A 126806-nucleotide genomic window follows, 5' to 3' on the forward strand; every position below is an offset into this window, starting at 1 on the left:
TATAAACCAGGCTTAAGAGGGCTAATAATATTGACCTTAAAATGAGTTTTAAAAAATTGAATACTGCTTTTATTCTAGCCGAAATAAAACAAATAAGACTTTCTCCAGAAGAAAAAATATTATCAAAAATTTCCTTGCTCTGTTAAACATCATTTGAAAAATATTTAAAAAAGAAAACAAAAGTCACAGAAGGGCGAATTATTTTGACTTTAACTGTATAATATACATTTGCTTAAATACATTTCCTCACCAACAGCAGCCATTCTCAGCTGTCTCATGTGTTCCTCTAAAACCGCTGGATCTCTGGAGCTGTACGGACCCAACGCAGGGTAGAAATTTGCCCCGATGTCCTCAGGAGGTTGGTGTCGTCCCGTTGAATAACTTGAGGCCACTTTGGGGTCCCAATGTGGTAAAAGTGGATGATCCCAGTGGACGTACTTTCCATCAAACTGAGGGCTTCCATACCAGACGTAGTAGAAAGCGTGCACATTGTAATTTGGTTCAGGGAAATCTTGCAATTCATTCTCCATTTTCTCAGGCTTTTCTAATGGTATCATCAGCACGGGTTTGGGGGATAAAATGAGGTTGGTGTTTTCTTTTGGAAAGGGAATAAGTTTTACTGCAAAATGGCTGCCGGAAATGTTATCTTCAGGGCTTAGAGACTTAAGGATGACTGTTATAATGAACACAGCTAAGGCTAAAACGATGACTGCACAACATGATTTCCGCCGAAACCGTGCCATTACTCTGGTGGACGGTTACAGTCCATTCCAGCCAAGATCTTCAGGAGATGGAACAGATGTGATCATCTTTAGGTAACCGCTGGATAGCTGTAAAAATAAAAATAAAAGGTTGTTTACAATCACATGGTTCTGGTGACGAGTGAAATTCAGATGGAGGGTAGGAAGTAAAAAACTGAATGGGAGACAGAGAAAAGTGTATTTACGCGATTTAAACTATATTTCAAAGGAGATACAAACAGAAAATAAGCACATTTGTTCTTTATATCATAAAGAGGACAGAGTTTTCTGCTGAACTAAAATATGTTTGCCTGTCTTCGAGGTTATAGATACTCTATAAGCTATTACGTTAAATGAAAAATACTATAATAAATACTAGTGTTTGGAAGCATACTATAGATAACTACTTGAATTAAACTGTCGAATTAATTCTATTCAGGGTTCATACACATTTTTACTACTAAAATTTCATGATTTTTCCATGACTTAACCAGGACTTTCAAGTAAATTACATGACCTAATCTTTCATGCAATGTCTATACATATACATTGTAAATAATAAGACAATGCATGTTCAAATTTATTACAGCATATCATAAAACACAAAACAAATCTATTTAGTTTGATTTTATTTGATATATCTATTGTATGTAAAATTTATTACATGGCAGTTCATTCCTGCTGTGGCACCTCTGAAATTGAGGATAAGCCAAAAGAAAATGAATGAATGAATTAATGAATGAATGAATAAATGAATGCATGCATGCTTGCTTGCTTGCTTGCTTACTTGCACAGTATTCATAATGTCAGACCATGTTTTTGGCCAAAGACAGAAAAGAAGTAAAGACAACTAATGTATTGTCAAATTTACAGATATTTTTTAAACAAATTTTCATGATTTTTCCAAAACTTTGTGGGGCTTTCTGTTTTTCCAAAACTTTTTCAGGCCTGGAAAATGCCATGTCAAAATTCCATGACCGTATGAACCCTGTGTATTGTTGCTGTGGTACGACACAATTGTAGAAATAAACAAATTATTCAATAGGCTTCAGTTTTTTTAACAATATAATATAATCACAATGCACCACAGTTTACACTATCTTTACAGTATTCTGTAGCATTCATTAACAAAGAGTTATACACTTTACTATGTGGTTCAAAAACATGTTTATTATAAATTACTATAGTTTTTCCCCATGCGGATATCTTCCAGACATCACAAAATAACAGATGAAAGCATACAAAAGTGTGGATGCATAGTCTACGTTTTTATTTATTTACATTTGTAAAGGGTGGGAAAGAGTTCCACAATAATTACCGTCTAGTTTTGTTTGTCTCTTTGTCGTTCTGTCAATGAACTTACCATCAACAAACATTCACCACTGCTGCGCATCTAGATGTTCATGTTACAGTTGTTTATTCTGCCGAAACGGCAATAAAGACTTGGATTATTGCAAAACAAGACGGAGATTTCATTACAGCGATTATATGGCAGAGTATGTAATTTGTATTCTCCTGGACTTTGTATAAGTGTGGTGGTGTTTGTATCTGATTATTATATAACACATTAACATATATATATATACACATAGCTAGGCCTGTATATAATCTTTATTGGTAAATTGTACACATGGATGTATTGAAAAATTGTTTATTTCATGCCGCCTTTTCATCCGTTTTTCAGTCAGTTTCTTGCTTTTTCTCCACTTTATGAGCAAAAACTTTTGGAAATCTATAAAAGCTGTTCGGCATTTCTTATATTGGCTGATTTAAACACTTACAAACAACATAAAACATAAACAATTTGATGTTCTGATAGCGATTCCTATGTGGAAGAAACACTTCCTGCCCTCTATCTGAATTTCGTCTAAATAATTTTGTGTAAACATATGCTGGAAAAGTTGGCAGTTCATTCCGCTGTGGCGACCCCAGATGAATAAAGGGACTTATTCGAAGGAAAATGAATGAATGACAGAACAGTAACGATAAATAGAGATATTTTTCTAACACTTCAATCTAAAGCAGAAGCATCGCTGTACATTATTTTGTTCTCCTCACCTCAAGGTTCTTTCTTCATCCTCAGGAACTGTTGGATAGCTGTAAAGGGAAAAGGTTTGTGCAATTAAATATTTCATCATTTTTCTAAGTTTATTATCGTATTATTGTTTTACATTAAATTAAAAATAACAGCAAAGTCTAAATCTGTGACGTAGGTTACCTCAAGGCAGCTTGTTTACTGTATTGCACAACTTATTTTGACTGTGCTATTCTTTAACCTTTTAATCTGCGATTCTATTTATACAACAAAGACACATATTGGGATGAAAGGGCAATGTTAATATGTTTTTAATCTATTTATAAGTCAAGCATTTGTGAATTTCCTTGAATTCATTGAAAAACTGGTGGTTTTAGTATGCTGTTGAGCATTGAAATAAATTACATTGAAATAATAAGAATCTACAGTATTTACACTGCCTACTATATCTAATCGAATCAAAATACAATAAAATCAATTGTAAAATAGTATTGTAATGTTTTATCTATGATGTTATACAATAGCCTGCATCATTAGTGTTTAGTTTTGTTCCTTCAGAAGTCATTAAATGACTGTATGTTTATTTTTTTTTACATCAACACGTATTTACACGTATAAATAACTCATAATAGACCAGAAACGACAGCAGCTGAACACAAAATCCCACAAAACAAGTATATGACTATGCATATTTGACAGTAACACATGCAAGTAAGCATAAAAGCAAACGATCAGCTTATTATTACATTACTACATTAAATTAAAAATAACAGCAAAGACTAAATCTGTGAAGTAGGTCATCTCAAGGCAGCTTGTTTATTTTATTGCACAACTTATTTTGACAATGCTAATCATTAACCTTTTAATCTGCGCTTCTTTTTATGCAACACACATATAGTGGGATGAAACAGCAATATAATTATATTTTAAATCTATTTATAGGTCAATCATTTGTGAATTTCCTTGTGTTCATTAAAACATACTTAAGGTGGTTTTAGTATGCTGAAAATTGAAACATTAAGAATCTATTTACACTGTATATTTTATCTACTTTAAACAAAAATACAATAAAATTAGAAATAATGTAAAAGAGCATTTTAATATAAAATAACTGTTTTATCTATGATGTTATACAATTGCCTGCATCATTAGTGTTTAGCTTTGCTCCTTCAGAAATCATTATGACTGTATGTTTATTTTTTTACATCAACACGTATTTACAAGTATAAATAACTCATAATAGACCAGAAACGACAGCAGCTGAACACAAAATCCCACAAAACAAGTATATGACTATACATATTTGACAGTAACACTTGTGCAAGTAAGCATAAAAGCAAACAATCAGCTTATTATCACATTATTACTTATTATTACTAAAATGCGTCGTCATACAGTACCTAAGTTGACAGACAGCTAGCGTCTCCTCTTATGTACAGAATTTATCTGACACTTTAATCTAATGCGGAAGTATCAGTGTACAGTATTTTCTTCTCTCGTGCACTGTAAATAGGGGTGAGTTTTACTGCTCTCTACTGGACTGGAAGAGACTGGGTGCGTCGTAATCTATGGTCGCACTATGGAGAAGGCTAAACTCAGGACGTCACTTGGCCAAAGCCCAATCACAAAGGCTGATTAATATTCATGAGGCCAGCCTTCTCCAAAGCGGTGAAAAGCAACCCTACATGACAGCTGTCAGACGCCATCTGATAGTAAACCATCGTCTCATTTATTTATTGCCTGTTGCAGTTTGGAGATCAACTAGTTCAAATTTCCTTTCTTACGTGGTGAAAATAAAGAAGTGCACTTAATATAATTTTGTTTAGATTTTATTAGTATAGCATTGTAACGGAATATAGCTATATTTTGCATTTCGCATATTTATTAAGGCAATACACAGCAGGCAAAGCTTTTTTCCATGCACAATATTAAGATTTTTAGGCTTGGCTTTTCATAAAGGGTTTTATAGAAGGTTTTTCAATTGACTGTAAGGAGAATTAAACAAAAAATAATAAAATATCCTACACTTTTATGTGTTTACCACTTTTATTTGTCGCTTGTTATCAATTTGTGTCTGTATTTCAGTTGCAATGCACATTTTTAAAGGCTGATTGTTTTCTTAAAATTTTTTTTGTCTCCTGCACTGAGCCATAAATCTCCATTTCAGGATGAAACCTGCAAAACAATAAATAAAAACGCAAATACATAAATAAAGGAAAAATTATAAAAATTTAATTAATAAATATGCAAATAATTAAATAAATGTATATAAGAATCCACAAACTCCTGCATGGTAAATAATTATATAAATACAAGAATGTTGGGGGAATAAGAAAATGCTAAACTGAAAGTTGATTTTTTTTCCCCCCTTTCAAATGTTTATTCTTTATTTAAATTTAATAAAGTAAATAAACGTAAATTATTTATATATTTATTTATGCAGGATTTTTATACACATTTAATTATTTATTTGCATTTAATGAATTTTTTTTATTTATGCAGGAATTTATAGATTTATTTACTCATTTACTTATTTTTACATATTTATTTATTTATTGTTTTTGCAGGTTTCGTCCTCCATAACACTAAACCAGTGGTGTCCAAACGTTTTCGTATAAAGGGCCAAAAACCAAATATATTTGAGAGCAGTGGGTCGAAGATAAATATACCAAACTATTTTTCGTTACCTGCCATGGGTAATTTCCTAATTTATTTCCTAATATTCAAAAATTAACAGAGAAAACATTACTTTTAATCATATTAACTAATGCAGTATAACCTTTTACGTTATAACTTATTGCAATAAAATCAAACAATCACATTTATAACAAGCAGAATCTGCCTTGTTTTATTCACCACATGTGTGCACATTTAAACTAAATTACAGCATTTAAACTGAAACATTTAATTTCAGTTAGCTTTTTTTTGTAGCTTAACAATAAAACAAACGATAAAAGGTTAAGTTAACTTTGAAATGACAATCCCCATCCTTTTTTCTTTCTTCTCAGATGGGATGGCAGGCCAAATCAACGGTTACCAGGAGCCAACTTTTGCCCACGGGCCCTAGTTTGGACATCACTGCACTAAACTTTACTTATGTTATTCATCTATAGTCTGGACGTTAATACAAAAGTAATTATAATGTTATCGATCAGCTGGGGAAGCATGGTAATAATTGTTTTTATACCCTATGTACATGCACTGTGTTGTTTATATTACAACCAGCACAAATACTGTTTGGTTTTTATATTTTTAACCAATTGCATTTTCAATCTCAGCCATAGCGGGGTGCTGTTGCATTAAAATGCATTGGGTTGGAATTACAGAATCTGTCAATAATAACTACAAGCCTGAATTAGACCAGTGTCTATTCAGAACATTGATAATATCGTAACACGCGAATACATCAGCGCAAACCTTTCTTTCATATTTTGCATCAGTAAAACAAGGCATTAAAGCAATAGTCTCTGAACCCTCAGAAATAAAGGTGCAAGAGCTGTCACTGGGGTGGTGGTACCTTTTTGAAATGTACATATTGGTACCACAAAGGTATATATTATATACCTATTATATTATATACCTAAATATTCCAAAATCTACATTTTTGAACTTTTTAGGTATTATTAATTACCCTTGAGGTATTAATGTGGACTTGTTAGTTACAAATGTGCACTTTTTGAAAAGGTACCACCCCAGTGACAGCTCTTGCAACTTTATTTTTGGGAGTATGTACAATCAGAAAATATAAGATCTATTGTCGTTTACTCATCCTTCCCTTTTTTATTGTTCTGTTTAACGGAAAAGAAGATATTATGAAGAATGTTGGAAACCTGACTTCCATAATATGTGTTTTTTCTACTATGGAAGTCAATGGTTACAGATTTCCAACCTTCTTCTAAATATCTCCTTTCATGTTCAACCTCAAACTAGTTTGGAACAAGTCAGTGGTGATAAATATAAGTAAGTGTACACAGAATTAAATTTAATTTATCTTTATTTCTATAATTATTTTACTATGTAGATTGTTTTAAAGCAGCTTAACATGTAAGTTCTATTAAATTGAAACTGCTTCAGTCCAGTTTTCAGAGTTAAGTTCAGTTCATTTCAGTGTAATATAAAGGTCACTGCTGAAATTTGAATTAAAGTAAAGCCACAACAACTTTTAGACAATTTCTGCTTTCCAGCGTAAACTATGGGATAACTGCCTGACTGCAGTTCTTTTAAACACAAAATAAGATATTATGAAGAATGTTGGAAACCTGACTTCCATAGTATTTGTTTTTTCTACTATGGAAGTCAATGGTTACAGGTTTCCAAACTTCAAAAGTGATAAATATAAGTAAGTGTACACAGAATTAAATTTAATTCATCTTTATTTCTATAACTCTTTTACTATGTAGATTGTATTAAAGCCACAGCCACTTTTAGACAATTTTTGCTTTAAAAATCCAGCATAAACTATGGGATACCTGCCTGATAGCAGTACAGTCCTGTTCAATAAACAGTAGCCACCAATTTATACAAGTCGTTCATCATCTACCCTGTACCAAAACCATTCATTTATTTGCTTTTCGGCTTAGTCCCTTTATTAATCAGGGGTCACCACAGTGAATGAACCGCCATATACCAAAACCAAATTACACAAAAAATGTTCTTATATTTCACCTATGTGTGATAAATGTAAGATTACAGAGGAAACCACAGCTCATGCATTTTGATTTTGCCCGAATTTGTTCGGTTTTTAGACAAACAATTTTGATTTATACTCAAGGCCTATAACCTTTCTCTCTTACCGGACACAGAGCTTGCTGCTTTTGCTGTTTCTCTCCCTCACCCTTCCAAAACATCTTCAACAAGCCCTGACTAGGCATAAACACGGTACTAAAACACCGGAAATCTCCTTTACCTCTTTTCCTTTTCTTCTTTTCGAGTCTTGTTAACAGATATGGCCTCTGTCATTCATTTGGAAAGGCTCCGATATATGAGATCTAATTCTAACAGAAAAATCTTTGCTACCTGATAACACTTTCTCGAATACTTAGACCTGAAACAGGCTCAATCCAAATCCATCATCCCTCATGAAACCTGACTGGCACACTACCTTATAGGACCTTTTGATAATTACATCCTCTAACATTAAATTTTGCATCTCCAACAGCTGAACCCACATCTATGGCAATTCATATTATATTTACTTGCAAAGTGTGTATATTCTGAGACAATGTTGATTGTTTGTTCTGTTCTACTTAAAAACGTAAAAATTCCAATGTATTGGGTGTCATTCATACACTTTAGGGATCACAGTCAATCCTCAGGTCTCCAGTGACTCAAACAAACCTGAAAAGCAGTCATTTCCAAAGTGCACTGGCTGCACTGCTGCTTTGTGAGGATGGATGCAAAGCGGAGGCATTTTTATTGCATCTTAAGGTCTCCATTTTGCACGATAAGGACGACTTTGATGTCAGTGCCACTCTGCGCCTTTGAGAATCTGTCACAGTTATTTTTGAGCCTAACAGTGAAATTATGGCTTGTTTGGATCAGAATCAAAGGAGAAGCAAGAGCCGTCTGTGACAACCCGATAATTCATATAACTGCTTGCCAGCTCCTTTGGGGTACAGTGAGATTAAGCGCTGGTATGCTTACTCTGGCCTGGCACTAATCTAAATATACATACAGCCACTGTAAAATTGGATCTGTTTTTAATGTATGGATAACCTGGTTTAGAAGGTTGCACAATTTTTATTTTTTTGCGTTGTTGTTACCGTAGAGCCTACTGTTGCAATTGTGCTTTCTTTAAATATATAGTATTATTAATTTAAAGGCTATTAGACATTACTGATTATATTTTATTCAGTTTTGTTCCCATTGAGGGCATGTGGTCCTTCATTTATTAGGCCTTTAAACATTCAACATGCAATTTAGATTAGATTAGATTCAACATTATTGTCATTAGACATGTACATGCTCAAGTATAAAGCAGCAAAATGCAGTTTAGGTCTAACCAGGAATGCAATAGCAGCAGCTGTATAAGTTATGAAATGCAATTATAGAAAACGATGGGTAATATTTACAGATGGATGTACTATGAACATGTGTATTAGCTATTAACATAGATTTACAATTAATAAATATATGTATATTAATAATCAGAAGTAGGCAGATTGATATGAACATAATTACATATGATGAAATAGTGCAACAAAGTTGTTATGTACAATTTTAAATGTACAAATATTAAATAGTGCAGTGATAATAGGGAGTATAAGACAGAATTTGTGAACATTTTTTGCTATTTTTGTAAAAAAAAAAAATCTGCAGATTTATGTGGAAGGACTTTTGGGAGTATTGTAATTAAAAACTTAATTTATTAAATAAAAATAAGCAACTTTTATTTAATATCTACAATGCAAATCCAATTTGATCCACTTACTAGTGGACTAGCAAGTCCCTCATACAATATATCTACTAAAAGACAGAAAATATTACTTTACTAAACTGTAATGTAAATAAATCATATGAACATTTTCATATTAGTCAATAATATTACTGAAAATGTTTTTAAAACTGAATAAATATATATTTAAACACATTTACACAAGTATATAAATAGACTCAATGATGGGTTGTTAATCTGTGGATTTCTGTGCATGCAGATTCTGTGTGGGCCTAAGTAGAGAGTGTGGGGGTATATGAGGAGGGTAAATTAGTCAGCGTCAATTTAGGCCACTGTTACAATTTTATATAAATAAAATAAAAATAAATTCAGGTTGTTACGTAGATGATAAGGATTACACATTCAAATAGACTGAGTGACTGGGTGCATGTGCTCAACACAAAATCCAGATCTGTTAAGATGTCTTGCTTTTAAATATTAATAATGTAGGATTTAAAATAATTTATATCAAGTGAAGTCGGCTTTATAGTCATTTTTATCAATAAACGGTGCTGTACACAGTAAAACGGAACAATGTTCCTCCAGGACCAAGGTGCTACATCGAACAACATAAATTGACAACATAATAAAGGACTGTGCACTACTATCTAGAGAATGAAATAAAATAAGATCAACTAAAATAAATTAATTAATAAATAAAAAATAAATAAATAAAATAAGAATGAGAGTGCAAAGTGCGGTTTGTGCAACATTTAGTGCAAATAAGACAGGACAAGAAACAGTGAAGCCGACCAGTACACTATGGATGCTGTGCAAATATTGGATCGGATAAAAAAAATACTGTTCATGTAAACGTTTGTGTTTGAGGTAGAAATGCAGTGTAAAAAACAGAGCCGTGTAAAAATAGCAGTTGAGCAAATATTGCCCGATAATTTGTGTGTGTGTGTGTGTGTGTGTGTTTATTTGTGTTTGTGTATCAGTCTTGTTTCTTCATGTTTATACATTTATATATGTATAAAATGTTTAATTAATTCACAGGTAAAATAAATTATTAATAATCAATAAATAAAAAATTAAATAAAATTAGATTATTTTATAAAGTAAAAAGGCGAAGCAGTGGCGCAGTAGGTAGTGCTGTCGCCTCACAGCAAGAAGGTCGCTGGGTCACTTGTTCAAGCCTCGGCTCAGTTGGCGTTTCTGTGTGAAGTTTGCATGTTCTCTTTGCAGTGGTTTCCTCCGGGTGCTCCGGTTTTCTCCACAGTCCAAAGACATGCGGTACAGGTGAATTGGTTAGGATAAATTGTCCGTAGTGTATGAGTGTGTGTGTGTATGTGAATGATTCCCAGAGATGGGTTGCGGCTGGAAGGGCATCCGCTGCGTAAAAACTTGCTGGATAAGTTGGCGGTTCATTCCACTGTGGCGACCCTGGATTAATAAAAGGGACTAAGACTGAATGTATGCATTTTTAAATACGTGTCGTTTAAATTAAGTACATTAAAATAAATAACAAAAAAATAAGCACTGTAAAACATAATTGAATAAACCATAATACAATCAAGCTGTCTTTTAAACGTATTTCACCCACTCAAACATTCTAGAAAAAAAACTAGAAGACGTCATAATGTAATATATAACAACGTGTTCTGCAGGGTTTTAAGTGAATGCGACATGAGGTGTCAAACCCCCATTCTCAATGAAATCATTAGCACGCCAAAGGTGTTATACTCCCACCCGCAGTACTACAGTATGTGCCACTTCAGAGGGTGATTCATTTACATGTATAGAAAGCTGTTATTTAGATGCACACAATGATGTTCCACAACCACTGAATGGCTCGTGCTATTTTTTTCTTCTCCTCTACTATGGGCGCATCGCCATGACGTCATCGCCCCAATGTCAACAATGTAGCAATTTAGAGGAGGCGCGTGCTGGAAATGCCACAATCAGCAAAGAGCAAAGCAAAAGCACGCGGTCGCGGATGAAACTCAACGCAGACGGAGAGCCAGCGTTCATTCCTACCGCTGCACAGAAAACACAAGTCGTTTTGCAGAGCGCCAAAAAGCAGGAGAAGAAGGAGCAGGAGACCATGTGAAAAGCGTCTTCCAGCAGATCAGCGTGCAGGACCAACTGAAAGTTTAGGTAAGTGAACGTTTTGTTTTGTTTTTTTGCGTGTGTCCGTGAGAGTAAAAGAGTTGACTGCGGTGCGTGTCTCAGCACCGAGAGAAAGCTTACGTCAACGCGTGTGGACGAGGAGTCGCTGTGACATGATCGGGTCTGCGGGGTCGCGCGCTTCAGGTACGCTTCTCTGACTGACAACAGTGATTCAGCAAGAGCACATGCAGGATATTTTAGTTTTGTTTTACTTTTTGCAATTTTATCTGTCTGTTTGTCTGTCTGTTTTTGTGTCTGCCGCTGTTTATCTATCTATCTATCTATCTATCTATCTATCTATCTATCTATCTATCTATCTATCTATCTATCTATCTATCTATCTATCTATCTATTCTTTCATCCATCTGTTAATAGTCCATCAATCCATTCATCCATATCTCTATCCACCTATTTATTTGTCTGTCTGTCTATCTATTTTCATCTATTTGTTAATGATCAATCAATCAATCAACCAATCAATCAATTAGTCAAACAAACAAACAATCAATCAATCAATCAGTCAATATCTCTATCTATTTACCCTTTCATTCGTCTGCCTGTCAATCTGTCTGTTCTTTCCATACTCTATCAAACCGTCCATCTATATCTATTCATTCACCCATTTATTTGTCTGTCTGTCTCTCTGTTTGTCTTTATCAGTCTATTTATCAGTCTTGTCTTCCTACCTGTCCTTCTATCTGTGTTATTTGTTGTTGTATTGATCCCTCTCAAAAGAAATCTGCAAAACTATTGTTCATACAATCGTTATTAGACAAGTCATAAAAAGATATTATCAAAATTTTATGTGCTTGTAACTTAATGTTTAACAAATCAAATATATGTTATTAAAATTTATTAATCATAAAAATATATGTGTAAAATGTTTATTTAAATTAAATAGTTATTTCTTAAAATATATAGTAAGTAGGGCTGCACGATATTGGAAAAACTGACATTGCAATATTCTCATTCACTACAATATTGCAATATAAATGCAATTTCACCTGATGACTGCTTATAAAGAGTTTATAATTTTAGATTGATTGGGATGATTACGTAGTGGAGCATATTTGCATAAAAAATTACAAGCAAAGTTAAATTCAACAGAGAAAAGATGCAAATAAACAATGATTTATGATTTTCTGGGGAGTCAAACAGTATTCAGAAGCAGAAATCTAATAATCACCGTATAATAATAATAATAACAACAACACTATAGTTTTATTTTTGGTGAATAATTATATAATGTACAATTCATTTAAAGCTTCAAACATTTAATTTATTATGCCCAAATGGCTTAAATTTTAACAATCAGGTCTTAAAAACACATGCAAATAATAATCTTTCACTCTGATATTACTCCACTATGTTAATTGTAATGTCTGGCTAACTATAATCCCAACCACATTGTAAAGTGAGTATTGCGGACTCTCACGTTGCAATATCGAGGCTAAAATGATATATTGTGCAGCCCTTATAGTAAGCATATGAAAAATTTGCCAAGCTCTTTATTCTTGCATCTCTTTAGTGTTTAGTTTTAGTTTGTTGTAAAATAACTAAAACTAAAATTACAAATGTAGATGAAGTAGAATAGAAATAAAATATCAATAATATTGCAAATATATAGACATAAGAACATCAAAAAAAACAATGGCCAATTAAAAATATGAAAACTCTAATTGTTATTTTTTTTAACAGAAAACAGGCTTAATACATATTATAAGTCAATTGAAAAAATGATCATATTCCAATAAAAATGGCTAAAACATTTTCAGAACAGATCAATTTAAGTCATTTTTACTCTATTAGTCATTGTTCATGATGAATTCAGTTCAAATATGCTTTTAATAAGCTGTGTTTTAAAGTGGTCAGATGATGACATTCATGACACCATGAAATTCTCTAGAAATGGTAACATCTTTAAATAGAGGTGTGATGAGGGAAGTGAAGCTAGTAAAGAGCATCTCATGAAGTCACTTGTAAAATAAAGCAAGTTAAAGCTTGGTAAAATAGGATTATTTTTTCTGAAATTGAAAAATCCTGAAATAAAAATGGAATTGCATCACTTTGCTGCAATGAGCGAAGAAATGTGATTGTCGTTGGCTTGGTGAAATGTTAAGTTTGTTGCTTGCTTTATTTATGCTACTGAATTTATTCCATTCCTGCTTATGAAACCATTTGGGTTAAACCGCTTTGCCTCAGATTTGATGCGTTCTTGTGATTGAGGAAAGGTATGAGAGATGGTTAATGGGTGGATGAGGTGTTTGTGGTTAAAATCCGGTGTGCTGATGTCCTCACAGTACAGCTTAAACATATAGAGTAGCTAATTTCCTGTACTCGTTTTCATCAGATTCCAGTAATATTCTGATTTGTTATGGATAATTACATTTAGCTTTTAACTGAGATCCTCCGCTTTCCTTTTGACACTTTTGAAAGTCGTACCTTTATTAAAGCTGTGACCTTAGTGTGGTAATATTATGAGAAATCTAGTCTTAGTCTTAATGTGATAATGAGGTTCAACTACACCGCAGTACCGATTACCAGTCCCTTTTATCCTTACAGATCATTTGCAAATCCCATATGCCGTCCGTATACAGTAGTGTTTAGCTAGGTTGAATCAACAGCCAGTGCCTAATCAATAATTTAGTCTATTAGCTGACTGTGCAGAAACTTCTCCTTAGTCATGAAACAGTGGTTTGCTCTTCTGATGAAAGCACCTGTGTTGTCAGCAGATGTGGGGTTTTGCTGCTTATCGCCGGTTGAGAAACAGATGCTATTTGTCTTTTGCATGTGCTTGCAACACAACAGATGTTTCTTCATTGACCGTAATGCTTAGCAGGATTCTGGATCTGTGTCCTGAAGTGCTTGAGTCACCATATATGTGACCTTTAGCATTTAGCGGTTGAAGCTGATTTATTTCTGTGTAAGAGCTTTATTAGCTAAATCCAAATTTTGCACTGGAGGATGTTGATGTTAATTTGTATATAAAACTCACTTTGTTGAACATCTACACATATGCTGTGTCCTAATTCACATACTACACCTTAAAAATATGCACTTTTTTATAAAGAAGAAGTATGTAATTTTGAGTGTGTAACAGAAGAGTATGCAAGCTTTGGGACTTACTACTTTCTTGTTGACAGATTGTTATGTTACTTATCCCCTGTCAATCATCTAGACACATTTTTTCAGATTTAATTACCTGCCTTATTGGAGAAGCAGCAGCAGGATAATCTGCCATTTGTGAGTTTTTCATGCAGAGAAATCTCAGGTCTTTGGAAAATTATGCATTCAGAAGTGAATATTCAAACATATCTTGATGTAAGTTAATGTTGTTGCTGATGAAATATAACACGGAAAACACATTTTAAAGATGTTCCAGTTGACTAGAAATTAATTAACAGTCATTCAAACAACATTACAGAAGCCTCTCTACTTGATGGTTGATCTTACGCTTTTTACCCAAGTTTGTAGTTCTAAACAATATTTACGAACAATATGCAATGTATTGTGGGTAATATTAATGGTTTGAGTACGGATGCTTCTACTCTTTGAGTTTTTACCGGAAATAGTAAACCATACAGGAACCTTTGGCACACACTTTTCAACATACTATGGTTTGGGACTAATCCTTTTCTAATATTAGGATATGCGAATTGGGATGCAGCAATAGACGTCACCTTTATACTATATAGCTGCAGGTTAATTATGCTTATACATAATAACTTTGCTGTTAAAAGCTGTTAGTTAGTTAAATAGTTAAACTTATTAGTAACTAAGTAATGATAACTAATAACCTTAACTTTTCCAAATTTGATTGTAATGCAATAATGTGCTCGTTTTGTAGAGCTGCTTTAAGACAATAATTATTGTTAACTTGAACTGAATTAAATTGAATTGAGCAAAGGAAAAGGGAACAGAACGGTTCCATAACCAAAATAAAATTCAGTTACTTCGAAGTAATCCGTAACTATTGACCTACATACACGTATTTGCTTAACCATGCAAATCAATGGTTAAAGGTTTCCAACCTTCTTCAAGATACCTTACGCTGTAAAAAATGCTGGGCTCCACATAATTCCTTCATGTTGTCCCACCACAACAAGGTAAATGGATTGAATCTAAAACAGATAAGTTATCCCCCGGAAAATTAAGAATTGTGGTGGTTTATCTCATATTAAATAAGTAGTTTGACCAAAGCTGTTTTTGAGTATATTTTGCTTTCAACAGAAAAAAAGGGTGAGTGAATGATAACAGAATTTTATTCTTCTTTTAACATGAACTAACAATAAAAAATACACTTTCTACCAATTTCTTTTTATTATTATTTGTTTTCAGGTAAAAATAAGTTTTAAATGCTTTAGTGGTGATTTACTTTGCGAAAACCCACAGACAGCACTTGCTCTGATAGATTTGTAAATATCTGATGTGCATATGTTGACCAGATCTGCAGTTTGGCCCACCGGTCACATCATGTTCATTTATAGTCATGAATAAGATTAGACTGCTTTTAAAGCAACAGGTTTAAAGTATAAAATATGAGAAAAAAAAAAAACCAACGCAAGTGTTTGCTCCAGTGCTTTAAAAACTGCGCTGTACAAATGCTGGGTTGCTTTATCACTGTGTTGAGTCAAACAAATATAGACAAACCCATCTGTTGTGTTTTAAAAACATTTAAATTGGATTCAAAAACTTAACTCAAAGTTGTCCTAACACAAATCGATTAAGCTAACACCAGCGTGTTTTTATAAATTTAAGTGGATTAAGTATAAAACAATTAGGTCGTCCCAAAAAATCTTAAGAATTGTGTTGTTTCAACTTCTTTTAAATAAATAGATTTAACGAGCAGCAAAAGTCATTTTTTTGAGAGTGGGTTTGTCCATATTTGACCCAACATTGTTTTATAACAACCCAGCATATTTAACAAGTTTAAAGTATAAAATGTTAAAAAACAATGCGAGTGTTGCCTACGGTGCTCTAAAAAATACACTCTGCAAAATGCTGGGTTGTTTTACCCCCATATTGGGTCGAATATGGACAAACCCACTCAAAATTGTCCACTAAAAAATGCAAGAACTTTGTTGTTTCAGCTTATTTAAAAAAAAGTAGATTGAACAAAAAGCAAATGTCATTTTTTGAGTATACAGTGCTTTAAAAAAATGCTGGGTACTAGTTTTAACACAGTGTTGGGTCATCTGACTCCTACAGACTGAACAAAATAAATGAACCAGAAGCAAAAGAAATGAATTAGTCTAGCTATTGACAAGTGTTGGGATACTGGTCCAATTCAAAAACAGCCGCTTTATATAATTGGAGTATGTGATATGCCCACATATAATATTCATATACAAGACATTATTAACAAATATAATATAAAACTGTATACTTCAAGTACAAAATACTATTTTAGTTAACCTCAGAGCTTCTAGAGAAAAGTTCACTCCAAATATGAGCAAGATAAAGGATGAATTTCACTTCAGAAATCACGTTTTGCCAAGCTGTGAAATATAGTTTAAAAATTGGAGGTTGTCAATAAAGTTGTCATAAAAATCCCTAGAGTTGTGTTAAGATCCTTTTACATAAATAGTTTAAACAAGCAGCAAAAATATTTATTTTTATTTATTTATTTATTTTTTGACTGTAACTGAAGATTAAACCTTTGTTATCGGCTAGATACGCTACTGATCATGAGGGACAGTGACTGAAATATTGGAGTGGAAACAATGTAAATGAAACTCCTTTGTCCCACGTTGCAATTTGATTCATTTGTTAAAATCTCTTTATTGTCATTAAACACAGAAGTTTAATGTACAATGATCCTAAAGCACGAGAAGCATGTGATGTATATAACCTATTTTCAGCAGCAAATGATAGATTTTCTTATAGATTTTTTAAGGCTGATTTAAACAAATAATTTCTGCTTGTTGATTTTGAATGTTGGTCTGGGGTTTTGTTAGATTGGTCAACAAAATTTCCGTTTTAATTATCAAGAATATTTAAGTTTGTGTGACCTCAGCATACTAAAATATAATTCTCATCCATTCACCCATCTACAGCCACCCTCCCGTTTTGTTATTTCTCCTGAAAAACTGTTTATCATGTGTATAACTGTGTATGTTTGGTATTTCTCCCATAATTCCACCCTGCCAACCTAATTTTTATAAATTTATATTAATACAAAAAATATAAATAATTTTTACCACTATTTGAGCTGTAATTCATCACGACGATCACATTTAAATAGATAACATACCAAACCCTTGTTATTAGCGACACTGGTGGCCATTCAGTGAACTGCAGTCTGCAACTTATTTTTCGTACTCGCACAAGTGTACAATAGACTGAAGATCATTCAGTGCACCAGGATTTTTGTTAGTTCATTGCAAAGCAGAAAAAAGTTAGCATTGTTTACATTGCTAAGAATGATGTTTAGATAAATTTGTAAATATCCCATTAACAAAGTAAACTCACTAGAAAAATGGCAGCGGTGATAAAACAGCAGTAAGCTAGCTTCTGGGCATTGATGTATGAATATGCTTGCATTGGTTCTGCCATTCAGTGTTGTTTCGTGTATCATAGAAAAGAAGAAAGGCTCATGTGTGTAAAAATAACATCCTTTTAATTTGTGAAAATGATTTTTTTTATATATGTTTTTAAGTTTGTCTTTAGGCACTAAAAAACAAGCCTAATTAATCAAGGAAGGTCATGTATTTTTTATTACACGTACAAACCGTTCATGCATTGGCAAATTGGATCAATATAATAAAGTAATTTTAAAACATGAATAGTTCAAATATCTCTTTTAAATAAACTCCTAAATATTGAAGAAAATTTAGCTCTACTTGTTTTGCCAGTAAATTAACTTGACTCTACATTATTAAGCCCAAGGTCTTGCCATATTACAGTACATGTCCAAAATGTACTGCATGCAAAGGTATGTATGTCAATTATATTCAATCTCTGCATTCTCAAAGCAGTGATTGAGGTGTTCAGGGTTTTGTTTTTGCTCATTTAGTTTCAGTTCGACTAACTGAGGTTTGCTTTTTACATTTCTTAGTCATTTCTATTCCCTTCTGTATACTCAAGATATATTCGTATTAAACCTGTTCACTGTTAATATGTCATGATGAAGTGCCAGGCCATAATATGCTAATCCTAACGCCTCTGATGACCACAGGTGAATTAAAGGGCGAGAGAAACAGAGCTGTCATTTATTAACTGTGTGCACTTGATGAACCCTTTGAGGTCTGGTTCACTTCCTGTTTGACAGCGAGAGTAAAGATAGCGTGAAAAGATACAAGAGAATATTTACACACATTTACATTTAGTCATTTAGCAGACGCTTTTGTCCAAAGCGACTTACAATTGAGGAGGCATTCAGCGATTCAACAAGAAGAGGCAACACACACAAGAAGTACTCATTATACAAAGTAACTTGTTTGTGCTCAGAGAATTTAGTGCAGAGATAAGAGGGAGGGAGAGAGAAGGCTATTCTATAGATGGTCTTGGTTTTATTCATTAGAGTTCAGGTGTTTTTAAAATTCATGTTTTTTTTAGTTGTCACTTAAAGGATATTAGTGAATCTGCAGTCCGTGTGGTACATGGGAAGATTATTCCACCAGCGTGAAGCATAGAATGAGAACGTTTTGGAAAGGAACTTACAGTATGGCCTCTTTTTGATAGTACCACAAGGTGACGCTCACTTTCTGACCAGAGGCTCCCCCTAGAGGGGATGTAGACCTTCAGGAGCAGGTGGAGGTAAGAGGGGGCAGTGCTAGTGGTTGTCCTGTAACCTAAATATGTCTTTAGTGGTATGTTTTTATTTAAGTTTTACAGGATTGTCCTATTGGGTATGCATGGGGTATGATAGTGATAATCCTGAACTATGAAAGTGCCTTTTTTTCATTCAAACTTTATTTCAGAGGATCCACAACAAATAAGAAAAATACAGAATTAAAAAGCTGAAAAGTAGCCCCAACCCCTCAAATCTTAGAAAAAGCCACATAAATGTGTAATACATTTTGAAATAAATTTAATAAAACATTTAATCCTTTTCAAAAAATAAATTTGGGCGGCTTTAATTGTCTTGGGGGATTAGTTATGTTATGATGTATGGCAGCTTTCAGTTAGTGAAGTTATTCTGAATGGCAATGTTATGTAAATAAAAAGTAAACAATTGAACAATTTTTGTATATTAAAAAAATAACTTATTAAATTATCTTTTATTATAGCTTGAGATTTGATAAACGGATTAACACAGTGGTCAAATTCTGCTTTTTCAGCTTCGACTTTTTAAAAGCAGTCAAGCCTAATTCATCTAGAACAATTTTTAAAACAAATTGTTCATGATTTTATTACTTCTAGGTTGGACTACTGTAACTCACTATATTTTGGTTTACAGTTAGTTCAAAATGCTGCAAGGCTTTTACCCAGTAACAAAAACATGACCACGTCACTTTATTCTTGCGCTCTTTGCACTGGTTGCCTGTTTTAAATCACTAAATGGCTTGGCACCTTCTTATCTGTCAGACCTGTTGACTGAACCTGGTCTCTTCAGTCATCAAACCAGAGATTATTATCCATCCCTAAGTCGAGGCTGAAATGCAGGGGTGACGGTTCTTTCGCGGTGGCTGGTCCTAGATTGTGGAATGCTTTGCCCTTCTGTATTAGATCTCATCTGTCTGTTTTTAAATCTACAGTTGGTTGAAAGCTTACCTTTCTGATTTGGCATTTTACCAGTGAATATTGTTTGTTTTAGCTGTAATTTTATATCTTTTGTGATTTGCGTTGTGTAGCACATCGGTCGACCTTTGGTTGTGCCTATGAGTGCTATATAAATAAAATTGACATTATGTATTTATCATTTGATTGTGTTTTAGGGGTGTTGGAGTGAGGTTTAGTTATGTTTTGACAGTTATAATAGTTATTAGTTGGTCATGTTTTGAGTAAGATTTACTTGACAATAATTACAAAAGAATTGCAAATGATACATATTACATATTTATTTAAACAATAACTTTTTATGTCTTGTTTTAGGGGTGTTCTAGTGGGGTTAAGTTATATTATGACATCTATGTTAATTATAAGCAAGGGTAGTCTAAACTAGTAATATTTGTTTCATTTGACAGAATGTACACAGAATTGCAACAATTTTTCACTTTGGATATTTAAATGTTGCAAAAAATAGTTTATATGCCAGAGATGGGAAGCGGCTGGAAGGGCATCCGCTGCGTAAAAACTTGCTGGATAAGTTGGCGGTTCATTCCGCTGTGGCGACCCTGGATTAATAAAGGGACTAAGCCAACAAGAAAATGAATGAATGAATGAATGAAAAAATTGTTTATATTTACTTAAAATTGTTAGCCCTCTTGTTAAAGTTTAATTATTTTACAGTTATTTCCAGAGTGCTGTTTAATACATAATAGTCTTTATAACTCATTTATAATATATAATTTCTTTTGTCTTTTCCTTGAAGACCTAATATAACATTCATTCATTCAATCATTTTCCTTCGGCTTAGTCCCTTTATTCATCAGGGGTCAATCAGGCGAAAATAACTGCCTACTTATCCAGCATATGTTTTACACAGCCGATGCCCTTCCAGCTGTAACCCAGTACTGGGAAACATCCATACAGATTCACACTTATACACTATGGCAAGTTTTGTTTCCTCAATTCACTTATTGCCCATGTCTTTGGACTGTAGGGGAAACCGGAACACACAGAGCAAACCCACGTCGACCTTCTCACTGTAAGGCGACAGTGCTAACCACTGAGCCACCGTGTTGCCCCTATATTTAAACAATAACTTTTTTATTCTGTCTTGATCAATTGTTTTTAGGGGCATTTCGGGTATAGTTTAGTTATGACATATCTAAATGTCTAATTCATAATATAACATCTATAATGATTATAAGTTATGGTGGTTATAATAATCTTTCTCAAAATAGTCTTTGTGTCACTTGACAGAATATACAGACAAATTTTCACTTTAGATATTTAAATGTTGCTGAAAATAGTTTTAGTTAAAATAATTAGCCTTCCTGTCATATTGTAATTATATATATATATACACACAAATTTTAGTGTCCTGTTTAATGAAGAAACCATTTCTTTCAACACATTTCTAAACATAATGGTTTCAATAGCTAATAATTTCTAATAACTGATTTTGTTTGTCTTTGCCATGATGAAAGTACATATTTTTCTAGTATCACTTAGGAAATATTTTTTAAAAGATTAAAGGGCTAATAATGTTGCCTTCAACTGTTTTGATGAACTAATTTATTTGATATTTATTATATAGTTGAAGTCAGAATTATTAGCCCCCCTGAATTATCCGCTTGTTAAGTGGTGACGTGTTTGTGATGTAATACTGTTTCCGGGTCCAAGCCGCCATTCATTTGAGTGGAGAAATCATTCGTTTATGATCACGTTTTATTCCTATCACACATTAAAGTTAATTTTACATAAAGTCATAGTGTACACAACAATATCTGGGCTTGCTGCATAACAAATACCAAAGATTTTACAATTTATAAAAAAATGTATCACTTTCTGGCCATCGGATATTAGGCATGGACATATATACTACGATCGTGATTTTCGCAAGTATTAAATCGCTTTGTAAACGTTTATTATTACCATTTCATGAGTCTCCCCATTCAGTTGAATAGAGCGTTTAGACCCGGAAGCCACTTCGCATGCAGTCACACTTAACAATCGGATTAGTCACCCCCCCCCCCCCCCCCAATTTCTGTTTAATGGAGAGAAGTTTTTTTTCAACACATTTCTAAACATAATAGTTTTAATAACTCATTTCTAATAATAATTAAATAATAATAATTTATTTAATCTTTGCCATAAATAATATTTGAATAGATATTTATCAAGACACTTCTATACAGCTTAAAGTGACATTTAAAGGCTCAACTAGGTTAATTAGGTTAACTAGGCAGGTTAGGGTGACTAGGCAAGTTATTGTATAACAATGGTTTGTTCTGTAAACTCTAGAAAAAATATATATAGCTTAAAGGGACTAATAATTTTGACCTTAAAATGGAGTTTAAAAAAATAAAAACTGCTTTTATTCTAGCTGAAATAAAACAAAAAAGACTTTCTCCAGAAGAAAAAATATTATAAGACATGCTGTGAACATTTCCTTGCTTGATCAAACATAATTTGAAAAATATTTGAAAAAGAAAATTCAAAGGGGGTTAATACTTCTGACTTCAACTGTAATTACTATTGTGTGATGAATATTAGAAGCACATAAATATTCACACAGATATATTTATTCTCAATAGAGTACAAAGAGGGATCATTTTTGCATATTTGAAGACCAACCCCACGACAGTTCTGTACGTTACCATCAATTTTCTAAAATTATGCATATCTTAGCCATTGCAGCTTCAGTCTGCAAAAAAATTCAAAAGTATAGCCTCGAGATGCACTGACACAGAAGTGGTGCACAAATCTCCAGCTACACCCCCATCTCGTCTCTGTTATTACTTTGAAAATAAGTGTCACGATGCTTACCGCTGCGCTTTCTGCATTTTACGGGAATCGCTGGCTTTTGACGGACAGATGAAAGCCAAGTTGTGACTCTCATCCTCTGTTTGAAGTAGGTCATCAGCTGACTTAGGTGAAAGTAACTCAGCTGAATATGAATGCAGGAAACCAGCTGCGTAGTAAGCAGTAAACACACTGGGGTTTCGCTATGACATGCGGTTTGCATTTAACCTGATAAACTCTTTGGTTGCTGCTTCATGTGACTTTAGTGCGGTTCTTTATCTTTTATAGTATTTCAATTCAGGTGTGAGATGCTGTGCTGCATTGAGAATTAAGCATTCAGGATTTCATAACTGGTAATTTGATCATCTTGGTTAGCTCATATGTAGACATATGTTGATATTCAATTATTCAGTATATTGAGATAATGACATTGTAGCATGTGTAACTTTTAATAAAGATTTATTTAATCAAGTAATCTATGCAATGTACTTAATATACAGTGTTATCGTACATTTGATCATTATATTAAAATGATTTAAATTACCATAACGCACTCTTTAGTATACTTTTGCATAAGCGCTTTTGTATTTATCTACACAATAGCTGACAAAAGTCTTGTCGCCTATTCAGGTTTAAGAAACAGGTAATAACTTGACTTCTAGTTGATCATTTGGTATCAGAAGTGGCTTATATGAAAGGCAAAAGCTTCTAGATCATGCTTATTTTACCCAAATAAAATATGATCATTCCTTGATTTTTAACTATTTAATTAGGACAATAAGGTCTGACTTTGCTTAGACAAAAGTCTTGTCACTTACATTAAATAATGTACAATAACGAATATAAAGTCATGGTGCAGTAAAAAGGAATTAATATTGTGTTAATTAATAAGACTCCCATGAGCTTAGACGACTGCATCCATACATCTCTGCAATGACTCAAATAACTTATTAACAAAGTCATCTGGAATGGCAAAGAAAATTTTGTTGCAGGACTCCCAGAGTTCATCAACATTCTTTGGATTCATCTTCAGTGCCTCCTTCTTCATCTTACCCCAGACATGCTCAATAATGTTCATGTCTTGTGGTGACTGGGCTGGCCAATCCTGGAGCACCTTGACCTTCTTTGCTTTTAGGAACTTTGATGTGGAGGCTGACGTATGAGAAGGAGCGCTATCCTGCTGAAGAATTTGCCCTCTTCTGTGGTTTGTAATGTAATGGGCAGCTCAAATGTCTTAATACTCAGGCTGTTGATGTTACCATCCATTGCTGATCTCTTGCATGACCCCATACTGAATGTAACCCCAAACCATGATATTTCCTTCACCAAACTTGACTGATATCAGTGAGAATCTTGGGTTCATGTGGGTTCCAAAAGGTCTTCTGCAGTATTGGCGATGATTGGGATGCAATTCAACAGATGATTCATCTGAAAAATCCACCTTCAGCCACTTTTCAAATGATCAACTAGAAATCAAGTTATTATTTGTTGCTCTTACAACTGGAATTGACGACAAGGCTGTTGTCAGGTAGTGTATGCTTGTAATTGGTTCTATTTTGTGCACGATTTACTCTCCTACAGAATCAATCTAAATGAATAAGTTCTTTCCAAACAGAGCTATTATTTTATAAAGGCTCATTTTAAAAGTCTCCTAAAGTTAAACCATTGACTTCACCCATTCACTAGCTTAGCTTAGCATAATGGATTGAATCTGATCTGACCTTTAGCATTTAGTTTTAAAAAAAGAGTTTTGATCATTTTCCTATTTGATCTTTTTTTGACAGACAGATTTCTCCATGGTTTTCAAGGTGCCCTCTGAAAACCACTGGTTGTCCTATGCTGCATAATATCACTCCGCCTAGGGCACCCATGGTACAGCAGCAGAGTTTCTTGAATATTACACCACAATGAGAGTATAGTAACTTCCTTGTATAGTATAGTAAATTAACTCTTAATTCTTTTTTTTTTTTTTTACACAATTTAACTGCAGAATACTTGAGCTTTAAATAGTTAAATTGTCAAAAATATACGATGTAAAATCAACCAGAACTAGAAATTGGCGGAATGGATTAAAAATGTTTCAAGTCCACTGTTTAACCCAAGACTTGTAAAAAGAGCCTTTTTTAAAAAAAAAATAAATAAATAAAAACACGTGGCGTTTGTTAAAATTCCTTTACTTGGAAAGATGCATTGAAATCGTACTTCAAAATTACTTTGAGATGTGCATTCTAGCATGCAGTATTAATAGGCCCAGATTTCTGTCACAGTTTTTTACTTCTTTTGATGGGTTGTTTTGAAGGCTTTTGAGTTTCTTTGTAGTTTCTCTTAAATAAAATGTTAAAATATTGATGAAGTGAACTCTCACTAGGTTTCGGCTACTTTTAGACTGCAAGGAAATGTGGCCCAAATGCTTTTTTTAAATTTATTTTTGGACCATATGTGAAAAAAAGTAATGCAATCTTTTTTTTATTTATCTTTTTTAGGCCAAACATAAGTGATCCTAAGTCTGATGCAGGTCAGAATTATGGTCTAAGTTTTATCATTTGCTTTGCACCACATCCACTGTAGAAAGAAACACTGATAATAAAGGGTTTAATGTTGTAAGTAGCGTTATGAAGCTCTACTCAGAATGAAAAATTATTTACAAACCACTTTATAAATATACTTGATTTTGTCTTATTTAATTTAATGTAGATAAAACACTGACATGAAAATTTCATCTAGGCATGTGCAGTTTTTTTTTTTTTTTTAGTCTTTTTTTATTTTTCCAAAATGTGACACATTAACTTAAGCACAACATTACAAAAATATTATGTATTTATTTGTTATTTTTGCTGTTTTGACAGGCCTTTGTACTTGTCAAAATGTCTTTAAATGTAGTTATGTTCAAGAATCTCCTATTTTCGTCAGCTCTGTGGCTGCTGTCTTTTGCATCGACTGACTGAAAGTGAGTGGTCTGGTTGTATTCTCGCTGCAGATCGAGGAAATGCACCTCGGGCTAGATGTGATGTCAGTGGATTGACTGAAATACGAGAGGAGAAAACGACATCCTAGAAAATGGAGTGACGGGGAAAAAAGGTCATTCCCAGCGGATTGAAATACCTGCGCTTATTTTAGGAAAGATCTTTAGAAATGACAACAGTGAACTTCAGATTAACTTCGGGGCGGTGATCTAAATGTCATTGTAAAATTGCTTTCCGCGGTTTAAGGAGCATAATTGAGAAACAGGAAGGCCTCAAGAATTGTAGTCGTAACAGGGAATTTTCTCTTAAATCAAGCCTTGGGTTGTTTAAATGTGTTGTGTCCACCAATGCATATCGGTACACACACAAAAACAAGAAAATAAATGTACACGTCTGGTAATTAGCATTTGCCTACAGCTCAAAATTGACAGTTTTACAATTATTTAATTTCTGACTGCATCATGGAGTGATCTCCATAACTTTAATAACTTGTTTAAATTTTGAAAATGAGGTTCAACAGTGTGACTTTTTTACATTCATTAGTAGTTTGAAACTAAAAATAAAAACAGTGCATATAAATAAAATACATCAATAAAATAACAAAAACTACTGGCAGCTCATTGCAAAGTTTTGTAGCTTAAATTACAGTACATGATCAACCAGAACAGTATACTAAAATATGTCTGTGCGATTTTGGGGGAATGGGGGAATGCGATTCAAAAATTTTTATTTTTTTTTTAAATTAATTAATTAATTGTATATATTTTTTGATGGGTATTAAGATTTCTTTTTGATTTGTGATTTAATTTTGTAGTCAAGCTTCAGCTCAATAATCAGTATCGTAGCTTCTTACTGCTAAAATGGAGAACAAAGAAAAGGATAAAAAAGAACTAAAAATGTAATAACTTCAACATTTATTCAATTTTTTTTTTCCAGAAATATTCAGAAATTAAACTCTAATTGTTCTCTAGAGCAAACCGTAAGCACTAATAAAATGACCTTACCTGTCAGTTAACAAGTAAAAAAGATAGTGTAGCTTATTATACAAATAAAGCATAATCATTTTAAAAATACGGAACATTCAGCAAACTAACATGGCCTTTCTCTAGCTAATATTGTCTAAAGACAAAATAATTTTCACAGATGCTACAAAAATGATCACGAGATTCAATGTACAGCTGTGATACTGCAAAACGGTCAAAATGTGTGCGAGACGGAAGCACATAATGTATCTCCTATATAGAATTTGGATGAGGTTTTTAAATCCCTTTTTGTCACTGCATTTAAGGGCACAGTGTCTTCAGCAAGGTAGTGAGTTATGGTGTTGGTGGTCTCCTGGTCTCTTTGTAATGTTTTTCATGGTGTAACAGCCGCAAACAACTCTGAAATTGAATTTGCTGTTGCTTGCTACTGGATTGAGTGTAACTAGTAAATACTTACAGTTAGCTTTTTTTTTGCAAGACACTCGTGTAGCTGCCTGTGGTACTTTTTTAGGTGCTGATTGTTGTATTTCGTGCTATCGCAATGTTTCAAATCACGATTCGATTAATCGCACACCCCTAGAGAAGTCTGTTTGTTGCATTTTTCCGAGTCAGGTTGTTGGAGGAGAGGTCAAGGACCCATAATTCAATTCAAAAGCATAAAAAACTGCGTGGATAAAACAAGTGTTTACCTGCATTATATTGGAAAAGATTAGACTATCACTTACCGGTTCTTTAAATACCTTTGACAAGGTGTGCCGCCCCTTTTTAGATTATCTGCTGGATGACTCTCTTGATTCTTAAGCTGAGCAATAATATATGAATACAAACTTATTGCCCCCCCCCCCCAACCCCCCTTTTTAAATTTAATTGGTAACACTTTATTTTGATGGTCCATTTGAGTATTAGTAGACTGTCTGTGTAATATCTGCTGATACTGCTTCTTCAACAGACATTCAACCGACTATAAGAAACTTTGCAAATACATATCACCTTACACTGACCCTAGCTCCAACACCAACTTAACAGTCCTCTTATAGTCTAATGAGAATTGATTGGCTTGTAGATTAAATTTAACTTAAATTAGATAATCAAAATAAAGTGTGACCATTTAATTTAAATTTTTTTTTTTTTAACTAATTAATTATGTTTTAGTTTTTCAATGGAAAGTTATAGGCTGATGAGGGAGGGGCAGTGTTGATTCGGGGTGGTGTTAGCAACAACATGGAAGGATAGTTCTAAAATGAATGTTGTAATTAATATTCCATGTAGAAAACACAATGAAAGAAAAATCCATGAATCACGAGCAAAAGCAAAAGACAACATTTACTTAACAGATGTTTTTCAGAATAGAGCCCTATGAAATCTTTTATTTTTCTGGAATTGAATTAATTAATTTTTTTTTATTTATTTATTTATTTATTTATTTATTTATTTATTTATTTATTTATTTATTTATTTATTTATTCCAGGAGTCAATTTTAATGGTTAAGGTAAATAATAGTAAAAAAACAAAAAAAACAACAAAAAAAACATGTCTAATTAAAAAATAATGAAGCTTGTAGAGATTATTCATTCATTCATTTTTTTTTTGTCTTTGTCCCTTTATTAAACTGAGGTTGCCACAGCGGAATGAACCGCTAACTTATCCAGCATATGTTTTACACAGCGGATGCCCTTCCAACTGCAACCCATCTCTGGGAAACAATTAGAGATTACAAACTATTAAAACGTAAAAAAGACTGCATTTTAGGGACACTCTGAAATGTTTTATTCTTTTAAAATCACAATAAATTTGTAATAAGTTTAAATGACTTTACATATACTGTACATATTACTGAACAATATATATTTCTATCACAGTGTCTTCAAAATATACCGTACTTTCTTTTTTTTCTTTTTCTTTTTTGTTTTGATGGGCTGTTTTGAAGACGCTTCTGTTTCTTTGTAGTTTTTCTTACAAGAAACGATCAAATATGTATGAAGTCAGCTTTTATTTATTTCATTATTTTTTTGAAGACAGTGTGAAACCACATGGAATCCAGTCTTTTGATTGTGATATCCACTCGTGGTCCTAAATCTGATACAGCTCAGACTTTCATCGCAAAAGCTAGAAGTTGTTTTCAAACTATAAACAACAAAGTGTCTGTTGCAGATCAATTGTCTATTGTGTCAGTATGTCATAACAGCGTGAGGCATCAGATTACTATCAGAGGTTTGTAGTTTGTTCGTTTGCTGTGTTTACTTCCTTGCGACAGAGTTGTGCGCCGTTTTGTTAATGCTTAATGTTTAATCAATTTTGAGCAGTTGAGCAGCAACTGACCGAATCTGTTCCCATTAAACCTGATATTGACCACTTTAAAAAGAAATTGTTTTATTTATACATAGGTCAAGGGTATTTTACACTTAACAAGTACAGTTGACGGTAAAGTAATTAACCCTCCTGGGAATTTTTGGTTTTTCAAATGTTTCCCAAACGATGTTTAATAAAACAAGGAATTTTTCACAGTATTTCCTATGATATTTTTTCTTCTGGAGAAAGTCTTTATTTGTTTTATTTTGGCTAGAATAAAAGCAGTTTAAATTTTTTTGGAAAACCATTTAAGGGCAAAATTATTATACACCCTAAGCAATATTGTTTTTCAATAGTCTACAAAACAAACCATCAGTATACAATGACTTGCCTAATTACCCTAACTTGCCTAATAAACCTAATTAACATATAAAAGCATTTAAACTGCACTCAGAGCTTTGAAAAATATCTTCAAAAATATTGTGTACTGTCATCATGGAAAAGATAAAAGAAATCAGTTATTAAAGCTATTATGTTTAGCAATGTGTTGAATTTTTTATTTACTCAGTAATTGACGGAGAACTTCACAAATGAGGAAATTGTAGATGGCAAGACATGCAGAGAGATAGCTAAGGAAGATGGAAAGAAACATTGTTTAGAATCACTAAGAGGGATGACTTGTGTAAGTACAGTAGCATGTTAGTATGTCTAACAATTCCAAGTAGCTTTGTCCTTATCTATTTAATTTTTTTATTATTAGATTATATTACTTTCCTGTTTCTCTTTCTTTTGTAGTTTATATTCTTTATAGCAGTCAATAATTATAATATAAGTTTATGTCTATGAAAGATGAAGATAATGTTTAACATCATATTTGTCAAAAGACGGTTTAAGCACGTGTAGTCCCACTAGTCCCGGTGTTCTGACATTTCATCATACCCAACAGATTAGCTATACCAACACTGTACTTGAATGGTTCTGGGTTGGGGATTAGGTAGGTTAGGGCGATATTACATCTTCATATTACACTACTGCACATTAAAATTTAGACTGGTAGCAAAATCTGATGGGTAGCATATTCAGTCATCTAAATGTGCTACCTACTATTTGAGTGGGAGGTAGGACAGTGTGACGAGGTAGGACAAATCAACATGAACACTGGCATTAACGGACAAATACTCAAATGCAGAATAACGTTTGCTGCTGAATTACCTCTTGAGATCGGAGGAGTGTGGTTTACGTGATCACCAGCTGGCCTCCGTTACATTAGGGCACATATAAATATCCAAAACGGCTCAGTCCTACTCCTTTTACTCATAATAATTTTTAAAACAATTTTAATACCATTTTATTATCATTTTTTTAGTACTATTCTATTATCATTTTATTTATGTCCAAGACATTGTAACAGTGTACTTCTTTGCAGTTGTTAGTTTTTTTTTCTCGCTCGTCTATTTACTGGTTTAAAAATCTTAACTTGGTCCATCTCCACCTGCTGGTGAAAAAAGCAGCTGGAGATCTTCAATCTGCAATCCCTGCAGTTTATTGCTTTCCCTGCAGTTCCCGGATGTATTGTCGAATTTTAACAGCCAAATTTTAACCACTGACTTTATGGCAGCAAATGTGCTTAAAATTGCCATTTGCATATTATACATCATATTTTTAAACCATATTGAATATTTTGGAAAAGAAATCTGGAAGCAGAGAATTAAGTGTTGAATTTTTTAGAATGAAAATGTTTGAAATATTTTAGTTGAAATATTCACAGCTTAAATAAACATGTTAAATTTCAGGACCTAAAAATACAAACCCTGGCAATTCAAGTCATTAAAATTAACGCACTTGTTAATTCAACGTTATTTTTATTTCAATACTTTTGGCATTGATTTTGTTCCATAGTAGCCAAGCAACAGCAAAAAAACAAAAACAAAAAAACTATCAAAATAATTATTTGACCGAGGCGTCATGGTGGCACAGTGGGCAGAACGATTGCTTCACAACAAGAAGGTCATTGGTTCAAGCCTCGGCTGGGTCAGTTGGAATTTTGTGGCGTTTGCATGTTCTCCTCGTGTTCTCGTGGGTTTTCTGGTGCTCCGGTTTCCCCCACAAATCAAGACATGTGGTACAGGTAAATTGGGTAAGCTAAAATTGTGCATGGGGTATGTGAGTGTATGGGTGTTTCCCAGTGATGGTAGAGCTAGAAGGGCATCCGCTGATTAAAACATAAGCTGGATAAGTTGGCGGTTCATTCTGCTGTGGCGACCCCAGATTAAAAAAGGGATTAAGCCGAAAAGAAAATGAATGATTGATTTGAGCATGTAAAGTTCTCGTTTTCTGTGGCATTGTGCATTATACAGAACTTTTTTGTTGTTTTGTTTGCTGTCTTGATATCTTAGTGCACATCTAGGTTGTCTTACATGGATTAAACGTAATAACGTCTCCAAATATGTGTTTATGTTCTTCGTCAAATTTGTAGAGCATGATGAAATTTTAATGAGCTCTCAGACCTTTCAGCATTTGCCTCTTTTTTTTTTCCATTCCTCCTTTTTGATGTTTCATGATCAGTTTGTGAGATCACAGCAGAATGAAATCTTCAAAGCGTTTCAGTGTTTCCTAGTTGATTATGTTAATCATTTCTTCCGAGCTTTTTGAGCCCACGGTACTCGACTCATTGAAAATTCATGATATTTTACTGTTAGTTGATCAAATCAGGTGTGACCTGCTGGCTGAAGCACCGGCAAAGCCTCAGATGCTTTTTCTGCCTCAATTATTATCTGCTCAGAAGATGTCCATGCATCAAAACTATAGCTACTGTACACATGAGCGGCATGACACGATAAAACTAGCATGTGCCACTTTTAATCAGGAAAACTTATAAGCAAATTAAGAACTTATAGGCAACAAATGCATACTGTACATGCTTCAGCAGTTTTGTTGATCTGCAGCATTGTAGTTTTATTTTGTTGTCAAGCATAGCTTTAGTGTAGATAAGTTCAGCTTTCAAGTGAAGCTAGCTAACTCTGTAACTTGGCCATTAGCTTAGCTACATTTTGTTTCAGTAGCTTGGCTTTTGAAAAACATTTAAACATTACTGTCAGAATTTCAAATGAATTTTTATATATAACAAATCAGTATATAAGAATAATTTCTAAAGGATCATGTGACAGAAGACTAGAGAAATGACTGCTGAAAAGGAATGAATGTATTATATACCGTATATATTTACATAAGTGACAGCATTAGAACAACCCTGCTAGGTCATTTCATTTCACTTTACGCTTGTAAATAAAAACAAACGATTTCTTCTGACTCTGATGGTATGAATCACATTTAAACGCCACACAAACTAAGCAGATAATGAAATTCACATAAGAACCCTTTTATGGCAAATTAACTTTAATGCACAGTCTCTTGTGACTTATTATTAAGTCTAAAATATCCTTAATCTATGTTTTTAATGCCTCACTCATGACCATCTGCTGATTGTATTATGCACTGCCTTCCTGAAGTATGTTTATCCTCCTCACTGCGAGCTGCTGTGTGTATTTATAGCCCGCTCGCTGTGTTTTTGTGTCACGGTTGCCTCTGCCCATATTAAAGACAGTTATGAGTCACTTCTCACTTCAGTCTGAGAAATCATGATTCATTCAAGCTCTGTTTCAGCAACCGGTGCCCAAAATACTCTGGCATGGAGTCACCCGCTATCTTTGCCCTGGAAAGCCAGCATAGGAATGCCCTGATTGACTTGAGGAGTGAAATTTCAGCTGTTTTGCTAACACCTGGTTGACATAAAATACTAAATTATGCATTTCTGTGATTTTGTGTTTGGCGTCGTAAACAATTAAAAGCATATAAGACATCAAACAAAATCACAATCTCTTTAAGATTAATAGCTAGGCTTCATTTCATGGCACCTGGTAAACACTCTGGGGACGCTTCCCTGCTTCAGCCTATGTAACCCGGTGAGCTGACATTGTCAGTAACTGTTACAGTTCATATGAACCAGTTTTTTTCTTCCTCTGGTTTATAACATGTAAGTGTAATTAAAACTGTTGCCTCATTTAGTGTAGTTTGCAAAATATGTATTTAATAGTGTGTTGTAACTTGTAATCACTCCGTATGGCTTGTAATCACTTATCTATTATGAATCAGTGGTTGTACTGTATTACTCAGGTTAAACCTTCAGGGGTCTATTCACATATTGTGTCCAAAACCACATTGAAAATGTGAAACGTGCTTCTTCCTTACCAATTAAATGCTCCCAAGTTAAATTTTAAGTGTATCAGTATAGGGTATGGATATTTTGTGCATATTATTTTAATTTTTATTTTGAATAAATTTGTAAAGTATTCAGTGAAATATTTAATAGTTTCTTCTAATGGTTTATAATCTGTAGTTTGGTGTATGGGAAATGGTAATTTACTGTAGTTTAAAGTAAAGTTGCATAATAGCAAAAAGTAAAGAAAATGTAATGGTATGAATGTCTAAATAATCTAAAGAAACTACAAAGAATCTTTCATGCCATATCAATATTTCATAGATGTTTCATCATAGATGTTCTTTTTTTATCCCATGGCTTTAAAAATGTTTTTAATGTAATCATGTGCCCCAGTACTGGGTTTGCACCTTGAAAAGCATCCACTGCATAAAACATATGCTGGAATAGTTGGTGGTTCATTCCGCTGTGGCAACCCCTGATAAATAACAGACAAAGCTGAAGGAGAATGAATGAATGAATGTAATCATGTGCAATATGGACATGTGTGACCACTGTGTTTGTGTCTTGTGTCTTTCACCATCTCTCATGCATTAAACACCCCTTTAAGACACAGGTCTCTATCATACACCTGGTGCAATAAGGCGCAAGATGTGTTTGGCATGATTTGTTGCTATTTTCAGACCAACACAACCCTTATTTTCACGTTTTGCAGCACATTGTTAAAATAGCAAATCTATTTTGTGCCACTTGCGGACTCAAGGGTGTTCCGGTCTAGAAGGGAGGTGTGTTAAGGCGCATTGTTGGCGTGTTGCTATTTTAGGGAACTGAAATAAACCACGCCATTGACCAACTGAAAGCAGGTCTAGAGTCCAGCACAGAGTGCATTAGTTATGCACCTATGTGGGTTCAAACGTTTACACATTGCTTAATACACAAAGAATGTACAACAAAACACACAACTATCTTTACATATGAACAAAATAAAGGATTAAAATGTTACAGAAATGATTGTATTTTATAAATATAAAAACCACTGCCTCCACTCCATCTCGGGGGCTTTTTCAGTTTATTCATGACAATTTGTGTAATGTTGTTGTTATTGTTGTTGTTGATGTTGTTGTTATTATTATTATTATTGTTATTAGTAGTAGTAGTATTATCTATATATAATTTATATTTGTTAATAAAAACAAAGTTTAGATTTGTCCACCTGCAGGTTTGTAGATGTATGCATCACCATAAGGTCTATAGGAATGTATAACAATAGGACGTGTGTTTGGATATCACTCAGTTTTTTGACCACACTTCATTATTACTGTTCCTGAGTTTGTTTGCTGGAAATTAGAACTGAATTTAGAAATAGTTTTGAAACCAATCTTTGAGCTTAACAAACTAAATTAAATATGTAGGCAAATAAATGTTTTCAGTGGAGTGTGTACAACACCGTTTCTGTATCCATGAAAGTAAAGGAGTAAAGAGTAAAAGTGAAAGAGATTAAAAGAGATAGTAAAGAGGCCGAATGAAGGAGGCTCATTCTTTATCCTCGCGCTGCAGATGGTTCAGTTTTTGTGCCATGGCGTGATGCAACTGACTCTTAAAGGGAATGGGAAATGAGACTTTGATTGATTTAATGCACGTTATGCTCAAAACACATCTATAACTCATTAAGGGAATGAGGACAACCCTGTTAGACCATGTGCCAGGCTGCAGAGTGTGTTTTCTGTACCTAAAATAGTGCAATGTATTCGGACACATCATTAATGCTTTTGCACCCTGCGCTTTAGACTTTGTGTCTAGATAGTTAAAATAGAGCCTCTAATGTTCAATAACATCACAGCTTAGTTTTTTTCCACAGTTTGCGTCACATGTTTTTAAAGGGATAGTTTATCCAAAAGTGAAAAATGATTCACCATTTACTGTCCCTCAAGTGGTTTTAAACGTTTGTAAATTATTTTATTCAGTTGAACACAACAGATGATATTCTGAAGAAAGCTGAAACCACCAACCTCAGACTTCCATAGTGGGAAAAACAAATACTATGCAAGTTAATGGTTACAGGCTTTCAGGTTAAAAATATCATCTTTTGTGTTCAACAGATAAAAGAAACTCATACAGGTTTTAAAGGGAGAATAAATGACCACAGAATTGTCAGTTTTTGGTTAAACTGTCCCTTTAATGCAAAAATGCGTTCTGTGTGAGTAGCAAATGTGTTCTTTCACACTCGCATGTTTTTTTTTACACCCACAATGCCTCATCTTGCATTGAGAGCTGAAGCAGTGTAGATGTGAATGCATTGTGGGACTCATTTCCCACGGAGTACCAAAAAAAAGCTTATATTTTTTCAGTCCATTCTTTCAAACACCATTTGTCCGTGTCCTTTTATTCTGGCTTGTGAACATGACAGTGACCCTCCGAAAGAGAGACGGCTAACCTTATTTTGAGCACAATAGATCATTGTTGAAACTAATGATGTCATTGTCGAGTTTCCTGCTGGAAAATCCCTCCAGATGAGCTCTTATCTGAGGTGTGTTTGCATGCTTTTTCTCTTTTAACCTGCAGGTTTATAAGCATCAGCTGCTCCAGCAATATTAGACATGAGCTCATGAATATGGAGATGAATTTTCAGCCTGTGTTATTTATGAGTATACGTTGGAGTTTGCATCAGACAGGTGTAGAGTTCATGTGTAGGTCAGTGACTGTTCTGTAAACAAGGGGTGAGGAGTGAGTAATTAATTGGGCTGTTGTTTTACATTCAGCATGATTATGAAAAGCTATTGCATTGAAATTCGTATTATTAATATGGTATTAGTATAGTCATGCTTGATGTAATGGAATTGACCAGCATGTAGGGAAAGAAGCAATATATATAGTTAAACTCAGAATTATTAGCCCCCTGTTTATTTTTCCCCCAATTTCTGTTTAATTTTTTCAACACATTTCTCAACAAAATTGTTTCAGTAACTCATTTCTAATAACTGTTTTATTATATCTTTGTCATGATGACAGTAAAATAATATTTCACTACATATTTTTCAAGACACTTCAATACAGCTTAAAGTGACATTTAAAGGCTCAACTAGGTTAATTATGTTAACTAGGCAGGTTAGGGAAATTAGGCAAGTCATTCTACAATGATAGTTTGTTCTGTAGACTATTGAAAAACATATATACTTTGAAGGGGCTAATAATTTTGATCTTAAAATGTTTTTTTAAAAACTAAAAACTACTTTTATTCTAGCCGAAAGAACAAATAAGACTTTCTCCAGAAGAAAAAATATTATCAGACATACTATGAAAATTTCCTTGCTCTGTTAAACATCATTTTGGAAAAAAATTAAAAGCTGAACAAACTTATCTAAACAATTAAGCACTTAAATGAGAATCAAACTAAACAACAAAAAAGTAATATGAACACAAATGAACAAGCTGGTCGACACAAGTGGGAAGTTTTGTTTAGAATAAGGCGCTTCTTCTGAACAGCGCAAGCAAAATATAAACCTGGCTGACCAGCTCCTGATTGGTGCGCCAAATGGTGTCATAATGATGATTGACAACCTTCTCTACCAATGGTCGCACACCTAAGGCGGGACAGAGTGCACAACAGAAAAGAGAAGAAAACATGAAACAGCAAACAAAAACAAAACGTATGTGGAACGTAACACACACTCTTTCATCTCTGTCATTTTAAACAACACTAGTTTTGTACATTTACACCAGACACTTTCTTACAATCACTTTATATCTCAAAAAAAAAAAAATAATAAAAAAAAAAATAAAAAAATATATATATATATATATATATATATATATATTTATATATATATATATATATATATATATATTTTTTTTTTTGTGCATTAATAAGTGTTTCACAAAGGTGAGTGGGTTTGACAAACCACCTGTAGAAACAGTCTTCTCTCTCTCTTTTAAAAAAACACTCCTCCTAACTCTAGCATTTAATTCTCTGAGCACTGACAGTTCCTTTGTATAACTAGCAAATCTTGTGTGTATTGCCTCTTGTTGAATCACTGAATGCCTCCTCAATTGTTATTTTGGACAAAAGCATCTGCTAAATGACAATGTAAATGAACTTTTAATTTCCATTAAAATTAAATGCACACACATTATTTTTAGAGAGAACTTGATATACTGTACTGTAATGTGTGCTATTATTCAAAATTGATTTGTTTTTGTTTATGAAAAATAAAAGAACAAAACAGTTGCAAAAAGCAGCCGCAATTCTAGATTCACCCACATGTATATTTATATATCGGTCTCTGTTAAGCTTTTCTAAAAGACTCTTATTATTCTCAGAAAGCCCTTCAGTGGCTGGAAGTGAAAGATGAGCCGCTGTAATCAGGTCAGTATGAAATTAGGCCAGGCTCCTCTTGGTGGTCATAACGCCTGTATCGCCCCCTGAAGTAGAAGGCCTTGAATTATATGTACTTTTTAATTAATGTCTTGGTGATTGTGTGGAAAATGGGGTCATCGCGTTTGTGCTGTGTAATCAATTATTTAATGTTTGTTCATGTGGGATCTAATGGACTTTATTTCATGAACTTAATTTGAGCTTAAATAGAAACACTAAAGCACTATTTATGCCCGCTGAGCAAACTTTACATATTGAACCACAACCTGTTCCAAATATGCTATGAATATGGATGTGAAATTATTTTTAAGGATATGAAGTTTGAGTTGTTAAGCTTGATGATCTGTATTGTTACATTTCGAAGTATTCAAGCTTAAGATTTTGGTACAATCTGATGAAAGTTCATTTGTTTTGTATCTAAATGGCTCTACTTTTAGTAAACAAATCATTGAATCATTCAATGACTCACTTACTCATTAAGACAGTGAGTTGTTGCTACCTACTGGCAATTTTAGTATCATTTATTTACTCTTGACTGGCTTAAACCTCTAATTGGTAAAACAGCACTCGCTACATAAAAAACCTCACTATTTATTTTTAAATGATCAGTATTGAGAAAATACTTCCCCAATATTCAGAGATAATTCTGTCAATCGTGCACATACTGTTTTGGCCAGTGCGCAATCTTCTATCTAGAACCTACAAAATTAACTATTTAATTACTGCAACAAGTAGCTGTAAATCAGCATGTGTTAATCGTTCAAAGTTTTGTATTTGAATGCAGTTTAAAGCTCTGGGGGGAATAAATAAGAGACAGCTTATCTAGAGTCTCTGAATGTGCATTCAAAGGGTACAGTAAATGTTTTAAGTAAAAGGTTAATAGTCTTTTATGTAATAAACTACTTATAATGTTTACTAATAAACAAAGGATATTATCATTTGAGCCTTTATTTGCACAAAATGACAAAAGGCCAAATACAATTATTTTAGATTTTCAGACCTTAAATATTGTAAAAGTATGTACAATTTATGGCAAAATATTAATTTTTTCCTATATATTTTCCAAGTCTGCATGTTCTCCCCGTTTTTGCATGGGTTTCCTCCGGGTTCTCAAAGCAAGGATTTCCCCCACAGTATTTCCAATATTTTTCTTTTGAGGAAAGTCTTGTTTCTTTTAGTTTCAACCATAGGTTAGCCTTAAATTGCACTTTAATTAATATGTTTTAAGTTTTAACTAGTAAAATGTTAGCTACTGTCATTGTGGCAAATACAAAATAAATGATTAAAACTATTATGTTTAACAATGTGTTGAAAATCTCTCTGTTAAAAAGCACAGGGAAATATTTCAAAAGGGATTAAAAATTAATAGGGCTGATTTGCCTTCAACTGTACATTTAACATATACCTACAGTACAACACACACGTCATCATCATCATCATCATCATCATTAGTTGTTTACAAAATAAAGCATTAACTGTGTTTTACACCTAACTGTAAATCATAATCCTAGAAAAACTGATCAAGGTCTGAAAACATAGCTTTTTTTTTATATTTGATTATATTATGTTTTCAGCAATAAATGATATACATCATATTTATATAATATTGAAATGTTGAAGAATCATTATCAAGACTTTATAAAATCAGATATTGCAAAAATCTATTAATTACAAATCCAGAAATTCAGAAGTGGTCTTTTCCAGAGCTTTATATCTGAAAAACCGTTTGTTCCAACAACGTGTACATCCTCAACGTGTCCTTTTTTTTTTCCCCCATCCAAGGAATTAATGTTTTTTTAAAGCCATGTTGGTTTTAAATTGCACTTTAGCCTGAATGCTAGCATTTTGCTAAATAAATGGTAAATATTAGGTATTGTCATTATGGCAAATATAAAAGAAACTATTGAAACTGTCATGTTTAAAGATGTGTTGAAAATCTCTGTTACACACACCTCATCATCATCCTTATCATCATTAATAGTTTACTAAATTAAACAAGAACTGTGTTTTACTCAAAAACAAAACTCTAAATCTTAATCCCAGACAAACTGATCAAACATTAAAGGTCTGAAAACATGGCTCATTTGATATTTACCCATTGCTGTTTTCAGAAAATACATGATCTAAATCAGAGATGCCCAAACTAGGGCCTGCGGCTTAAAGTTTATTAACCTTTGATTTGGCCTGCCATCCAATCTGAGAAAAGAGGGAGAATGATGGGGATGGTTTAGATTGTCAATTCAGATTTGATGTGATCTTTTATTTGTTTGTTTTATTGTTAACCAACAAATAACTGAAATTAAATGTTTCAATTAAAATGGTGTCAATTAATCCGATTTAGTTTAAAAGGTACATACTGTCACCCAACGGATAGAGGACTTTGAGTATTCAGCATTTAACTACACTGTGTTATAAATGTGATTTGTTTATGTTTTTATTGCAATAGTTATAATTTAAAAAGTTATACTGCATTAGTTAATATGATTCAAAGTGATGTTTTTTTTTAATTAGGAAATAAATTAGGAAATTACCCATGGTAACTTCAATGTAAAGTGGTTTGGTATATTTATCTTCGACCCACCGCTTATCAATGGTTGTTGGCCCTTCATACAAAAATGTTTGGGCACCCCTGAACTAAATGATATAATATTCTTGTTTGCTATTTAAAAGACTTTATAAAATCAGATATTACACATCTAATGATGACAAGTCCAGAGAACTTATAATAACTTAAAAGTGCTCTCCACATTTTTGTCCACAGCTTTATATCTGAAAACTGTTCAGAAGACTCACCTCTCACTGACAAAAGTCCAGAATTTGTCCCATACATGAGCTTATTTGTCCAATTTTGACTGCTATGCCATTATAAATAGTGTAAATAACCCTTTTAGAAAAGGCTTTAAGACCATACGGAATCCTCTGTTGGCTTTGGCGTGACTATAGAGCTAATCAGTTTTGGTCAATGCTAACAAATATTTTCATTTTACAATCTGACATAAGAGAAATCATCTTTCACTACTGCATTATCAAGTGAAGTTTCACAAACTAATTTCGAGAGGAGCACGTGATATGATTGACCACAGCTGGTCTCTCATCTCCAATCATAAGTAAGCCAATCAGATTAATCCAAAACTACTCCCTTATCTTTGTTTTCTGAAGAAATATCTTTATTATTATTATTATTATTATTATTATTATTATTATTATTATTATTGGTGTTTTTATTTTAAAATTCAAATGACTAAACAGATTTCTATTTTTTTTCGAATGTATTTAATGTTATAAATATGTATTTTAAGTATTATTTCACATTTCTTTTATTCTAAATCTTTTGGAAATATTTTTGGTACATTAAAAAAGTGTGGTTATTATGACCATCCGACAAGCTAATTCAGCTAAAATAGTGTTTAAAACGTCACTAAAATGCAGCATTTAAAATTTCATAATTAAGAAATGAGGTTTTATAACTGCCAATAGGTCAGCTTTGGGAGAAAAAAGAACCACCTCTTTTACCAGGCGGCTACTGGCCTGAACAATGTATACAACCTCAGTCTTTTTTTCCCCATCCAAGGAATTACTACTTCTCCTCGATATAAAGCTGTATTGGTTTTGGCAGTGGTTCTAGAACAGGGAATTAGAGTCTTCATAAATTCAAGAGTCTGCTAGGCTGGTCAGCTGGACATTTACAAAAAAAACACCCTCTTTCTAATTATATTTCCATTCAGCAGTCCTGGAGGAGCAGAAACAGAAGAGTCTTGCATGTAGTAAAGCTGTTTCCACAGTGACCGGTTAAGCCTGGTTTTTACACTTGAATAGCTTGGATCTTTTTCCTCCCAGTCATTTCTCTCCTGATAACACATTTTTATTATCCGAGCGGCATTGTGAAGACGCTCATCTGCATTACGGTCATGGTTGTCTGACACAGTCATGCAAAAGCGTCGATGATGAAACATGCTGTAATTCGCTGTGTTTATTTGCATGCCGTTTGTGCTTCTGAATTGACACGCTGTGGATTTCTCATTAGTGTGGGAGCGAGCGAATGACAGCTGCTAGCAGACATTTCTCTGTCGGCGCGAGCACAACGTGTTAATGATGCTGAGATTTAACCAAAGCCAACATGCTGAAATGTGTTTGCTCTTCAACGGCTTGTCTTCAGGAGACTGCTTCGAAATAATTTGGACTACTTCCTCCTTTCAGCTTTTTGGTGACTCTAGGAATGAATGAAATAAAGTAGAGCCCTGTTGAAACTTTGTCTTAAAGGGGTAGTATGAGGGATAATGCCGAGTTGGATTGGTAATTGATGCACAATACACTTGGATTCAGGTTTTTATTTTATCATTCTTTTGTTTTAACTATAAATATTCACATTTGTTGTGTAACTAGATTTTGAACAAATATACAGTAAAAATCAGAATTATTAAACCCCCTTTGAATTTTAAATATTTCCCAAATGATGTTTAAGAGAGCAAGGAAATTTTCACAGTATCTGATAATATTTTTTTTTTCTGGAGAAAGTCTTATTTGTTTTATTTCGGCTAGAATAAAAGCAGCTTTTAATAAAAAAAATAAAAATAAAAAACATTAAAAGGTCAAAATTATTAGCCCCTTTAAGCTTTATATTTTTTCGATAGTCTACAGAACAAACCATCATTATTCAATATCTTACCTAATTACCCTAACCTGCCTAGTTAACCTAATTAGCCATGTTAAGCCTTTAAATGTCACTTTAAGCTGTTTAGAAGTGTCTTAATAATAAATAAGGGCTAATAATTCTGATTTGAACTGTAGCTACTTTTATAGTTTTACTTTAGAGAAACTTCTTAAGAAAAGTCCTTGTTTAAATATCTCAAAATTCATTTTGATAGTATTATTAATCTAAAGTCTGTGGATTTATTTAGGCAATGCAATGCAGTGATTATATAGTTAATGTATTTAGCAAAACAAATCTATAGCCTTAGATCGGAACTATTTTTTGTTGCTTAAGAAAATGTCAAGAAAACTGCACAAATAGTTTAAGTTACTATAGTTTCCTAGAAAATATTTCTTTCCATTTAAGATGTTAATTTAAAAGTACTTATACAGAAATTCAATACTTTCCCATTTAGCTGAGCTGAAACTAAATAAAAAAAGAGAACCAAACTAATAATAACACTAATAATAACAATTCCTTACATTTATGTAGCACTTTTCTGGACACTCAAATCGCTTTACACATTGGAAGAATCTTCTTATCCACCACCAGTGTGCAGCATCCACCTGAATGACGCTAAGGCAACTATATTGCGCTAGACTGCACACCACACCAGCTGATTGGTAGAGAGGAGACAGTGATGAAGCCCACTATGACATGGGGATGAATAGGAGGCCATGATGGGCATAGTGCACTGGGCAAATTTGGCCAGGATGCCAGGGTTAAACCCCTACTCTTTTTGAAGGACATCCTACGATTTGTAACAACCACAGTGAGTTGTAACAGCCTCTTAATGTTTGATATACATTGTATTATATACAAATGTCATGTCCCCTTTAAGCTGGCTTTTATGGTTGTTTTACCTGTTGCATGTGAGCGTACACGTGCGGGAGCTCTGTTCAGTTCTGGCGGGCTCTGAGGAGAAGTGTGTGATGGTTGCTCTACTGCTGTCACATTTTATTTTGCAATGAATATTTGAGTGTCTTTCTTTTCCTTTTGCCTACTCATTGTCGTTGACTGGCATGGATTTATTCGACAACACTTAGGAGAAATGCGTAAAGGCTAATAGGAAGAGCAAAATAGTTTGTCCCCTTTTTTCCATTCCTAAAAGTCTTTGTATAAAAGCTGAGACACCTCACACCCATCACAGAGTCAGGACCTGTTTAACGTTTCATCCGAAGGACGGCGCTCACTGAGCAGTATAGATTCCCTATCAATATACTGGGGCATTAGGACCCACGCAGACCGCGTATATATATGGTTCAGGATTGGTAGAGCTACGCATCGATGAATTTGCTCTTCAGTGTTTGAACTCTCAGTAATGATTAAATCACACTGAACTGAGCTGAACTGAACTGAACTAAACTGAACTTAAACACTAAAACCTGAACCACACTGTTCCAGTTACTATGACCATTTATGTGAAGCTGCTTTGACACAATCTACATTGTAAAAGCGCTATACAAATAAAGCTGAATTGAATTGAATTGAATATATATATATTATAGGGTTACCCTCTAGCCATGTGAATAAAGGCTTTTTAATTTTTTCACTTTACTCGAGTGCCTTGGACTGATTCTTGTTGCAGATTTGATGAATCCCTTACCCAAAGAGCACCGACCATACATTTGAACTTACCCCAGAGCGCTTTTTGTTTTGTTTTTTCTGAAAAAGAAAATTCTTATTTAAATTTCCTTAATTGTAAAACCATCATCAAAATATATAATATATATAACTGCTAAGGTCAATATTATTAGCAACTTTTTTGGGATTGGCTACAGAACAAACCATTGTTGTCCAATGCCTTGCCTAATTAATCTAACTTGCCTTGTTAAAGTCTTGCAAAATAACTAGCAGCATATTATATACTATCATTATAGTAAAAACGAAAAAAAAATTGTTATAAACAAATATATAAAAACTATTATGTTTAAAAATGTGTTGAAAGATATAATTCTCCTCAAAACATCACTTGGGAAATATCTGATAAGGAATTAATTTCTACACTTTATAAATCAGTTTCTACATTGCTACAGGAGGTTATAAACAAAACTTTTTTTCTTTCTTTTTTAAAGCACTGGTGATGTTTTGGTCTTGAAAACGAGAACAGCAGGAATAGTGCAATAGAGGATACAACTATTGCAACCTTGTCTTGCAAAATAGACTGATATTCTTTTTCCGTTATAAGGCCACACAGCCATCATCAGACTCCCTCGAGACAGCTAGCGATACTATTATAGACTCCACATTTTTTACAGCTGGCAACAGATGTTTGCCTTTCTATGTGTAGAAACTGCCCTGTAAAGCATTCGTCTGTCCATGTCTGAGAGCTTCAGTGTGTGTGTGTGTTTGACATGTTCTGTCATTATTTTCAATAGCATTGCCTTCGACAAGCTCAATCAAGCCTCTTTGAAACTTGCATTGGAAATTCACATATCAAAGTGCTAATTATCATCCACTTTTGTAGCCGCTAATTGGCCGTCAGCTCGATTTGAGACATCTGCGCATTCGTTGCATCAGCAATTATGATTTATTATAACTTCTTTTGTTATATGTGTATTTTTATACGCAGTAATTGGATGGATAGTATTATTTGTGTTTTGTGATATTACCCCAGTGGTGTAAAGTAGCAAATTACAAATACTCCAACTACTGTAATTGAGTAGTTTTTCTCAGAAATTGTAATTTGCTAAGTAGTTTTAAAAATGTGTACTTTTACTTTGAGTGCATTTTTAATATCTGTATTTTTACTCCATTACTTTCCTTCAAACTGCAGTCACTACTTCAATTTTTTCTTGTCTATGGGGACTGGCTGAGTAGTCGCACATAAAAGGTAAATCATTTCATAATGAACTACCTCAAAACATGGGCGCTTTATAATCGCAGCAAACTGTTTGGAAGCATTAAAAGAGTCCAAGAAGATATCCAAAATCTTTACCCCCCTTAGCTTTGCACTCTTTTTGCACGCATATGTGAAAGGACACAGGTTAATCTCCACTGCTGTATGGATATCTGTTATGTCAATGTACAAAATAAACCTGATTTAACATCCACAAACTGGTTTTGAAGCATCTTCTTTTATAAATGTTCTGACACGGCTGTGCTGATGAAGTAAAGCTGAAGTAAATCGCTGTAATTCATTACACACGTGCACTGTTTTAAAACATTTTAAACTTTTAAAATTTACTCTTGTTGATCATATTTGATGTTGATTGATGATCCTAGCAAACTGAACAGACCTTTCATTCCCGGTTGCTTGGCGCTCGTCCCCTCTTGTTGATATGATTATACACGTGACTACCGGGACATGTTAATACGCAGCTGTCAATCAATGCGGTGGGCGGGGTAACAGCACTTCTACGTCAGCATTTATAATCATAGTTTTACATTAATTCTGTATCTCTAGCAGGTCTTAGGGCAGGATAACAAATATAAATGCTTATGTTTAAAAATAACCCTACCAAAACATTTAGTATTTGGTGCTGTGATTTAAAAACCATTGCCAATACCACAATCAGAATATTCTTAAAAAGACTTTCTAGTAGTTTAAATATGAATACCTATTGGCTGTTTTCTTTTGAAGTGCCCATGATAACAATAAGGGCTACTGTTATCTGCCCTTTCACACATTCAGACTTTTTTTCCGGAAAGGGATTATGTGTGAATGGGCCCTTTTAGAAAATATTGGTTAATTTGTTCTGGTCATTTTCCGGAAAGAGAAGTTGTAACATTACCAGTAATTTCCCTAGATTCAGCTCTGTGTGAACACTGAAGGAAGATTGCTGTAAAGAGTGCCTTAACGTTTAAAACGCGCTGACATGGGACGTCAACAGCAGCCAATCAGACACTTAAAATTAACGCCTTTGAATCCTTCTCTAGAAACATTTAGCTGCTGCTTGTTAGTCAGGTAACGTTTCTATGATCCTTCTTAGTGCAAACTGTGATAAAAATAATCAATAAAATGCTTATGATAAATTGCTGTGAGTTTACCTGCACACTGCGTTCAGCTGCGTGTGGTGCGTGCATATGAAGGAGCGCCCTAATCAGTCAGGTTTAAGTAACCACTGCAGCACTCACTCAACTGGAGGGAATGGATGTGTGAATATTTTTTTTTCCGGAAAAATTCTAGAACGTTCTTGCCTGTGTGAACGGCACATATTTTAATTTACCGATAAAGTTCCTAGTGGTGGATGAGGAGTTTCACCCAAAAATGTGTAAAGCACTTAAAGTGTCTGGAAAAGTGCTATACAAATGTAAGGAATTATTATTATTCATTCATTCATTTTGTTGTTGACTTAGTCCCTTTATTAATCCGGGGTCGCCACAGCGGAATGAACCGTCAACTTATTTGCAAGTTTTTACGCAGCGGATGCCCTTCCATCCGCAACCCATCTCTGGGAAACATCCACACACACGTTCACACACACACACACACTCATACACTACGGACAATTGACCTGTACCGCATGTCTTTGGACTGTGGGGGAAACCGGAGCACGCGGACAAAATCCACGCGAATGCAGGGAGAACATGCAAAATCCACACAGAAACGCCAACTGAGCCGAGGCTCGAACCAGCGACCCAGCGACCTTCTTGCTGTGAGGCGACAGCACTACCTACTGCGCCACTGCCTCGCCTATTATTATTATGACTATTATTATTAGTATTAATTATTAGGTTGAGGACATTTCACAGCCTACAACTGACTAAAATCAAAAACAAAGTCAAAATCAAACAAAAGGCTTTTGATGAGATGTGTAAGAGACTAGTCTTATACACAGATGAGCAATGAACAATGTCTTTAGGTGCGATAACTAGTATTAGCAGAATAGTTGACTCTATTAAAAAAATTTGAAAATAATTCACATTGTGGTTCGAAACAATTTTTAAGAAGAATTATTCTACACTGCCATTTTATTATTTACAAACTTTAGAAGAAGGATATTTTGGTGAAACTACTTCAAAATATCTTTTTTTTTTCTACAAAGTATTAAAAATCTTGAAAAAATTATTTTAAAATGATCTTAAATAACTTCTTTAAGTTAAGGTAGCTGCCAACTAGTTTGTTTTAGTTAGTTTTCAACTAGATCGACAGGTTTGCAATTAATTTATATTTTTAAAATATTAAATATTACAAAATTGTAAAACTTTCATAATAGGCTATGAAAAACACAAGAATTACCAAAACAAGTAGCATACCTGGCTAATTATTTGTTTGTGTTCCAGATGGAAATATAATGGGTTGTCAACAGAGAAAGAGAGACCAACTCTGCAACCCATTTTCATGCATGTCGCTTGTTAAAAATCTTAAATTGTTTTCTTTCTCACCATCCATATCTAATTATGCGAGTATTTACACCTTTCTTGGGAGTAAATTCTCTGTTGGTGTTTAATCTCATACACTTTACATTTATGAAAATTGGGATATGGCTGCTGCTTTAAAGCAAGACAATAAGGTAATACAATTAAAATTTAGCTGAAATTAATTAGTTTTAACTATATTTAAAAAATAAATAAATATATTTCTCCAAAGATAATTTAGTATTTACTTTATTTTAAGGTGTCCTTGTTACACTTCTTCCATGTGCCATTTTAATAGTAATTACAGTAATTATGGGTTTTAATTATTACATGCAACTAAACCTAAACACAATTCATGTTCTAACCAGAATCATATAGTAAATACATGTAATTAATTTATATTACTCTATAATTAAAGGAGTATGTAACAATTCTTATGAAGTTCTCAGAATTTATCTTAAGAAATGTCTTAACCCTTTATCAGGGAAGGAATCATATACAGTAACTTCAATGGCTACAATATATTAAAAAATATCATAAGTTTTAAAATATTGTAATAACCCCCAGAAACTCTGCAGGGTTTTTTTTAATAAGTATTTCAATTAGTGCCAGATTAAGGGTTAACTAATTTTTGTAAAATGTTTGTGATTTTTTTTTTTTTTTTTTTTTTTTTTTTTTTTTTTTTTTAATGACCATCTCGTATCACCACAACAGGTATGCATTAATTCGATGCCGTTATCAGTTGTTCCCATACATATTGTATTCTTAAATATAGAGATGTTCTGATATCTTTTTTCCTTTCCTAATTCCTGGGCTCAGCGTATTGTATATACATCTAGGAAATATACAGTTGAAGTCATCATTATTTACTTCTGTCTACAATTATTTACAATTTATTACTTCTGTTTAATTTACCCCCCCCCCTCCCCCACCACACACTCCATTTCCGGGGTTCAAAATGTTTAATAAAGTGACAAAATTTACATCTTTTGAGGACTGACGGTGGCTGGTTGTCTAAAAGAATAACTTTGGTTGAATGCTTCGATTGAATGACCTTTCCAAAATTAGATTTTGTGATGGCTCATGCTCTAGCCTTAGCGAAACCTTTGTTTGGCAAGGTGCCAAGTCTTCAAATGCTTTATTTAGTTACTCCTGTAAACGTTGCTAATATTTGTCAAATCAACAGTTTTTGTGGCTGGTTGGCCAGTCTGAAATAGTGCACGTGCTGCTAGCACATTTTCATTTTCATTCTTTACTAGAAAGAAGAAATTACTTTAGGAAATTGCTGTTAGCAGCATTAATTCTGATTTTAAAAAATGGTATTGGATTGGTTTATGGTTTAAAATACTGCAGGGAAAATAAGTATTGAACACGTCACCACTTTTTTCAGAAAATGCTTTTTTTAAAGGTGTTTGATAAGTAACATCAATACTTGATAAGTAAACTAATGCTACTAATAATAGAATGCTACTATTAAATAATTTAATTAATTGGTAACACTTTACAATAAGGTTCATTAGTTAATGCATTTTATAACATGAACTAATCATGAACAACACTTGTACAGCATTTATTAATCATATTTGAACATTTACTAATGCATTATTAACATTCAAGTCCATGCTAGTTAACATTAGTTAATGCACCATGGGTTAACATGAACTAACAATAAACAACTGTATTTTCATTACCTAACGTTTATTAACATAAATAAATACTGTAGTAAATGCATTGTTCAATGTTTGTTCATGTTAGTAAATGCATTACTTAACATTAACTAATGAACCTTATTGTAAAGTGTGACCAATTAATTAATTTAAATTTAATGGGGCGACGCAGTGGCGCAGTAGGTATTGCTGTCGCCTCACAGCAAGAAGGTCACTGGTTCGAGCCTTTTCTGGGTCAGTTGGCGTTTCTGTGTGGAGTTTGCATGTTTTCCCTGCATTTGCGTGGGTTTCCTCTGGGTGCTCCGGATAAAAAATTCATTTTTTAAAGGTGCTGTTGACTTTTTCACCGGATGTTGATAGCAAACCAAATAAATCCATATATGCAAAGAAAACAAAACTAATTAGTTTACAAATGAAGTCATGTGTAATAATGAAATGACACAGGGAAAAAGTGTTGAACACATGAAGAAAGGGAGCTGTAAAAAGGCAGTGAAAGCCCAGACAGCAGCTGAAATCTCTCAGTAGTTCTTCAGCAAGCCTCTGCCCTTTGTCAGTGTAAATTTATATTCGCTGCTTCAGTCCGACATCTACATTTCCAGGATGATGAAGATGAAACCAGGTTGAACATTTCAGCAAGACAATAATCCAAAACACAGCCAATAAACCTCTTAAATGGTTTCAGAAAAGGAAAGTCAAGCTGTAGAGTGGCTCAGCTAATCACTTGACTTGAATCCAGTAGAAAATACAAATTAAAAATCAGATTTGATAGATGAGACCCACAGAACTACTCAGAACAACCCTACTTGTGTATCGGCATGTTTATATCCAAGTAATGTTTTGTTCATACATTATGTCCGTTTACTTTTGTCCCCAGGCTCTGAGCAAGGAATGTCTATGGAGGAGAAGCCTGACACTCCCATGTATGTGTACGAGTCGACAGTGCATTGTGCGAACATCCTCCTGTGTCTGAATGAGCAACGGCAGCAGGACGTCCTGTGTGACGTGACGGTGCTGGTGGAGGGCAGGGAGATCCGCGCGCACAGGGCAGTGCTGGCAGCCTGTAGCCAGTATTTCTCACTGCTGCTGCGGGGACCGACAGAACACGAGCCACTCATCAGCCTGCCAATGAAGGTGAGTGAAGGAATGGGACAAAAAACATGATCAACAGCCCGTCTGAATGACCCATGCTGAAAAACTCACACACATGCGTGACTGACCAGATTTCTGAAGATTGCTGCATAATATTGAAGTCAAAATTATTCGCCCTCCTGTGAATTTCTTTTTCAAATATTTCCCAAATGATGTTTAAGAGAGCAAGGATTTATTTACAGTATTTCCTACAATATTTTTTTATTCTAGAGAAAGATTTATTTGTTTAATTCTAGCTAGAATAAAAGCAGTTTTTAATTTTTAAACACAATTTTAGGGTCAATATTATTAGCCCCCTTAAGCAATATTTTTCTTTCCAATTGTCAACAGAACAAACCATCGTTATACAATATTTTGCCTAATTAAACAAATTAACCTAGTTAAGCCTTTTAATGTCACTTTAAGCTGAATACTAGTATCTTGCAAAATATCTAGTAAAATATTGATGTTACAAGGAATTTCTATTTAAAGGCACCTGTGATGAAAATCAACAGCTGTTTAGACAGAACTGTTTGTATGTATAGTGTGTCCACAATCATATTGGAGTAATAGAAACAAGTCTCTTTTTCTTGACATTAATATAAGATCCAAATAAAAGAGATTTTGAGGTTTTCGCCGCCTGCCGAATTGATTGATTGACAGGTGCCTTTTTTTTTAATAACATGTATACAGATGTCCACAGAACATTTTTTGCAAAGAAATTGGGATTAAAACATGTTACAACCCTCTGTGATCAGCTGCACCCTAATAATGAATTTTATAAATATTAAAACATTTTAGAACAGAGCATATTTGTAATAGAGTGAAATTGCTTTGTCATTTTCAACTGCTATAATCACCATGGCTGCATGGTGTCAGTAAACTCCAATTTGTGTGCGTGTTTGTGTCTGTACTGCAGTTGGCATTTGTGTGACTCATCATTTCAGAAAGGTTTGAATAGACTCCACCAAAAATACATCAAATAAAATTAATTTGTATATTTGACTATCACTGACTGTTTATCTGACTTAATGCATGAGAAGCAAACGCGCATGTCGGAGTGGTGGGCAGGGAGAAGCAGCTCATTTGCATTTAAAGCCACAGGCTACGGAAAAAGCTACATTGTGCTTAGACACCAAAACAGGCAGATTCTACATATATAATAATCTGCTGGGTATTTTGAGCTAAAACTTTAGACATATTCTGGAAACACCAAAAGCTTATCTTACATTCTGTAAAAGGGGTAAAATACGGCCGGCAGCTAGCTCTCTGCAACTCTCACATGGTCGCCCACTGAAGCTAAGCAGGGCTGCGCCTGGTCAGTACCTGGATGGGAGACCACATGGGAAAGCTAGGTTGCTGCCGGAAGTGGTGTTAGTGAGGCCAGCAGGGGGTGCCCAACCTGCGGTCTGTGTGGGTCCTAATGCCCCAGTATAGTGACGGGGACGCTATACTGCTCAGTGAGCGCCGTCTTTCGGATGAGACGTTAAACCGAGGTACCGACTCTCTGTGGTCGTTAAAAATCCCAGGATGTCCTTCGAAAAGAGTAGGGGTTTAACCCAGGCATCCTGGCCAAATCTGCCCACTGGCCTTTGTCCATCATGGCCTCCTAACCATCCCCATATTCAATTGGCTGCATCACTGTCTCCTCTCCACCAATCAGCTGGTGTGTAGTGTGCGGTCTGGCGCAAAAATGGCTGCCGTCGCGTCATCCAGGTGGATGCTGCACACTGGTGGTAGATGAGGAGATTCCCCCCACTGTGTAAAGCGCTTTGAGTGCCCAGAAAAGCGCTATATAAATGTAAGGAATTAATTAATAGGTACCCTTTAAAATAATTTTGAATAATAAGCAATGATGCTTAAAGTTCTATAAATTACATCTTAAAACAACTACTAGGGATAGTTTAACATTTAGATTTCAAAAATAAATCAATTTGAGTATTCCTGAACAATGCTTTTTTCATCATCCACCAGAATAGTTTTCTTGCATTATTAAAAATGCAGCATCAATACTTGATAAGTAAACTAATGCTACTAACAATAGAATGCTACTATTAAATAATTTAATTAATTAATTTAAATAAAATGGGATGGCGCAGTAGGTAGTGCTGTCGCCTCGCAGCAAGAAGGTCGCTGGTTTGAGGCTTGGTGGGGTCAGTTGGCAATTCTGTGTGGAGTTTGCATGTTCTCCCTGCGTTCGCATGAGTTTCCTCCATGTGCTCCGGTTTCCCCCACAGTCCAAAGACATGCGGTACAGGTGAATTGGGTAGGGTAAATTGTCCAGTGTATGAGTGTGAATGCGTGTGTGTGGATGTTTCCCAGAGATGGGTTGCAGCTGGAAGGGCATCAGCTGCGTAAAAACAAGCTGGATAAGTTGGCGGTTCATTCCGCTGTGGCGACCCCAGATTAATAGACCCCAGGGACTAAGCTGAAAAGAAAATGAATGAATGAATTTAAATTAAATAATTAAAATCAAGATATCAGAATAATTTCTGAAGACATTTAAGAGTGAAGCAAGAATGCTTATTTATTTATTTATTTTTTTATCCTTCACTAGAATAAATTACATCTTTAAAAATAAAATGAATAAACCATGTAAATTCTAGAATGCATAAACATTCTAAAGGGACAACACGGTCTCTCCTTGGTTAGAACTGTCGACTCACTGCAAGAAGGTTGCTGGTTTGAGCCTCGGCTGGGTCAGTTGGCATGTCTGTGTGGAGCTTGCATGTTCTCCCCGTGTTGGTGTGGGTTTCCTCTGGTTGCTTCGGTTACCCTAACAGTCCAAAGACATCTGCTATTGGTGAATTGATTAAACTAAATTAGCCATAGTGCATGAGTGTGTGCATATGAGAGTGTATGGCTGTTTCACAATACTACGTTGGAGCTGGAAGGGCATCCGCTGTCTATAACATATGCTGGATACGTTGGCATTCATTCCGCTGTGGCGACCCCTGATTAATAAAGGGACTAAGCTGAAGGAAAATGAATGAATGACTAGTCAGATCCAGAATATTTTTCCATTGGAATATTTTTCTTATAACATTAATAATAATACTATAATTCTACTCTGAAATAACTAATCAAAACGACTCTGCTAGACTAACTAGAATGAAGACTGGATTTTTAAAGATTCTTAAGACTGGAGCAATGATGCTTAATTTAGTTTTAAGATTCATAGGAATAAATGATATTTAATACATAAGTCTAAACAGTTTAAAATCTAGATGTCAAAAATATATAAATTCCAATTGTTTCAAAGTATTTTTTCTTTTAAGAATACAGTATCACAACAAAAGTGCTTCTTTGTTGTAGAAACACAGAGCAGTCCAGCAGCAGTGTGTCAGAGCAGAAAACATGTTCATCATCCATCCATAACTTTCTTTGAGTTCTTATAATTGCTCTCATGTTGTTGTGTTTGCCTCTCAGAAGTATGATTTATTCATGGCCGATCCTCTGTGTTGTAACACTCGAGGTGCTTTGCTCGATCTCAAACCTCAAACTTATATTGCAATATCCCAGATATGTCAGACGCCTATGCTTATATATTAATTATCATTCATCTTCAAAACACTTAATGTCAGATTGTATTCTGTAATGACCAGAAAATTGGTTTCATATCTCATTCCCTCTCCTCAGAGTCACGCTGATCTTATAGTGTCGAGTTTTTGCTTTCTGCTTTGTGTGTGTGTGTGTTGTACATGCGTCCCTGCCTGCTGCCCTCATTAGGATTGCTGGTTATAACATTAAAGGAGTCTCATATGGCGCTTGGCTTCCATAAAGACATGCTTCTGCAGGCGGCAGCTGCTGATGCCAGCTGAAAATAGATCCAGCGAATGCTCAGCATTTTCCCCCCTCTAGCTTTTCTATTTATTAGCAGCTCTGGGAGGACTGACGGAATGTCTGGGGGAGCTGTGTTTTCTATTTTAAAGATGATGTTCTTGATGTGGTTGCGCTGCCCCGAGTGTTCGTGGATACCTGCGAGAGAGAGACTGAGTGATTGAATGTGATGAGGAGGGCGCTTTATTTTTGTTCCTGACACTCTGCTTGTTTTATCAACCTGACGTAAGAGCTTGATGGCGGGCTCAAACCTTTAGCAGGTAGCATTTTTAAAAATGTGATTTGAGGATAAGCAGATTATTTTCAGTCATTTGGAGGTCTTAAAAAGGATTCTTGACTGCGCATTTCTGGGGGGGATTAAAGATGTCATGAGGTTTGTATTTGGGATTCCCTTGTAGCTTTGCTGCCATTCAGAATTTTTGGTTTCACTTCTTGAAAGATGTCACACTTTAGTTTACAGTTCACACTTAAATTAAGTTTCACCTTAAATCACTTAGTATTTTTTTTTATATTGGATTTACTGTAAGCAGGGCTGGACAAAAATACATTGAAATGTATTTTAAAATAAAATGGCAATTACATGAATTGTATCAAAATAAACTAAAAAAAAAAGCCAAATTAGACAACTGTATCAAAATAAAATACTAAATTTTTGCATTTTAAGAATACTACACTATACTTTTAAATGAGAGTATGAAATGTCTTCACAGGCCTGTTGGATCAATCCCTGCACCATTAAATTGACTTAAGTAGAAGAGATGTAAACGATGTTTAATCCGCTTGTTAAGTGGTGACGTATGTAATAGTGTTTCCGGGTCCAAGCCGCCACTCATGAGTTGAGATTACATTCATTTATGATCACTTTTTATTCCTATCACACATTAAAGTTAATTTTATATAAAATCATAGTGTACACAACAATCTCTGGGCTTGCTGCATAACAAATACCAAAATTTTACAATTTATTAAAAAAATGAATGACTTTCTGACCATTGGATATTAGGCATGGACATATATATATATTGCAATCGTGATTTTCGAAAGTATTAAATCTTTGTAAACATTTATTATTAAAATTTCATGAGTCTCCCCATTCAGTTGAATAGAGCGCTTTTTTTATTATTATTTTTTATTGAACAATAAATATACAATTTAAACATGACATCCAAAAAAATACAGAAGTAACTAATAACATAAATTAAAAAATAAATTACATAAATTAAACAAATAAAAAGAAAATTCAACATAGAGATCTTTACAATGATAATATTTTAACTAATCCAATTGACAGCAAGAATGCTAATCAATTAACTTCAGCTCCTTTGCAGTTGAATAGAGCGGTTGGACCCGGAAGCCGCTTCGAGTGACGTCACACTTAACAAGCGGATAGCACCAACTAGTCCTTACCACTTACCACCTATAGAGGGGAGTTGTGGCTTAATGGTTAGTGAATTTAGACTCGTAACCCAAACTCTTTTTCTCTTTGAGTTACAAATTACAATCCATGCATTATTTGTGCATTATATTCTCCTAGCATTCTTTCAGTTTACTCTCTTAAAAACACCAGTACACGATCTTTAGGTGTTTTATATTTCTTAAGCTCCTCTGCATTTCCACCTGCAGCACTGAGACTGATGATGTTCTGAAGCTCCTCTTCTTGTTCTTCAGGACTGATATTTTATTTCATCACATTTCTTAAGTAAAGATGTTAAATTGTACACTACACAGCCATTATATATTGCTGGTTTTAGCATTGCTCAGTATATTATTTTCAATGGTTGTTGACCTGCTCCTGAATATACCCTCACCAGTTACTTTCTTTTGTTCTGTTTTTGATCTCAAGCTTAGGCAAATCACTTAGAAAGCACCAATCAGAGGCCACATTTTTAAGATGTCATCATGTACCATAGACTTCTTGCATAGTATTTTGAAAATACTAAAAAACAAGACATTAAAGTCTTTTGATACAAAATATTAAGCCACTTTCATCAAACCTATCAAATACAAATTGCAAAATACTGTTTCGTATTTGAAATACATGTATCATAAATACTGCCCATCCCTGACTGTATTTAAAGTAAATGCACATAACTATATTATTGAAAATACACAGGAATTAATGTACATATAATATTTATATAAAAAGCAATATTTAATTTGTAGTTATTCATAATATTACAGTAGGTCTTGTCGAACATTACATATTTTTCTACACAAATGTTTTTATTGTAACTTTACAAAACATTTTTAAAGCGTCTTGGTGGTGCATTGGGTAGCACAGTCGCCTCACAGCAAGAAGGTCGTTGGTTCGAGCTTCAGTTGGGGCAATTGGCATTTTTGTGTGGAGTTTGCATGTTCTCTCCACGTTGGTTTCCTCCAGGTGCTACGGTTTTCCACACAGTCCAGAGGCATGCTGTAGAGGTAAATTAAATAAGCTAAATTGTCCGTAGTATATGAGTGTGTATGGATGTTTCCCAGTGATGGGTTGCAGCTGGAAGGGCATCTTCTGCATAAAACATATGCTAGATAAGTTGGCAGTTCATTCCGTTGTGGTGACCCCAGATTAATAAAGGGACTAAGCTGAAAATAAAATAAATGAATGAATGAATAAAATTACAGTAGGTCTTACTCAAACTTTACATATTTTTCTACACAATATTTTTTTATTGTAACTTTACAAAACATTTTTAAAGCGTCTTGGTGGTGCATTGGGTAGCACAGTCGCCTCACAGCAAGAAGGTCGTTGGTTCGAGCTTCAGTTGGGGCAATTGGCATTTTTGTGTGGAGTTTGCATGTTCTCTCCACGTTGGTTTCCTCCAGGTGCTACGGTTTTCCACACAGTCCAGAGGCATGCTGTAGAGGTAAATTAAATAAGCTAAATTGTCCGTAGTATATGAGTGTGTATGGATGTTTCCCAGTGATGGGTTGCAGCTGGAAGGGCATCTTCTGCATAAAACATATGCTAGATAAGTTGGCAGTTCATTCCGTTGTGGTGACCCCAGATTAATAAAGGGACTAAGCTGAAAATAAAATAAATGAATGAATGAATAAAATTACAGTAGGTCTTACTCAAACTTTACATATTTTTCTACACAATATTTTTTTTATTGTAACTTGACATGTTTTTTTTTTTTTTTAAGGAGTTAGCGATTATAGTGACATATAGTGCAGAAGCGCTCTGGGCATCCAAAGTTTTTGTGGACCTTTCCTCCCTCTTTCTCCCACTTCACTTTGTTAACTTACTGTCCTGTCAAAAAAAGTCAAAATGCTACAAAATAACTTTTGAATAAGCAAAGTTTTGATTTTTTGTGATAAACATTTAACTGGGGTGAAATAACTTGTCATATTTAAAGAAATGGGGTGGGGTTGGGGTAATGTAGTAATGGTTGTACATACGAGACCCACTTTATATCGTATGTCAATGAGGCAGTGAAGATCACTGGTTTTAAAGAAAATAGACCTTAAACACGCTGATTTTATAATGGCATACAGTTCGACATAAAATTTTGAACCCAGGTTACTGACAAATTAAAAGTCCTTCCTTATCAATCTGCAGATACCCTATTAAATACATTTAACTAGCCTTAGTCATCATGTAAAAATATTAAAAATGCTGAGTATTTAAATGCAAACCTTAAATTATGTATTTTTCATGTTGTGTATTATAAATGAACTTGTTGCATTTAAAATCATTTCAGTTTTTGTGTTATGCTTTAATGCATTTAAATAAGGATTTAAGCCATTTTAGCAGCATTTATCTGTTTGAGTTGATCCTTGAAAATTCCATGGTTCCTAAATTATTTTGTGGTTGAAATGTTAAAGAAAAAATAAGATTTATCAAAAGAAAGAACAGAGAATCTGCTAATAAACAAAGAAGAAGAAAAGTGTTTTATTCTTGCTTCATGTCTCTTATCAGTGTCATAGAAAGGCTTGATGATTGCTAATCATCTGTCTGTGCATATTTATTATTTACTGTAAAATTACTTAAGGGAAAACAAATTTAAAATGCTGAAAGGAAATCTGAAGTAACAATGGTGGTCTATGATGAAACAAAGTAGTCCATTAAATTGCCCACTTGTTTTGTTTTGTTTCTCTAGATCACAGAGAAAGGCTTTGCCCCTCTGCTGCAGTTTGCATACACCGCCAAGCTGCTCCTCAACCGGGATAACATCCAAGATGTCATGCGCTGTGCTGAATTTCTGGGAATGCACAACCTAGAAGACTCCTGCTTCCGCTTCCTAGAGGCCCAGATGAAGAGTGAGCTAGAGGGCACCAGTCCCCCATCAAATCAAACCCTGCTCCAGAACCACCATAATAACAAAACAGAGGATGCAAAAGTGCAGCTGAGGGACTCCAAACCACCACTGTTCGGATCAAGGTTGCATTCTGAAACGGAGCAAATGAAAATGCATCAATCCGACCAACCTCAGCCCTTTGACCTCCCTCGCTATCCCAAATATAGGAAGTACCATCAGGTTCACGCCAAGCACAACACAAGCACCTCTTCGCACAGCAGTACCTCAAGCTTACAAGGCTCCCTGCAGGACACCGTCACCAGCAGCAATGCCCGAGGCCTGGATCTCTCCAAGGTAAAAGCAGAACCAGTCAATGGGGAAGTCTCTGTGCCGTTAGACTTGTCTGAGTTGGAACAGAATGGTCCGGTCAGGGGTAAAGTAATTGAGATGGACATAGAAATGGAGTTTGATGGAAGGCAACTTAGTTCAACACCCAATGAATTCCCAGCAAGCAAACGATCACCGGTGTGCCTGCGCTCCCTTGTTAAAAAGGAAGTCTCATCTTCAGATCATTGTCTTTCCACTGACCTGCAGCTTTCCAGCAGAACTTCTCCACTTCGGGAACAACAGGTTGTCACAGTTCAGGAACAACAGGTTGACTTCCAAAAGGACTATCAGGCTTTTATTGGAGGACTCTCGTCAAAGAAATTACCCGATGGAGTGTCTCTCAAATCGCTTTCTCTTGAGAGGATTTGTTCACAAGATCCCGAACAAGAGAACGACAGAAAAAGTGTCATCTTTTCCTCTCGAGGCCCCTACCATTTGGCGCCCACACATTCATATCCTGATGAGAGTTGTTTGGGGCAGGAGACTCCAGAAGACCTGTGGGCAGGATCCAGCCAGTCGTTTCCCTGCACCCAAACTCTGTCCCCAACTTCGTCCTCTCAAGATCCCTCTTTGCCCTATCGCCGGCACCCTAAGAGCAGTTGTCCGGTGCCCATTAAAATGTGTTCCCGCTCGACTCGTGCCGATAGCCATGTCAGAACCTCCAGCTCATGCTCTTCCTACTCGTATGCAGAGGACGGCAGTGGAGGCTCTCCTTCCAGCCTGCCCCAGTTCGAGCTCTCTACCTCTCCTTGTTCCACCATGGCGCGTTGTCTGGCCCTCGAACACCGGGAGCATAGCACGTCGGGGCCACCAAAAATCAAGTGCGAGAAGTCATACGACACTAATTCCAGTGACGAATCTGGATCTTTTTCTGATGGCGATAGCGAGTCGTTTGCCACCAAAGAGCGCACACAAGAGGTTAGTGTACACTGCTAAAACAGAAATGTGTAAAATTTACAGTAAAAAACTGACTGCCGTGGTTTCCAAAATGTTACCTTTAATAATTCTGGGAACCACATATACCAGTTTTTTGTTTGTTTGTTTTTTTAACTGTTAATATTTAAGTATGAGAATCAAAATGTACACAATTTACACAATTGGTTTTATTTCAAAGATTCACAGTAAACTACCATACTTTATTAGTTAATTTGATTGTTATACACTAGTCTTTTCAAGTATTAATATAGACACATACACATAACTTTGTTACAAAGACAAAAACACAACCACAAGCATTGAGAGAAAAAAAAGTCATATGATGCTCATCACAAACAACTTTTCCCACAAGCAGAGAAACATACTAATATATACACTCGCTGGCCACTTTTTTAGGTACACCAACTGCTTGTTAATGCAACTTTCTAATCAGCTAATCACATGGCAGCGACAGAATGCATTTAATCATGTAGACATGGTAAAGACAGTCTGCTGCAATTCAAACCAAGCATCAGAATGGGGAAGAAAGGTGATTTAAGTGACTTTCAGTTGGGCTGATTTGAGTATTGCAGAAACTGCTGATCTACTGGGATTTTCACGCACAACCATCTCTAGGGTTTACAGAGAATGTTCCAAAAAAAGAAAATATCCAGTGAGTGGCAGTTTTGTGGGCGCCAATGCCTTGTTGATGAATTGATTAAATCCACGCAAACTCCACACAAAAACATAAACTGACCCAGCCAAGGCTTAAACCAGTGACCTTCCTGCTGTGAGAAGATTGTGCTATCCACTACACTGAAAGAATATATTAGTATTTTAATATTTTGTTTATTATTTTAACTTTAAAGTCTCGTGAAGTGCTTTGAAATGTGCATTTTAATTCAATGTTTGATGTAATCTCAACCGAAACAATAAGTGGGACATAGTGTGGCTCCTCCCCCTTAAAAAACAGCTAATAGCGTTTTGCTTTATCAACGCTCTGCCAGTTAGAGTGCTTGAGCTTAAGTGCACCTACTGAGAAGCGTCTTAAAGGGGGCGGGGCATGTTAGATAGAGAGGATTTGATTAGTCACAATTTGTTGAGAAACTGAAGTATGAGGTGACGTAAATAAATTTAGGCGGAAGTGACAAACTTCAAGCTTTACATGCTTATATCAGTTTTATATCTCTTTAACACCAATTTTGTCACTGTTTTGGTGCACACTAAATTATAGATATGCTAAAAACAAAAAATACTAACATCTAAACACCATCAATTTTATTGGACCTTTAACAATAAAATATGTATTATTCAATCATTGATTTGATATATTTATAGTTCTAAATAACTAAAACATTGGAAAAAAAATCACTGAGCCAATTTTGTTTAATGATTTATTGTTGGTATTTATATATATATATATATATATATATATATATGTAGCGGCTACGTGAAGTAACAGCTGAGAGGCTAAACCAGAGACATGTTTTGTGACGCAAACATCAAATGTACACAAGGCAAGAAGTCGTTCAAATGTCATCACTCGTTTATTTTCCAATATAAAACATACCTTGATCTTTTGACAGTGTAGACTTTGATTTGGGCTTAAGCTTGATTTCGTTTGAGCCTGTTTGTGTTTGTTTGGTCAACAAAGAATACCGCGTCCCCGTTCACCCCCTCTCTCTCTCCTTCCTAAGTTGTGAATGAACAGGTGCCACCTATAAGCGCACTACGTAACCCGGTGACCCTCCACCACAATCACGTGACACGTTAACCATTTCATGTCTACTACAATCCAGCCCCTAATTATTACATAATAATTACATTAATATAAATAGAGACATGAAAACATTCAAAAGGGAAAATTCTTGATCCTTCTTGCTTCAAGGGAAAACAAAAAGTAAAGTGTTCATGTTATATCGTCTTCCGTTTCTTGTAGAAGACAGAGTTTTGTTATTGGTCTGTCGAGACAGCTGTATTTGGTCTTCACTTGTACATGACGGACAAATCCTCTTTTGTCAGGAAAGGTTTGAATTATACGTCCTAGCGGCCATGAGTTCCGAGGTGCTGTGTTGTCAACTAGAAGCACTATGTCTCCTACTTTCAAGTTGCGCTTGACTTTTAACCATTTTTGACGCTCTTGAAGCTGTCTTAGGTACTCCAGTACCCACCTTTTCCAGAACAAATCTGACATGTACTGTACCTGTCTCCATCGTTTACGAGCATATACTTCGTCCTTCTTAAATTGTCCTGGTGGTAAGGATGGAGAAGTCCTCAGAAGTAGCAGATGATTCGGTGTTAACGCTTCTAAATCCGTTTGGTCAGTGGATGCTTTGGTTATTGGACGACTATTAATAATAGCCTCCACTTCACACAATAGCGTTTGAAGTCCTTCTTCATCCAGATTCTGCGACTTCAAGGTAGAATTTAGGATTTTTCTCACAGATCTAATTAATCTCTCCCAAACTCCACCATAATGTGATCCAGTAGGGGGATTAAATGTCCACTTGATACCTTTCTGCAGAAGAACATTGTTGATCTTACACTGATTCCATTCCTTTATGGCAACTCGTAGTTCTTGTTCGGCTCCAACAAAGTTCCTTCCATTATCTGATCGAATTTCCTGCACTTGACCACGTCGTGCAATGAAACGGCGAAGTGCATTTATAAAGGAATCAGTATCCAAGGAAGGTGCTACTTCGATATGTACTGCTCGAATGGCCAAACAAGTGAAAATAACTCCATATCTTTTCACTACACTTCTTCTGCTTTTTACATTAAAGGGTCCAAAGTAATCTACCCCTACACGTGTAAATGGTGGTTCATTGGGAGTGACTCTCTCCGATGGTAAATCTCCCATCTGTTGACATCCTGGAAGTGCATTCAATCTTCTACAAGTAACACACTTTGACAATACTCTTCTTATTGCTGTACTCACACCAGTAATCCAATATTTCTGCCGCAATTTCGACAGCATATAATTGCGGCCACCATGACCTACTTCTTTGTGGATATGTTGCAACAGAATTTCTGCAATGTGAGAATTTTTTGGCAGGATGATTGGATGTTTAGAATCTTCAGGCATTGATGCCCTACTTAAGCGTCCTCCAACCCGCAGAACATTGTCAAAAATGGGACAAAGTCGATAAAGATAGCTACTCTTCTTTATACTTTCACCGACTTTCAGACTAGCAATTTCATCAGAAAACGCCTTCTCTTGAGAATGTCTGATAATCTCCACTTCAGCCATCTCAAGCTCTTCTAGAGACAGGTAAGGTTGTACAAGTTGGCTTTTGAAGTTCTCCATTTCTTTTTCCAAAGAGGTACTATGTTGTTCATTCAAATTCGAATCATCAAAAGCAGTTCTCAATTGTTTCCTCTTACGACTAAGGGACAAAAGTAGATTCTTAAATCTCAAAATCCAAGCTACTGCTTTCTTCAAGCGGAACCAAGAAGAAAAGTGATTGATTAATTGTGTGACAGCATCATCCTCTCCTCTGAGCTGTATAGAATTAATCTCAACGCCTTTTTTGATTTCAGAATCGTCGTCTTTGAGCCTTTCAAGTTCATTGAGGTTAACAGGCCACTCACTTTCAGGATGAAGAAGAAAGTCAGGACCTGCTGTCCATGTTTTGTTCTTAAGGAACACATCAACAGCTGATCCTCTGGAAGCAACATCTGCCGGATTTCTTGCTGAATCTATGTACCTCCACTGTGAAGCATGTGAAACCTTAAGAATCTCAGTCACCCGGTTGGCTACAAATACTCTGAATCGAGTATTCTCATTCTTAATATACTTAAGAACAGAAGCACTGTCTGTCCAAAAGACAGAATCTTGGAGCTGCAAATGCAGTTCTTTCTTCCATAACACATCCATTCGGCTAGCCATGGTAGCAGCAATGAGCTCCATGCGAGGAATTGTAACACACTTCATTGGGGCTACTCTAGATTTCCCCATTATAAAAGTGCAATGAGATTGAGAATGTTCATTATGCAGCAACAAGTATGATACAGTTCCATATCCTTCTTCACTCGCATCTGAAAAATGATGCAACTGTGCCTTAACAATATCTCCAAAATCTGGAGGTTTCAAACATCTAGCAACTTCAAAGCACTCCAAATAATGAAGCTCTTGAAGCCAGCTGGTCCACCTTTGAGCAAATACATCAGGCAAAGCATCGTCCCATCCCAGATTTTTTCTACAGAGTTCCTGTAATATTTTCTTAGCTGACAATACCACTGGGCTAACAATTCCCAAAGGATCGTAGATGGAACTAATTGTAGATAATACACCTCTTCTGGTTAAAGGACTTTCTTTCAATGCTACCTTGAACTTGAATACATCTGACTGGATGCACCACTGCACTCCCAACACTTTCTCTACTGAAGGAGAATCCCAATCCATTCTCAAGTCTTTCATTGACTTTGATCTCTCAGCTTCTGGAATAGCATCTAACACTTGAAGACTGTTGCTTATCCATTTTGTTAGCTTAAATCCACCCTTAGCACATATGGATACAAGCTCCTGGTACAAGGTTTTTGCTTGTTCAACTGAAGCGACTGAAACAAGACAGTCGTCAACATAAAAGGAATGTAGAACAGCTTCTACTGTTTCCTTGCTGAATTGTTCCTTATGATCTTCTGCACATTTTCTAAGCGCAAAGTTTGCGCAACTAGGAGATGATGTAGCTCCAAAGAGGTGTACCAGCATCCTAAAGTCAACTGGATCTCGTCCCAAATCCCCATCTGGCCACCAAAGAAACCTTAATAAATCAACATCATCAGCAGGCACTTTTACTTGATGAAACATTGATTCAACATCTGCTGTAATTACTATTGGCTCCTTTCGAAATCTTGTTACTACTCCAACAAGCGAACTAGTGAGGTCTGGTCCTTGCAAAAGCTGAGCATTAAGTGATGCTTGTTGAAACCCTGCTCCACAATCGAACACCACACGGATTTTATTCTTGGTGGGGTGGTAAACACCATGATGTGGAAGATACCAAATTTTACCATCTCCACGAGTCATCTCCTCTACAGGCACTTTTTCTGCATAGCCTTTGAAGACCATATCACTCATGACAGCCTTATAGTCAGCAAAAAATGTAGAACACTTTTGAAATCTCTTCTTTAGATGTGAGGCACGTTGCTCTACAACTTTCCGATTGTTTGGCATATTGATATTTTCTCTCAAAGGCAAGCCAATTTCATAATGCCCATCAACAAGCTTGGCCAAATTTGATACCATATCCATAAATTTTTGATCCTCCTTTGAATAGCCAATTTGCTCCTCATTTTTGCATTCTGGAAAGTCCATTTTAAACTGCTGCTGCCACATATCTTCCAACTTCACCACTGAAATTCGGTTGACCGTGACATTTGGCTGTGCATCAACTGACATATGCTCACCATTTCCACCGAGCGGTCCATTCACTGTCCAGCCCAACATTGTCCTGATAGCATACGGCCCATTATCTACACTGCGGATTACATCCAGTGGTTCCAATGCTTTAGGAACATTTGTACCAATCAACAGCTCAATTCCTGCATCAATCTCAGGTAAATTGACATTCTTCAAATAAGGCCACCTTTGAATATCTCTTTGTCTGGGAATATTTCCTTTGTGAACAGGCATACTTTCCTGTGTGTAAACCTGATGCAAGTCACAGAATTCATCTCCATTCAAGCCAGCTACCTCCATTCCTGACAGAACATGAGTAGATACCACCTTTTCTTGCCCCATAGTTCTTAAAAGTATCCGAACTTTAGTTCCTGTGAGGTTGAGCTTCCTCATTAAACTCTCTGTGCAAAACACAGCTGTACTCCCTTGATCCAAAAAAGCATAAGCAGTAACAACTTTGCTTCCTTTTTTAGACTTTATCTGTACAGGAACTATTGGGAGTTTACAGTCCTGATCGCCAGCCCCAGTAAGACCACTAGATACTAATACACCATCTACTGCTGTTTTTGACTTCTTGTCTGTTATATCCTGTGTGTCTTTTTCTTTAGAAAAGATGTGCAGTACAGTAGGATGTCGAAGACCACAAACATTACAATGAAGACGTTTCCTACATGTCTTACTAATGTGCCCAATGCCCAAACAGCCAAAACAAACCTCACTTTCTTTTAAGAAGCCAATCTTCTCTTTGTGAGATTGTTTACCAAATTGAGGACACACTTCCAATGTGTGTGCACCATTACAGCAGAGACATCTTTTCTTATCCAACGTCACATCTTTTTTCTCTATACAACAGGAATCACTTTCTTTCTTTACAGCATCTACAGTGGTAGCAAAGCTGGTTCCTCTTATACCAGGACGAGAAAACAATTTAGATCTTTTCACATTTTTTCTCATTTCATTTGAGGGTACATCCTGTATATTTCCAAACACTGGGTCAGTTATAATTTTGACTTGATGTTCCAGAAATTTCACAACATCAGTGAATGAAGCTCTGCAATTACGTCTTTCTTGCAGTTCACAAACAACAGTTCTCCATTTGTCTCTGAGTCTGTATGGCAATTTTTTGATAATTATCATCATGTTAGAAGGCATGTCCAGATCACACATGTATTGCACCTCATTCATAACATTACTACAACCTCTAAGAAATAGAGTGTATTCTTGCAGTGCATCAACATCCTCAGTTTTAATTTGAGGCCATGATAGAGCTTTATTCATATAAGCAGATGCCACCTTCTGCTCATTGCCAAAATGCTCCTGTAACAAGACTTTAGCTCTAACATATCCCCTGTTCGGATCAATATATTGACAACTCTGTACCAACTCTCTTGGAAGACCCATAGTATATTGTTCAAGAAAATACAAGCGATCACTGTTGTTATCAGTCTTGCTTTCAACACTGTTTTCAAAGGCTCTTATGAATGCATGATACTGTAGAGGATCGCCATCAAACACTTCCAGATCTCTTTTGGGTAAGGATGATAAACATTGTTGTTTCAACAGTAATGATGTTATTTCATTTTGCTTTCTCATGATGCCCATTATGTTACCTTGTTCGTCAGAGTTTTGAACATGTGAATTCATAACATTTCTTTGCCCTCTATGCTCTTCAGTTTGGTGTCTAGATGATTGATGTTCCACTTGATAAGACTGCAAAGTTTGATGTTGTACAGTTTTCTTTTTAGGCTTTGCTCCAGTGTTCTCTCGATCTTGAAATAATTCACTTACACACCTTTGGGGTACAAATGCTTTAGCACTGGCATTAAGACCTAGCGTTTTCCTTTGTTTTTGCTCCAAACTGGAATGTTTCCCTCTTGAACGATCAGACTTTGAACTTGACACACTTTGAGATTTCAAGACATTTAATTTAGCCATTTGCACTTCAATTTCTTCTTGCAATATTAATTGTTCCTTCTTTTTTCGTAGTTGCTCCTGTTGATCCTCCAGCTCATGTTTATCTTTTAACATTTTTTGACGTGCCTTTAATGCAGCCAACTCAGACTCTGCTTTGAGACGAACTGAAGAAGTAGATGATACCAAAGAACCATTATCAGCAATTGAATTTTGATTTCTGGAAGTTTTACTGTCAATATTAGACACGCTGTCAGTGGGTTTTACATCATCTTGTATTTCATCTGATGTGGTAATAGATGTAACATAGACTGGGACCTGTGAATTAGAGCAATCTTCTTGCATTACTCCAGCATCAACTTCATCTGAGTTGTCTTCAATCTCCTCTGATCCACTTAACCAGCATTGAACAGCATCCTTAAATGTTTCACAATATTTCATGATACTCAAAAACCATTCATTTTGTTTTTCCTGTTCATCTTCTGGAAGTAGCGAAAGTACAGCATTATGATGTTCACTGGCATTTTCACAAAGTTGAAGAAGATTTTTAAACATGTGTTGCACTTTGGAGGCATTTTCCCTTTTGTGCATCAAAGATTTAATCTCTGGTATGAGCCCTTTAATGTGATTCACTTTCTTCTTCCTTTCTTTTTGAAGACCCTCAATTTTATTTGACAAAGCCTTTGCAGTTAATTTAGTGTGCCTTTTACTGCCATCCACTTCCAAACCAGTGACGTCATCAACACCCGCTTCATTCATGTTTTTTCCAGCAAGCCAACGATACTTCATTCAATAAAATCCTCCAATAACATCACAACGACGCACGAACTTCACAAACATCGCGGCATTACACCAACGAACAAACAGCCAACAACAAACTGCCAACACCAGAGCTCTGGACAAAACAACCGGAAACAAACAACAAACACCGCGAATATCCCCGATGGATAAACAAACGTAAACAACTGCGTCCAACCAAACTGCACAGCTGTGCGAGCGAAAGCCAAACAGGCTTACCTTCTTAGCGATGTTTGTGCCACAGAATAGGTTTCAGTTTGCGTTGCAATTCCTTCAGCTGTAGGATTCTCTCTCCAATCGTGCAGAATCTTACACTCTTTAGCGCGAAGTTCAATCATGCGTCAGATGATGCGTCGCCAGCAAACGTTCTTTGTTGACATAATGTAGCGGCTACGTGAAGTAACAGCTGAGAGGCTAAACCAGAGACATGTTTTGTGACGCAAACATCAAATGTACACAAGGCAAGAAGTCGTTCAAATGTCATCACTCGTTTATTTTCCAATATAAAACATACCTTGATCTTTTGACAGTGTAGACTTTGATTTGGGCTTAAGCTTGATTTCGTTTGAGCCTGTTTGTGTTTGTTTGGTCAACAAAGAATACCGCGTCCCCGTTCACCCCCTCTCTCTCTCCTTCCTAAGTTGTGAATGAACAGGTGCCACCTATAAGCGCACTACGTAACCCGGTGACCCTCCACCACAATCACGTGACACGTTAACCATTTCATGTCTACTACAATATATATATATATATATATATATATATATATATATATATATATATATATATATATATATATATATATATAAAAGAAAAAATCTGTTAGATTTGTTATTCTTCAAATCACACAGCCCACAAGGGTGGTATTGTCGGCATCTGAGCTTTTTATGGGAACAAGTTCAAATCTGTTTCTTGATCCCATTAAAAAGACAAAATCCCTATAAATAAAAATGAAGCCATAATCATTGCAAAACATTCCCACATTTGATTCCCCAGCTACTCAGATCGAGAATTGAGCTGTAGGAACTTGGCAAACACTGAAGGGTTGCCATGGCAATAAGCTCAGAGCCTCAGGTCCCAATGACATAATTGTCCCTCCTCCTGACAAGCGCTGACACACTGCCAGATCAACAATCTGGCTATCATCTTTTGCTGTCTCATTTAGTTGTTTGATTTTTTTTCTTTTTTTTTTAAAGACCCAATTTGAGGAGTTGTCAGTTTCCAAGTGACTGCGTTTTTATCTAAATCTCAGTACGTGTTTTTGAAGGCAGCCGCACAAAGAAGCAGACATTTTTGCAGCATCAATATTAAACTGATGGCTTCATCTTCTTTAATCTGACAGCTTTCTGAGCTGCTGTAAAATAGCAAATTTAATGCGCACCAGTGACTAAAAACCAGTTTGCCAGTAATGTGGCAGGTTTCTGCAATGTCTGGCAACCATAAACTCAACACTTTGGTTGATGAAGTGCTAAAAACACATAATTAGTCTCTTTATATTTGTCTTTTTAAAATCTGTAAAACAAAAAAAAATTCCTTGAAGCAATTCTGAATAGGATATTAAAGGTGCTCTTTGTAAGTTTTTGACTCTTCTAAAGCTTAAAAATATCATAATATGTCTGCAAATATTTAAGAAACATGCTAAGTAAACATTCTTGTTTATCTAAAAAACAATGCTGACGTTAGATATTCTGCTTTGAAAATGTGAGGTACGTGCGTGAAATGCCGTCTTTGTTTTGGTCATTTTAATCAATGGAGCCTTGGTTTAAAACAGTATTTAATTCATTCAGAAAGGCTCTCAAAGCACCTTAACCCTAAAGAACCATTAAAACCATTACTGGTGCTACATAGCACTAATAATTGTTTCCCATATATTATTATGAGCTAAAGATCTACTTAGTGATGCTAAGTAGTACCACTAATAACTGCAAAAGAACCAATTTTTCCAATAGTATCTGGATGCAGCCTTTATGATGCAAGCTGAGACTGCATCACTCAGCGATGCAATGTCAGACACAATGCACTCAAATGGAGCTAGTGACGTCACTGTGATGGGTAGGCTTAGGGGTGGGGTTAGGTGAGCCCATTAAAAAGCATTGGATGCAGCCCAGATTGCACGGCACCAGGTCTGCAGCCAGACCCATCTAAATTTTTCGGTGTTTGTGTGTCAAGGCGACAATTTAGCAGTAGAAACCCTAAGGAGACCAATACAGTTATCATTACAAAGCCTTTAGAACTTTTGTGATGGTTTAGATTTATTTTCTTTAGCAACAGCAATTAGGTTTAAGCAAAATGCAACATTTGAACCCAAATATAGTGTTGAATTCTCTGCAGAAATGGTCTTTCTTTAGCCGTCTTTATAGTGCCCTTCACTTCGCTGGAGTTTAAAGCTCCCAGCTGCAGGTCCCCAGACAGAAATGGGGCATCGGCCCCCAGGCTCCCATCTGATGACGGGCCGTTTCACCTCGCTGCCTAACAGATGAGCCCTACTTCACAGTAGCACTGCCTTCTCCCAGAAACCAGCCCACTTCAGAGAGAAGGAGAGGAGCGAACGTGCCTGTGCCGCTGGAAGCCTAATCTGTCATTCTAGCCTTATTACAGAGCTCTCAGTAGTGGAGCGGTTAAATATAGACCTCCATTTTACACAGACTGAGCAGTGGCACAAGGTCACCGCAGAGAGAGAGCCAGTATTTGTCATGGCGAGCACTGTGACGGAGAGTTTTAAGTCAGGTTTCATCTCAGTCTTAAATGAGAATACAGTCATGCTGTTTGTAGAGTTCGTAATTGATGCGTAATGCATGCTGTAGTTTGTGTTTATCTGCATGACATTTTCAGAGATTGGCTGAACAATCTCAAGACTAAACTGAAAGCTCTTTGGCTTTCAGAACTGTTATTATCATCTGTTAAAGACAAAGATTGGCTGATCCCAATGAATCTGTACAAAAAATACTAAACAAAAGCTAAATAAAATCAGTAATATTGTGAAAAATTATTTTAATTTTATACCTAAAATAAAGTTTTGTATTTAGTATTTTGTCAATTTTGCTTTCAGCAGTGTCACATGATGATTGTGAAATATAATGATTTGGTGCTTGAAACCTTTAATATTATCAGTGTTAAAAACTATTTTTTTCTGGAAAATGCGATTAATGGAAAGAAATAGAATAGAATAAAAGCCGAATAGAAATGTATTCTATTTATACTGTATATATATATATTAGATATATTATTTTTACATATGTTTATATATCTGTTTTTTGTTCTTTTATTCATTCATTTTCTTGTTGGCTTAGTCCCTTTATTAATATGAGGTTGCCACAGCGGAAGGAACCGCCAACTTATCCAGCACGTTTTTTGAACCGAGGTTCGTACCAGCGACCTTCTTGCTGTGAGGCGACAGCACTACCTACAGCACCACTTCCTCGCCTATATCTATTTTGAATTTGTTTTTTGAATTTGTTTTTTATTTTCTTATACTTGTCTTTTTTATTCTTATGTTAAAAATTGCCTCTGTGTATGAAATGTGCTATATAATTAAGCTTGCCTTGCATATATATATTTATAGCTGTAGTTTTAATAATAAATAGTTAGTTAATAAAATGTACCCACACTCACTCAAGATGTCAAGGTAAGTTTAGTTTTCTAATGAGGATGTGCCTTTTTTTGCATGAAAATAAATAAAACAATAAATATGATTTAGATGGCAGTGTCATCTAGTGGTGAAGCACCATACTATCATTGAAGCACTTGTCAATTTTGTATGCAAATAAATTTATAGTTGTTTTGTAATTTATTTTTCCTTATTTTTAATTTTTTTTTTTTTTTTTGCAGTAAATTGTTTTAAGCTGTATGCTGTAAACACGTCTAACTATAATGCTTTGTATGCTTGCAGGTGAAACTGCCTTTTTCAGTTGACCAGATCACCGAGCTTCCTCGTAACGACTTCCAGCTGATGATAAAAATGCACAAACTGAGCTCAGATCAGCTGGACTTCATCCACGACATGAGACGCCGCAGTAAAAACCGCATCGCAGCCCAGCGCTGCAGGAAAAGAAAGCTGGACTGCATCCAGAACCTGGAGCGGGAGATTCACAAACTGGTAGGCTGCACAAATAACATTAACCATATTCAATTCACATAAATTCAAAATTCTCCTCCTAGCATTTAGATCCTTTAATGGCCTAGCTCCCTCTTATCTTTGCAACATGATTGTCCCCTACATCCCTACTCGCTCACCAAGTTCCTCTGACTCGGTACCGCCTCTCTTCAATGTGCGGCAGATCATTTAGTGTTATTGCACGCAAACTTTGGAACTCTCTACCACGCTCACTCTGTTCTGTTAATAATACCTCAGAATTTTACTTTACTTAACTTAAATGTTACACTTCTGATGTTTATGATAAACTGACCACTTTTTTTTGATCAACCTGTACTCTGCATATTAGTCTCTTTGGTCTTGTTTTGTATTTTCAGTTTGTTATATTTGACTTCTTGTATGTTTGTGAGCCTAATGTTGTCTCTACTTGATTATTGTTTCTTTCAATGTCTGTTCGTAATATCTCTTTTTGTTATATTCATTGTAAAGTGTCCTTGAGCTCTGCAAAGGCGCTATATAAATACAAAATTATTGTTAATGTTATTATTATTGGGTAATGTTTAAGGTAGTGCTGTTGCCTAACAGCAAGAAGGTCGCTGGGTTGCTGGTTCAAACTTCGGCTCAGTTGGCGTTTCTGTTTGCATGTTCTCCCTGCGTGGGTTTCCTCCAAAGTCCAAAGACATACTTTACAGGTGAATTGGGTAGGCTAAATTGTCCATAGTGTGTGCGTGTGTGTGTGTGTGTGTGTGTGTGTGTGTGTGTGTGTGTGTGTGTGTGTGTGTGTGTGTGTGTGTGTGTGTGTGTGTGTGTGTGTGTGTGTGTGTGTGTGTGTGTGTGTGTGAGTGCGTGAGTGCGTGCGTGCGTGCGTGCGTGCGTGCGTGCGTGCGTGCGTGTTTGTGTTTGTGTGTGTGTGTGGATGTGTCCCAGAGATTGGTTGCGGCTGGAAGGGCATCCGCTGCGTAAAAACTTGCTAGATAAGTTGGCGGTTCATTCCGCTGTGACGACCCTGGAATAATAAATGGACAAAGCTGACAAAGGAATGAATGAATGAATTATTATTATTATTATTATTATTATTATCATTACAATATTACAATGGTTTTTGACTAAATAATTAGTAGTGACTCATTTTTTTTGTCAAATAAATCTTATTGAAGACAAAGATTCAGGAATCTAATCTCAATTATATTTTGTTTTTTTTCCGAAAAGAAAATGTGGACCAAATAAAGAGAAAACACTTAAATCACAAGGCAAAAGAAAAAAGATTTTCTTACTAACAGTTTTTGTCTTGTTTTTTTGTCCAAATAGCAAAAAAAACTAAATCAAGAAGCTAAAGAAACCTTTCTCTGAGCTTAGGTCAGTGTTGTGGGAAATGAAAAATATTTGTTTAACATTATATCTGAGCTCTATTTGATCTGGAACAACATTTATAAAGATGCCTTTGGTAATTAACTTTAGAAATGCACAATTACGCACACAAGAACAGATTTAATTTCCAATATGCTAGGATATTAATTGTAAAAGAAATGTGGAAGATGCAAAAATATGATTGATGTTTCTAAGCAACAGCTGGGACTCGTACCAGCGACCTTCTTGCTGTGAGGCGACAATGCTATCCACTGAGCCATCGTGTTGCCCTAAAAGAAGTATGTTGGGAAAATAAAATTTATTCTGTTTAACAGAAATTGGGGGGAAAAAATCTACAAGGGGGCTAATAATTCAGCGTGTTTCTCCTGTGTTAGGTCTGCGAGAGACAGAAGCTCTTAACCGAACGCAGTCAGCTGAAAACCTGTATGGGGGAGCTTTGGGAAAACTTCTCGTTTTTGTCTAAGGAGGTCTGCAGAGAGGAACAGCGCACTCCTCGATCACAGTATAATCCACACACAGACCCAGTTTTGTCAGGTACAGAGCTTCAAATCTCCCTCATTCCTAACAGTAAAGACATATCAGACTGCCAGACAACCCAACCGCCACATTTACACCGAAGAGCGGACAGGGACACAGAGCCGTCCCAGGAAAACACCGCCTCCATCAGGTCTGATGCCTCACAGACAGGCAGCTCCAGCGTCACTATTGATTTCTGCCAGGAAATGACGGAGAAGTGTACGACTGAAGAGCTGCCTGAGAGAAACTGAGTCTGGTAGACTGCATTTTGGAACTTTTAATGTGAATATTGGTTCGATATTTTTTGTGTTACTTTTTTTTTTTTGGAAGTGTTACGTTTTGTTTGACTGTACTGGGTCATGGTGAATAACTCAAGGTGTTTTTGTATTTGTGTGCTGCATATGGATGTGTTCTCATACATACAATATGGAGGCTTGCTTGAAGCTATGGAATTTTTAAAAGAAATCAAAAGGTAATTACAACTTTTTAAAGTCATAGTTCTGACTTTTTTCCCTTACAGTTGAAAGTTTGTATCAGAATTGGGTTAAATAGACTCTCAATTGTAAGTCCTTTTTCGCTTTATTGTTTTTTTTTTATGTTAAAACACAACACATTTTTAAAAAGTGAACTCATTTTTAGGTTAAAATGCAAGCAGTTTTTTTTTTTTTTTTTTAAGAGTTTGTTGCAGAATTGGCTTGTAGAAACTCACAATTTTCAGTCCTTTTCCATCCATCTTTTTTTAAGTTGAAACACAACACATTTTTTTTTAAAGCACATTTTAAAGTGAGAACACAGGCAATTTTGAAAAATAAAACACATTTGTAAGTTAGAACAAGCTATTTTCTTTTGAGTTTTGTTGCCGAATTGGGTGATATAAACTCTTTTTTACCTCCATCATTGTTTATAGTTAAAACAGAGCACATTTTAAAGTTAAAACACGGGCTATTTTCAAAATTTTTTGTTTGTTTGTTGCAGCATTGGGTTATATAAAGTCACAATTGTAAGTCCCTCATCCCTCCATCCGTTTTTTAGTTAAAACACAACACATTTATAAAAAACAAAGCACATTTTTAAGTTCAAAAACAAGCAATTTTATATTTTTTTAGTTTGTTGTAGAATTGGGTTATACAGTATAAACTCACAATTGTGAGTGCTTTTTCTCTCCATCCTTTTTTTTGTCAAGTTAAAACACATTTTTTAAAATGCATATTTAAGTAAAAAACAAGCAATTTTATGTTGTACACAATTGTGAGTTTATATAACCTAAATAGTCCTTTTTTCACTCCATCATTTTTGAAAGTAAAACACAAGAAATTTTCTAGTTGTTGTTTTTTTGTTTGTTTGTTTTTTTTTTTTTGCAGAATTTGCTTATATAAACTCACAATGGTAAGTTAATTTTATTTATTTATTTTTTGATAAAACAAAGCACATTTTTTGACCAAAAACATTTTTAAGTTAAAACACAAGCAATTTTCTTTATTTTTTAGTTTGTTGCAGAATTGGCTTATATAAACGTACAATTGTAAGTCCTTTTTCCCTCCATTGTTTTTTAAAGTTAAGACAAAACACATTCTCTTAAACAAACTTAACTTATACTTTAACTTAAAAATGTGCTTTGTTTTTAAAAATTTGCTTTAACTTAAATAAAAAAAACGCAAGGAAAAAGGACTTACAATCATGAGTTTGTATATAACCCAATTCTGCAACAAATTCTAAAAATAAACATTTAAAATTGCTTTCGTAAACTCACAGTTGTAAGTTCTTTTTCCCACAACACAAGACATTTTTAAAAACAAAACACATTTTTAGCTTAAAACGCAAGCAATTTTCTCTTTTTGGTTTGTGAGTTTGTTGCAGAATTGGCTTGTGTTTTAACTTTAAAATGTGTTTTGTTTTAAAAATGTGTTTTAAATTAAAAAAAGGATTGCGATATAAAGGACTTACAATCAAGTTTATATAACTCAATTCTGCAACAAAATCAAGTTATTAAGTTAAAACACAAGCAATTTTCTATTTTTTAAAAGATTTTGTTGCAGAATTTGTTGCAGATTTTTTGTTGGCTTATATAATCTCACGGTTATAAGTCCTTTTTCCCACCATCGTTTTTCTTGAAGTTAAAACACAGCACATTTTTAAAAACAAAACACATTTTTAAGTTAAAACAAGCAAGAATTGGGTTGTGTTTTAACTTAAATATGTTTTGTTTAAAAAATGTGTTGTGTTTTAACTAAAAAAGGATTGAGGGATAAAGGACTTACAGTTGTGAGCTTATATAACCCACTTCTGCAACAAACTATAAAAGAAAAATTGCTTATGTAAACTTACAATTGTAAGTGCTTTTTCCCTCCATCATTTTTTAGGCTAAAACACAACACATTTTTTTTTTGACAAAACACATTTTAAGTTGAAACACAAGCAATTTTCTTTTTTTTTTTAAGCATTTTTCTCAACTTGCGATTTAGAAACTTGCAATTAGGAGTTTGTCTTTAAAATCTGAGAAGAATTGGGGGAAAATAAAAAAGAGTATAAAGTCAGAATTACAACAAATAGTCAGAATTGCAAAAACTCAAAACTGCAAGAATATAAATCCAGAATTCCCAAAAAGAATAACTCACAACTGTGAGAAACTAGCTTGCAATTTTCAGAAATAAATCAGAATTGTGAGAAAATTATAACTGCAAGAAATGAAGTCTTATTTTTTCGCAAAAGACTGGTTTTTGCAATCCTAAGATCAATTAATTTAAAGGAAAAAAGTCAAAAGTGTTGATGTAAAAACGCTGAATTCTAAATTATAGTGATTACTTATTCTTTTTTATTAATTCATATGGCAGAAACAAGCTTCTATACATGCTAAATAAAAAACTAAAATAATTCATGTCACATTTTCTGCATTTGTATCTGGTTCTCAGATTTATCTCAGGAAATTTTAAATCAATCAGCATATGCAAAAGTGATACTGAAAGTGTCTGAAAGTGTTTTGTATCTACTGTGTGTTCCAAGCATTCCTTGCGTGCATCAAGAAAAAAAATAAATAACAGAAAGGAAGCAGATGTTCACCTGAAGCCGAGCAATCTGTTTGTCAGCATAGAAAAATGAACATCTGATCAGAGAAAATAGCGGTCATAAATCATAAAGCAGTTTCATCAATATTGACGATTAGCTGCTAATATGATTGTCCCCTCAAGTATTTTTTACATTTTCCACAGATTTGTTTTCTCTCTCTCATGCTCAGTTTTCTAGACTGTTAAATGATCGATCAGATATGCAAACTTTAGTGAATTCACTCATGTTGGCAGCTCAAATTGTGACCTCTCCCAACTGATTTGATTCCGTCAGGACAGTATGCACATTATCCTTTTACTCCTTTAAAAAATCATTGTGGTAGATATATATTATTTTTCTTTCTTATGTTTGAGATATTTATTTTTGGGGAATTTTTAAAGGGTTAGTTCACCCAAAAATTTAAATTGTTATAAATTACACTCGTGTCATTCAAAAGACCTTTGCTTTTCTACATAAAACAACTTGAGATATTTTAGGTGAAATTTGAGAGCTTCCTCATCCTCCATAGAGAGCAAAGGTATGAGACATTTAAATATATATATATATATATATATATATATATATATATATATATATATATATATATATATATATATATATATATATATATATATATGTATATATGTATATATGTGTATATATATATATATATATATATATATATATATATATATATATATATATATATATATATATATATATACATATATAAACATTCTCAAACAGACCAAATGTTGCCTTTCATATTGCGCACATTCACATTTTAATAGTGCACTATGCATTGACGTAGACCCGATTGTGAAACAAAGTACGACAAGTAAACGTGTGCAATATGTTGACACTAAAGAGAAGACAATGAAGACAAGGTCATTATTTTGAGACACTCCAAGAAATAGAAAAATACCCAAAAAAATCCTACAATAACACTTTTCATAAAACAAAAATAATAACTTTATTTAACAGTTTCTTCTCCGCAGTGTCTGTATATTGCGCACATTCACATAAACGAGAGCACTATGCATTGACGTAAACTCTGAATGTGAAACAAAGTGTGAATTGTAAACGTGTGCAATAGACTGACACTAAAGAGAGGAATTTTATTTAAAAAAATCTTTAAACAGACCAGATGCTGCTTTGATTTGTTCAAACTGGACATTATCAGGCTACAATAACCTTTTTGTGTGCTCATAAAACAAAAAAAAGGACTTTATTTTCTTTATTCACAAGAGAACAATGCATTGATATAGACTGAATGTGAAACAAGGTTTGAATGTGCGCAATATACTGACACTGAAGAGAAGACATTGTTGAAAACAGTGATTATTTTTGTTTTATGTGCGCACAAAAGTATTTTCGTGGTTTGATTATATTCTGGTTAAGCCACTGACGTAATATGGTCTGTTTTAAAGATGTGTTTGTATGCTGCTGTAAATGGAGGAAAAAAGAGCTCTTAGATTTCATCTAAAATATCTTCATTTGTGTTCTGAAGATGAAGAAAGTTCTCGGGGTTTTGCCACAAAATGAAGGTGAGTTTTTAATAATGTCATTTTCATTTTTTGTGTGTATTAACCCTTTAAATTGTTTGTGCACTTACCCACACTCCACTCCTAGTTTCTGTACACTCAGGAATAAAGGTACGCGAGCTGTCACTGGAGTTGTACCTTTTCAAAAGGTACAAATTTGTACCTAAAAGGTCCATATTAATACCTCAAGGGTACATATGAGTACCTAAAAAGTACAAAAGTGTTGCTCCTAAATTTTTAGGTACTAATATATACTTTTGAGGTGCCAATATGAACCCTTTAAGTACAAATGTGTACCTTTTCAAAAGGCATCACCCCAGTGACAGCTCGCGTACCTTTATTTCTAAGAGTGTACTAATAGTTTCACCTGTAAGCGTTCTCAGTTCAGTTTGTAGTCTGATGGCAGTGTTAGATGTTTGATTTACTGACATTGGATGAAAATTTATGCCTTAAAAGTGCTGTGTTTTATTTGTGTTTATTTTTGCAACTCGCGTCTGTAGGATCACAGTGCTTTTAATTGTTTAATTTTGTCTATTTAATTCAAAATAATGTGAACTGCATGACTTCAGTGTCTTGATTAAAGCATTTTTAAAATGTTTTTTCTATCAAACTTTTGGGGATTCTGTTCTTAAGTCTGTGACGGATAAATAAATCCATAAAAAGTAAGAAAAAAAAACAGTTACCTTGTAAAAAAATAATCTTAAATGAACAGTTTTTCTTTTCTTTTTTTTTTGATTCATGGATTGTTTTCTGATTATTTATGCTTTTGAATGCTATTTATACTTTATTAACATTTTGAAGAGTTTGAAGTGATAAGTGTTGTACACCATGGTACCAAAAGCAGGCAATAAACTGCCAGTACTTTTTTGTTTTACGATTAAAATGTCAATAAAATTCACTGTGTTAAACTGCTAAGTTGAATTTTCAACATCAAAAGTCAACAGAGCAGAGATAAAAGTACCATAATGCAACTCGGAAGTGTAAATAAACCAAAAACACCCGTGAATCACAAAATCCGGAAATTGTTAATTAACAGAGTTTTTTGTTTATTCATGTTGGTTCATTTGTGCACCGCAAACAACGACTCTTACATTACTGACTGTAAAGAATTTAAATCATGTTTACAAATTCTTCAGAAATCTGTGCATATTCTGACTTTTATTCTCTTGACCTCTTGAGGATTTGGATAAGCTGTCATGCCTTTTGTTATATGGCGCACCACAGTTGTGATATGAATCTTGTGATAAGGGCAAACACGAATATTCATTAGCAGTTTACATGCTAATGTAATGTAATGATATTGAAAGATATGGAAAAATACCAAGAAAACAATCCTTCAACAGACCACATGCTGCCTCCATTTGTTCATCCTGAACCTTATCAAGCTACAATAACCCTTTTATGTGCATATAAAACAAAAATAAGGACTCTATTTAACTGTTACTTTTCCACAGTGTCAGTATAGGGCGCACATTCACATTTACGAGAGCACTATGCATTGACGTTGACTCCGAATGTGAAACAGTGCAACAGGTACACTTGCGCAACAAACTCACACTGAAGAGAGGACAATGTTGAATAAGGTTGTTATTTTGGTTTTATGTGCGCACAAAAGTATTTTCGTAGCTTTGTTATATTCTGTTTGAACCACTGAAGGCATAAGGTCTGTTTTAAGGATGCTTTTTGGTATTGTTCTTGACTTTTTGAATAAATATTCTGACTTTTTTTATTCTATCGACCTCTTGAGGATTTGGATAAGCTGTAATGCCTTTTGATAAATGATGTGCCACAGTTGTGAAATGAATCTTGTGATATGGGCAAATATGAATATTCATTAGCAGTTTACATGCTAATGTAATTTAATGACATTGAAAGGTATGGAAAAACACCAAGTAAAATCCTTAAACGGACCAGATGCTGCCTTCATTTGTTCAATCTGAACACAATCAGGCTACAATAACTCTTTTAGATGCTCATAAAACAAAAATAAGGACTTCATTTAACAGCTTCTTCTCCTCAGTGTCAGTAAAGGGTGCACATTCACATTTACAAGAGCACTATGCATTGACATATTGTAGACTTCAAATGTGAAAAAAAGTTTGACATGTAAACGTGATCAATATACTGACACTGAAGAGAAGACAATGTTGAACAAATTCAGTACTTTTGTTTCATGTTCGCACAAAAGTATTTTTGTAGCAGTTATATTCTGATTGAACCACTGAAGGTCTGTTTTGAGGATGTTTTTTGGTATTATTCTGGACTTTTTGGATAAATGTTCAGACTTTTTTATTCTCTCGACCTCTTGAGGATTTGGATAAGCTGTCATGCCTTTCGTTATATGATGCGCAACAGTTGTGATATGAATCTTGCGATAAGGGCAAATATGAATATTCATTAGCAGTTTACATGCAGTAAAGAGAGTTTGGACATTCACAGATCTACCTGTTATATCGATATACCTCTCGTCTTGGACAAGGTCTGTAGCACAACTGGTTTACAACCTTTTTTAATAGACTTTTACAATCGCTTCTTTGATGTAGATTTTGTATGTATTGTAAATATATTCTGTTTATAGTTATTTGTGGGATTCTTTTGCTTCCTTTTGTTAATCTGTGACCTCAATGTTGATAATCTGTATTTGTTACATTCTCGAATGTGTCCGCATTGAATTTGTCTACTAGGATATGAAATAAATTGCTACGCATGTTTTATGCAGATTGGATGCGTTTTGCATCATTTGCTCTGAGGACTGTGAAATTTGCATTCACTCTCAATTCAAACACAAACACTTGTGGAAATAAGAAAACTTTTTTTTATTTTCTTGGTAATTTGATGTAAGACTCAGCTTGCATCACATTTTATGGATGTAAGCTAAATGATTTAAAAATGTTCTCTTTTTTTTGCCAGCCGTCTGAAGGTCTGAAGCTTTTAGAAATGTGCACAGATGTCTTTTGGCTTCCATAATTCGACATGGAAATGCTGTACACCATGCTTTGCTGGTAAATTAAGGTGCTTATAATAAAAACAAATCAACAGTACAAAACCGCACTACTTAGACCGCAATAAAGCTGCATTGAACCATTGCTTTCCAAGCAGAGCAGATCAGAGCTAAATCCTTTGTCGCTGATATCTCCATTCATTTCTGCTCATGAACGGCCTGTTACATTCCTGCTGTCCTTCAGCCCTTTCTCTTTCACTTTTTCATGATGGAAGAGATATCCAAGAATACGCTCTGTAAAAAAAAAAATGCAAATTAGTACCAGAAAAAAAAGTGAAAAAATTACCATTACTGATATAAATATTGATGATCAAATTTAATTTGTATTTAATATTCACAAGTAAAACTAAAAATATAAATTTAGGTATTTATGTATATTTGTTATATTAGTGACAATTTATTACGCATTTTAATATTTAAACGTGTATTTATATAGACATTAAAGATATGCAGTGTACATGTTTCTTATGTAAATACTGGTGCTGGGCAAAAATTTATTGTGATTAATCGCGTCCAAAATAAAAGCTCGGTTTGATAATATATATGTTTTTATGTATATTTGTTATATTAATAACAATTTATTACTTATTAAAATATTTTAGCTTTGTGTATTTCAGTATTTTTTTGTTTATTTATATAGATATCAAACATACTATTATGTAAACACTAGTGCTAGCCAAAAATTAATCACATTCAAAATAAAAGCTTAGTTTGACATAATATATATGTGTGTGTGTGTGTGTGTGTGTGTGTGTGTGTGTGTGTTAAATATTTATTATGTATATGTGATACACACGCATAAATAGAAACAAAACAGTACAAAACAATTTTGTATATACATACACACGAACACACACACACACACATATATATATATATATATATATATATATATATATATATATATATATATATACATACACACACAAGCACGCTTTTTCAGTGTGATTATACATGAGGAATTGTTTGACAGAACTCATATATTAAATATCAATTGAATATCTTTATAGCTATATATTAAATATTATTATTGATATCTATAAATACATATTAGTTTATGTAGTTGGCAGTTTTCTTTGCGGGGATTTCTAGAAGGTTGAAGAACACCTTTCTGTTTTAAAATGTATAAAAGATTGTCAAAGTACTTTAAAAAAAAAAAAAATTTATAGGCATAAATATAGCTGTAAATCATTTCCATCTACTTGCCATAGACATCCGTCGTCCTCCCCCTGGTGGTGGGTTCATGGGCAGGTCGTTAAGGGATCCCAGCTCAGACTCTGAACTCCTGGTGGAGGGACAGGACGGACTGCCGGACATGCTTTCAGAGGGCATCCGAACCATGAAACTGGCTTTCCTGTTGGGTGGACAGAAGTCGCTCTCGGAGGACTCCATAGCATCATCTGCTAGGTCCGCCAAGCGGCTGGGCCTGTGCAGAGCATTGCGAAGGCAGGCTGGTATCTCGGTATGGCCCTCAGAACCCGGATGGCCCGAGTTAAAAGGCCTAATGTCCCTTTCTGAGCAGTTACTGCTATCTGGATGCTGGTTTTCCTGGTCCTCCAGGAGCCTCAGTGACCCCTGGGAGTGCAGTTCATGAATCATTCCCTGGCTGGGCTGGCGCATTTGGCGAGGCTGCTGGGTAATGCAGGACACCGGTAGGGTGGACGCTGCTAAACTGTTGTGCCGCAGAATATCATTGCTCGAAGAGCTGAACAGATGTTTGTCCATTTGTCCCTGCGGGATAAACGTTTTCAATTGTGGGTTTTTGTGAGGCGAATACTCCGTCATCACGCAGAGCTGCTGAATTGTCGAATGCTTGGGTTTGCAAAGACTGTCCTCCTCGACAAACTGCAGTCCGCTCAGAGTCTGTTTAATCTTTCTCACCCCCAAGTGGGATATTTCCAAAAGGTTCAGGAACAACGAAACTCCTGCGATGACGATCATGAAAACCATGAAGATGGTTTTCTCTGTTGGCCTGGAAACATAACAGTCCACGCTGTTCGGGCAAGGCACCCTCTCACACTTGTACAAAGGATCCAGTCCAATGCCATATAAGATATACTGCCCGACAATGAACGCCACTTCCACCACTGATCTGGTGAGGATATGAATAATATATGTACGAAGCAAGGAGCCCCTTAGAGGAGCCTTCTTCATCTTCTTCTGCTCTTCCAACCTCCTCAGTTCCTTCTCCAACTTTCTGTGCTCCTCCAAGAGGGGCTCGGTCTCTTCCAGCTCTGCTCGCAGCTGGATTTTCCTCCTGTGCCGTTCTTTCTCTAAAGACCTTAGCTGGTACAGAGCATGTCCCATGTACACCAGCGAAGGCGAGGAAACAAAAATGATCTGCAATACCCAGAAGCGAATGAGCGATATTGGGAATGCCTGGTCGTAGCAGACGTTCTTGCATCCAGGCTGGTCCGTGTTGCAGACGAACTCGCTCTGCTCGTCCACCCAAACGTCCTCTGCCGCAACACCAAGAACCAACATCCGGAAAATGAACAGGATGGTCAGCCAGATTTTACCCACGATGGTGGAGTGAATGTGAACCTCCTCTAAAATGCTCCCCAACAAGTTCCAGTCCCCCATCTTCACCGCCACATGTCAGTGCTTCATTTAAGGCAACAAAAATATAAGATTAGTCAAGATTCTAGCTTCATTCTTACGCGTTTATGTCATCATATATAAGGCATTTGACAAGCAAACAAAAGTGTGTAAAAATGCCATACACATGCACAACACTATTTAATTTTGCACAAAGCTGATCAATACTTTCTCCCCCAAAAAACAAACTAAAGTGAACTTACATTTCAGTGGGATTTGCTTTCTAGTTTCCTTGGTATATAAACAAGCATGTTTCCCCCAACAAGGAAAATCATTCCCTCATTTTACAGCCATGGAGTTTGCACATTAAAACGCAGCCAGTCTCTCCGCATAATGTCGGCTACAGTGAATGTTCCCCACAGTTGTTTCATGCAGCGAGTTCACAGGATGTAGAAATTGATCAGAAACTGACGGGACAATGCCCCATGGCTGATCTTATCAAGCAATTGCTGAAAACAGCACCCCCACACACATAAAAAGTTGCCCGCGATGCCAACCAACCAAATGTCCCTCAAGCAGTCGATACACAATATACAATATTCTGCCTCACAAAATATTACGATGCTGCTCTCAAGCAAGCCAAACCAAAGCCGAACACAACTACCACAGGACTTTAAGCATGCATATTCGCCCATTTAACCATTAATCTAATGTATAATCTATACCACTGGTCAATTAGTCAGGCCAGTTCACTGCAGCTAACAGCATAGTGTGCATCTGAGTTTTCAAAAGGTGCTTTTTATTACTGTCCCAGCACCTGCCACAAAAATGATGCATGCCAAATATATCAACTCTATTTCACTGTTTTCCTTTGTGTTCCCGTTCGAGTTTGTGCTGAAGCTTTCCATGTTGTTTACGTTTGCGAGCACTCAATGTCAAATGAAAGACCTTGCACTCGATTGCATCAGGCCCCCCCTCCTAAACTCAATCCATCAATACTGCAGTGATTTGTTTAGCATGGTCTCTTTTCTGGTTTTATGTGCAACAAATCTCATTAAAAGCATATTTGCACAACATTGCACGTTTACCCTATGAATCCAATAGCAATTGATTTTAAAAATGAAAAAAGAAACATGGTTTTAAATTGAAACAACAAGGAGGTACGAGGCAAGCCGTGAATCCACCAATCAGCACATGCACGTGATTTTGTTATCCTGATTCGTCCCTGCCCGAACCTTTCAGGCACTGCACAACTGGATCATCTCGCCGATCACACTACATGCTTCATAAAATGACCAGCCGTCCCTCAGGGCCTTTAATTAGCTTTCCATCACATGCTGACAGAGTCAATGGGAGATTGATTTGATTTTCCCTTGCAGAAGCTTGAACTGAAATGCCAGAAGTCACATCAGGGACGTTGCATTACATAATGAGTTCATATGGTACCAAGCGAACGGCAGAAAACCATCTATTGGTCTTTGTTCTGGGGTGCTTCATTGGATCTAATTGCCTTGATTGAGTTCAATTTGTGCACAGTGAAGTCTATGCAGGTTATGGGGAATCGTGGTTAAACTGGAAAAGACCAAAAATAGCCATACACACTATATAAGTGCTGAGCCTACACTCCTCAGCTGGTTATGGTGCTAAAATAAATCCTGACAGTCTTGCGCCATTGTGATAATAAGTACATGGTGGTACATTAGCCCACTTGTTATATGGCTGCTTGCCAAATAAATGAATTGACATCAATTATTGATTAGAGCTGAACTTATTTCATTATGCGAGGGGAAAAAATAGAACACAGAGTGATATAAAAGACTTAAAGCCTATAGAGCAATGTACAGGACTGATATGAAGTTCAATACCGCTCAATCAGCCAGTGGTATCTATACACATTCTTATAGTACATGAATATCTGTTTCACCAGTAAACTTCAGCAGATGATTTACTTCAATTAACATGCAACAATGTCATCAGCTAACATAAAATTCAAAGGTTACCATTGTTTATAAACCTATAATACTGAAGCCTTCAGGTGTTATCAGAAATGTCCTTAAAGTGATAATTAGAATGAAAAAATAAACATTTTCACTACTGACAACCATATAAACATTGACTGTGCTAAATGATATTATTTTCTGACATTTCTGGAATTTGGGTCATGTACATATTGTTTTTACTGCTTATAAAATATGCTAAAATGAATTGTTTATTAATGCAAAATAAGGTGATGTTGCTATTGTGGAAATAAATGAATAAGAATAGCCTACAGTCACAAAAGAATTCATTCTTTGCTTTAGGCGTAATCACTAAAAACACTGTTTGCGCACATGGTTTGGTTCCTTAATTCAAAAATATTACAAGTGCTTCTGCTGGTCTTCTTGATCATGCTTTTATTATGAAGACAAACAAAAACTAACCTTTGACAAGTTTTGCATTGGAACTTTACTGTACATATAATGGTATGGAGAAATGTAATTAAACAGTGTACTGTAAAGGTGAGCAAATAACCTGGTTCTTTGGTTAGTGTAAAGAAACCAAATGCACAACACTACAATAGTGATGACAAAATAAGGATGCTTTGGTGGATTTTAAAACAGTTTTATTTTATATGAACTGATTTTTTTTCAGTCAAGCCCACATCCTGAGGCATAGATAGATGTCGGTCTACCTGTCTGTCTGTCTTGTCTGTTTTTTATTCCCACCACCACCCCGTTCATCTTGGAAGGGCATATATGTACTGTACCTACCTAATTGCGTATCTATCTGGCTACCTATCTGTTTTACTACCTATGCCCACCACCACCCCCTTCCTCTGGGAAGGGCATCTACTGTATGTACTGTACCTACCTATTAGCTTATCTATACCTAATGGCTACCTGTCTGCTTAACTAACTATGCCTACCATCATCCTCTTCATCTTGGAAGAGCATTTATGTACTGTACTACAGTAACTGCCAAATTGCATACATAGGGCCAATCTACCGGCTACCTATCTGTCTAACTAGCTATGCCCACCACCACCCCCTTCCTATTGGAAGGACATCTATCTTATTATTAGTTGTCTTTGGCAATGGGAACAGATATGTACTCAATTGTTGTTGATCACCAGTGATTCATAAGTTGTTCTTCAAGTATACTGTATCTCCAGCAATCTTCTTGTTGTGTCTTCATTACCTGCAAAACGCCTGACCCACTAAGCCTACCATTACCACGTTTCCCGTCTGCCAAAGACAAATAAGTCATTCATCATTGTTTATCTAGGTGAAAATATACATTTAAGTGATACCTTCTTCTTGATAATCTGATTTGAAGTGGAGCGAGCGTGAATTTCACCTGCTTCCATGAGAGCTGAGAAATGAATTATACTTGTGACGTATATCGAACGCACTCTAAAATAACCAGCTGCTTGATTCGGACCTTTACACGTTTCTCAGTAGCGAAAGTTGTCTTAAGCTGGATAAACAAATCATTTTTACAATCCCATTTGTCGAAATAAAAGAAAAACTCTACTATGTTGTTACCAAGTCTTTTAGAAAAAGGAGAAAAAATGCGACTGAGGACAGCCAGAAAGAGAACATCTTCAAATTTACTGTCCTGCCCCATACACACTCTGCATTACAAATGCCTCGCACGACTGGTCTTATTCGCTTTTTTTAATTTGATGCGAGGATATACAACAAATAAAATAAAAATAAAAACTGTTGGTTATACTATTGCAATGTGTTAAAATACACAGAAGTTAAATGGCTAGCAATTTGAAGTCCAGTATACAATTAAAAGCCTACCTTAGACAATTTGGGAAATAGTTTGTCGTTTTTATACCATTAACGTTACACTTACTACGATTACTACATTAGTTTGATTAGATTAATCCACCTTTAGTTAATTTAAGAGCTAGTCAGATGGGCTAGCACACTGACACCTGCTGGTTACAAGGGGTTAATGTCGCATAAACTAAAACAAACAAACGTTAAATCATGGTGTACCAAATTGATTATGGGTTTGCTACATATTACCATAGTCTGTATTTCAAAGGAGAAAAGGCTTTGGCTTTTTTGAGCTAGATAGCAGACAGCAAATGGTCGCTCACTGCATTTTGAATCTTCTCAGTAACTTGACTCATTTGAAGCGGTTCACTCAGCAGATTCGGTGCTTGATTCAGCGGCACTGGCAGTCTGCAGGTGCTGACCCGTGATGTCAAGTGTCTTTATTACCGTGTTTGCGGAGCACCTCAGGCCTGAAGCGAGAAAACACACTAGAACACTCGTTTAAAGCTAATGATTCGTTCAGGAAAGACGCACGATTCTACCTAACACATTGTTGTTTATGTTTTAAAAGTGATTGAAAAACAAAAATATCAAAACTGCTTTCATAATTATGCAGCGCAATAACGGTAATTTAGGCCTAAACCTCTTTAGGCTACAGATTAACGTACTATCGGCGTGGATGAATGAGCCATACGAACAATGTAGCTAAGACATGTTATATTGTTTGAAAACATGTTTAATTTGTGTATACAGCAAGAAATCAAGTTTCTCCTTCGGTTCCGCACTGCTTGCTCTGTGAATCAGACCCCCATACATAAAAAATGACTATAAAAAGACAGATTGTGATCTTGACCGCAGGACCATCTTTAGCATAGAGCAATTACAAATCTTCTAATCGACAGAAGAAGGCTTTAAGTCAAATTTAATCTTTAATTCATCAAATTTACAAACTCTAAGGAAATGAGCTGGCCACTTTCTTATTTACCTACAAGCTACAGTTTTTAATATGTTTTAGTTGGTTTTTAAACCGTTTCAGATTCCTAATAGTTTTTTTTAATGATACACGATAATACATTTGTATTTTAAGTATTTTTATTCTTTTTTCATATAGCTTACAGTTTAAACGCACATTTCTACGTAAATAAACATTTTGTGGGAAAATAGTATGGTTTAGTAAGCACTTTGACAAAATTATGGGAAATATTTTTGTTCTATCAAAAAGTGTGGTTATGATCACCATCCGACAAGCTAATGCAGCAAAGATTAGTGCTTAAAATGTCATGAGTGCTGTATTTGAACCTCATAATTTAATAGAAATTGAGGAGAATGGCTACAAAAATGTCCACTTTGAAGAAAAGAAAACCCAGCCCTTTTAATAGGCTGGCTACGGGCCTGACAAAGGTTGTCGTTTGGATGATGTACCTTTGAACGGTATGTTCATTCATTCATTCATTTTCTTTTCAGCTTAGTCTCTTTATTAATCCGGGGTCATCACAGCAGAATGAACTGCCAACTTATCCAGCATATGTTTCACACAGCGGATGCCCTTCCAGCCGCAACCCATCTCTGAGAAACGTCTATACACACTCATTCACACTCATACACTATGGATGATTTAGCCTACCCAATTCACCTGTACCGCATGTCTTAGGACTGTGGGGGAAAACGGAGCACCCGGAGGAAACTCATGTGAATGCGGGGAGAACATGCAAACTCCACACAGAAACGCTAACTGACCCAGCCGAGGCTCGAACAATCGACCTTCTTGCTGTGAGGCGACAGCACTACCTACTGCTCCACCGCATCGCCCTGTACGGTATGTTAATTTTTTATTTTTTTGTTTTTTTTTTGTTAAACCCTGTAGGTAATTTACTGATTGTATTGCTGGAACATAACTCTCCAGAAATAATGAACCTGTATTTTAAGGGGGCCCTGTCTCTTGAGTTCAATTGAATTCAATTCATTTTAATTTCTATAGAGATTTTACAATGTAGATTGTGTCAAAACAGCTTAACATAGAAGTTCTAGTAAACTGAAACTCTGTCAGTCCAGTTCTCAGAGTTAAAGTTCAATTTAGTTCAGTTCAGTGTGGTTTAAATTTCACTGCTGAAAGTCCAAACACTGAAGAGCAAATCCATCAATGTCCAGCTTCCCAAACCAAGCAAGCCATTGGCGAGGAACAATACCTTACCAATAGACGAAAGTGAAGGAAAAACCCTGAGAGAAACCAGGCTCAGTTGGACATTTTTCCTCTGTCCAAACTTCTTGTGCAGAGGTGCGGATAAGCGCCAGGTGCTGGAGAATGCTGAACGTTCATCGTGGAGAAGCTGCAAGTGTGAGAAAGGCAGCAGCGAGTGATCAGGCTAGCTCATTGGATCTATGCAGAGACTCTTAAAGAGTAAGTTAATCCTAAAAATGTAATTCAGATCGTTTTGGGTTCATATAAACAATAAACGTTTGTGTGTTTACATCATTCAAATTTGATGAGGGAGTTGGCACACTCAAGAATGCTTGTTTGATGTGCAAGAAGAACAAACAAGGTTCAGTTTTGCATCACATGTTTAAGCTTCCACAAGAACTATTGAAGATTTTTCTAGCATATCCAGCAGGTATGTTTGAACTTTTTAAAATGAATATATCATTTGATCAATACTGATATGTGAATAAAATCTAAAATTAAATCTGTTCATGATAGGGCTGCATGATATTGAAAAATTACATTCCAATGTTTTTATTCACTGCCATATATAGATATTGCGATATAAATGCAATTTCGCCAGATGACTTGATAGCTTGTAAAGTTTGGGCTGATTGTGTAGGGGAGTGTATCTGTGTAAAATATCATATTCAAATGACAAGCATAGTAAATACAACAGGAAAAAGATACAAATAAAGAAAGATTTATGATTTTTTTCTGGGGAGTCAAACAGTATTCAGAAACAAAAATGTAAAAATCAATGTATTGTTATATTAATAACACTGTATCATTTTAATTGAGTTTAAATGCACAATTAACCTTTAAGCAACAAATGTTTAACTAATTAAGTTTACTTTAAATTCCTACAGTCAGTCCTTAAAACACTTGCAAATAATAAACTTTTACTCAAAGGTTAAAATTTGAAATGACTCCACTATGTTGTAACTGTAATGTCTGGTCAACTATACAATGCAGATCCCTGCGATGTGACAATGGCGGACTCACACATTGCGATATTGATGCTGAAACGATATATTGTGCAGCTGTAGTTCATTAAATAAATGTCTCTCTTTTGCAGGATTAAGCCACTTCATTTATATTGTTTCACTTTGAATCTTCAGACTCCATAACATGTAAACCGTAAGTTGCTGAGACTTTTCTTACAGTATGTAAATGTACTTCCAGCTGAAATGAAATATTGAGTAGGGGGCAGAGCTCTCTATTTCCTCATAGCAAACTAATGGTAAGTGGGATGTGGTTAAGAATATTGTAGCTGAATCTGTCAAACTGACTTCAACCAGGAAGGGCGGCCTCTTCAAACAAGGAAGCAAATGGTCAGACTTTGATTGATGATTACCAAAACCATATTTTTTAGTGGAATAATTTGCACAGATTCGTTGTTCACCTAAAGAATAACAGCATGTGTTCGCAAAATAAACATTTTCAATTTTGATTTAACACTTTTAGTGAACAAAAAGAGAAATCTTAAAAATATCTATATTTGCACTCTAAAGATGAATGCATTTTTTTTAACAGACTTGGGATTGTCATGAGGATGCATGACATGTCAACTCGGTGAATGTTCTTGAGTGGCCCAACCAGAGCCCAGGCCTAAATCCTATTGAACATCTCTGGAGAGATCTGAACATGGCTGTACACTGTCGCTTCCCATCCAACCAGATAGAGCTTGAGAGGTACTGCAAAGAGGAATAGATAAAAATTTCCAAAAATAGGTGTGCCAAGCTTGTGGCATCATATTCAAAAAGACTTATATTGGCTGTAATTGTTGCCAAAGATGCATCAACAAAGTATTGAGCAAAGGGTGTGAATACTTATGTACATGTGAGTTTTTTCAGGTTTTTTATTTTTAATAAATTTGCAACAATTTCCAAAAATCTTTTTTTTTCACATTGTCATTATAGGGTATTGTGTGTAGAATTATGAGGAAATAAATGAATTTAATCCAATTTGGAATAAGGCTGTAGCATAAAAAATGTGGTTGCAATATTCCAGATGCAATGTATAACAAGGGAAATTCATTGCATTTAACTTTTATAGAGTGAAGACTATGCAGTTTTATTTGATTATTCAACTTATACTCGAAGACAGTTAGACTCGCCAAACAAATCAAAGAAAAAAATTCATATATGCAGATTATCTGGCCTGCGAAATCATCCCAATCAAATTATGAGTTCTTTGCAAATTGAGCTATTCAAGTGATCTGGTGAAATAATTATATTCATATCGCAATACATCTTGCAGAAAAACAAAATATCGCAATGTCCGATATCAATTACAATATCCTGCAGCCCTAGTATGAATGAAAACAAGCCCATGTTTAAGAGAAAAATGTACTCATAACCACCTCAGCAGCCATTTGTTTCTGTTGTAGAGTAAAAGACTTTGCTGTTGGAGGCGGGAGTTTGGAAATGGACGCAGGCAGTGTGATGGACGTCCACCATGCTGATAGATTACTTCACTCTGATCCATTTCAATCAATAGAGACTCGTGCAGGCCTGATCCGACTGTTTGGAGATAATGAGATTCCAGCACGCCTGCGGATATTTACCGAGAAGAGGTTTATGGTGTGAACGAGGTAAAGAACACAGCGTGAACAGCACTCTATCGAAAACATCGAAAAATAATGTTCGGCTTGGAGAGTATTGTTGTGATTTAATTATTGTTTTTAATAGTTTGTATTTTCAGGAGTTTCAAAGGATTAAATTCAAAAGTATTAAATACTTTCAAAGTTGGATGTTATCATGAATTATTTAGTAGAAATTAAATTCTTCATTAAAAATGTGAGGGGTTTAGAAGTATCACTTATAACCTGTATAAACCACTGGAGTCGCAGAAATGTGGTAGTCTGGAGGTCACAGTGGGTCATGAACTCTTGTTATACAACCTTCGACCCGACAGACTTTTAATAGCTTTCACATGTATCATTAATCACAACAAGAATACGGAGTTCTAGGCACATTTAAACCAGTTATATTTTATTCACAAGTGTAGAAGTACATAGACTGAAGAACGGAGCAATATATATTATACTTTACAACAACAAGAGGTATTCTTATAACTAACTTACAGAAATTCCAGTTAATTACAGTAATTCTAATTTTAATAATGACATCTAAGTCTTTACTATTCATCTTTGCCCTAATTCACAATATTTCACACAATCCTAAATATATTATAAATGACATTTATAAATATGTGTATAGTTAATACACATTTGACAGTTATGCGCCGATACCCGACTAAACAGTAGGATTTAGTTTTTTCCATGACACGTTTTTTTCATTAAATGTTCAGCTTCCTTTTGTCCTTTTTGTTTATTATATAATGTGTTAAAAATAAAAGTAAAAATATTAATAATAAAATACAGCAAATAAAATCATTATTATAATTATTATTAATTAATAAAATGATATAAATAAGAATTTTTTAAATATTAATATTTTAAATAATAAATGTTTTTAAATATTTGTTTGTTTGTTTGCTTTATTTATAAAGCACATTTAAAAACAACAGACGTTGACCAAAGTGCTTTACAAATCAAGCAACATACAAAATCTATACTTGTATATCTAAAAGAAATATGTAAAACCGATTTAAATTAATTCATTCCAATCAAAAGCGAAAGACAGAAGGTGATTTTTAAAAAAAAAATTTAAATGAGCAGTAGTCCAATCTTGACATAATAAAAACTGATGGTTTCCAACTCCTTAAAGAACAGAAAAGGCTTCAATTTGGCAATGTTTCTTAATTGATAAAAAACACTTTTGGTGACAGAATTTATTTGCTTGTCAAATTTTAACTCGGTGTAAAAAATAACTCCAAGACTTTTAGTGTGACTGTGCACCTTAGGTTTAAACAAACCTAGTTGATTAATTGCACATTCACAGACACTAGGAGGGCCAATACTAGCACTTCTGTTTTGGATTCATTCAAGTGCAAAAAATTTCCCGCCAACCATTGCTTAATCTTGTTAAAACAGGTAAACAAGGACTGTAAAACAGTTTCCCCCAATTTTTATGGGCATATAAAGCTGTGCATCATCAGCATAAAGATGATAGCTTACATTACTCACGATATGCTTACATTATTTTAAGTTGTAATTTATGTATGTAATGGAATAGCTCAGAAATAAATAATATATATAAAAATATATTTTAAATAAATAGATATATAAAAATATATATAAATTATATATATATTATATATATATATATATATATATATATATATATATATATATGCATTTGTAAGAAGTACTTTCATAAAAATTCTCTTATCCAGACTAATATGGGGAATTACTATTATTACTTAAATATTTAAGAAAATAAATGTAAAATATATTTTAAGAATTTTGATATTATTAGTTTTTTATTTTTATTAAATAGAGATAAAAAAGAGATGCTTAAATGCATTAGGCTGGAAGGAACATTTCCCAAAATACATTACTAGTTGGTATTGTGTTGTCTAAAAATGGATGAAAGCATGACATCTTTTTATGTTTTTCATGTGTTTGTACTGTGATCAGTGCGAAGCCTCCTGAGCTCTTCCTCCAGCGAGCTGATCTTCTCCATCAGTCTGCTTCTGTCCTGCAGAGCTTTATGTTCTGCGGATCTCTGTGTCTCCAGGATCTTCCTCTCATACCAGCGCTCCAGCTGCGTGGACACCGTCTCGAAGAAGCGCTGCGTCACCTCCACAGCATGCAGGTTTGCCCTCTCTTGAGTAAACGTGGCCTCTGCGGGCCGCTGGGAAAACACTTCTAAGGTGTTGACGGTGGTGCTCTGCTGGGTTTGTGCGCGGTGGGCTTTAATCCTGTCTTTGAGGTGTTTGCTGTGTTTCCAAGCCGATCTGGAAATGCTGTCGCTGTCATTGAAGGTTTTGCTGGATGTGGAGCGGCTGCTGCTGGTGCTGCTGTCACAGAGTTCATGACCTTTGTCTGACCTGTGCTTGGAGATTTCAGCCTCCTGTAGTTCTGAACGCTGCCACTGGAGGTCAGCAGTCGCCAGCGACCGAGACAGAGGCTTGTGCTTCACCATAGGTTGAGCAGTTATGTTATGATAATCATCTGTGGGAATATGGAGAGATGGTTTAGGAATTATGTTTTATTTATGCTTTGGCTTTTGATTTTGTTTTTATTTTACATATAAGCTCATTAAATGTATCTAGCTCATTTAAATCAGCCCTTTTTCTAGAGCACATACTATTATAAAATACACAGAAATAAAATCGTAATAATAATGAAACTTCATGTTTGACGTAAAATAAAACAAATGAGCCATATTAACTTTCTATATCTAATCAAGTGAAACATTTTATTTATTAATTTTAACCATAATCTTAAAATTAGTATAATCTTAAAATAACTGTTTTGTGAGAAAATAACGCTGTCTTTAGTTTAGACATTATGCTAGAGAATCATTCAAATACTAGCTCTAAAGTGACATTGGTGAAGTAGCAATGTTTCTGCTGTTCTAACTGTAAGCTGCAGATGGAATGAACGGTGGAAGAAAGTAGTTCCTCGTACAAAAGCTTTTTTGAGACTCTCTGTTTGATTTTTTTGTTTATAGACAATCATGCCATCGAACTGTTGTATAAATGCAATATCACACTTGTACAAGTGGGAAATGGCTATACTGTATATCGTCCCTGTTGGACACTAATGCCTAGTTCACACTAGAGGATTTTAAGCCTGATTTGAGCCCGATTTGGAAGTTAACGAGCTCGCCGACAGATCGGGCTGTGATCGGGAAGAAATCTGCGGGTGCCCGGCGCTCGCCGCTCTTTATGTGTGAACTACTGAGCAACGCATCAACGAGGCTCGCTGACGCGTCGCCGACACCTCGCAGACGGAAATCCAACATTCAGCATGCTAAATATTCCAGAGCAGTCGGCCGACTCAACCCCACGTGTGGTCAGATGTAGTGACGAGCTACAGCCAATGAGAGAGCATGAGCTGAATGGCTGTGTGTTTAGGAGCTCAGCAGAAACATCTGTGATTGGTCAGAATGGGCATCAGTGCACTCGCTTCATTCTGCGTTAGCACAGACATGAGAGTAGGCTATATTAACAGTGGAACTAGAATTCTGTAACTATTAGAATTACCATACTGCTCATTCTGATCGTTCTCATATGAAACGCCATATTGTCACAACATATTTACATTCAAAGCTATTATTGAGATATTAAAATTAAGCTTTGAATGTCTGGCATCATATTTAATGACACCATTACCCTAAGAATATAATATTTTTTTGGTAATACAGCCTATAAATATGTAGTTAAGATACTAAAACACTTAAAGGTTTGGCTTTCATTTTTACTTTCAAACAGGAGCTATTTAACAGCACAGAATATGCAGTTTTGAAAGATATCTGAAGTAAATTGATGTTTTTGCCATCAGAAAGTTTTGTTTATGTTAGCAGGAAGTTGCCAGGCAAGAAAATGCACACATATTTAAAGTCACAGCGAAAAGTATCAGATATGCATGCAGTCATTTTATCCAATATGGTAATTTAAGGCAGAAATGCTCAGTTCTTTACTGTTTTGTAATAAAAAAAAATAACAATGTCAGAAAGAAATACACTGATAGTTAGAAAACGGCAGGGTGTTATAAATATGTTAGTTTTATTTCAAAGAGTTATAAAATTACAAAAATTAAAAACTCTCTGTGTATCTATCCACTGGAACCTGCAGATGAGTGATTAATGCGCTCATAAATCAGCTGATTTGACGATGTTTTTAAATGCTTTCTCCAAAGCTTGAAACGCTGTCAGTGATGTCATCAGCACACAAGCAGCCAATAGTGTTCAGCTTTTTCTGACGACTCCTCCCTCAAATTTTCATTGGCTGTGGTTTGGTAGCTTGAATGAGCTAATGGGGAATGAGTTGTTGTCAGATCATGTAGTGTGTGACCCCCCTCTTTTGGATCGTTCACGGAGTGTTGCGTAGTGTGAACACCACAGAGATCAAAAGACACAAAGTCAAGTCATGTAGTGTGAACAGCACAGCGATCTGCTGATGTTTAAAATCCTGTAGTGTGAACTAGGCTTAAGGCACTCGAGTCAACGCACACCTCCCATCAGTGCTGATATACAGCCATGTCGCACTGCTACTCGTGAAATATTGCTTATATATTTACATACATAAAGTACAATTAATTATATTTATAATTATAAATACACAGTTGAAAAATTATTTTGTTTAATGTAAAGAACATTATCAATCCAATAACTAATTTATTTTGTCTTATTCCATGATGATAGCACATTATAATTTTCTAGTTATTTTGCAAAATACTAATATTCAGCATAAGTTGCCTTAACTAGGTAATTAGGTTAACAATGTTGCTTAACTAGCAATTAGCAATTGGCAACTGTGCTTTGTTCTGTTGCCAAAACAATTCTTATGGGGGCTAATAATGTTGACCTTAATTTGTTTTGAAAATATAAAAGCTGTTTTAATTCCAGTCTTACTAAAGGAAATAAGACCTTTTTCGGAAAAACAATATTTTAAGTAATACTGTGAACATTTTCTTGCACTATTAAACGTCACTTGGGAAATAATAATAAAAATAATTAATATAAATGCTAATAATTTTGCATTTAACTGTATGTGTGTAATGTAAAGCTGAAAAAAACTGAAAAATATTTTAGCTGAAAGTGTAGTTCTTGGTGGTTCACTCAATTTAAGCCAACGGCAACTGAAATTTTGATGATTAAATCACCATATACAGGAAAAACTAAATTATTTATTTTCTGTTTTTCTTGATGTCTTATGAAGCAAAACGATCTTTGTACAGGAAACTGAACATTATTTACAACATTAATATCTTTAATTCCCAACCTCAGCAAACAGTCATGAGAGATTGCACAGTGCTAAAAGCCGCTGGACCACAGTTTTAGCTAAAAAAATGTCTTTAATGTTCTTCTAAAAAAGAATAAGACCTTTAATCCTTGTTTACTGTTCAAACTGAGTATGTTTACATGGACACCATTAATCTGATTTTAATACGAATAAGACAATACTCATTACTGATGTAAGCAGTGATTTTTGATTAATTTAATCCGATTAAGGTCATAATCGAACTAAACAGAAATCAAATTGACGTGGAGTATGCAGATTTTAGTCGCATTATTGAAGTGCAGTACAGATATGTAAACACCCTAAACTATTACCGTCATGTAAGATTTTCGCCGCATTTTGCGACAGGATAGTCCATACATACCCGGCTGTTTGGCACGATTCTTTCCACCTACCGAGTCAGTGAAGGAGCACAGACACACACATCGTGAAATGCTGAGTTTTTTTTCTCATATTCAGTGTGCAGTATCACATTCCATTTAAACTACACTGTTCCAGCAGTTTATAGTCGCATCCAATATCTTGTTTAACACTAGGGCATGACTGAAATGTTCCTGAAGGAAAGTGAAAGTGCTAAACTGCAGTTTAAGTCCACAAATTAAAAATGAAACACCGGAAATTACATGAAACTCTGGAAGAAACGTGGATGGCACGGTGACGTTAGCCGAATTATGACTATTACAATGGAAATTCATTGCATTTAACTTTTATAAGGTGAAGACTATGCAGTTTTATTTGATTATTCAACTTATACTCGAAGACAGTTAGACTCGCCAAACAAATCAAAGAAAAAAATTCATACATGCAGATTATCTGGCCTGCGAAATCATCCTAATCAAATTATGAGTTCTATTAACCAAATTATGTGCTATTACATGTAAAACTGAATCATGAAAGGAACATTCAAAACACAACTCATGTAAACACCTTAATCATATCTTTGTCTTATTCAGATTAAGGCTAAATAATTTGATTACTGATGTCTATGTAAACATAGTCACTGCCTACCCTTTCATAATGTTTGAGGCTGTTTTTGCTCTTAATGACTTTCATTATAATTAAATTTTATTGATTGCAAAGCCATGACACAAAATAACCATGCATTCTTGATTGTTGGTGGTTTTCCCTGTTGGGAAGAGGTAAAATGTGTCATTTTTACTGTTGATCATCAGTTCGCACCTTTAACCCTTTAGATAAGCCCATGTAAAAAAGTTTCTGGCTTTTATAGACTATTTTGAGAAATGTAAACAATAACAATGGTTCTAATGTATTTCCTGTTTAACATTTTTATTTCTATAGCTTCCAAAAAGAATCCAAAAAGGTCCACATATTGATTAATAATCCTATGAAAGCTGTTTTAACGTAAAAATATTATTAATTGTATCATGTTACAGTTATAGTATGAGAACAAGCAGGAAATGTTTAAGGGCCAATGACATTACCACATTGAAATGGTCCATGGAGTTCTAAGGAGTAAAACAACAAATGATTGTGTGCGTGCATCAATACTTGTACTATGCTTACTATGTTCTAAGAGCTGAGCACCAACTCATATATAAACTCCACTCCATATAAAAGATAGAAACTAAGCTTTTTTTTACACTGCAACTGATGATCAAAAGTAAAAATTACAAGTTTTACCTCTTCCCTACAGGGAAAACCAGCGACAATCAAGAATCTATGATTATGTGGTGTCATGGCTTTGCAATCAAAAAATGTCATTATAATGGAAGTCAATGGGGAAACAGCCATGAACATAACGAAAGGGTAGTACATTTGCCCAGACTGTATTGGTGATTTTTTTTTTTTTTAATTTCTAAGCATTTTCCCAAAATATGTGTCAAAATAAGTTTTGTCCCCAAACATCATTCCATTTGCTGAAACACAGAGAAATGTGTGGCCAGATTAAGACTCAAAATCACCCCATAATGGATGAAAACATCCCCAACAGCATATAAGGGTTAAATCTAAGATATGATGAGTACAATCTCTTTAAAACACATATATTTAATACACCGCCAAGCATTTTAATTCAAACCTGAAGAGCCATTCTGCTTGATCTTCAAGTATCGTTTTCCCAGCGTGTCCTCGAACTCCAGGCTCTTGTGAGAGGCTCCAGGTGTAGGCAGCACATTGACGTATGTGGCCAGTGAACTGGAGCTTTCTTCTGAGACAAGTGACAGCAGCGGCAGACCCTCCAGCTCTGAGTCTGCGGATGGAGAGCGCAGGAGCTTGTAGTACTGCGTCTCAGGCATCCGCACCTCCAGATCCTCAATCTTAGACATGCACCAGCTCTTCACTGCATTGCTGGCCGCAGCCTGCTTGAAAGAGGAGCACAGGGTAATGTCAGACAGATTGGGATGGTGTTTGTGCAACTCGTTTTTCAGTGTCGTACCTGCTTTCTTTGGCCCTCCATGCGCTCCAGTGTTGCTCTCTGGTTGATGCGATAGTGACACTCCATCCGCTCTGCCGAGACTCGCTCCTGCGTCAGTTTCTCAAGCACTTTAATCTGAACGGGAAGAGAAGTGAAGCTCTAAAACCTGTGTTTGCGGATTCATTGGTCTTGAAAGTGTTTTTTGCAATTTGTTTTATCTATAGGGATTACAGAGGAGTGCAATAAGTAGTGCAGCAAAACAAACCATGGTTGAGGTTTGCCCTATTTTTGAACTCCCCAAAAAATTAAGCAGGATTTGTGTTTTGTTTTGTTTTCTAGGGAAATATATATATATATATATATATATATATATATATATATATATATATATATATATATATATATATATATGTATATATATATATATATGTATATATATATATATATATATATATATATATATATATATATATATATATATATATATATATATATATATATATATATATAGAAATTCTTAAGAAGAATATGTTTTAAGATATTACAGTGTCTTTCATTAATATTGGAAGACTTATATTGGTAGTAAATATAAAAAAAGAAGAATCCTTTTGAATTGTTGCTTACAAAGACACTTGTTTATTTTTTCGATAAGAGTAGGGGCTTTTTATTTTTATATTTTTTTATTTTCACTTTTTTAAATCCATTCAAACAATTTGTGATGATTCTGCATTATACAAACTTTTTTGGACACTCAAAATAGTGCTAAACACTCTTCCAGGCTACTTCATAACATTAATTATTTCCCTGATGATAATGTTTTAAATAATTTTTTTGCAGCCAACCCAACAACAAATCACCTCTTTACTTTAGTATACCCATTATTTACCCATGACTAAAGTCGATGTCACACTCAGGTCCAGATTAAGAATTCAATGGCCCTTGGGCACAATGTCTTGTCGGCTCCCTACCTAGCCGCACCGCTATAGTTGAATTAAAAAATAATTAGTTAACTATTCAAGTGCCTTTGTCTAATCTTTAAAAAAAAGACTTAAGAGGGCAAATTCTATATTTATCCAGCCACACTAAAAGAAATAAGACTTTCTCCAGAAGAAATTATAAAGGAAATACTCTGACAATTTTTTTTGCTATGTTAAACAGTCCTTGGAAAAATAATTAAAATTTCATAATAATAATTTTGTCTTTGACTGTAATTTTTATGTTTTTTAAAGAATAATACGATACATTTAATGTTTGCTAGTGGTTTTTAATGCTTTTATAAATTCAATAGATTAATTATTGGTCCGTATATTTATTTATTTCCTTTTTAAAATTTTTTTTTAGAGAAAGGACAAACCTGATGCTTATTTTTCTGCTCTATTCGTCCGAGTCTGCAGTTGATCTCCTCTTGAATGGTGTGTATTTCCGTCCTCATTTCCATCTCTGTGGCTTTCAGCTTTTTCTCCAGCGCTTTAATGATGGGTTTACAGTGACAGTCTTTTGCAGGAGCCTGCGTGTGGACATTCACTGGTTAAGAGGTTTAAAACAAACAAATGCACGCACCCTGCAATGTGGTGTTTCCAGTACCTGCTTGATCTGTCCGTCCGTGTCTCTGTAGAGCGTGTACAGCTGAAAGGCTTTCGCTGGAGTTTGATGCTGGTCTGGAGAGCTGAGGCTGCTGGGCTTCACTCCTCTCTCATACAGATCATACTCTCTCAGCAGCACAGGCTTTAACGGCAGAAACAGAAGAGCAATTCCAGCATTATAGATGTGACATTTGCAGTAAAAACTTTAAACATAAATTCACAGAACAACCATGTTAAAATTATATAGTATACAACATACTTTGTAGAAATTCTGTCAATAAAACTGCACAACCCAATTATTGATTTTAGAGAAATTTCTTCAGATCCTTTAATATATATATATATATATATATATATATATATATATATATATATATATATATATATATATATATATATATATATATATATATATATATATATATATATATTAAAGGATATTAAATAAAATATATATTTATTTATTTATTTATTTATTTTTATTTTTTTACTGTCAGCAGCCTAGAGTTGGTTTAATATACAGATAAATATTAATGTATAATATTAAAGTGACTCTATAATTATTTTAAAATAACTATTAATTCACATTGTTTTAATACTAATATTATAATTAATTTTATTTCTATTTAATACTTTAATCGAATTACAATCTTAAGGTATTATTGTAGTTTTGAGTAAATAATTTTCCACGTATTAGAGTTCATTTAGTTCATATTAAACTAATAATCTTGCATTGATTGAATTTTAATTTAAATACTGTTTTAACAACTAAAAAAATAGCAACTTTAATAATCTATAATTCTCTTGAATTATTCTAATGATTATAAAATTTTATTAATATAAATTTTATTTATATAAAAACAATAACTTTATTTGCTTCAATTCAAGTGTAATCATAATTTTATGTTGTTGGAATTGTTAAGATCATTAAATTGTTTTATTATTGATATTAAGATTAATGCAGGGCAGCACAGTGGTGGACTTGGTAACACAATTGCCTCACATCAAGAAGGTCGCTGGTTCGAGCCCCTGCTTGGTCAGTTGGAATATCTGTATGGATTTCTCCCCGTGTTCGCATGGGTGTGAATGAGTGTGTATGGGTGTTTCTCAGTGATGATGGGTTGCAGCTGAAAGGGCATCCGCTGTGTAAAACATATGCTGGACAAGTTGGCGGTCCATTCCGCTGTGGCAGCCCTAGATTAATAAAGGGACTAAGTCGAAAAGAAAATGAATGAATGAAGATTAATTGATCTTTATAAAAGTAATTAACAACTTCCAATTAGCGTTGTTTTAGTTTTATTCTGTTTGGATGAGTATTACAAGCTAACTTATGATTAATGACTAAAATATAAACTCTCTGTAATCTTTATAATATTTGGTCAATTCTGGTCAGTTCTGAATTATGGGTAGTAAATTGATTTATATTATTGTGATTAACTTTAATTTTTGTACTGCAAAAAAAAAAAACTTTAAGAGCTTTTGATAACTTTAAGGCTCTCTGAATTTGTGTAATGCCTGTCATTTTATTTTATCTGTTATTTTAATATAATAATTTTTGTTAACTTATTTATTAAATTCATCTTTATTTCTATAGCGCTTTTACAATGTAGGTTGCGTCAAAGCAGCTTAACATAGATGAAGTTCTAGTAAATTAAAACGGCTCCAGTTCTGTTTAGTTTAAAACAAATGTCACTGCTGAAAGCCCAAAAACTGCACTTGTTCACACATATTAATTGATATTAAATTAACTAATTACATTACAGTATATATTAATAACTCTATATTCCAGTTATTTTTGTAAACAAAAGTAACTTTTATAAATCATACATTTGTTTATAAAAATATTAAGGTACCTAATAAAAAATAACAATACCCGATAATGTACAGTCTCCATGTAATAATTGCAAAATAAACCCTTCTTTGAGAAACATATATATTAACTTTAGCATCTTTTTTCATATGGCAAATGAAATGACTATGATAGTATAAATATACTAGTAGTTAGAAATTATTAATTCTAAGACCTTAGGATGCTTACCGTCCTGCCTGGACTGGTGTTTTTCCTCCTGTTGTCAGGGCTCAGAGTCGCAGCTCTGTGTTCAGGCTGGATCCGCTGAAAGGCTTGATCACTGTTGATTGAGTCTTCAGCCGCTTCACTGTCATCCTGCACAGTGATCATGAGCTCAGCATCACACGGATTTTAGGCAAATGCAATCACATGACCTCTGATCTCGTATGGAAGATTAAAAGTCATGTGATTTGTGCTTCTCAATCATGTACTGTAACACATGCCGAATGTAAAGTGAAAAGAGTACTGAAAATCACACTTAAGTGAAAGTACCATTGTTCACCAGAAAAAGTAAGTAAACTAAAAGTATCTTTTCTAAATACTACTCAAAGTATGAGTAAAAAGTAGCTCTTCTACAAGTACTCCAGTAAGAAATACGTTAATGAGCAGTTTTGCGTATTATGTGATTCGTGTTTTTATTTTTCCCCATTTATTTACTCACTATAGGACCTTGAGCTTTATACCAACAACTTTTAATCTTGAAAAGTTTGTATTTAACATTGTATTTCAACTGTTTATAGTGGTATATTGTCTAGGTTGGTGTTGTATATTATGGTAAAAATACCATAATAAATGAACTGAACTTAACACCATGAACTGCCAATACATAGCCTTGTTTCTTTATATATTATTTCTTATACACCATATTGTATCAAACTACTAAAATGACAATAAAATTCACTTTGTTAAACTGTAGAGTTGAATTTTCAGCGTCAAAAGTCGATCAAGTCGATCAAACAGGAAACACTTGCGATTCACAAAATACGGAAATTATGCTGTGAAAATGATTTCATCTTATACCCTGCAAATTAAAAATGTAGCTATGTAGTAACTTTTATTGCATTTCTAAAATTAAGTGACATTGTTTGCGGTTCATAGACTATATATTGACAATGTGAGATATTTAATGTGAGAACACACTACATTGATATACACCTATGATAAGCCGACAAAAAGCAGGTTGATGCGTTTACATGATGCGTTTACATATGAAATCTGTGTAACCTAAGTAGCAATAATCTAGCTGTAACGATATGTTAAAGGTGCTTTATGTAAGATTTTGACAGTTATAAAGCATAAAAATATCATAATATGTTTGCAGATATTTAAGATACATGCTAAGTGAACATTCTTGTTTATCTGAAAAACAATGCTGAAGTCAGATTTCCTGCTTTGAAAATGTGAGTTACATGCCGAAAGGCTGTCTTTGTTTTGGTTCTTTTAACACGCCCACTGCCACTTTAGTGAATTATATTTTAACACCCTGGGTTGCCTTGGTGGAAAACCACCTATTTTTAATTCATTCATACGTTCATTCTGGAAGCCTCTCAAAGCATGTGCCCATGACCGAAATGCACCCTTCGGTGGACTGTAGCAGACTCCGAAATTAGACGGATTCAGAGTTCCACATGAGGTTATTACTTAGGAAATGATATAAATATTATTAACCTAAACATTAGGTGCGCAGGTTACATTGTAACCCCATGTCCTAACAGCACGCTACGTGACAAGATTTGCAGTGATAAGCAATTTGGCTGTTTGCACCAGATGAAACATGACAGAAATTTAAATACAGCCATTCAGAGGCACATCACATGCACTCACTCATGAAATAGTAAGGTTTATAATCTAATTAATACATGTCAAACCTCTTTAACATTAATAAATGTAGATGCTGAATCACGGATATCTGTTGGTTTGCATTATTTAACAGTTTTAAAGTTTATTTTCAAACGATTTTTTTTATTTTCAAGATCTGAGGTGAACTATCTTCTGCTGCTGTTTTCAGTAGTATGGCAATAAATGTCATGTAAAATGGCATTCAAACTCACACTGTTAGCATTTAACACTGAATAAAGCACATGAGGTATACCTGAGGTGATCATTGTCAGTTTTCTTTTGTTCAGCTGCAAGAAATAGAAGCCGTTTCTAATATATCAATTCGAGGTGTTGGTTAGAACAAAAACTTCTTTTAATATGGAAAATATTCCTGCTATCACATACCATTCAATAGAACACAGTTTAAATCAGCCTTTAGATTCGATAGTCATACTCGCTCCTGTTGGTCGTCAATTTGGCAACCTGTGCTTGCATTTGTTTTGATCCAGGATTGCAATACCTAGTTCAACCACTGGGTGTCAAACTTACATACCGCACCGTTAATGCTGAAGTTATGTACTTTGAACTCTGACTAACAAGCTATGAGTGTCTAGCTGTTGGCGCCACAAATATAGATAGAATTCCTGTAATTTAAGGGGTATGTTTGAAATCTTAATTCTGTATTGCATTTAGTTATTGTTTAAGGCCATTTCTAAACAGTCTTTCGGACGTTGAGTGGAACAACTTGCTTCCACTTTTAGCTGCTTTTGTAAAGCATCCATGTCTTGTGGTCCGTCTGTCTTACTTGATTTGTTTTTCTATCCTCAAAGTGATTGGACAGGAATCCTAGGGACTGCTTATTCTACTTAACCTATCACTGTAGAGAACACTGTAAGAAAAACCTTGTTCTCTCAAGGTTTTTTTTTTTTTTATTCACTTTCGCCAATTGGTGAGGTCTTTTTCCCTCTCCGCTGTCGCCACTAGCTTGCATGGTTTGGGATCTGTAGAGCTGCGCATCGATGGATTTGCTTTCCAGTGTCTAGACCAGAGGTGGGCAAACTCGGTCCTGGAGGGCCGGTGGCCTGCATTGTTTAGCTGCAACACTTATCAAACATACCTGAATATGCTAATCAGTGTCTTTAAGATCACTAGAAATCTATAAGCAGGTGTGTATGATAAGAGTTGGGCCTAAACTGTGCAGGACAACGGCCCTCCAGGACAGAGTTTGCCCACCCCTGGTCTAGACCCTCAGTAGTGATTATTAAACCACACTGAACTGAGCTAAACTGAACCTAAACACTAGAAAACTGAACTACACTGTTCTAATTTACTATGACCTTTTATGTGAAGCGACTTTGACACGCTATACAAATGAAGGTGAATTGAAATGAATTGAATTGAAAAAAAAATGTATTGAAACTTATGTAGTGAAAATAGTAAAAAGTAAAAGTACAGATACAGCCTTAAAAATGTACTTAAGTAAAAGTTACAGTAAGTATAACTCCTGAAAAAAACAGATTACAGTAATTTGACTATTTGTAATTCATTAGAGATGGCTGAATCTTATCTGAGTCTCCACCTTCTTTCTGGGTTTGTGGACTCTGGGGAGGGATTGAGTTTTCCTCTGGGCCCGAGACACATCTCGTCTTTTTCGCACTGTCTTTCCTCGAGCATACCTCTGCACCTGAGCAGGGACATATGACTGCTGTTAGAGAAGCTGTGGATGTGGTCTGTTTTGACCTGTAAGAGATAAATGCATTCTAAAAAAGTATTAAAAAGAAGTATTTAAAAAGTTTTTAGGAATGAATTTAGTTGGACACTATATGTGCAAAATTCTCCATAAAAGCGAATCACTTTTTTTTTTAAGTTTATCAAGTAGAAATAATTTTCAGAGATCGTGCATTTGTTTTTATTGTTTATTGTTACAAATGAATATAGAGGTTTCATAAATTTTGACAATCTGTTTTATGAGCAATCGTGAGATAGAAATTTGATTTATTCCAATGGGCTGATTATATATTCTCAGAAATTCATGCAATCATAAATTCAAGAATTTTAACAAAAACTTAAATTAGCCCTCCTTTGACATTTTTATTCTTTTTCAAATAGTTCCCAAGTGCTGTTTTACAGAGCAAGGATATTTCAAAGCATTTAAAGTATTTCCTATAACATTTTTCTTTTAGAGAAAGTCTAATTTCTTTTAGAAAAAGGTCAATATTATTATTAGCTCTTAAGGTTTTTTTTTAAATTTGCTATAGAACAAACCACTGTTATCTAATGACTTACCTATAATTAACCTATTTAACCTAGTTAAGACTTTGTTCTTCAAGCTGAATATTAATATTATGTACTGTCATCATAGCAAATATGAAATATATTAGTTATTAAACCTATTATAATTTTTAAAATGTGTTAAATAGCACTTTGAAATATTTGAGAGAAAAATTTTCACATGAGGGCTAATAATATTGTCTTCAAATGTACATAAATACAGTACATTCAATTTTAATTTATTATTATTTTCTTTTTACAATTATGCAAACCAGATTACATTACATTTGAAAAGATTAAATCATTTTGTTTAGTAGTGCTGATTTATTCGGAAACAAATCATATGATGCTTTTCTAGAAAGAGCATGTCTTACTGGACAGTGAACTAGTGCTCGATATGAAGTCATTGAATGTAATACCATTACCTGATTGGATTTAGCTAGAAGAATAGCCAGCTCTCGGTTGTTATTGTCTCGAGCTTTATCAAGAGCAGTTTGTCCGGTCTGTTGAAAGATGTAGCATTTAAGTGTTTAATGATTAACTTTTATTGGGGGTGGGAAACAGAAAAAGATCTTTCTCTTGTTGAACACAAAACCAGTAGCCATTGACATCCAAGTTTTGTTACAGTTACAACCAGTTTTAGGAAAGTTGCTTTTGAAAGTAATGCATTACAATATTGAATTACTCCCCAAAAAAGCAACTACATGCTTCACTTAGTACATTTTTATGGTAGGTAATGAAATACGATAAACTACGGTCTTCAGCATATTATGGAATCAATTTACTGCCTAATTTGTGCAACTTATCACTAAATGTAATGGCATTATTCAGCTGCAGTCTTCCTCTTTATAACCTGAGGATCAGGCATATGATGAGATTACATGACTTACATTGTTTTTGATATTTGCATCAGCTCCTGCTTCCAGCAACAGACTGACCGCTTTCTTGTGATTCAGGGCAGCAGCGACATGGAGCGCAGTGTCTCCTGTCTATAAAATATGTTCATTTTCCACAAGAACATAAACAGCTGTAATTGTTTATGCAAAGAACTGGAGATGACTGTTGTAATCATGAGGGATCCTTCAACCCAAAATCTAAACTCTGTTATAATTTGCTCAACCTAAAGTGGTTCCAAACTTGAGTTGTTGTTTTTTTTCTGTTAAACACAAAATAAGATATTTGAAGAATGTTGGAAAGTACTTTTAATATGGATGTCAATGGTTTCCACATTTTTCAAAATGCCTTTTGTAATTAACAGAAAAAAAGACACTCAAAACAGTTTGAAACAATGTTCGGATGAGAATGTTTTGGGTGAAGTAGTTGTTAACTGCTTAGGCTAGTTAAATTAATCTCTGAATTTTAAGTGTGAGCCAGTTTCTTAATAAAGAGACTAAGCTGAAGGAAAATGAATGAAATAATCATTATATTTTGTTTTCAGTTTATAGCATCAATAGCTTTTGATGCTTTATGTTATAGACAAAATAACTAAGAAACTAGGACAGAACTGTAATATAAAGTGTAAACCACATTGCTGTTGGATGCAAAACAATCAAAATGAGGATTTGACCTGGTTTTTCTCTGTCACAGAGCAGAAAGAACCCAAGAGCATCTTAATTATGGCCAAGTGATTGTAGCGAGCAGCAAAGTGTAAACATGTTTCACCTGCCTGGAAGGAAAGAGGAGCTTTAGCTTTTTTCTTTCTAGAAATATGTAAATATAATGGTTTAAATCAGTGGTTCTCAAACTGTGGTACGCGTGCCACTAGTGGTACGCGGGCTTCCTCCTAGTGGTACGCGGAGGAATCGCCAAATAATGAAATAAACAATTAACACTTTTAATCCTTTGATGCGTACTATAACATCGATGTGATCAGCATTGGCTGTTTAGTGAAGCGTACGATCACAGCTCTTTGCTTAGAGTGTTTATTTTAGTGCATTGTGTCATAAGCTGCTGAATATCAGTTTCCGAAGTTTAAGAATTGATTCTGAAGCGTGATTTGACTGACATGAAAAGTAGCCAATCACAGTCGACCTTGTCTAGTTTTGCGTGAAACGTAAGGGCGGGACAAAGGCTTTCTGTGTTGCAGAGACAGAAAAAACAACTTAAAAACAAATGTTTTGTTAATTTAGTTGCTTCTCGGATGTTTTCACTATAGAAATGTCTAGCAGAGTTATTAAACCGCGGACATATTTCCTGCCTATTTTATGATCTTCATACACGTTTCGCCCTCCGACAGCGAGTCGACTCGCCTCTGACCTGTCACTCCTCTATACAGTCTGAATGGCGGCGCGGGAATGGAGGTATTGCGCAATAACTCATTTCTGCAAATGTGGCGAGTGCTTTGTTTTATCACGAGAGCGCATTAATGTTCGCAAATCGCTAAAACAGTTATGCGAGCTCTTAAATATGCTTTTTTTTTAAATGAACTGCAAGTGCTCTCATGATCGCCTGCGTGCTCAGATTGAATACAATCGCGATCTTTCCACTATTAAAGTAGACATTTATTTTTGCTCCTTGACTAAATTTAACCAAAAGTATTCAAATTTATCAAATATTTAGAAATAGATTGATGCATAATCGATGACAATGCTAATGGTCTTCTTGTTTGGCTGTGTTGTGAAATGAAACTTACTTTTAGCAAAGGTGGATTTTTTTATTTCTTTACGACAAAATAATTATGCTGGAAATGTTTCTGGATGAGGTATTTGTGTGATTTATACATTTAGCTGTATTCTGATCTGTCTTAAAGCATTACAGGTCAAAGCAATCCGTTGTTACTTATTGTTTATTTATCATAATTAACAATAAGGCTCTTAAAGCACTGCTTTGATAAATGTAGTGTTGTCATATTTTAAATACCTTTAGTAAAATTAAGTCATTTGTTTTATTTTTTTTTAACTGACAGTGTACTTGTATTTTTTAAAGTTTGTATTTTAGATTAAGATCAAGTGTAAAATAAAATCTCCATGTGATGTACAGCTATTTAAGAAAATAAATTTGCCATATTGTAAAGAAAAATAGTGTAAAATATGCAAATAAAAGGCTAAATTTAAATCTTTTTACCATATACTTTAATTAAACCTTTCAAAGCTTGCAAATATTGTTTAAAAATGGGCAAAAACCGTCTGGATGGCCTTAAAGATTATGTGGTAGTTTTACCAGTGCTATTGAAAAAGATTAATTGTCATGAAAGGAAAAATCGGTCATACTTCCTTTGTTAGTGCAAGTTCCTATACATGTAGCTTTGGGATTTAAGCAATTAAACCATTCAATCAAGTTTACACTTAAAAAAGGGATTTCATAATGAAAATCAGATTTTTTAAACTAGTACTTATTAAAAGAGTACTTTGTACTTTTACCTAATATTAGTATTATTTACTAAAATTTGTGTTATTTTAGCAGTGTAATAGTATTTTTACTTGAGTACAAAAAAGATTTTACAAGCATTTAGTGCAGGTTTATTATATTATTAATATATGGTTAATAAATATTATTATTATTATTATTATTATTTTATTATTATTATTATTATTAATGGTTTTTATTTGTATCTATTCCTATATAATGTTTTATGGGTTGCTGACAATACATTTCAGGTCTTCAATACATAGCATGTCAGTCTTGAAAAAAATAGGTGCTGGAATTGATTTTCATTAGGCTGTGCCTGTATGAACCCTGTTATGTACATTTAACATATATTTCAGGATTTGTCTGAAAGTGTATAAATATGACATTTAGCCTATATTTATGAGGTCCAAGCAACATTTCCAACTTTTGATGAATAGGCTACTATGAAAACTTTAGATTTAAGTACTGCAGTTTTCTTTTTACTTTTTAAGAACAGTGCCATTTTTTAATGAACTTTTAAAAGCCCATTTTAACTAAAACTTTTTTTTTTTTTTACCTGCAAGCACAGTTAATGTTCAGACTATTTAAAATGTTTAAAGTGACTGACAATAATACATATTCTAAATAATAGAAATTAATCTGCATTGTTTTTAACAATGTGCACACCTGTAGCTGCTTAATTAGGCCTACGACGCTATTTTTTAATACTGGTTAAAAAATAGCGTCGTAAGGTGGTACTTGGAGAGACAACTTTTTTCTAAGGTGGTACTTGGTGAAAAAAGTTTGAGAACCACTGGTTTAAATGATGTAGGACGAGTGGATTGTATTGTAATGTAGTGTAAAAGCTTGCATTGTTTTTGCTGTCAGGCATGCATCCACCAAGCAGTAGCACTTGAGCGGTCTGAGAATGTCCGTTCTGACACGCTAGATGTAGAGGAGAGTTTCCAACCTTTAAAATAAAAGGATAAAAAATAATTAGCAGAATCCACCAAATGAGATTTTCTTAATTTTAAAAAGGTCTTGTTAGTGGTTATATCCATTTAAAATGTTTTACTGTAAAAATAACAAGGACGTTTTCTGTAAACTGCTAATGTTATTTCTTCCCAATTCAATTTTAATTTTTGTTTTTGAATTTCCTTTTCAAAAAGAAATAAAATGTTTTTGTATTAAAGAAAAATAAATATTGGTATAACATTTTTAAAAGAAAACTGCTTTAATCTGAAAAATAATGCATTTAATAAAATGACTTACTTTGTTCTTTAGATTCACATCTGCTCCAGCTTTGACCAGTAGTTTCACACAAGCACTGAAACCGTGCCATGACACTTCATGCAAAGCCGTGTTTCCTTCCTGTTGGAGGACAATCAGTTATTAGTTTTGTTTTTAGATTATTTATTTCACAACTAAGGCACAATGCATGGAATGTGAATGTACCCAAATTAGCCCAAAGTCTAGTTGTCATTAGTAGTCATTTTGTCAGATGTTATAAAACAAACAAAAATACAATTTCAAATCATAAACAGGACTATTGATAAAAAACTAATGTTTGCAATGTTGATTATGAAGAAGCCCTTTCTTTAAATTATACGTAAATGAATTAAACAATACATATTCTCTAATAGTCCACTGATGTGGTTCTCTTAAAAAAGAAGGTGAAAAAACAGCTCGACCATTCATTCATTCATTCATTCATTCATTCATTCATTTTCTTTTCGGTTTAGTCCCTTTATTAAACCAGGGTCACCACAGCAAAATGAACCACCAACTTCCAGCACGTTTTTACGCAGCGGATGCCCTTCCAGCCGCAACCCATCTCTGGGAAACATCCACACACACTCATTCACTACAGACAATTTAGCTTACCCAATTCACCTGTACCGCATGTCTTTGGACTTTGAGGGAAACCGGAGCACCCGGGGGAAACCCAAGCGAACGCAGGGAGAACATGCAAACTCCACACAAAAACGCCAACTGACACAGCCGAGGTTTGAACCAGCGACCTTCTTGCTGTGAGGCGACATTACTACCTATTGCGCCACTGCTTGACCAATCAGACCAATTTTGTATCAGATTCATTGCATTTCCAACCGAGGTATGCAGAAGAGCATCACTGAATGCACAACATGTTCAACCTCGAGGCGGATGGGCTTCAGTAGCAAATGAACACGTTGGGTGCCATTCCTGTCAGCTAAGAACAGGAAACTGAAGCTACAATTCGCACAGGCTCACCAAAAGTGGACAATAAGATTGGAAAAATGTTGCCTGGTCTAATAAATGTCAATTTCCGCTGTAACATATAGATGGTAGGGTCAGAATTTGGCATCAACAACATAAAAGCATGGATCCATTCTGCCTTGTATCAATGGTTCAGGCTGGTGGTGGTGGTGTAATGGTGTGGGGAATGTTGGCACACTTATGAACCCATTAGTACTAATTGACCATTGTGTCAACACTACCTGAGTATTGTTGCTGACCATGTTTTATACACATACATTATAAAGATTTCAAAACAATGGTAAATTAATAGCAGATGATACAAGTTACAAGTTAAATGGACAGAAGTTTTATATCAGCTTCCTTCAGAAATCCCACAAAGGGATTCCATACTGTATTTTGAAAAACTTTACTCTTAACTATATACATTAATTATATTTTTTATAATTTTTTTTGTAATATATAATTGAGAGCTTAGCCTTTTTACCACAATAGAAATGTTGTTTTAGAGAGTTACGTACAGTTGAAGTCAGAATTATTTGCCCCCCTGAATTATTAGCCCCTGTTTATTTCTGTTTATCAGAGAGATTTCTTCAACACATTTCTAAACATAATAGTTTTAATAACTCATTTCTAATAACTAATTTTATCTTTGCCATGATGACAGTAAATAATATTTGACTAGATATTTTTTTACAGCTTAAAGTGACATTTAAAGGCTTAACTAGATTAATTAGGTTAACTAGGCAGGATAGGGTAATTAGGCAAGTTATTGTATAACGATGTTTTTTTCTGTAGACGATCAAGAAAAAATATAGCTTAAAGGGGCTAATAATTTTATCCCTAAAATGTTTTACAAAAAATTAAAAACATGCTTTTATTCTAGCTGAAATAAAACAAATAAGACTTTCTCTAGAAGAACAAATATTATCAGACATACTGTGAAAATTTCCTTGCTCTGTTAAACATCATTTGGGAAATATTTAAAAAAGAAAAAAGGGGGGTAATAATTCTGACTTCAACTGTATGTACAGTATATCATAAGTATAAAATACTATTATGGAAAAAATTAAACAAACAAAAAATCTGAAATTTTAAGGCAATGAAGTTTTATTTTTATTCCAGTTAATTTTTTTTGCATCCGCCCCAGCTCAAATGTCAAGCTACACCAATAGTACTATAGTTATTTGGCTTTTATTTCAACAATTACAGATATTAACATTTATTACACTGCTTACGAGAATATAAAAATGGCTGTCTTGCTTTAGTGTTTTTCCGAATGACAAGATTGCAAATGAACAGACCTTGTCTTGTAGATCAAGAGCACATCCTCCATGGATGAGGGCAGAAACGGCGTCACGGTTTCCCACAACAGCTGCCCGGTGCAGGGCTGTCTGGTGACCCTGGAAAACAAAAAAAGCACATTCATTTCTACCATCGAAGCTTAAAGGCCACCAGAGGGCAAATGTCAGCCAGAAGACAAATGTCAACCCTAGTATAAGATTATAAACAGAAATCTTAATAATATGAGCTTAAAGAAGTAGTTCATCCAAAAAACGAAAATGTACTCAGCATTTACGTCGCCTCAAGTGGTTCAAAACCTTTATGAGCTCCATTGTTGAGCACAAAAGAAGATATAATAAAGCAAATTCTAAACTGGTACCCATTGACCTCCATAGTAGGAGAGGAAACAAACATTCTTCAAAATATCTTCTTTTGGGAATTTTCATTTTTAGGTGCACTATCTCTTAAAGCACTCCTGTCATCCTCTGAAAGCAATAATAATAAACACAAAGTCACAAACAAACAATAAGACCAGTAAAATAGACATACCATGAGTTTACATCTTCCAGGCGGCCTTCCTAACCTCCGTCTAATACTGCAGCAGGTGATAGGGACAGCAAACGTCCTGTGGCAAGCAAGTCACGCATGCTTGCATACACCCAAAACATGCGCAGATGTGGCACAACCCCACACACAGGGACTTACAAGCTGATAGTGTACGACCAGCTGGCTTTACTGACATTAAAAGAGTCACATGGGTAATCCCTCGCGCAGAGACCGAGAGACTCTCATTGTACTCTTTTCTTTAGGTCTGGCACATGGGCAGAGGGAATATTTCTGGATGAGAATGATGAAACTCATCAGGTCGTGGAGGTTTAAGCTCTTGTTGTTTTGATTTCAGGTCGCTGTATATTTCAGTGTGTGTGTGTGTGTGTGTGTGTGTGTGTTCCTATAATGTGTTGTCTGTTAGAAAGCCAAATTTATGAATCTTCTCTTGTATTTTATTTTATTAATATACACATCAAGAATTAAACAAGATTTTGAACTAATTTTAATTTTAAATAATTTTAACTAATTTAGTCCATCAATTTATTAACCCACATGATTTGAAGTCTGACTTTGATATCATTGTAAATTTTTAGCAATATAAACGGATATAATGTTATTAATAATATTCATATAATTATAAGCATAATAAATATTAACAATAATTTAGTATATATTATATTGATCGGTGCGGTTGGCTGGTTAGCACTGTCACCTTACAGCACAGGTGTCAAACTCAGTTCCAAAAGGGCCGCAGCTCTGCACAGTTTAGTTCCAACCCTAATAAAACACACCTGATCAAACTAATTGAGTCCTTCAGGCTTGTTTGAAACCTACAGGTAAGTGTGTTGGAGCAGGGTTGGAACTAAACTGTGCAGGGCTTCGGCCCTCCAGGAATTGAGTTTGACACCCCTGCCTTACAGCAAGAAGGTTGCTGGTTCGAGTACCGGTTTTGTCAGTTGGCATTTCTCTGTGGAGTTTGCACATTCTCCGTGTCTTCATTTGGTTTTCCTTCGGGTGCTCTGGTTTCCCCCACAGTCCAAAGACATGCGCTATAGTTTAAATAAATAAACTATTCAATTGGGGTGTTTCCCAGGGGTGTTTCCAGGGGCGGATTTAGTGATTTGGGGGCCCTAAGCAAATCCAGCCATGAGGCCCAGAAGTTTTAAAAAGCATCTTTTATACTTTATTAATATAAAAAAGCTGTTTTTTTATATCACTGATGTTTTTTTTTCTACATTTTATCTTAATGCAAAATAAAAATAACATGTTAAGCATCTTGTAAAACTTTTGAAATGGTATGTTTTCTTAAAATGAAATCACAACTAAAAGTACCAAATGTACTAAACATCTCTGTTTTTAAAACTAAATCTTAACTAATTTGATTGCTGGACTGGTCCAAGATTGAGGGTGGGGGACACAAATGAAAATTTTTAGTCCCTCGCCATTCAAAATATGATAGAAAACAATGTTATATATTATTTATGGGTATAATTTATAATTATAGGTATTTATTTGGGGGCCCTCAGATTTCCTGAGGCCCTAATTGGCAGCTTACCTACTACTAAATTTTAATGATCAACCCCGGCTGGGTCACCTGGATATTAATAATAAAAAATGAATATTAATAAAATTTATTATATTACATAATTATTAATGATAGTAGTAGTAGTATTCATATAATTATAAATATCTGACAGTCTTAATGACTATTTTTATTTAATTCGTTTTCGTTTACTTTATGTCTGGAAAGTTTTAAAAAATTATTATCATTTTACATTTTGATAACGTAGATATTTAATCAGAGATAAAATCAGTTTTATAGTCATAATGGTTATAGTCATGATTGTTTATGAAATCTAAAGGGAAAAATAAATATTAATTTAATTAAAATATAAACAGTCAATAATACAAAAAATACTAAATACTGTAATAGAAATAAATAGATGGTAATAAAAATATTTATAATAAAAATAACACTTTGTCAACAGTAATACTAAAAATAAACTATAAAATCTAAACAGAAAAAAATCAATAATCAGCTTTTTTTTTTTTTTTTGGGTTTTTGCTGCATGACTTCTTTCACTGAAAAGTTGCTTTGATTTTTTTGCAGTAACACTAAAGCATTAGAGAGATTTGCAATGATGTCTGGGGGAAAAACAGCTTAAATATAGGCCTATGCATTAAACAAAAGACACATTAAAAGCCTGGACCAAATGTGCTGTAGCAGTAGAACACGATTGTGTGGCCCAGCGGAGGTTGATCTTATGAGTGGCTTTAGCAAGATGTCCCAGATGTGAGTGCTAAAAGCTACAGCTGGGAAAGAGCAGGACAGATGGAGAAAAACTCTTTTATTACAAAAATATTTATGCTCATAATCTCTTCTAGGCTACCTTTTTAATATGTATGTCATGCTACACAACATTAAATATTTACAATGCATTAAGTTTGAAGGCGTGAAGATTTTGCATTATACCAGTATATACGCTCTAGATACACCAGCCACTTAATTAGGTTGACCTGTTTAATTGCTCGTTAACACAAATTTCTAATCAGCCAATCACATGGCAGCAAAGCAATGCATTTAAGCATGTAGACATGGTCAAGACGATCAGATCAAACTGAGCATCAGAATGGGGAAGAAAGGTGATTTAAGTGACTTTGAACGTGGCATGGTTATTGATGCCAGTCAGGCTGGTTTTTTAGAAACTTTTCAGAAACTGCTGATCTACTGGGATTTTCATGCACAACCATATCTAGGGTTTACAGAGAATGGTCAGAAAAAAAGAAAATATCCAGTGAGCGGCAGTTCTGTGGGCGCAAATATCTTGTTGATGCCAGAGGTCAGAGAAGAATGGCCAGACTGGTTCAAGCTAATAGAAAGGCAACAAATAACAACAAATATAACAAATAACAAATAACCTCTCGTTACAACTGAGGTATGCAGAAAAGCATCACTGAACGCACAACACATCGAACCTTCAGGCGGATGGGCTACAGCAGATGAAGACAACATCGTGTGCCACTCCTGTCAGCCAAGAACAGGAAACTGAGGCTCCAATTTGCAGAGATTCACCAAAATTGTGCTTTGACATTCAGATGGTAGGGTCAGAATTTGGTGTCAACAACATGAAAGCATGGATCCATCATGCCTTGTATCAGGCTGGTGGTGGTGGTGTAATGGTGTGGGGAATATTGTCACACTTTGGGCCCATTAGTTCCAATGGAGCATCGTGGGAATGCCACAACCTACCTACGAGTATTGTTGCTGACCATCTCCATCTCTTTATGACCACAGTGTACCCATCTTCTAAAGGCTACTTTCAACAGCATAACGCACCATGTCATAAAACATGAATCATCTCAGACTGGTTTCTTGAACATGACAATGAGTTCACTGTACTCAAATGGCCTCCACAGTCACCAGAACTTAATCCAACAGTGCACCTTTAGGATGTGGTAGAACAGGAGATTTGCATCATGCATCAATCTCTGAGGAATATTTCCAGTACCTTGTTGAATGTATGCCAATAAGGATTAAGGCAGTTCTAAAGTGGGACCCTTTCACATTTTTCATTTAGAAACATGAACTAATCGTGTATGACTTCATACATGAATGTTTCATTCAGTGTTGAATTTTGTCAAATCATTTTGTCAAAAATGTTGGTTTGTTTTAAACCACTGTTGGGTCAAATACAGACAAACGCAACATTGGGTAATTTTATTTTAATTCAACAGAGTGTAAAAAAATATTTTCTTACTAAAGAGTATATATATATACCTTAATGTCATTAACAAATGTTACACCAATGCAAGTGTGATTTGAAAAGAATAGCTTTAAATAAATATAATTATACTTATATATAAATATATATATATATAAACTAAAACTATTTTAGAAAAAAGTATATATATATATATATATATATATATATATATATATATATATATATATATATATATATATATATATATATATATATATATATATATATTATTATATATATAACAACATATATATAACAACATATATAACAACAACATAACAACAACAACATATAATTAAAAGTAAATTGAGAAAAATTGTTATTTAAGAAGTGTGTATCAAACTGGTAGCCCCTCACAATAATTGGTACCCAAGAAGTAGCTCTCAGTTTCAAAAAGGTTGGTGACCTCTGTTTTACTGTGTAAGGATGACCTGTACCAGGTTTTTTATTCAATACGATAATGATAACTTATAGTTTTAGGTTTAAGGCTTGTAACTTTAAGTTAAATCACCTTCAAATGATGCATATTGACAATTAAAAGCAAAAGCAGATATGGAGCCAAATAAATGCAGAAATATTTTATGTAGGTACCCTAATTTATTGTGTTCATATGTATGTATTATACTGTATATAAGCAGATTAAAATGTTAAACGCTATAACCTGGGGTTTCATGGACCCAGGATTTAGAATGACCCATCTTCAAAAGCCCTTTTAAGGGTTTTAAGTTAAAAAGCACATTAAACACACATCAGTATATTTCAAATAAAATCACTTCAAGTTAAATAAAGCAGGCATTTGAGGAAGGATCTCATGTTGAAGTACACATGACCTTGGGGTAAAAAGATCAGACATACAAATGTTGTATAGCAAACAGATAGGTTTGAATGTCAAGCAGACAGAGATGTCATTGTCTCCGAACATCTCACAGATCTGAGAATAAAGCAATCATCTCTCAACACAACATTTGTGCTTTGAAGTCATCACAAAGTATGTAATACAAACATCTGGGAGTTTAAAGTGGGTTACCACGTTGCATGCAATACAGCAGTTCTCATTTTTGTGTGTTTTGCTTGTGCCGTTTCTGTTGTTTTCAAGGCCATATTCATCATGTGGGTTCATGAATATTACATTACTTCATCCACAGGGAAATTATGCATATTAAGATAACACAAAAATGAAAAGCGTTTGCAGGGCAAATGGGAGGAACGGTGTTGGCATGAAAATAATTAACAAGATGATTCAATCATTGCTCAACCGGAAAATGCCCTCCAAACACTTCCCTGACCTAATAATAATAATAAATAATTCTCGATTTTTAATCATTATTATTTAGTCTTGTTTAACTATAATATTATCATTATTTTGATTCAGTTTAAGTCTTTTTTATCAGCATATTATTTTTACACAGTATATGTACCGGTATATTACACCCTATTTTACATGGAGATTGAAATGAGGACAGATGTCAAGCTGTTACTGCAGTGCTTATAGCACGAGCCTCGTGAATGGATCATTTCTAAGCTGATCTTTTATAAAATGATCGACTGACCCTAAAGATTAAACTGTGCTATACTCAAGTAAGAGTAAAACAAAATGTAGCATATTCAGATTTCTTGAAATTATGCTTTACTTGGCTGTCAACAGCAGCATGTAGTCTGTGGTAAATGTGTATTTGCTTTTACTAAATGACCAATCAGTGCAATATAGTGTAGGATACATACAGTATATTTAGAATCTTACACTCACCGGCCACTTTATTAGTTACACCTGTCCAACTGCTTGTTAACACAAATGTCTAATCAGCCAATCACGTGGTGGCAACTCAATGCATTTAGGCATGTAGACATGGTCAAGACGATCTGCTGCTCTTCAAACCGAGCATTAGAATGGGGAAGAAAGGTGATTTAAGTAACTTTGAATGTGGCATGGTTGTTTTTGCTAGATGGGCTGGTCTGAGTGTTTTAGAAACTGCTGATCTACTGGGATTTTCACTCACAATCATCTCTAGGGTTTACAGAGAATGGTGAGACAAAGAGAAAATATTCAGTGAGAGGCAGTTCTGTGAGCACAAATGCCTTGTTGATGCTTGAGGTGGTGGTGTAATGGTGTGGGGGATATTTTCTTGGCACACTTTGGGCCCATTGGTACCATTTGAGCATCACGTCAATGCCACAGCCTTCCTGAGTATTATTGCTGATCTTCTGATGGCTATTTCCAGCAAGGTAAAGCGCCATGTCATAAAGCACGAATCATCTTAGACTGTTTTTTTTTTAGACATGACAATGAGTTCACTGTACTCAAATGGCCCCAACAGTCACCAGATCTCAATCCAATAGAGCACCTTTGGGATGTTGAGTAACGAGAGATTTGCATCATGGATGTGCAGCTGCTTGATGCTATCATGTCAATATGGACTGAAATCTCTGAGGATCTCTGATCTATTTCCAGTACCTTGTTGAATCTATGCCACAAAGGGTTAAGGCAATTCTGAAGGCAAAAAGGGGGTCCAACCCGGTATTAGACCTAATAAAGTGGGCGGTGAGTGTATATGCATTGTACTCATAGGTTAAAAAATCTCATTTTATTTCATTGCAAAAATCATTAGAATAAGCTAAGGTCATGTTCCATGAAGATATTTTGTAAATTCTAATTGTAAATATATTGAAGCTTATTTTTTAATAATGAATTTGTTTGGAAACTTTAAAGGTGATTTTCTCAATAATTTGATATTTTGAAGCCTCAGATACCAGATGTTCAAGTACACTGTAAAAATATCTGTAATTTACAGTTTCCATATTTTAAGTGTTTTCCGTATATTTATAATTGCAATTTACATGTATGTCTCTGTTCTATCCACTCTAAAAACTCTAAAAGTATAAAACTCTAACTGTAATAAAACTCTACAGTATAACAGTGACAATTATTGACATTTCAATAATTATAATAAAAGTCACTTTTTAAAACTTTTTAAAAGTTGCTATATCATGTATATTAATGAAGTTGCATGTGGTTCACAATAGTGCGCTAATTGGCTCAAACCAAGTCTTCCTCATGAATTAATGCTGAAAGCTCAAAGACGTCACTGTGTACTGTCCGGTACAGAGAGCCAATCTCCACGCTGGAATTTACCCAAGGATTTCATCGCCGTGACGCAGCTTCAAAATTTCTTTTCAAACCAGAGGAATAAATTAGCTTAAAACAACGCAAAAAACAATTTTCTATTTTTTTGTGAAATAGTCCTTATAGTGTTTTTAGCAATGTGGGACACATATATGACTGTCAACATCTCAAAAATGTGTTTTGCTGTTTCGTGACCCTTTAAAGAAGTGGACTGCCTTTTTAGAGCATGGTGATACTTGCTGGTGCTGATGGCTGAGGCTCTCAGCAATTACGTGAATAAAAAGCTTATTTAGAAATCTAAATTTAAAATGAATTGACACTTACTGCATTATTAGTTTTGTGGTCCAGGGTCACATATTACTGTATATTTTTAAATGTAAAAACCAGTCTGAAAAAAAGAGAGAAAAAACTTTCGAATAAACTGATACATTATTTTACAATTTTCTTACACTGTTTAAGATTCCAAAAATATGTTTGAGTTTTTCAATAACTAATGTGTTTGGGTGAAAAGTGTGATTAAACATTTATGATGAATTTATTAATAAGTGTGCTGTATAGTGATTAGATATTATGTTTCATTCAAATTTAAGTTGCTTGAAAACAGTGATTATGCTTTTGAATATATGAACTGTAATAACAGATTGTTTGAATGTAATATTAAAATATCAACTATACTAAAGGTAAACAAAGATGACTGGATGATAATAATAATAAAAGGCATAACTTTTTCAGAGATTCTGTGGTTTGGACTGGAAAAAGGGCAGAGTTCATATACATACAGCACTAAACATCTGTACTGCACCACCTACACCACTCTCATCTGCCTGTCAACTGTCCCAGAGGAAATTACTAGCATCAGCTGGCGGTATGTTGGCTTTGTGGGTACAGAATCAGTGGAACTGCAGTAGGTCAAATCCTCAGGGAACACAATAGTCTGGATTCACTGTACAGAATATTTCCGCATCTACATCAGTTTCTTGAACATTGCACAAAAATACCTGTTATTCTAGCTCGCAGTTTTATTTATTATTATTATTATTAACTTTTGTGCACTCTTCAAATTTGCATCTACTGAATTATACTGTTTTAAAATCATAATTTTTTGCATTTATTCAAACTACTATATTGCTTAGAAAATTACAGGATTTTAACTCTTTAATTGCTAAATTCACAAGTGATGTCACTGAATTGATGAAAAACACACAAAATGACGTATTTTCAACATAAAAAGTAATTGTGGACTGGATATTTTTTCCCTTTTATCAGTCTTGCATTTGAATGTTTAGTAAGCATTGGCTTTGATGCATTGTTAGATTTTCATTTTTTCTCTAATTTACTGTTGGTGGCTGTTTTTGCACCATTAACTTCCATTAAAACCATATTTGATGGTTCATAATTCACAGTCTTTGTTTTTGTTTACTCCATGTAGTTCTGAGAGCTGGGATACATCTTTTGATTTTCTCAGACACATTAAGTTAAGTGCATAAATGTCAATTTCACACACTCAGACACACACACGCACACACACTTTAATTTGCTGTTATACTCCATATAAAATCCAGACACAGCTTTTTTTCAGCTTTTTTTTTTTTTTTTTTTTTTTTTGCACAGGCCTATCTAAAGGGTTAATGGTGCCAACAGACGATCAACAGTAAAACTAACAAATTGTGCCCCTTCCCGACAGGGAAAACTACCAACAATCAAAAATGCATGATTATATGGTGTCATGGTTTTGTAAAAAAAAATGTGGTTATAATGGAAGTCAATGTGGCAAATAACAGCTAACAGTAAAGTAAGGAGAGAAAAAATCTATCAAAAACAATGCATTAAAGGCAATGTTGTTTCACATGTCTAGGACTTTGATAAAAGGTTAAAAAAATCAAGTCCACAATAATTTGTTATATTAAATACATGGCATTTTGTGTGTTTTTTTTTCAACAAATCAGCAACTGTATTTATGAATTTGGCAATTAAAGAGTTAAAATCCTGTAATATTCTAAGCAATTTAATCAATTTGATCAGGACTGAAGTTGATTAACAGATTTATGGAAATAATAATAATAATAATAATAATAATAATAATAATAATAATAATAATATTAATAATAATAATAATAATAATAACAATTTAATCTGATGCATGTTTACAGCAGTTTAATTCAGTGGATGTTTTCTTCCCAAGCATAACAACAGGGTAGTAAATTTGTCCAGAGTGTATCGTTGAGTTTTTTTTATTTTCCTAACATTTGTTTCTAAATAACATGTCACCAAAATCATTCTGCTAGCTGAAACACCAGTTATGGCCAAATTAAGACTAAAAAATCACCCCAGAGTGGATGAAAACATTCCCAACAGTACATAGGGGTTAATAGGGGTTATATTTGATTATTGTATAACATTTTTTTAACTACAGTTTTAAGCATTTTTTATAGCTGCAAAAAGAGACTCAATTCATCTTTTGAAGTTTATATTGCTGGTTATAAATCTGAGGAATCAAGAGTGTGCAGTTTTCTGATGTATTGTCTTTAATCCCATGTTAGGGAATATGCATTGAAAATTCCCTTCTATGCCTGAAATCATCTGCACAGAGTATGTACAAGACATAAACTTGACTTACTTATTCTTGAAGAGAGAGAGAGATAAACTAGAGAATTCAAATGATAATTTTTCAGCTGCAAACAAAGGAATGAGACTCATAGACGTGCATTAATCTGCTCCATTAATATAATTCAGTGCCACATCAAAGCATTTACAGCGCCATCCAGCGGATCCAACTAGTCGAACGGCATTAAACTTATAAATAGATGATAAGAATAATATGAAGCATGTCTAATGTTAATATTTTGTTAATTAAAGTTTTTAAAGAAGTCTAAATAAAATTATTAATGTTAATAAGCAGATTTAATTAAATGTTAAAGCTATATCTTCATATTTATGATAATAATAAAACAACATCAATTATAATTATTTATTTATTAATAAAATTCGATTATTTAATTTTTGTCCGTTTCTAAGTAAATGTCTATCATTAATTAAACAAACTAATACAAATACTTAATTATAGGCTAATAAAAATTAGTGCCAGAAGTATGAAACAAAATTATTTTATATATTAACAAGTATATTAATGATATTAATAAGTTAAATAAGAAAAACATTTAGGTCTGTTTGATTAATATGCATACCATAAGAATAGCAAAATTGTATTAGATATTAATAATATTTTGTTAATAAGAGATGGCCTTTCAATTTTAAAAATAAATATATATTTTGTAGCCTAATAAAATAAGGATATTTAAAATTAACAGCCGACTACATACATGTAATAGATTATGCACACAAAAAAGGGTAATAGTAAGGTTACTAAATTAATTTTCTAAATTTATCCCGTAAAAGACTACATCTCCCGAGATCCACAGAGTGCTAGGAGTCCATGCACAGCCTGTTTGTTTGGGGAAGGGAGGCGTCCCATATCAGCCGGTCTCCTGTCAGAAAGTTTGTCCCGCGCCGCGGCTTTTCTTCCAGCGGGGCCGCTGATGAACAGCCGCGGTCAGCCGTGATACCGCGCACAGGCACCCGCTGTGAGCGAAAGAGGGGGAGGAGGTGAAAGTTCACCATGGCTTGACCGTATCGGATGACAATGTGGAAAAGTTTGGCTGCCTCCTCAGATTAAATTTCTCAAACTCGGAGAATGACAAGCGCACGGAAAAACAATGAAGTAGACGGAGAAAACGAAGCGCTGTCTTTCGATTATTACGACGACGATGACGACTTCGATGCGTTCACTGACGGGGACGGAGACTGCAGCTGCGATGGAGGAGGTTGGAGCTTTAATTTACCAGTCATAAATTACAATTTATGGATATGTTTGTAATAGGGCGCAAAATATAGCTAATTATAGCCCATGTCACACAATAAATCCCATTCCCCTATTAAAACACAGTTAATTGTACAGCAATGCTGGTAGCCTTATTTAACATTACTTAAAGTGTCATAAATTAATCTATACGTAAACTAAAATATAAACTTTCTGTATGCATACACTTTTTGACACCCACTTTATTTGGTTTTGATATCGTCAATAAGGTGTAAAACAAATAGGCCTAACCTATAGGCTCAAGGTGTTGGGAAACTTTGTTTGGTAAACATTTTGGAGGATCGATTTATTAATAAGCGGTAACCTGATATTAATCACTCTTGCTATAAATAAATGGGTTTAGTAAAATTTTTATATTGTTTATTATGTTTTCCAAATAGACTACCACTGATAAATGTAATGGAGGTACTGAAAGCTGTGGTCAGCCAAGTGTTTATAATGGATTTTATAATACTGGTCTTGTTACTAGCAAAACTCCCTTATGGGGACTTTACATTAGTCACCATGACCATGAAGAAAGGTAACTTAAGTTACTTGAAAGTAGCAACATAGGCCTATTACAAGAGACTTAGAAATGAGTGCATATTTTCGCTCTCATGATTTTATTTAAAGACTCTATTGTGTAATTTTATGTATGCATTTTGATCAGCATGACTCTCTGACCTTCAGTTTTTCTTTCCCCCTTATTGGAAAGCATTTAGATTTCACTTACAGATTTTTACTTACAACTTAGTCCATTGTTTGTACATTTACTTTAGATGCAAACGTTGATTATCCACTGCAATGACAATTTTTTTTTCATTAATTGTTTAGCAGTTTAACATGCACACTACACATTCATATCATGCAGGGTCCCAATTAGTTAGACACTTCTAT

At 34.6% G+C, this 126806-nt stretch overlaps 5 protein-coding genes and 1 long non-coding RNA gene across 19 annotated transcripts in view; 3 read left to right on the top strand and 3 right to left on the bottom strand.

Annotated features, from left to right (window-relative positions):
• The window catches only part of manea (mannosidase, endo-alpha), an 8304-nt gene extending 4100 nt beyond the window's left edge, over positions 1-4204 (bottom strand). The window contains 3 exon segments of the mRNA NM_001004566.2: positions 251-830; positions 2799-2837; positions 4176-4204. Of these exon segments, the coding sequence (NP_001004566.2) occupies positions 251-743 (493 nt within the window). The 5' untranslated portion in view covers positions 744-830; positions 2799-2837; positions 4176-4204.
• Positions 4205-11108: 6904 nt separating this feature from the next.
• On the top strand, positions 11109-76940 carry bach2a (BTB and CNC homology 1, basic leucine zipper transcription factor 2a). Of its 11 annotated transcripts, none has more exons than XR_012393288.1 (6): positions 11109-11308; positions 50191-50447; positions 58382-59824; positions 71821-72027; positions 73767-75585; positions 75710-76940. XR_012393288.1 is itself a non-coding variant. In XM_073928333.1 (5 exons), exons 1-5 carry the CDS (start codon positions 11434-11436, stop codon positions 74157-74159), a joined length of 2331 nt encoding a protein of 776 aa, XP_073784434.1. In that variant the 5' UTR covers positions 11109-11433; the 3' UTR covers positions 74160-76940. The 11 variants fall into 11 exon arrangements, 2 of the variants coding, with proteins under 2 accessions (XP_073784434.1, XP_685315.5); XR_012393289.1 differs by having other exon boundaries at positions 73767-75337; positions 76284-76940; XR_012393290.1 differs by having other exon boundaries at positions 73767-75207; positions 76269-76940.
• Positions 76941-77696: 756 nt separating this feature from the next.
• Positions 77697-81212, top strand: LOC141378536 (uncharacterized). Its single transcript, XR_012393294.1, has 2 exons — positions 77697-78587; positions 78815-81212. It is a non-coding gene; the product is annotated as an uncharacterized lncRNA (long non-coding RNA).
• Positions 79228-85033, bottom strand: gja10a (gap junction protein alpha 10 a). 2 transcript variants are annotated; one of them, XM_021467222.3, is made up of 3 exons: positions 84297-85033; positions 82702-84099; positions 79228-81729 (listed from the first exon to the last, which is right to left on the bottom strand). In XM_021467222.3, exons 2-3 carry the CDS (start codon positions 84076-84078, stop codon positions 81691-81693), a joined length of 1416 nt encoding a protein of 471 aa, XP_021322897.2. In that variant the 5' UTR covers positions 84079-84099; positions 84297-85033; the 3' UTR covers positions 79228-81690.
• A 9337-nt stretch (positions 85034-94370) lies between these two features.
• ankrd6a (ankyrin repeat domain 6a) lies at positions 94371-115371 on the bottom strand. 2 transcript variants are annotated; one of them, XM_021467385.3, is made up of 14 exons: positions 115169-115371; positions 114640-114738; positions 112373-112471; positions 111972-112070; positions 109341-109439; positions 108664-108762; positions 108199-108276; positions 107082-107186; positions 103874-103999; positions 101837-101977; positions 101607-101759; positions 100274-100387; positions 99917-100196; positions 94371-95083 (listed from the first exon to the last, which is right to left on the bottom strand). In XM_021467385.3, the coding sequence occupies exons 1-14, from the start codon at positions 115169-115171 to the stop codon at positions 94524-94526; spliced, it is 2055 nt and encodes a 684-aa protein (XP_021323060.1). In that variant the 5' UTR covers positions 115172-115371; the 3' UTR covers positions 94371-94523. The 2 variants fall into 2 exon arrangements, with proteins under 2 accessions (XP_021323060.1, XP_021323059.1); XM_021467384.3 differs by having other exon boundaries at positions 99917-100199.
• Positions 115372-125470: 10099 nt separating this feature from the next.
• Positions 125471-126806, top strand: part of rragd (ras-related GTP binding D) — a 32413-nt gene continuing 31077 nt past the window's right edge. The window contains exon 1 of one of the 2 annotated variants that reach the window (XM_073927447.1): positions 125471-125874. In XM_073927447.1, coding sequence (XP_073783548.1) covers positions 125745-125874 — 130 coding nt within the window. In that variant the 5' untranslated portion in view covers positions 125471-125744. The remainder of the gene's footprint in view (positions 125875-126806) is intronic. The other variant, NM_001099424.2, reaches the window with a different exon arrangement.

The sequence above is a fragment of the Danio rerio genome, chromosome 17 (assembly GCF_049306965.1).
Source record: "Danio rerio strain Tuebingen ecotype United States chromosome 17, GRCz12tu, whole genome shotgun sequence".
NCBI classification, from domain to species: Eukaryota; Metazoa; Chordata; class Actinopteri; order Cypriniformes; family Danionidae; genus Danio; species Danio rerio.

Bases quoted from the DNA above. Each gene is read 5' to 3' on its own strand.
- bach2a (XM_073928333.1), top strand. From the start codon at position 11,434: ATGATCGGGTCTGCGGGGTCGCGCGCTTCAG. The intron at 59,825-71,820 runs GTTAGTGTACAC...GTATGCTTGCAG, and splicing joins CCAAAGAGCGCACACAAGAG to GTGAAACTGCCTTTTTCAGT. The intron at 72,028-73,766 runs GTAGGCTGCACA...CTCCTGTGTTAG, and splicing joins AGCGGGAGATTCACAAACTG to GTCTGCGAGAGACAGAAGCT.
- gja10a (XM_021467222.3), bottom strand. From the start codon at position 84,078: ATGGGGGACTGGAACTTGTTGGGGAGCATTTTAGAGGAGGTTCACATT. The intron at 81,730-82,701 runs GCAAGTAGATGG...TTTTTTTTACAG, and splicing joins GAGGACGACGGATGTCTATG to AGCGTATTCTTGGATATCTC.
- ankrd6a (XM_021467384.3), bottom strand. The intron at 104,000-107,081 runs GTGGAGACTCAG...ATCACTGTGCAG, and splicing joins TCCACAAACCCAGAAAGAAG to GATGACAGTGAAGCGGCTGA. The intron at 95,084-99,916 runs GTTTGAATTAAA...ATATTCCCACAG, and splicing joins CAAGCAGAATGGCTCTTCAG to ATGATTATCATAACATAACT.